Below are 133,575 nucleotides of genomic sequence, written 5' to 3'. Positions count from 1 at the left end.
ACAGACACTGCAGTTTAAATAGGCTTTTACTTTCGTGGAAATAGAGGTATCAGAGTCCATCAAACACTTCACGTGGTCTTGATTCTATCCCTCTGTTATGTAGCCTAGAACTGTGTTGGCTTTTTTGGCAGCTGCTACACACTGCTGGCTCATATTTAAATGGTTGTCCACTAGGACTCCAAAATCCCTCTCACAGTTACTACTATTGAGCAAGGTACCACCTATACTGTACCTGTGCATTTCATTTTTCTTGCCTAAATGTAGAACCTTACTCTTTTCACCATTGAATTTCATTTTATTAGTATAGTGCCCAATATTCAAGTTTGTCAAGATCCTTCTGTATCTTAAGCCTGTCTTCTGGAGTGTTGGCTATTCTTGCCAGCTTGGTGTCATCTGCAAATTTGATGAGTTCCCCATTTATTCCCTCATCCAAATCATTGATGAAGCTGTTGAAGAGTACTGGGCCTAAAACAGAGCCTTGGGGTACTCCACTGCATACTTCCCTCCATGTAGATGCAGTTCCATTGAGGACTACACGTTGAGTGTGGTTGGTCAGCCAGTTACGAATCCATCTGGTGGTGATGCTGTCCACCCACATTCTTCTACTTTATCTAGTAATAGGTATGGGCTACCTTATCAAATACCTTACTGAAGTCCAATTAAACTATATCGACAGCATTCCTCTGGTCCACTAATTTGTCACTTGTCAAGAATGCAATAAGATTAGTCTGGCATGATCTGTTTTTGACAAACCCATGTTGGCTTTTGGCTATTACTTGTTTACTTCTAGGTGTTCACTAATTCATTGTTTGATTATCTTTTCCAGAATCTTTCCTGGTATTGAGGTCAGGCTGATAAGTCTATAGTTTCCTGGATCTATTTTTTTTCCTTTTTTGAAGATGGGAACCACATCAGCTCTTTTCCAGTCCTCTGGCAGTACCCCAATGCTCCAGGATCTCTGAAGATATAGTTCAGTGGTTCTGAGATCTCATCTGCCAGTTCCTTCAGAACCCGGTGTAATCTGTCTGGTCCTGGTGATTTGAACTCGTCTAGGGTAGATAGGTGCTCACTTATCATTTTCTTCCTTATTTCAGTTTGTGTTCCTAATCTGATTTTTTGTGGTGCTGTTTCTGATAGCTTGGACTGTTGTATCCCTTTGTGTAAAGACAGATGCAAAAAATGAGTTAAATAGTTCTGCTTTCTCTCCCTGTTGCTTGTCACCTTCTTGCCATTTTCTCCCAGCAATGGACCAATTGTTTCCTTAACCTTTTTCTTGTTTTTAACATGTTGGAAGAAGCTTTTTTTGTTATTTTTTACTTTTGTGGTAAGCCTTTCTTCATTGTGAGCTAGTCTATCTAATAAAAAAGAAATAGGGCTGACATGATAGCACTGTTTCAATATTTGAGGGGCTCCTACAAAGACAAGGGGGTCAAAGTATTTTCCAAAGCATCAAAAGCCAAGACAAGAAACTGGTTTGAAACTAACAAAGGAGAGAAGCAACCTAAAACTAAGGAGAAATTTCCTAACAGTGAGAGCATATGAGGATAAACCACAATAAAAGAAAATAAAGTCAGTGTACTGGACTTACATTATATGGAGTATGAGCACATGTACATTTGATACACAGTACGGATTTTAAAAAATATAAAAAATGCAACAAACAAACAAAAAGTTAAAAACACTATGTGACCAAGCATAGGAATGCCTTCTCTATCATTAGTGTGTTGTAGAAGTAGAAAATCAATGAGGGAAATCATATTGAATTGATCAATTGCATACAAATCTCTGAAATTTAAGTATCACAGAGACATAATTTTCACATTTCATCCATCTGCTTTTCCCCTTCCATTCACAGAGGAGCTGCTGCTCCCTTTATGCCCCCCCAGGCCACTCCCTCCCTCCTGGGGTCGAAGTACCTGAAGGAACACCACAGCTCCTCTGAGAAGACTTTCTGAGAAGATAAGTGCTCTGGTCCGCGTACCGGAGCTGGTGGAGGCACTCGCCCTCTCAGAGCAAGTGTGCGCTCATCTGAACTGGCTGTCTCCCGGGTGATGGGGGTGGTGGTTGCAAGTGATGGGTGACGGTTTGAGGGGACTTTGACCCCCAGGAGGGAGAGGGCCAGTGGGGGGCATAAAGGGAGCAGCACCACCTCTGTGAATGGAGGGGGGAAAGTTCAGCTTCTCTCTGCCATTTCAAGTATTCCAGGTTAAGGGCTACATGCATGGAGAATTCCAACTTTTTTCTTCTCCCTCCATTCAGACCTGAGCTGCTGCAGCCTCTCCCCCCCACATGTTGCCCAGGTATGGGGCCAGCCTGCTCTGCCTTGCAGTATTCAGGTGGAGGGGTCCTCTGTTTGGAGGGGGGAGAATTGGTTGCAAAAACGCCATAGGGTGGGCAGCTTTGGAGTTGCCTGTTCCTCCTTCCCCTTTTCCTCTCAAGCCCTGCAAAATCAGAAATCTCCCCCACTCCAAGTAGCAACTGAGACTTCTGCAGGTGGGAGGAGGGGGGCAGGAGAAGATAATTGGAAAAGAGAAGCTGAAAGCCAGGAAAGATGGAGCAGATCCCAATTCTGGCAGCAATAGGAATTCTCTGCAAAAGGGAAGGAGAGGAGGCAGCCCTAGCTTCCAAAGACCTTTTGCTTTTAAGGCAGGGGAGCTGGCCGGCCACTCCGCTTCACTTACTGCTCACCACCAATGCCCCTTCAACCTGCCAGCTGCAGCCCTGCTGGCTGGGCTGGCAAAGGAAGTGGGTGGGGTGGGGCAAGCATGGTGCGGACAGGCAGGGCACGAGAAAGAAAGCGGTGACCGGGCGGACAAGGGGAGTGAGCGGAGGGCAGGCCAGGTGAGGGACTGTTCCAGTACGGGGCCTCCGGAGGACCCGGTATGCAAATACACGCCAGATTTCTGGATCCGGTTCACGCATACCATATAGTACCCCTGAAACACACCTCTGGTACATAAGCAGTAGATAAGAACATAGGAGTGGTTGCCTGCAGCAATAGTAGTAATGGTACTACTAGTGTTGTAGCAGGGAGAGTAGTAAACCGAAGTAAGAGGTGAGGACATAATGAACAGTTACTGTGAGTGAAATCAGAGTATACATGTTAGGTACTGAACCTCAGAATTACCGGGAACATGTTGGTACTACACAATGTACTGTATGTACTATTGCTGAAAGCTGTAAATGTTAATGCAATATAATGTAAACAATTAGACATTCAATACTGTAACGGGAGAGAAGCTGTAAACATAACTGATCAGATTACAACATTGTTCTAGTGATTATAATATAGTTAATATGTTAATAAAACTGTATCTGTGGGAAAAGTATAAAACTATGTCAAAGCATTTGGATTATCACCTGTACAGCTTTAAATGGGAGGAGTGTCAGGTAATTGAGGATTAATAGCTGCCAGCTGATGTAAGGTTGTAATCTGTAAAATGAGGATGATTCAGCAATATATGGTATCACTCTTTAAGACTCTGATAGGGTCCACACAAGTCATTTCTCTTTTAAGAGGTGTCTATAGATAGGTGGCACATTAGAGGCATTTCTCGTTCTCATGTATTCATTCTCTCCTTGTGTTCATAGTTGAGTGGTAAGGAATTTATCTACCATGTATTGTCTGTATATATTTGTATATAAACCACTGTTAATTGTCTAAATGCTCTTAGTGCTGTGTACTGTGTTTTGCTCCTGGGTTTATCTCATAATACAAGTCACTCTACCAAAACTCTGACACTGTCTTTGTCTCCTTCAGCTTCGATATGCACAGTTCTGACCAAGTCAAATGGCATTGTAAGGTGATAAATGAACAAAATGAAGCAATCTTCAACCTGGCATCCATCAATTCTCTTTGGCTGCTGGTTGGGAGTTTAAGGAACTGTACAAGACAGTTGTCTTCTTAATGCCAGTGGAGACTCTTAACTATTGGGATTGCTTCCTATACTGTATATATACTAGCATGGATAGTTGCTTATAATTGCTAAAAGGTCTATAGAGCCATCTGAGATAAAAGATAACATTCTAGATTTAAAATTGAATCTTCCAATTGAGTACTATGATTTTTGAACAGAAGGCTGTCTACTCAAAATTAACCAGAGCAAATTATAAAAAATGTAGTTATATGTAACACTACCTGCAAGAAGTATAAAATTAAATCTGTCTTAAGTTGGACTCACAGACTACTAAATATATGGAAACATCCAGTTTTTGGCAACACTACTGAAAACATGTCACGGTGATCTTTTAGGATTTTTTTAAAATTCAAAACTAGCCTACAGCCCCATTTTTTCTAGTGGCACCCATTCAAGTATGATCCAAAACTGATACTGCTTAAATTCTTTTAAGGCCAGGTACAAGCAACCACTTAAGTGAGAGACAGATCAATCTGCAGGCCTGCCAATTTGTAAATTAAGAAGCAAAATACAGTCTGTCAGTCTTATACAGTGATTTACATGTGTTCATGGTTTCAAGATATAAAGAATAAAGACTTTTGTGAAGATCAATCCTAGCTTGGAAGATGAACAAGATTGGGTTTAGTATTTCATTGAGAACTCTTCAGGAAATACAGGGCAGTAAAGTAGATGGGAACTCTTTGATATCTTCATAAATGACAAATGAGGAAATAGAAGGGGAACTTATCAAATTTACAAATGATACTGATATTTGTCCATCGTGCTTGAAGAGGACCTTGACATCTAACAGGTTGGGGGCTGTCCATGATGTGTCCGGTGGCTGGCAAGGCCTATATGGGCACAAAATGTTTTGCCACATGTCAGGGAGATAAGTGTGGGCAGCATTTGTGCTCGCTTTTCTTGTGCTATGGTTGTTCTTCTGTCCTCAAATGTCTGGCAGTCTTGGTGGATCAGCGTTGATCAATCTTGTGCCAGGGCTTCCCAGGAGGTGGTGTTGATATCTAAGGACTTGAAGGAGACTTTCAATATTTGTATTGCTTCCTTTGTCCCCTGTATGATTGCTTTCCTTGAGACAGCTCATCATACAGGAGCTGTTTAGGGATGTGATAGTCTGGCATCCTTGCATCATGGCCTGCCTAGCATGTCTGGACCTCCCTCCATAAAATTCTGAGGATCCACTGGCAGGACAAAGTACCAGACACAGAAGTCCTCTCCAGAGCAGGCCTGCCATCAGTTCACACCCTGCTGATGAAAGTGGTTCAATTGCCTAGCATGCCTCCTATGTACAGTCCAAGTCTCATTGGCATACATCAGGGTAGTTAGCACTACTACTTGGTAGATTTTGAGCTTTGTAGCAAGCTTCCATGACGGTCCCACACATTGGCCAGTAGCCTGACAAATGCAGAGCTTGCCTTGGCAATTCTGCAGTTTGCCTCAATGTCAATAGTCACTGTACGGGAGAGGGTGCTGGCAAGGTATGTAAATTGATCCACTGCTTGCAGCTTTTGTCCCTTCGCTGCGATGGTGGGCTCTTGGTGTTGGGCTTTCGGAGCTGGCTGATGTATCACTTCGGACTTCTTTATGTTGATAAGGAGGCCGAAGTTGTCGCATATTGTTGCAAATTTGTCCACACTGGCTTGCATTTCCTGCTCTGATCCAGCATTCAGGGCACAGTCGTCAGCAAAGAGGAGGTAGCACAGTTTCCTTTATCTTGGTGACAGCCTGGAGTCTTCACAGGTTGAACAGTTTCCCATCGGTCCTGTATCTCAGACTAACTCCTAAGGAACTGTTATAGAAGGCGTCTGACAGCATGGCTGAAAACATTATGCTGAACAAGGTCGGTGCCAACACACACCATTGCTTGATGCTGTTTGTAACAGGAAAGGCCTCTGAAGCTTCTCCATTGTAAAGAACACAAGCTGTCATATCATTGTGGAATCTACGTACAATCAGGATGAATCTATCAGGGTATCTAAACTTCGACATGGGGCACCACAGATCTTTGTGACTGATTCTCAAAAGCCTTAGTGAGATCCACGAAGGTGGTGTACAATTCACAATTCTGCTCTTGACACTTCTCTTGCAGCTGTTGAGCTGCAAAGATCATGTCCATAGTGCCATGCTCTTTGCGGAAACCTCACTGTATCTTGGGTAATAAACCCTGTTCCAGGTGGTCAGTCTGACTCATGTAAGGATCTTGCCTGCAATGGAAAGCAGTGATATTCCTCTATGATTATTGCAGACTTTTCGATTCCCTTTCCTCTTGTAGAGGTGTACGATGGACACATCTTTCAGTTCTTGAGGAATGGGTCCTTGATTCCAGAAAGACTGGAACAGCTGAATTTGTTTGTTGACAAGCACTTCACCGCACTGTCATCCTCATAAACATCTGCTGGGATCACATCAGATCATGGGGCCTTGCCACTGGACAGCTGGTTGATGCCTGTAGGGTTTCAGTCTTTGATGGTGGGACATCCAGGCTGTGGTTGATATCAACCTGGAGCATTCTGTCAATTGTCTCATCGGTGATGGAAGATGGGCGGTTCAGTACAGATTGGAAGTGTTCAGCCCATTGCTATAGAATCAGAGTCTTCTCAGTTGCACCAACTGAGTCCAGTAGGGAGGAGCTCCCAGAGGGCTGAGGTCTATACAAGGATATGAGAGCTTTATAGAGCCATTTAGCATCGTTTCTGTCAGAATATGAATATTCATAGACTGAAATAGGCAACAAGTCAGGCAACGTGGACTGTTTGGAAACTGAAACAGTATTTGCTGTGTGAGCAACAAGGAAACAACAAGGAGCCTGGGTGTGGCTTAGCTCTGTAGCTCTGAATCTGTACTGAGCTCTAAACTAGTGTCAGGTCTGCAATTTTATTCCTTTTAGAATTTTGGCCTGCCACACTTTCTCTTATTTCATTATGCTGTTTTATTAGTATAGTTGATGGGAGGGGGAAATAGATAGGAGTGAGATTGTGGAATGTATTGTTTTATTCTTTACTAGAAGCCAAGGTCATCCTTTGTCTCCGCACCAGTACACCTGACCGGAAGAAGCTGGGTGTGGATGCCAGTGTGGAAGAAGAAGATTGGACCATGTGATGGATTGTTGGTGTGGTGACAAGATCATGAACTTTTAACTGTGGAATTCGGATGTCATTTCCAGTATTGGGATTAACACAGATGTGCCTAAGATGTCTGCTTTATTAAATTGGAACTTTAAGGATAGTTTTGCCTTGGTCTCTGATTTAATTCTACATGATACTTGGAACGCTGACGTTTAGTCTGCTGCTCTGAACAGAAACTGAAACTGTTCTCTCTTCTGCCTGAGTTTGCTTGCATTTACTATCACGTTGGAAAACCTGCTTTTAGTATTGTATACTTATTTCATATGTTATGTTATATAAAGAGAAGTTAATGAATCTTGCTGAATCAGTTACCTGTGTTTGCTTTCTGGATATGATTGCTGGAACAAACTTTGACAGTTTCTATCAACAAACTTCTGAATTTCATCTGCTTTGGTACTCAACCGGGTCCTGCATCTTACGAAACTTGCTCTGTATGGTCCTGCAAGTGTTGTTGAAAGCATTTTTCTTAGCTGTTGATGATGGGTCAATTCTGATAAGCTGGTGAAGGAAATGCTTTCAGCAGTAGGGCCTTGATCTCTTCCAATTGTTTTCATCAAACCAGTCCTGCTGTTCCTGTGTGAGGACTCAATAACTTTTAGTGCAGAAGAGTGCACAATATCCTGAAAGTGTTCCCAGTCCTTCGCAGCATTCCCTCTGATTGCAGCTCTGAGAGTTGGTTGTCAAGATTGTCTGCTAGGGAAGATGCTGTGTTGGGGTTCCTCAGTTTACTGATGTTGATCATTTGTTATCACAGCTTTTGTTTCCATGCAGACATCTCTTAGCTTGATGTGAAAGCTTAATTTGGAGATGGTGAGTCTATGGGTCAGTCCAACAGTCAGTACTCGGCATGGCCTTGGTCACTCTTACATCCTGTCTGTCTTTCCTCCACACAAGGACATAATCAATGAGATGCCAGTGCTTGTAGTGTGGGTGCATGGATGATTGGATAATACTAAACTGGCAGGAATAAGCGAACCTCCCTAGATGATAGGCTCAAGATCCAAATGGATCTTGACAGACCTGAACACTGTGCCCTATCTAACAAAATGAAATTCAATAACAGATAAAGTAAAGTTTTACATAGGCAAGAAAAACCAAAAAACTGACTGAAACCAGGCTTATAGCAGTAATTGTGAGAAGGATCCTGGAGTCTTAGTGGACAACCAATTAAAGCCAACAGTGTGTGGCGCGCAGCCAAAAAAGCCAATTGAATCCTAAATTGAGGTTTGAGGTTTGAGGTTGTATTCTATTATATGCCGCCCTTCTCCAAGGACTCAGGGTGGCGTACAACATTAAAAGAAAACACTACTACCAAAAGTTAAAAAGAAATTAATAGGATATCCCAAACCCAATTAAATTACAATGACACATTTTTTTAAAAAGAATTCAAATTAAAATTAACAAATATCAATACTTTGATTGTGTTTGTTCAGGCCAGGCTGGCTTGCTGGAACAGCACAACTTCTTAGGGCGTTTGGAGGACCGGAGGTGGGGATTATACGAAGCTCCGGGGGCAGCTCATTCCAGAGGGAAGGCGCTCCCACAGAGAAGGCTCTCCCCCCTGGGGGTTACTAGCCGACACTGTCTGGATGACGGCACCCTGAGGAGGCCAACTCTGTGGGATCGCACTGGACTGTGGGAGGCTACCAGTGGCAGTAGGTGGTCTCGCAGGTACCTTGGGCCTAAGCCATGGAGTGCTTTAAAAGTCATAATTAGTACCTTGAATCACACCCGGAAGACAACCGGCAACCAGTGCAGGCTGCCTAAAAGGGATATAACATGGGAGTACCTGGGTGCCCCCATGACAACCCGCGCAGCCACATTCTGGACCAGTTGAAGCTTCTGGGTGCTCTTCAAGGGCAGCCCCATGTAGAGAGCGTTACAGTAGTCCAGGCGAGAAAGGACGAGGGCATGGGTGACTGTGCACAGAGCATCCCAATCCAGAAGGGGCGCACTGATGTACCAGGTAAACCTGTAAAAAGCCCCCTGGTCACGACCGTCAGGTGTTCTTCTAAACTAAGCCGCGTAACCAGGAGGACGCCCAGATTGCGGGCCCTCTCTGAGGGGCTAAAATTGTCTCCCCCGATCATCAAAAATGGAACAAGATGCACAAATCGGATGACAGAAACCACAGCCACTTCCATTTTGGAGGGATTGAGCTTGAGCCTGTTCCTCCCCATCCAGATCTGCACAGCCTCCAGGCATCGGGACATCATGTCAAGGGCATTGTTTGGGTGGTTTGGGGTAGAGATGAAAATTTGGGTATCATCAGCATATTGATGATATCGTACCCCAAAACCATGGATGATCTCACCCAGTGGTTTCATATATATGTTTGAACAGGAGGGGTGAGAGAACCGACCCCTGGGGCACCCCACAAGTGACATGCCTCGGGGTCTATCCCTGCTCTCCAGTCAACACAAACTGCAACCGATCCGACAGGTAGGAGGAGAACCACCGTAAAACGGTGCCCCCCCTCCCAACCCCTTGAGTCGTCGCAGTAGGATACCATGGTCGATGGTATCGAAAGCCGCTGAGAGGTCTAATAGGACCAGGACAGAGGAACAGCCCCTATCCCGGGCCTGCCAGAGATCATCAACCAACGTGACCAATGCCGTCTCTGTGCTGTATCCAGGCCTGAAACCCGACTGAAACGGATCCAGATAGACAGCTTCATCCAGGGACTGGGGAAGCTGACGTGCTACCACATTCTCAACAACCTTCACTACAAAGCGAAGGTTGGAGACCGGACGATAGTTGGCTAAAGAAGCTGGGTCCAGGGAAGGCTTCTTAAGGAGGGGCCTCACCACCGCCTCCTTCAAGGCGGTGGGAAAGAACCCCTCTCTCAAAGAAGCATTGGTAATCGCCTGGAGCTAGCCTCGAGTCACCTCCCGGGAGACCGAAACTAACCAAGAGGGACACGGGTCCAGCATATAAGTGGCAGCACTGAGTCTCCCCATAATCCTGTCCATGCCCTCGGGGGTCACAGGATCAAACTCATCCCAGATGGTCTCCACAAGATTCATCCCCGTCGACTCGCCCGAATCTACCCAGTCAGAGTCCAGGCCCGTCCGGATCTGAGCGATTTTATCCTGCAGATACTGAACAAATTCTTCAGCCCTACCCTGCAAGTGGTCTTTCCCAGATCCTTGGTTAAGTAAGGAGCGGGTCACCCTAAACAGGACGGCTGGACAGTTATCTGCGGATGCGATAAGAGCGGAAAAATGTTGCCGCTTTGCCGCTTTTATCGCCACTAAGTAGGATTTAATATGAATCCTTACTAGTGTTCGATCAGATGTGGACTGGCTGGCCCTCCAACCATTCTCTAGGCATCTTTTCCGGCGTTTCATCTCCCGGAGCTCCTCAGTAACCAGAGAGCTACCCGGGATCTACACCAGGTCAGCGGCCGCAAAGGCACAACACAATCCAAAGCCCCAGTGGCCGCCCTATCCAGGCTTCCACTAGGGCTTCGGTCAAATTGTGAGCAAGGGATTCAGGAAAAGTCCCAAGCTCCATCAGGAACCTTTCAGGGTCCATCAGGCGCCTGGGGTGGAACCATCTAGTCGGTTTCCGCCTCCCTCCGGGTGAGGGGTAGCAGTATGGAAGTCAAGCCTGAGGAGGAAATGATCTGATCATGGACAAGGGTTGGATAGAAAGATCCCCTAATCTAGATCATTCATCCACTGCCCAGGAGACAAAAATCAGGGTCGAGCGTTGCGTCACCCCATTATGGGTGGGGTCTGAGTTAGGTCCATAGCCGTCATGGAAGCCATGAACTCCTGAGCTGACTCAGATGTCTCGCCAATGGAAGGCAGATTGAATCCCACAGGATCATAAGCCTGGGGAAATCAACTGCCAATCCAGCTAACATAATCAGCAGCTCCGGCAGGGCCGATGAATGTAGCAGGAGAGAGGTACGTAACAGAAAGGCCCACCTGAACTCCAAGGCCCCATTTCACAAAAAGGGACTCACACCCACCTATCTGAGGCACAGTGACCCCCTGAGATCTGAGACTTTCCCTAATAACCACTGTAAATTGCATTAACAGATGAATACAATCAAAATCAAGTGAGGTACTAATACCACCCTATAAAGCCTTAGTAAGACCACACCTAGAGTATTGCATCCAGTTTGGGCCACCCACTATAAAAAGTTGAGACTCTAGAAAGAGTGCAGAGAAGCAACCAAATGATTACTGGAGCAGGGGTGGCTTCCAGTTTCTACTACTGCCAGTTGCTCAGGACACGCTTTGTACATGTGCGCACTTGATACCTGCTACGCCTGCACAGTAATAAAAAAATGCTTCTGGGCATGCGCAGAAGGAAAAACAAGATAGAACTGGTTTTGGGGGCATGGCAGGCTGAGTTACTACCCACTTGGCCAAACCAGTCTGAACTGGTAAGAACCCATCTCTGGACTGGAGGCTAAAACATACAATGAATGGTTACAGGAACTGAGGCATGGCTAGTCTAGTGAAGAGAAGACCAGGGGAGACATGATAGCAGGTTCCAATATTTGAGGGGCTGCCACAAATAGGAAGGTCAAGCGCTATTTTCCAAAGCACCTGAAGGCCAGACAAGGAATAATGGATGGAAACTGAGCAAGGATATATTCAATTAGAAATAGGGAGAAATTTTCTGACAATGAGAACAACCAACCATGGAAAAGCTTGCCTTCAAAAGTTGTGGCAGCTTCATCATTGGAAGCTTTCAAGAAGAGATTGGACTGCCATCTGTCAAAAATGGTGTAGGGTCTGCTGGGCGGGGGGCTGGACTAGATGATCTGCAAGATCCCTTCCAACTCTGTTAATCTATATCTGTAACTCAAATATTTCAGAAGAAGGGGAGGACAGAGGTTTGAAAAAAAAGATGTTTCAATGCACACATGGGAATCAGTTTGATTGAAGGGCACTTTAATAGCCACAACTAGTGGGCTTCATTAAGCTTGATAGGCATAAATTAGGCAGGTCTGCTATAATATCACAAATCATTTCTTTCACTTGGTAATCTTTATTGTCATTTAAAAAATTGAAAGGCTGATGGGAGACATTTCAACTGTTAGTTGATCAGTAAAAACTAGTGTTTAAAGAACATTGTAAACACAATAGGGCTATCAAAGAGATCCACTTCCCTTGCAAAAAAGACAATAGGCTGCATAAGGAGTATTCTGAAGTTCCAATCACATCCTAAGTGTTTTTTGCAAGTAAATTTCTCATGTCTGTTTTTGAATATTAACAGATGGAATGCCAGTGACATAGGCTGTTTGCTTATAATTTTTGTTATATGCTATATACATGTGTTTTCTAGACATGTTTTCCCCAATTCATCCTCAGATATGTTAAGGGTTATGGGAAATTGTCTAACATATTTAAAAGACATTAAGTTGGGAAATGCTGTTCTAGAGCAGGGGTCCCCAACCTGTGGGCCGTAAAGGGTTTGCAATAGAAATGCTGGCAAATGCACACACACGCACATGCATCCTCACTTGCACAAGAAGTGGGTCAGTATGCGTACTCCATTAAGTGAGCAGCAAATACATATGCACCTTGTGTCAGGCCTGCAGCCAGGTTCCTTTTGGATCTTGGCCTGCCCATTTCTATCTATCTATCTATCTATCTATCTATCTATCTATCTATCTATCTATCTATCTATCTATCTATCTATCTACTATGCTGTTTCTATAGTGGGGAAATGGGAGGGGGATAGTAAGGAGTAGGATGTGATGTAACCCAAAATAAAATTCCTTTTAGATTGCCAAGGTCATTCTTTGTCTTGGTACCTCTGCACCTGACTGGAACTGGATGAGTGGAACTTCCAGCATGGCAGTGGAAGGTTGGACCATGTGACGGACTTGTGGGTGTTGGGGCAAGATCTTGAACTTTCAACTGGGTGGGGAAAACCAAGAAGCTTTCAGATTCGGATTTTCACAGATGTGCCAACATGACTCTCTTAATAAATTGGAACTTTGAGCAATACTTTGCTTTGGACTATGATTTAATTTTGGATGCTATCTGGAACCCTAACATTAACCCAAATCTCCCTTAAAATACTTCGCCAGCTACCCCTGCAGTTGGGGTGCTGGGCAGGGTGCTGACTCCCAGCATTGATCCGACCTGGGACAGTGTAAAATATCAGTGAAGATGGAGGGGAATGTAGCAGATATTGGATTGCTTCTCTGTGCCAAGACAATTTGCAGACATTCCAAAGCTGTAAGGGGGGCTGCAGAGGAGGACACCTGGAGATTTATGGCATATGGGGAAATGCTGTTAGAGCCGAAAGGGGTTGAAAGGGCTGTTTCGACACATGGCTAGAGAGACCAAAGCAACTACCCACTAGCTGACCAGATGATTTGGGCCTCCCAGACCAACTTGTGCAGCAGAAAGTGAGTGAAATGAACCCTCGTTTTAGCTCAGGACCACCTAGTTGGGCCCTGGCTCAGCCCATGTTCTCCTCCCTAGGAGAGGCTCTGCATGCACTGGAGTGGAGATTTTATTTCTTCCACACAGCGACAAATGAAATGACCCATTACCTTGCAGCTGGGCTGCAGACGGATCCCCCACCAATATGGGGAGATCAATCTAGCCAGAAGAAAGGAGATTGAGCCACATATTCCCATAGCCAGCCACCAATGTTTGGGCTGCAGCCTTTGAATCAAGCACCACCATGGTGGGCTTTTTCCCCAGGTCATGGATGGGAGAGATACCAGTAGGTGCCCTGCCTTCCCTCAGCAGATGGCACCATTCAGATAACTGGGCAGGGGCAAACCCAGAGATTGACACACACACCCGATTCTAGTCCCACCTGCAATGCCCCAACAGACTCTTGCCCCACTTTCTGACAGTGGATTAATCTCGACAATGGCAGAAGGGATGAATGAGGGGGAAGTTGCAGGGTGAATAGCGAAGCACCACGATGAGGCGGCTTCTGAGTTAAGAGATGCAACCAGGTTCCTTCCCTCGGGGGGGGGGGGGAGGCAATAAAATGCTACCGTTGCTGTCAACCTGGCCACAGAGCATCAGAGTACTTGGCCCCAGCCCCAATCTCACAAACATGCACACCAACCACCAGAGGGGTAAAGAGAAGACCCCAGAAGCCATCGGAAAAGAGTCATCTGGCCCAACAACCTCAGAAAGCTGATCCCCAACCTAAGGTGATGAAAAGTCCCACTGATGAGGAAACCCCTTCCACCTCAGAGGAGGAGAATAGTGTAGACGACCCAATGGTAAGTGCACCCGTCAGTCCCTTCGTCATCAAAGCCAAGCTCCAAGTACCCAAAATGGGGGTGGAAGGGGAAGTTGAAGCAGACGTAGACACAGGCTGCAACCCGATGCGTAATCAGCATGTTGATTGTAGAGTAACTAGCATACGCACAAGACCTCTAGCCATCCCATTTGTTTTGAGCAGGTAGATGGAATGCTAATTGGGGGGACCCCAGCCACGCTAATGATTGAACTGGTAAAGTTACAGGTAGGCCGCCACTATGAGTTCCTCAGATTCATTGTGGCTTCAAAGATGCCAGAATTAATTATCTTGAGGCTTGCATGGCTGGACAAGTGGACACCTACAATAAAGTGGGAAGACAGAGTTAGGAAATTGATTCTTGGATTTGGGCCGATACCACCGGTGGAGCCAAAGGGCCACCCAGGGACGATTGAACCCAATAGCCCAGACCGCCCAGAACCTGCAGCACGTGCTGCAGACAGCAAAATTCCCAGGGATCCAACAAGTACCAAAAGACTACTGGGACTTGGTGGGGGTGTTCAATGTGGAAGATTGCAACTATCTTCCCGCTCACCGACCCATAGATTGCGCAATAGAATTCAAACCTAGAGCTACCCTACCAAAGCTGAAAATGTACTCCATGACTCCAAGGAGATGGTTGAATTGAGGAAGTACATTGACATCAAGTTTGAAGCAGGGCTTTATGGAACCAGCAAAGTTGAAAGTAGTGTCCCAGTGCTCTTCAGAGAAAAGAAAGATGGTGGTGTTTGTCTTTGTATTGATATGTGGGGATTGAATGGTGTATGCGTGAAGACACCTATCCCCTCCTCCTCATGAAAGATATGTTGAACCACTTGATTAAAAGCAACATGTTCACCAAGCTGGACGAGAGAAGCGTATTACCGCATATGAATCAGAGAGGGAGATGAATGAAGACCGCTTTTAACTGCCCCTTTGGCAGCTTCAATTCAAAGTCATGCATTTGGGCTACAAGGAGCCCCACAGCCTTCATGCAGTACATAAATGAGGTGCTATATGAGCACCTGTACTGCAGAGTGCTTGTTTATCTCAATGACATCTTGATCTTTTCTGAAACACTGGAAGAATACATGAAGCTGGTACAGCAAGTCCTGGAAAAACTTCTAGCCACCAAGCTATACGCAAAATTATCAAAGTGTGAGTTCCACAAAATGTCACTAGATTACCTTGGTTATTGCATCTCCAATGAGGGGGTAGAAATGGATCCAGGAAAGTGAAAGCTGTGTTAGACTGGAAACCTCCAAATACTCTCAGACAATTACAGAGCTTTCTTGGATTTGCCAATTTCCACAGGCAGTTTATTCTGGCTTTCATTGACTGAACTATTAAAATGGGGCCTTCCCTGACAAAGCCAAAGCAAACCAACCCCTAAAGTGGACAATGGACTGTCAAAAAGCCTTTGAGAAATTAAAATGGCTCTTTGCCCAAGAGCCCATACTGCAACACCCCAACCCAGAATGACAATTCATAATCCAGACGGATGCCAATGATGTAGCAGTAGCGGCAATGCTACTGTAAACAATAAAGAAGAGCACCTCTTTCTGTGCTCTTACACCTCCAAAAAACTCACCACTACTGAAGGAGGTGGGCCATTTGGGAGAAAGAGGTGTATGTGATCAGATGGTCCCTGCTCACTTGGAGACATTTCCTGGAAGGGGGGAATGTGCTGTTCAAGGTCTGGACTGAGCATAAAAACCTCGAAGCTCTCAAAGCCCATCGAAGACTGTTCCCAAAGCAAGTTTGCTGGGCACAATACTTCCAAGATTCATATTCGAACTGAAACACATCCCTGCAGGGAAGAATTTGTTGGTGATGCCTTGTCAAGAAAACCGCAGTATGACAGTAAGAAGGAAGAAGTGGTTCACCACAATCTTTCTTCCTTCCACCAAAAGGCAGCTGAAGTCACCACCCAAAGCCAGGATAAGCTGATGACAGTGATGAAATTGGTGCTCCCAGCAGACCAGTGGCTCAACAATAACAAGGACATCCTAACCAATGAAAGATGGCTTAGCCTGAAGGGGTCCAAACTTTACAATCCCTTTGGGGTTGAGGCTGAAAGGTCTACAACAAAGCTGTAATGTGAAATTAGAAGGCCACTTTGGATTCCTAAAAATGCTCCTCCTTGCCAGCCGCCAATTTTGGTGACCAAAGATGAATCGGAAGTGGAAGATTACATAAAAAGCTGTGCTACTTGTACGATGATGAAAATACGGCCTGGAAGCCCCCTGGACTACTACAATGGATCTCCAGCCCTAGCTGACCATGGGAAGAGATCGCAATGGACTTCATCATTGAGCTCCCAGACAGCAGCAGGAATAGAGTAATCTGGATAGTTATTGATTTGTTTTCCAAGCAGGCGCATTTTATCGCTTCTTTCGGGATTGCTGTCTGCAAAGAAATTAGAGAAAATATTTGTGAAACACACCTGCATGGAGTGCCCAGGAGGATCATTTCAGACCGCGGAGTCCAGTTCACTGCCAAGTTCTGGAGAGAGTTCCTGAGGTCCATTGAGTCCACACAAGGACTGAGTTCAGTGTTTCATCCAAGCACAAACAGAGCAGCGGAGAGGGATAATGCGATGGTGGAATGTTTGGAATGGAATGTTTGGAATGTTTATTATAATTTATAGGCCGCCCTTTTCCCTGAGGGGACTCAGGGCGGCTTACAAAACACGGGAAAGGGGGTACAAAGACAAAAGACATAAGACAATACATAATATTAAAAATAGAGCACAACATTCATTCATCATTCGGGAGGGGACAAACTAAGATTTTTCATCCCCAGGCTGACGGGCTAGCCAGTTCTTGAGGGCTGTGCGGAAGGCCTGGGCGGTGGTGAGGGTGCGAATCTCCACGGGGAGATTGTTCCATAGCGTCGGAGCTGCAACTGAGAAGGCTCTCCTCCGCGTAGTCGCCAGTCGGCACTGACTGGCGGATGGGATTCGGAGGAGGCCTACCCTGTGCGATCTGATGGGACGCAGGGAGGTAATTGGCAGAAGGCGGTCTCTCAAATAGCCAGATCCACTACCATGGAGCGCTTTGTGAGTGGTAAGTAGGACCTTGAAGTGCACCCGGAGATCAACAGGTAGCCAGCGCAGCTCACGGAGGATCGGTGTTATGTGGGCGAACCGTGGTGCGCCCACAATCACTCGCGCGGCCGCATTCTGGACTAGCTGAAGTCTCCTGGTGCTCTTCAAGGGCAGCCCCATGTAGAGCACGTTGCAGTATTCCAGCCTAGAGGTCACAAGGGCTCGAGTGACTGTTGTGAGGGCCTCCCGGTTCAGGTAGGGCCGCAACGGCGCATCAGGCGAACCTGAGCAAATGCCCCCCTGGTCACAGCTGACAAATGATGGTCGAAACTCAGCTGTGGGTCCAGGAGGACTCCCAAGTTGCGGACCCTGTCTGAGGGGTATAAATTTTGTCCCCCCAGCCTGATTGATGGAACATTAACCAAATTTTTGGGAGGAAAACACAACAGCCACTCGGTCTTTTCCGGGTTGAGCACCAGTTTGTTAGCTCTCATCCAGTCTTTAACAGCCTCAAGGCCCCGGTTCATCACTTCACCGCTTCATTGAGTTGGCACGGGGCGGACAGATACAACTGTGTATCGTCCGCATATTGGTGGTATTTATCCCGTGCCTCCGAATGATCTCGCCCAGCGGTTTCATGTATATGTTAAATAGTAGGGGGGATAAGACCGAACCCTGCGGCACCCCACAAGTAAGGGGCCTCGGGGACGATCTCTGCCCCCCCACCAACACCGACTGCGACCTGTCCGAGAGGTAGGAGGAGAACCACTGCAGAACAGTGCCTCCCACTCCCACCTCCCGCAGTCGTCGCAGAAGGATACCATGGTCGATGGTATCGAAAGCCGCTGAGAGGTCAAGGAGAACCAGATGGACGCATGGCCTCCATCTCTGGCTCTCCAGAGATCATCGGTCAATGCGACCAAAGCGGTTTCTGTGCTGTAACCCGGGCCTGAAGCCAGACTGGAAGGGGTCAAGATAGTTAGCTTCCTCCAAGGTACGCTGAAGCTGGAAGGCCACCACCTTCTCAACAACCTTCCCCACAAAGGGGAGGTTGGAGACTGGACGGTAGTTGTTAAGAATTGCTGGATCCAAGGACGGTTTCTTCAGGAGGGGTCTCACCACCGCCGCCTTCAGCGCGGTGGGGAGGTGTCCCTCCCGAAGAGAGGTGGTAACAACCGCCTGGATCCAGCCTCGTGTCACCTCACTGCTGTTGGCAACCAGCCAGGAGGGACACGGGTCCAGTATACAGGTGGAGGCGCTCACAGCTCGCATAGCCTTGTCCACATCCCCGGAGGCAACATCCTGAAACTCAACCCAGAGATGGTCTGCCAGATCATTCCCTTGTGTCTCGGCTGGATCTGCAAGAGTGGAGTCCAGGTCCGATCGAAACCGAGCAACTTGTCCGCCAAGAACTGTACATATTCCTCAGCCTTACCCTGTAAAGGGTTCTCCGTCTCCCTCCTATTTAGGAGGGAGCGGGTTATCCTAAACAGGGCGGCTGGGCGGGACTCGGCGGACGCTACCAAGGAGGCAATGTGTGATCTTTTGGCTGTTCTTAGAGCCCGAATATACTCCTTGGTGCAAGCTGTCAACAGTGGCCCGGCTCGACTCGGACCTATTAGACCTCCACAGGTGCTCTAAGGCGTCTCCTCCGGCGCTTTGTCTCACGGAGCTCCCTCGGTGAACAAGGAGGCCTCCGTGGGCCGCTGACCGGAGGGGCCGTAGTGGCGCAATCCGGTTAAGAGACTCTGATGCTGCCGAGTGCCAGGCAGCAGCAAGAGTCTCCGCCGAACTGTGGGCGAGAGCATCTGGAATAACCCCAAGCTCCGTCTGGAACCTTACTGGGTCCATAAGTCGCCTGGGGCGGAACCACCTGATCGGTTCCTCCTCCCTACGGTGGGGGTTTGGCCTCCGGAAGTCTAGCCTCAGTAGGCAGTGGTCTGACCACGACAGGGGAATGGTCTCATTTCCCCTCAGACCAAGATCATAACTCCACTGCTCCGAGAGGAATACGAGGTCGAGCGTGTGACCCGCTGAGGTGGGTTGGGCCTCGAATTACTTGGGTCAAGCCCATGGCTGTCATGGAAGCCATGAACTCCTGCGCTCCATCAGAGTGTTCACCGAGCGAAGGCAAATTGAAGTCCCCAGAACCATAAGCCTAGGGAACTCAACTGCCAGCTCGGCTACTGACTCGAGGAGCGAGGGGAGGGCTGCTGCAACGCAGTTGGGAGGCAGGTACGTGAGCAGCAAACCCACTTGACCCTTGAGGTCCAGCGTCACCAGTAGGGACTCACACCCGACAAGCTCCGGAGCAGGGATCCTACGAGGTACTAAAGACTCCCGGATTACAATAGCCACACCGCCACCCCTTCCCTGGGCTCTCGGCTGATGAAGCACCTGAAATCCGTCTGGGCACATCTCTACGAGGGGGACTCCGTCCTTCTGTGCCCAGCCAGGTCTCAGTAATACATGCCAGGTCTGCGCCCTCGTCTGTTATCAAGTCCCGGACGAGGGGAGCCTTGTGAACAACAGACCTGGCATTTAGCGACAGCAGCCTGAGACCAGGGTCCTGGACTGCTCGCGCCATCTGACCTTGGAGTGGGACTCATAGGGCCGGAAGGAGAACAATACATCTGGTGTTATGTGGACTTATCAGCAAGACAACTGATTGGACTTGCTACCCTTTGTCGAAGTGGTATACAACAACGCAGTCCACAGCAGCACTGGATTAACTCCTTTCCAAATTACCAGCAGCATGGAATGTGTTCCCCATGCCTGAGCTGTTTACAGAACCTCCCTCCTCCATGTCTCTGACTGAAAGGATGGAAAATACGAAAAAAGCTCTAGAAACAGCAGAAGCCTACAAGAAGCCAGCTGATAAACACTGCTCGCTCCAACCCCCCTTTCATGTGGGGGACAAAGTTTTCGTATCTACCAAATACATACTATTAAGAATGCCTAGAGGGGAGGAGCCAATGTCACAATGATACATTGTGCGGATTCGGCTGTCCGAATCCGCCAATGACACTTTTGCCCCTGGACTGTCCGGCAGGACCTAAACAGTCCCGAAGAGACGATGACTGGGAAGACAAGACCTTGCTGGTCGCAGGGACATCGCAAAGTCCCTGATCGACCCAAGGGGAGTGCTTCCAACTGGCGGCAAACAGGCAGCCCCCCCCCCGCTGACATAGTTGGAGATGGCTCCAGGAAGAGAGAATGAAAGTGTTTCTACCTGGTGAGATTTTTTTCTTTTCTTTTAGAAGATTGCCCTAAGAAACTCTTTCTTAAGCTTAATTAGTCCATTAAGCAAGAACAAGCAGCGTATTTAATCCCCATTGGACTGCCTTAGAAAGTTTTTTGCTCTTACTTGTAATCTTTTGTAGATTGAGTGATTGCAATGCTCTGGTTTTTTTCCGCTGGAGGTGAAGGGATCTTTTTTTTTCCTATTTCCCTTTACTACTTTAACTTTTTTGGCTTAAATTAAAACTCTTTTTACTTTAATAAATTTCTTCTTCTACTTGTTGCAATATTATATTGGAGATACTTAAGGAAAGAGGTTTTAAAATAATCGAATCTGCCACTTGGAAGCCAAGTCTGAAGCTTTTTTTCCTTTGCTGCTGTAGCAATGTTTTCTTTGTTCACTCTTATCTGACTATACTGACTGTGCAACAAAGGGTTTGGAACATCTCTTTAAAACCTGATAAAGACCCAAGGTCACAAAAGTGACTTTGATAATGTGGTGTTCCACCCCAACTCCAAGATGTAGGAGAAAAAGAAAGAGCGAAAAAGATGGAGTTAATAAGACAAATCTATTCAGAAACAAACCTGACAACTGAAGTTAAGCTTACATTAATAACAGCTCAAGGGCAACAAAACTACATAAGAGATAGTTTAAGTTTCAATGTGTGAAGAGAAGTCTTAAACCTTGGAAAGGTTCTGGATATAGAATTGACACAACAGCTGGCGAGAGATGAAAGACCATTTTGTTACTGGAAAGATACTGGTTAATAATGCCAATTGATGGAAAAAAGCTAGTTAATTTTTTATGATTATTAAGTAGAGATTTTAGTACCTTATAGACTGTTTTAAATTACCACTGAATGTTTATCCATTAACATAAATTTACTATGATACTAATAGAGAAATGATAACCCTAGTTAGGATCAATAACCAGGCCGTAGAAATGCTAATATACATTCTGGGTGATGGTCAAGTAGAAATGTTAATATTTCTTAGATTGTCTTAGATGTCTAATGTTTATTTCTTAGCACATAATTAACTAATTTGGGATTGAGGGAAAAGTCCTATAAATCTTATTAATAAATCATTGTTTAAAGACGGTTATAAAGTTATAATATTGTATGGGCCTGGAGAGGAGAGGTGAGATAATCAGTAAATAACCTTTAGTTAACTACAATAATAACAATGATACATACAGGTGTGTTACCGGGGGGGGGGGGGATGCTTAGATATCTTACTTAACCGAATTAATTTTAGAACATGTCATAAAGGTGTAATGGTATTGGAGATCTATTGAAATTGTAAATGAATGCCAGTAGGTGGTTGTGTCTTCTAATATAAATGATTCTAGATAAAAACATGTTTAAACAATGAAAATTATGGTACAGGGATAGTAAAATACATAACTTTTTTTTCTTGACTTAAAATGTACAACATGATTTGAATGAAGTATATGTAAGGACTGTGGAAGAAACGCACGGAATATATTTGTAACCAATCGATACGCTTTCAACAAGATGTAATGAAAGATGATTTTTTTTCTTATCTTTTTTTTGCTTAACTAAAACAATAAAAAAATTTGTCAAAAAAAAGAAAATAAAAGAATGCCTAGCAAGAATTTGGCCCAAAATTTCTAGGTTCATTCCCAATAGTGAAGATAATTAACCCAGTTACAGTTCAACTCAGTCTACGCAGAATCCTAGGGAAAATTTGCCCAGTATTTCATTGTAGCTTGTTGAAGCCAGTAATTGGGTCCAGCATAAGACCATCCACCCAGCCTCCCCCTCCTCCTGTAGTGATAGAAGGGGAAACACATTCTGAGGTGAAAAAAATCAGACTCCCAGGCTGTATAGGGGTCACTTACAATATTTAGTGCATTGGAAGGGGTACCCTTTGCCTGAAGCTACTTGGGTGAAAAGCTGGAACCTAAAAGTGGATAAGTTAGTAAAACAATTCTATGATAAGTTTCCTGATAAGTCAAAGGGTCTCCCTAAGGGGGAGGGAAGAGGTGGTTAATTCTGTTATGTTAACCCCTACATTATTCTCTTTTCAGGAAACATTTTTCTTCTGAGGAGAGGATGTCTGTCAGACCTGCAGTCAGGTTCCTTTTAGGTCTTTGGCCTGCCACACTTCTATCTATGAGGCTGTTTCCATAGTAGGGAAATGGGAGGGGGGTAGTAAGGAGTAGGATGTGATATAACTAAAATAAAATTCCTTTTAGATTGCCAAGGTAATCTTTTGTCTTGGTACCTCTGCACTTGACCGGAACTGGATGGGTGGAATTGCCAGCATGGCAGTGGAAGATTGGACCACGTGATGGACTTGTGAGTGTGGAGGCAAGATCTTGAACTTTCAACTGGGTGGGGAAACCAAAAAGCTTCAGATTCAGGTTTTCACAGATGTGCCAACGTGGTTCTCTTAATAAATTGGAACTTTGAGCAATACTTTGCCTTGAACTCTGATTTAATTTTGGATGCTATTTGGAACCCTGACACCTTGCTTGTGCAAATGGAGCTGCGCGTGCTTGCCGGCCCCTCCCATCAGTTCACAAAGTTGGAAATGTTGGGAAACTCTGTTCTAGAGTACATAACAGCATATAAAACAAAAAATATGTTTTATTAAGTCCATATGCAGAAAACAAACTGCTCTTGTAATTGCTGAAAAGTTGGCCACTGAAATCTATATGATATTTTGACAATAAAAAGTCAGTTGTAATATAATGCTTTGCTTCTATAGAAAAATTACACATAGATTCTCAATGGAATTACATGCTCATTACCAAACATTTTATCAAAATGGGACAGCACTCATGCTACCCTTGACTTCTTCCAGGTTTATTTATCTGAAATAATAAATGGTATGTATTATCCACTTGGGTTCTTCTTCCGTTATATGGAAAAATTGTTTTAAATGATATAGTGTATGATATAAACATTGACCATGCTCTGTGAGTTAATTTACCAAATTCACCAGATATAAAATCATGTTGAATAATAATTGTAAAAAGAAAAAAAATAGCTTTAGAGGACATATAGTAATAAAACTGAACCCACCAATTTTTCACATTAAATAACTTTCTCTGGTGTGTACAAAAGCCTGCTCAATAGGCAATATTAATTAAATTCAGTAGAACTATATTGTGTCCACTGTGAAAAACAGAGCTTAATTCTAATAGCATGATTTATTTGAGTGTTTCCTGGCACCGTAGGAGCTTTTGCTGTTTCTAGGCAGTACTTCAATTTATTCGTGTTAGATCCAACTTTTTAGTAGATTGCAGTGTTATTCAAATTAAATGTGCCTTCTCTAACCAAAAGAATCCAAAAATAACATCATTTGCCAAATTAACCTTTCAGTAAACAATCCTCAAAACAGTCCATTAGCTTAAGGCAGCAAAAGCTGCAATAGCATAAAAGTATTCATAACTGTTGGGAAATAATGTCAAGTTGTTACATATTCGGTCATCATATGTGACTTTTTGACAGGCTGTCCTTTGGCAAATACTACTTTATAGTTGATATCTTCAGTGCTCCAATAATCTCAATAACTTTCTTTTTCAGAAACATCTCATGCATCATTTTCTTTCTTCTAGTTTGAACTGAATGGTGAGCCATTGGTATATTTCTTCTTTGTTTTACTACATTTTTTTTCTTTTTTACTTCTCATCCTCATCACCTTCACTCATACTGCTAATGGATGCTGAGGCAACCTTTGGGGAAGAAGGCGGTGAAGCTTTTCTGAAGAGCCAAGGGGAAGGAGGAGATGGGGAACGTGATGGGGAACGTCCCCGTGTTGGACTGCTTGTGGGACTTTGCCTTGGAGATAAGGCTTGAAGCATGCGCCCACTCCTCTCTTGAAACATCTGCTTCTGGAAACAAAGAAATGTGGACATGTATGGATACAGTAATAGATATATCCTCAGCTCACATTCTTAATTCTGTTTTTTCCCACTAATCTTTTTATCTTTAGGTCTGTTTTTATGGGTGAGTGAGATGTCTTTCCACAAAATATTGCCAATGTACATGCAAGGTAGGAGGGATTTTAAAGGGCAATGAAGTGGCAGAGAGAAAGAAAAGGTCACACGTGAGCTTGGAGCACTCTTCCTACATTATTTGAATGCCTTACAGTGTTTCTGAGAAGGGGAAAAATAAACATCAAGCAAAAATTTTCCTTCATCACAATGTGATGAGGCTTAACAAAGGTTAACTCTTATATTATTTCTAGATGCTACTAAATTATTGCGGAAATGAAGATTTTTAGTTAGGAAAACAGTGATTTTTTAAAAATAAAAATATAATGAAAAAGGTAAAAAAACTAATCAAACATTTATGAATCATAATTGTGAATAAGCACAATTAAAGTTCATTTTATGCATACTTCCTATGCAAGTTCACACACTTAAAAAAATTAAAAAGTATAAACCCAACCAAAGTAATGCAACATAGAGCATTGCCTGTTTTATACAGAAGATACATAATGTTTTTCATGCCAGCACCAATTACTGTTTTGCAGAGCAATTGAACGTTTGACTCCTTAAGAAAAGAAATAAAATTAAACTAATGGATTGATTTCTCCATTTTTAATATGTTATATATTCCTATTTCTATCTGCTTGAAAGTGAATAAGAGTTCAAATATATTATTTTATCTACTTATGATAATAGCATATTAATACATGCACATGTATGAATCAAGACATGAATTACTCTTCTATATTTAATGTCAGCATTGAAAGCAATGTTTGAAAAGAAAAATTAATAAAATTGATAGATTTAATTTGCCCCAGAGCAATATCATTTCTTTTTCTAGAACAATGCTATCTCAAGTTGTACTCTTAAACTGATTGTTTTATGGGGCCTCTAACTACAAAGGCTTTCATGCAAATATTAAATTTCCATAGGTACTGTCATTCTGAATTGTAGAAAAAAACCAAAAGATCTTTTCACTGAGGATGGTTTACTAATACAGTTATTATAAAATCAAATCCATTATATGCATTATCTATTATATGCATTAAAATCAATATTACTGATTACTACTGTATATAATAGAGTGCTTTTTTAAAGCATATATCATACTTTTCATTATAAACTGAGGTAAGAAAATTTACATTACTACTTAATAATATATCTTGCATGAGAATGGCCTCAGATTTAGTCCCTGGCAGTTTAAGAGACTTTGTTCAACCTGATTTTGAATGTTGAATGTTATTGTATTTTTGTTATATTAATTGCTTTGATAAAGCATGCTTTATTTCTTCAAGATATTTGGGGGTATACAAAATGACTCATTAATAACTTATAAATTATATGTATGTGTGAAAAAATAAATACCCAAGCTCCATCTGGTCCAAATAGTTCTAAGAAGTTGCCAATAAACTCCCTAGACTTTTCTTCCCATTTCTGAATGAGATCATGGCTTTTTTCTTCAACTCTATTGACAAATTCTTTAGATCTTTCTTCCACGTTCTTCACTTTTTCTTTCATCTTGTCTACCTGATTTGAAAACGGTATTTCTTCTCCTAATAAAAAAATAAAGGTAACATGAGACATGAAGAAATTTGGTCACTATATATTGACATTCATATAAGTAACGTTATATTAAATATTTACATAAACATCTTTGAGTATTAAAGATAACAAAAATCACAGCTTAGGAAATAGAAATAAAATGTAGTTTTTGTGAAAAAAGCATTGAATAGATGAAATCAATATAGTTTATGGTTTTTGGAATGACAGCAGCAGTGGGATTCAAATAATTTAACAACCGGTTCTCTGCCCTAATGACCAATTGGGTGGTCATGTGACTGTGTGGGCATGGCCAACTCAACATCACTCATGTTGAGGGGTGCTTCTCCTTGCCTGGCCTCTTCTGGCTGTGGGGATGCTGCAACAATCATAAGTGTGAAAAACGATCATAAATCACTTTTTTCAGTGCCTTTGAAACTTTGGTCACTAAGTGAACTGTTGTAAGTCAAGGATTACTTGTACAAAAATACAAAAAGCTTGTTTGCTTGCAAAAGCTGCCCTAAATACCAATCATTAGATTAAAAAACCTGCAAGAGTTACACATCAGGCAGGGTGCCAGAGCACCTTGAGGAATTAAAATAGTTAAAATGCAATAACTATCAGCAGCCAACTCTTGCTCATAGTGAATCCCTTTAGCAGAGAGGTAATTTAAGCTCTCCAGAAAGACCACACCCAGGAGAAGCAATCCTTAGATCCATTTGCACCACTTAAAATACCAACTGGTCTCACTCACCTCACAAGATATCCTAAGGAGATCATCCAGATTAAAGGAATATCACATGCCCCCCATCCAGAAAGACAATAAAAAAATCAGTGCCAAGCTTGCATCCTGCCTCTTGGAAGTACACCCCAAAAGGACAGTGCCAGGAACCACTAAAGCAGTGAAGGTAGACCCCCTCCCCAGATAGAAAAAGAAACCATGAAGCAGAAAAATTCAAAAACAATACAAATAATTAAATCACAACAGTTTAAAATTAAATCCTTTTAAAAGTAAAACAAGCCTTGTCCTTTAAGAAAGTCAAGCCCCAGCTAAGTACCAGCAATGGAAAAAAAACTCTAGAGAAGCTCCGGAAGCGACAGTAAATCTAGGTGTACTGTCAAGAATGTAATAAGGGTTAATAAAGAGGCAGTTTATGTAAGCAGGGCAATAAACATTAGGCTAGAAACAACACCAGAATGCTTCCTTCCTGCCTTCCTTATAAGCTTATCCCTGTAAAGTGGAAAAAAACAAAAGAAGATTTCTTCCAACAACTGGTTTTCTGAACTGCTTAGAAAGTTAACAACAGATTCTAACAAATAGGTGCAAACTGTACCTAGAATCCCACCACTGGATGACAGACAGGGAGCTCATAACTTATACAGAAAGATGGTACCTGATAAAGGTACTTGCTGAAAGGAATATTTTTAGGACATGCAAGATACTTTAAGTGTGACATAACCTGCTTTTTTCAGGAGTCTGAGAATGCAATGCTTTCTCCAGACTAAAGGATCTCTCTCAGAGATGAAATCAACTTACAATACGCAGGAACGTCCACGTATGTGCAGACTGTAAAAAATGGGACGTGATGATATCCGGGCGGGTGGGCGGAGCCTCTTGCCATCACCGCTACCAGTTCGCCCGAACCGGATAGAACCAGCTGAATTGCATCATTGATATATGTGCATGTGCCTTTTCTTCTTTTCTTGTGGATCAAACCAATTGCGAAATAGATTTGCTAATTTGGTGTTTAATGTAAAAGGAATTATAATGTACATCCAACCGAAAAAGCAAGACATTTAGTAGAATATTGATCTGTGTGATCATAGTTCTAGAACCTCTCAAATTGAGCTTTTGGGCAGGAAGGCTACCTTCTGAAGATACCAATCACACTCACTAAATTCCTTAGTTCCCAGACCACCATTGTGTCACTGGTAATATGGCATGTATAGCAAAGAAGAATTAGAGATCATGTGAATATACAGGTGACCACTTGAAAAAAATATTAGCTGCTCTAGACATTGTAGAAGGAGAGCTGTATTAGTCTATGGTGGGCAAAAAACCCCAGGAGGAGTCTGTTAGCATCTTTTCTGACAACCAAATTTTATTAAAAGGCACAAACCTATGACTGTTAATAAATTGTATTAATGAGAAAAAATGCTACCAGACTCCTGCTGGTTTTTATGGTACCTGCCATTGTTCTCTGCATTTTTTTACTTATTTAGTGTATGACATAATATACATGAACATTAATGTATATTAACGTGTCACCTAACATGAAAAAACAGTAAAATATGAATGTTAAACAGATCTATATTCAGATACCAATGTTTAGGCTGGGGGGGGGTGTCAGCAACCCATGGCTCTTTGGGCCCTCTGCTGCTGCTCCCTATCCCATCACTGACTGACCCCGCCCCTCCCTTGCCTGGCCTGAAAAGGTAAAGGCAATGGTGGGGATGGAGAAGCGGCAGGGCTGATTCTCCAGTGCCTCACTTTTGTGGAGCTTCTTCTGGCCCTTGTTTGTGCTGGGCATGCCTCGGTCATTTGGGAAGACATGCAGTGTCAGATCCCTAAAAGTGATACCGCCATTCAATTGGAAGGAGGGGGGCCTCGGAGTTAAAACACTAGCTGTACCTGTAACAATTGAGTTTTATAACTTTAAAACTGGTTTCCTGTCACCAAAAGACTGAAGGTCCCAGCACCTCTGGAGGGATGTTTATGATGGCCATGTGGGATATCTTACTTTAATGTCTAACTAGAGATAGCCATGGGAACGTGTTTTATTCAACTCTCAGGGCAGAAGAGTTAAGGAAACATCTTCACACTTGTGTATTGGTCAGAATCTGCATTTGGACAAAGGGGAGGGGTCATTATCAGTTTAATCCCATTTGCATTGCCTAAAGGGTTTCAGATGCTGCTTTGCTTCCAATAGTTTCCATCCTGACTGATTAAAGGTTCCTTTTGAAATAATCCATTTCAAGAGTATTTACTTTCTCAAGTTAGGAGAGGAGCCATTACATAAAGCAGCATCTCTCTGCAAAGTGGTCAACCAGGAGAAAAACATTTTTACTCTATCGAGGGGACCCACCAAACCATGTCTGAGCATAACACGTACAAGGGGGAACTGGCTGCTGGCAGGAGATGGAAACCACAACCAGAGACCTGCTCCTTGTACCCTGGCGGAGAGAATGGGGTGAGCTTGGAGGACCCCAAAAAGCCCCATTGGTCAATCGGAATCAGGATGAAAGACGGCTGGGAAGGGAGAACCAGGGGAGTCACTCTTACCCGAGAAGCCCCCTCTGACCAGGAGGAGCTAAATGAAGCCTCGCTGAGAGAGGATCCTCTGAAGAGGCATGTAACCCAGTTGGTGATGGAAATTTTTGGAAAATCTCAACATCCGGGGGAGCCAGACCGGCAACCGAGAAGCGTTGGAAGGGCGGCAAACGGGGATTACGCCAGGGGAACTAACTCCCCCTCTGGTCCTTGCTGATCAAGCTGATGGCACAGAAGCAACAGCTGGGAACCATACTCATCCGGAAGCGATCCAGAGGTTGAACCACTGTTAAGCAAACCAATTAAACCACTTACTCTTCCCCTAAGACTGTTGGGAACGTGTGTTTTATTCGACTCTGGGGCATAAGAGTTAAGGAAACATCTTTACACTTGTATATTGGTCAGAATCTGCATTCTGACAAAGGGGAGGGGTCATTATCAGTTTAATCTCACTTGCATTGCCTAAAGGGTTTCAGATGCTGCTTTGCCTCTAATGGTTTCCATCCTGCTTGATTAAAGGTTCCTTTTGAAATAATCCGTTTCAAGAGTCTTCACTTTCTTAAGTTAGGAGAGGAGCCTTACATGCAGCGTGCTCTCCACCCAGCTGGGACTGATGCCAACAAGGGCTGGTGGGGTGGGAATGGAATGGAATCCAGGAAGAGGGAATGTTGGAAAGGGGGATGGGCCAGCAGCACCCAGCTGCAGCTTTAAAATGTTCAGGGCAGCAGGAAAAGGGAGTTGGCCCTGCCAAACCTCGCATGCCAACCCTGTGTCAGGCTCAGAAAAAGCCCTCACCAAAGACTCTCGCTCCTCAACTGATCTCTCCCCCTGGGGACCTTCAGTCTTCCGGTGACAGGAAACCAGTTGTAAAGTTGTAAAACTCAGTTGTTACAGGTACAGCTAGTGATTTAACTCTGAGGCCCCTCTCCAGTATCCTAAGTAATCATTTTTTTTTCTTAGTGGAATTCACATTTGGAGAGTTTAGCATAAAATTTTGCAGAGCGAAGTTTGTTCAGAACCGCCCATACTAGTTTTACATGTTCTGCCATGGTCTCAGAATATAGTGAAATGTCATCAATATAGACTATGCAGCCCTTATATAAATGCTCCTGCAATACTTCGTTTATTAATTGCATAAATACTGCAGGGCCCCCTTGTAACCCAAATGGTAGCACTATGAATTGATAGCATCCAAGAGGGGTGTTAAATGCTGTTTTCCATTCATCTCCCTCCTTAATTCTGATATGGTAGTAAGCCTCCCTTAAATCCAGCTTTGAGAAAATTCTCCCTTTAGCGAGGTGTGCTAGCATATCCTTCATGAGTGGGAGGGGAATATATATTTTCCATACTAATAGAATTCAAATTTCGAAAATTGACACATAGATGTTTAGAGCATCTTTTTTCTTTCTAAACAACACTGGGGCTGCAACTTTTGGCCGGGCTGGTTCAATGAAACCCCTTGCTAGGTTTTCTCAATGAATGCCCTCAGTTCTTCCAGTTCCTTTGGAGACATGCTATACATCTTGGGTTTAGGGAGTTTGGCTCTGGGTAGAATTTCAATCGCACAGTCAGTGGAGCGGTGAGGTGGAAGCTCATCAGATGCTTTTTCGCTAAAAACCTCAGCCAAGTCCTTATATGCCCTGGGTTGGCATAGTGTAAGTAGGCATTGCTGCCCTCTCAGTTTCTTTGTCTGGATTCTCAGCAAAAGTCATGTGCATCGGCACTCTTATGGTGCCTTGCTTCCAATTAATTTTGGGGTTTCATTTTTTCAGCCATGCAAGACCAGAACTAGTGGCCAGGCGCCACTATAAATGTAAGCATTTCCTCGTGGCTTCCGATGCCTATCTGTAGAGGCTCAGTGGCAAATGAAGCTGGCTCCTCCCTTGCTATTGACCCATCTAGTTGGCAAAAAGATATGGGGCTTTTCAGCTTCCTTATATTAATCCTCAACATCCTTACCAGGGTTGGGCTGATTAAACAGTGGGTATACCCCGAGTCCACTAAAGCTGAGATTTTCATCCCCCTCTCCCAGTTGGGGATAAACAGTTTTAGGCAAAGGGTAAGTGGTTTAATTGGTTTGCTTAACAGTGGTTCAATCTCTGGATCGCTTCCGGATGAGTATGGTTCCTCCTGCTGCGAAGCCGGGGTTTCCTCCTCAAAGAGGAGGGGGGTGGAGATACTACAGTCTCCCTACTCCTCAGGGCCATCTCCTTTCCGTGTTGGCCAGGTTTGGTAGGCTTTCCCCCGAATGGGCAGTCTGGTTTCTTTGAAACAGGCTAAGGATTTCGGAGAAGGTGTCATTTGCGGTTTTAAAAGGTTCTTGTTTCCATTGGAGTGGGGATTTCTTCCACATTCGTCCTGCTTGGTTCTGATTTCTGGCCATGTCAATCTCTGCCTCTTCGGCAATGAGATACCACTCATGTAGGTGGTTTGGGGCACCTCGGGCCACACAGGCATTGTAGAGGTCATCACTCATCCCATCCTTGAACCAGCTTACCAGGACATCATCTGGCCAGGTCACATGACATGCCATGTCTCTGAATTCTTCGGTATACTCTGCCACTGGCCGGCGTCCCTGCTTCACAACTTTAAAGTGGTTACGTGCTTTGCGGTCTGTGAGGGGGTCCTTGAACCGTCGTCACAGAGCCATCATGAAACGGTCAAAGTCCCGCAGTTCTGGTGCATCGGCATCGGTAAAGTCACCATCCATCTGGTGGCAGCTCCTTCCAGGGCTAGGGTAACCACTCACACTCTAGCTCCTTGGGTTCGAAAATCACACTCATATTCTTGCATGTAGGTGAGCATGTGTTCCACAAAAAATTCCAATTTTTTCAGGTTCCCATCAAATTCTACCCCCAGGGAAGGAGTTTTCCTTTCTGACTGCAGGTTTCGGGGTTGGTTAGGAGTGGGCCCCAACCTATGCGCCAACTGGGGTGAGGGTTTTCTGGATTCCCAGCTGTTGCTTCTGTGCCGTCAGCTTGATCAGCAGGGACCAGAAGGGGGTTAGTTCCCCTGGCGTAATCCCTGTTTGCCGCCTTTCCAACGCTTCTCGGTTGCCGGTCTGGCTCCTCCCGGATGTTGAGATTTTCCAAAATTTCCATCACCAACTGAGGTTACATGCCTCTTCAGAGGATCCTCTCTCAGCGAGGCTTCATTTAGCTCCTCCTGGTCAGAGGGGGCTTCTCGAGTAAGAGTGACTCTCCTGGTTCTCCCTTCCCAGCCGTCTTTCATCCTGATTCCGATTGACCAATGGGGCTTTTTGGGGTCCTCCAAGCTCACCCCATTCTCTCCGCCAGGGTACAAGGAGCAGGTCTCTGGTTGTGGTTTCCATCTCCTGCCAGCAGCCAGTTCCCCCTTGTTCGCTGTTATGCTCAGACATGGTTTGCTGGGTCCCCTCAGTAGAGTAAAAATGTTTTTCTCCTGGTTGACCACTTTGCAGAGAGATGCTGCTTTATGTAATGGCTCCTCTCCTAACTTGAGAAAGTAAATACTCTTGAAACCGATTATTTCAAAAGGAACCTTTAATCAGTCAGGATGGAAACTATTAGAAGCAAAGCAGCATCTGAAACCCTTTAGGCAATGCAAATGGGATTAAACTGATAATGACCCCTCCCCTTTGTCCAAATGCAGATTCTAACCAATACACAAGTGTGAAGATGTTTCCTTAACTCTTCTGCCCCGAGCATCAATAAAACACATGTTCCCATGGCTATCTTTAGTTAGAGATTAAAGAAAGTTATCCCACATGGCTCTCATAAACATCCCTCTGGGACCTTCAGTCTTCCGGTGATAGGAAACCAGTTGTAAAGTTGTAAAACTCAGTTGTTACAGATACGTTAGTGATTGTACTCCGAGGCTCCCCTCCTCCCAATTGAATGGCAGTATCACTTTTAGGGATCTGACATTCTGGTCATTCTCAGGGAAAAGTAAGTGGTCTGGTGAGAACAGGTGATAGACAATAAAGTTGGTGATTTTAACTATTTATTAGTGGTTCTGATTGCTTGCATCTGACTTAAAGTTTGGAAGTTGGATAAGGCATTACTATTTTAAAAAATCTAATGAATTATTTGGGTTCGTGGGTGGTGTGGTAAGATAATATTCACCATACAAAATTTGCATACTAAGAAATCATCAGATCTATGATATGAGTCTAAAATGAAAGGTAGATAAAACTTCAATAAAAGTAATTCAAAAAGAGGAAATGTGCAAATTATCTAACAATATTTGGTAGTAAAGGCTGCATATGTATCTTGCATGTGAAATAACTACAGATATTTTTGTCATCTTTATTATCTTAAGAATAATAAAAACTTATTTGTGCACCTCCAAACAACAAACATGAAATAATCATAAACTGAAGGATTAAAAAAAAATCTCAAATTTAATTATGGTAAAGAGATTATGTTAATGTATGTTTTAAAATATGCTCAGAGAAATACAGCAAAACAAACTTCACTGTATTCCTAACCATACCACAATCATTACATAATCAAATTTACATTTTTTCAAGTACAATGTAATTGGAATAATTGGTGCACTTACATTTATAAAGCTGACATTTAGCTCTTTAGCAGTATATCCTCTTTGCAAGTTGCGACGGGCATAAACATCATAATCACGTACAATTCTAGTGATAATATCTGAAGTTGAGATGCCTTCAGTTCTCTGAGTTGGTACAAACATACCTTTTGAAAGGAGAAAAAGAAAACAGAACTATGATAAAATCTCCAGCTTTCATATGATTAATTATTTCAAATTGCTTGATGCCTTTGTCTCCTCTCACTTGGGTTTGTTGGAAGAAAATTCCTGGTTCATTTCTGGATGGAAAAAACCCTATGCAGATGCTGAAAAGAATCTTGGGAGGCCAGCTGCTGGAAAGCAATAAAGTTTATTGAAGGAAGGCAAAGAGTGACAGTTGTTCAGCTCAAGTGTGTAGCATTTAGGGTCCCGAGGCTGAAGATTGAATTGAATTGAATTGAATTTATTGCATTTATATGCCGCCCTTTTCCCCGAAGGGGACTCAGGGCGGCTCACAATCCAAGTCAGGGAAGGGGGTACAGATAAGGGATAAAAAGACGAACAGAACAATACACAATTTAAAAAGCACACAACAACCATACCATTCGAGGGGGGGGGCAAAAGCTCTTTAGCCCCAGGCCTGTCGGAACAGCCAGGTTTTAAGGGCTTTGCAGAAGGCCTGGAGGGTGGTGAGGGTTCGAATTTCCATGGGGAGCTCGTTCCAGAGGGTCGGAGCAGCCACAGAGAAGGCTCTCCTCCGGGTAGTTGCCAGTCGGCATTGGCCAGCAGATGGAATTCGGAGGAGGCCTAATCTGTGGGATCTAATCGGTCTATTGGAGGTAATTGGAGGTAATTGGCAACAGGCGGTCTCTCAAGATGAAAGAAAGTAATCCACCCATGGATAGCTAAACCAACCAAAGTTTATTGAACAAAGCATTCCATAGATAGCAGAATCAACAGCATGAAGCAGAATCATGCCATGGATGGCAGAATCAACAGCAAAATTATTAATCATGAAACGTCATTCTTATAGTGTTTGCAGCTTTCTTAGCTCTACCTACTTTACGTGTAATATCATTATTGGTTAACAAGTCTCCAAGGCACAATAATTGGTTAGTCCTTACATCATTGGTGTTCGTTAGAATGTGCATGTTGTTGCAGCTGAATGAATCAAGTGTTATCAAATGAGTGAATAATTGTTGTAGATTATACTTTGTTTCATCATCCCATGCCCTTCATGCCTGGGAACACACTGCAAGCAAAGAATAGCTGACAGGCAAATATTTTCTGCAGATTGCTGCAGTTTTTACTTACACGTGTAACCTCAGTTCTAAGGACCATTCAGATGATTCACTGTAAAAACCCTACATTTCCTCGCTTTTTGTTTTTAATGACGAAAAAAGAGATTTTTCAAGAGCATGCATTTGAACCACATTCAAAGTAGGTGCAGGAGACTTACGAAACATGGCAAAAAATGAAGGAACACACTGCATACAGCAGCAGCAAAGTATAAGTAATGCGATTATGTTCACACCGTAGAAAAACAATTGTTTTAACCAAGAAATATCAGGTAACCAATTAGTTAACCAAGCATAAGGAGAAAATTCATCATGTACATTATTTTTTATAGAAGCTTGTAAATTAGCTACTTCATCTTCAATAGTTTTATTAAGTGAATGAAAATGCACAGCGCAAGCATATTGACCAACTAAGCTGCAAAATCCACCTTGACGAGCTAGCAAATAGTCTATAGCAAAGCGTTGTTGAATTAAATCTTGATTAAGTTCTTCAATTTCATTTTGCAAATCTCTAATAATTGCAGCAGTAGCATTAATAGATTTCTCCAATCGACATGTGAGACCTAGAATAGAATGTCTATTTTCTTGAACTATTATTCCTGGGTATGATCCCAATAGTTCCAGTTATGGCTCCAACTAATGCACGTCCAAAAGTAGGCAATGAATAAAATTGAGTATCAATAATAACTTCATCAGAACATTTTGATCCCAAGGCTGCACGTCTTTTTCAAATTGATAAACATTGCAGGATCTTTCAATTGCCATCCAGCTGTTCCAATATTAGAAGAGTCAGTTTGAAAAATAGGAAAATTTTCAGGATACATATCAGGTATGGTGTTATAACCTTGTGATGTTTTAATAGTACCCCATAACCAATATTCCTGAGTACAATAACTATAATTCCCTACTTTATCTAAAATACGTTTAGCTTTTGGGTAATCAGACCATTGATTAAGCCAATTATGACGAGCATAACAACAAAAACATAAGCCTCTAGTAAATTGGTTAATCCGAATATAATTCCATCTAACTAAATTTAATTCATGTGGAGGAGTAGAAAATAACCAAGAAGAAGAAATATGTTGAAGTTGCGAAACAATGAAAGCAGAAGAATTAATTAGATTAGGAATAAAAGCACTTGACCAAGAGCCATAGGAGGTTCATAATATAAAGTTATATTATGACCATGAATCAAAAACATATATTGAGCATGACAAATCCAAAGAATAGGACTAAGAGGAAAAGCAGGAGTTGTCTCCGAGTTAGTAGAAAAGAAGAGAAAAGGCAAAAGAAAAAACAACACATGAGAAAAAAGGATTTTTTCAATTGAGGTTGATCTTCAATGTGATTCCAAGGCAAGATTGGAGGACATTGCATCCTTGGATCTTTCATTTGTTTTTCCATGATAAGGACGAACACACCGGCCTGGAATCCACACAGCTTGCTTTGTTTGCAAATCTTCAATTGCAGCGTAACCACGTCCAATTTATAACCACGACCAACTTATAACCTGGGGACGTCTGAAAATGAAACTTGACTGGAATGTCTGAAAAGGAATCTAAAGAAGTTAAGTAATTCCATGCATAAAGAGCATTAGAGATCAAATTTTGAATCTTTCTCAAATTGAAGGGACCAGATTCAGGTTTTACTAATTTAGTTAATGTAGCTTTGAATGTACGATGAGCTTGCTCAATTATAGCTTGCCCTTGAGAATTGTAAGGAATTCCATGTATCAATTGAATGTTCCATTGTTGACAAAAAGAATTAAAGTCCTTACTAGTATACGCAGGACTATTGTCAGTTTTTAATTGAATTGGTTGGCCCATTACGGAAAAAGCAGAAAGACAATGAGACATTGCATCAAAAGTGTGCTATGTCTAGCAGCAGTGACCCATAAAAAGTGAGGATATGTATCAATGGATGCATGTAAATAAGTGTATGGTTTAAAGGTAGCAAATTGAGTGACATCCATTTGCCAAATTTGATTAGCTTTTGTTCCTCGAGGATTTACTCCCATAAGAAAAGGAACAGAAAATTGTTTAGCCAAAGATTTAGCATTTTGATGAAAATATGAATGACTAGCAACAGGATCTGAAAAAAGAGATGTGACTTCTTTGAGAGTCTCATCAGATCGTCTATTTCCTTCCACCAAAGGATTTTGAAAGGAGAATGGCTCCTAATGTGCTCAACATATAAAGGAAAGACACGTTCTTCCAAAACATGTTTTAAAGATAAAAATAAAGACAAAAGATTAACGTCAAGAGAAACAGCACAATAAGCATAAGGAAGAAATTGCATTGCAAGAAAAACATATTTGGTATCAACAATCAAGTTAATAGGTTGATCAGAAAATAATCTCAGAGCCAAGATAACAGCTGCCAACTCAGAACGTTGGGCAGATGTCTGAACAGAAGTGAATTTAGAAAACCATTGTTGACCATCCGTTCAAACCCCAACTCTACTAGTAGGTGATCAATTCATAATCAATTCTTCTAAAGCCTGTTAATAAGGAAAAATATTTCTAGGAGGAGAAGCAGACAAATTCAACCATTCATGAATATGAATCACTTTTTCATCCAAAATAGAATAAAGACAACCAGTAGGTAAAGGTGAAGTAGGAAGAATTGCTAACCATAACTTCTTAGCTATAGAAACAATTCTATCAACATATCTCAATTTAAGTTTATTTAGAATGTCCTGGAGACATTCCTTTTGCAAAACAGTAAGCGAAACCATGTTACCTCTTTTTTCTTTATCCTGTGACTGTAAAGGAAAATTAAAACAAACACATCCTGTTTAATAAGAAAGAACAGGCTGCACTTAGGAAATTCTGTATAATGGTAGTCAACCACCACTAGATGGCGTTGAATGACAATCTTTCTGACAATGACCTGATTTTCCACATTTGAAACAATTCCCTAAAAACAATTCCCTAAAGGCTTTCTTTTCCATTCTGAATTGCTTCCAATCTTGAGGTATCACAGAATAACCATTCTTAATTCCTTCCAAAAGACCTCTAATAAAATTTCCAGTAATTCCATAATCAGAAATAGCCTTCTTTAACTCCCTTAAAATCTGAAATGGCAAACCAGCCTACTCTGCAATTTGCTGTCCAGCCTGTGGTTGATACTGCACTGGACATACACACAACAATTCAGCTAACTCTTCTCCAGAAATAGTAACATCCGATTTACAACTTCCTACCATTTTCTGAAAAGCAGACTTTGGAAGAATATTAGCAGAAGGAGGGGGAAAGGAGAAAGAGAAAGAGGAGGGGGGATAGGAGGGGGGAGGAAGAGGCTTTAACACAATTTCAGAAGAAGCAGAAGGTGTTATTTCAGCCTTAGACTTAAGATCAAAAGACGAAATTTCTTTTTCAGACAACGGAGGAAAGATCAAAATAGAAGAATGTTGAGAGGGGGGGGGGATGATAAGAAAGAAACAGAATCCTCTTTCTGACCAAACATTTCTATAGCGTAATGACACAAATGCCAAGCATGTAAAATATCTATAGCTTTCCTCGGCTCAGAATGCAAAACCTTGCCAACCTTTTCCCAATCTGACAATTTCAAAGAGCCTCTTTCAGGATAAAAAGGACAAGTTAAAGCAATTTCCCGGACCAGCCGAAAAAGAGCCTTTTGTGAAACAGATAACTCAGACTTCTTAAGAAGATAACCCAACTCATTAACGTGCTTCCTTTGTTCCTGAGAAAGCGAAGATCCCATACTTACAGAAACCTTGAGATAAGGTTGTGGAGCCCTTAGCTGATGACACGTCTGTCCTTCCCTGGACGAAATATGGGTCCCTGTTCGGGAGGCCAAAATGTAGCATTTATGGTCCCGAGGCTGAAGATGAAAGAAAGTAATCCACCCACGGATAGCTAAACCAATCAAAGTTTATTGAACAAAGCATTCTATAGATAGCAGAATCAACAGCATGAAGCAGAATCATGCCATGGATGGCAGAATCAACAGCAGAATCAACAGCAAAATTATTAATCATGAAACATCATTCTTATAGTGTTTGCAGCTTCTTTAGCTCTACCTATTTTACATGTAATATCATTATTGGCTAACAAGTCTCCAAGGCACAATAATTGGTTAGTCCTTACATCATTGATGTTCGTGAGAATGTGCATGTTGTTGCAGCTGAATAAATCAAGTGTTATCATTCAAATGAATAAAATGTTGCAGGTTATACTTTGTTTCATCATCCTGTGCTCTTCATGCCTGGGAACACACTGCAAGCAAAGAATAGTTGACAGGCAAATATTTTCTGCAGATTGCTGCAGTTTTTACTTAGACGTGTAACCTCAGTTCTAAGGACCATTCAGATGATTCACTGTAAAAACCCTACATTTCCTCGCTTTTTGTTTTTATTGACGAAAAAAGAGATTTTTCAAGAGCATGCATTTGAACCACATTTAAAGTAGGTGCAGGAGACTTACGAAACATGGCAAAAAATGAAGGAACACATTGCATATAGCAACAGCAAAGTAGAAGTAATGTGATTATGTTCACACCATAGAAAAACTGGCAAGCAAGCAACTTCCAACTGTAAAGGTTACATTCTTATACTCTTTCCTTTGGTTCTGATTTCTATGGCTTCTCTACTTCTACATAGTATGGACCAGCCCTGGGGATGCCTCATATAGTTATAAGAAAAGGAGATGGGTTCTGTGTGGTTGCATCCACGTTCTATGTTATTTAAGTTGATGCAATTTGTGACCTTTGGCGACTTGCATCCGTTTATTTCAAAACATTGGGATGCTGAGGTAGTAGCAGCAATATGGAGGGTATACATACTCAGGTCCTTTGAATCTAAAATAGTACCCCAGTCATAGATGTTGGAATATGTTGGTGTGATATGAAAGTGTCTGAGCCTGGTGTCATTAAGGATAGCTTGGGGCCCTATTGCTACTCCCATTAAGCATGTTGTGAGAATATCCTTTACTGACTTTCCTCCAGCTAGACAAAAGTCTGTGGTATTTAGTATCTCCTTTGATAGATACTCCCATATGTTTCCTTTCTCTGGGATGAGGTTTGATTCCAGGAATGCCATTACAAGTATTACAGTCAATAATATACAGTACACGTTACACAGTATGTTTCCCCTGGGTTTCCTGTTTCCCATGGCTGAGCCCTCCCTACTCCCCTCCTTTTTAAAGTAATTCAATAAAAGGTATCTAGCATTTAATCCTTCACCAAACGGAGGGAAAAGAGGAAAAAATTGCCTAATAGAGTTCACTCCTTCACAAAGGGGAAGGAAAAAGAAAAAAGAGGAGAGAAAAAAGAAAAAAAATGAAATTTATAGTTCAGTTCTTTATCATTCAATGTCCGCGCGAATGGTTTCAGGGATCCCAGGTTCTGTGGTATCAAAGAATGCTTCTAGCTTCAGGGTCTTTTCGGAGTTTGGTGACTGGTACTGTTCGTGTTGGTGCTGTGCTGTGCTGTGATCTATTACTGCTGTTTTGGCATGTGTCCTTGAATCCAGGTGTCTCTTTCCATGGTTTGAGTAGTCAGCAAGACTTGGTAGGGTCCTTTCCACTTGGGTTGCAGCAGCGAAGTCCTGGTGAAGAATTTGATCCACACCCAATCTCCTGGCTCAAAGGGATGCAGGGCCTCCTCCAGGGGCAGTGTCTGGGTTAGGGCACTGTCCACAGGATCTGTAGTTTTTGTGTAGTCCTGTAAGATAGGAAGAGAGAACCATATCCCCCCTTTCTAAATTGAGGAATTGTGGATCTAGACTTTGTAGTATGTCAGGAGGGCACCCAAAAAGGATCTTGAAAGGGGAAAATCCTATGTCCTGTCAAGGCCTAGTCCTGATATAAAACAGGGCAATACCTGTGATATATGAGAGGTATTTCTCCTGGCACAGTTTGCCCAGCAGGGTCTTGACTTTCCTGTTTACTCTCTCTATTCTGCCAGATGATGAAGGGGAGTATGGACAGTGAAAGTTCTGGGTAATGACAAGGGCTTGGAATATGTAGGTCAGAACCTGAGCTATGAAATACTTGCCCCTATCCATGTCCAGAACACTCAGTACTCTAAATCTGGGTACAATATCCTTTAGGAGGTGTCTGGCTGTGTCGAGGACTCTGGCATGGCAGCATGGGAAGGCCTCCACCCAGTGAATTAGTTGGTCCCTGTATATGAGGACATATTGGTATCTGTTTGGCCTTGGTAATTGTATGTAATCCATTTGCACTCTTTCAAAGGGCCTTTGTGCCCAGGGTCCTCCTTCATGGATGGATTTTCTGGAGGTGCCTGGCAAGTTTTGCAGGTACTTGCTATCCTTGTTGCCTCACTGTAGGCTCCTGGGGCATACCATACTCTTCTCACAGCATCTACCATAGCTTGCATTCCACAGTGTCCTTTAATATGTAATCTCTGGCAAACCAATCAAAGAGGTGGCGTGGAGCTATGAGTTTTCCATCCGGAACACGCCAAAACTCTTCCTTAAAAACTGCCCCTAACTTATCTTCCTAATGTTTGGCTTCCCCATTATCCAATAACTCTTTGCAGGGTACTTCTGGGTTGACACTTAATGCTGGTGCTAAGAGGTTTTGTGGCAGGTGTTTTGTTGCTACCCATTTGGCCGTTGCATCTGCATACTGGTTCCCTTTGGTTACTGTAGAGTCATCCTTTTGATGGACTTTACAGTGGATGATTGCCAATGTTTTTGGTGGTTGAATGGCTTCTAGTAATTGAGCTACTAGGTTTGTATGTGCAATCTGCTGTCCAGCTGATGTTAAAAACCCTCGCTGTTTCCATAAAGCTCCTGTTGAATGGCAAACACCAAAAGCATATTTGGAATCCTTGTGGCTTCACAGACTTTCAATAAAGCTACAAGTTTTGCTGCTTGAGTGCTATGTGAGGGAGATAGGGGAGATGCCCAGATGACCTTATGAAGGGAGATTACTGTGGCTCCTGTAACTCTGTTGCCTTCGTGTATATAAGAGGAGCCTTCAGTGAAGAGTTCTATGTCCAGGTTTTTCAGCAGGGGGTCTGTTAAATGAGGTTGGGGTAATTCAGCGTCATGAACTAGATGAAGGCAGTGATGAAGACTTTCTTCAGTCTGTTCTGTAGGAAGCAGAGTGGTTGGGTTTAAGGAATTGCATCTTCCTATTGAGCCAGATGTTGCTGAGTGAAGGCTTGGGTTTGTGACTTTAAAAGAATTGTGAAAACCTCATGGGGGACCTTCAGAAGTAATGGATGTCCTAGTACTAAATCCTTAGATCTCTTCACAATTTCCACAGTGGCTGCTACAGCTCTTAAGCAGGGAACTGCCCCCTTAGCCACTGGATCTAATGTCACTGAATAATATGCTACTGGTTGGTATGTGTGTCCTAATGGTTGTGTTAAGACACCTGAAGCGTCACCTAATTTCTTGTGAATATACAAGATAAAAGGGTTTTCTATAGTCAGGGAGGCCAAGTGCAGGGGCCTATGCTATGGTTTGTTTTATCGTTTGAAGGGTTCTTTCTAGTGAGTTTGACCATTCAATGGGGTTGGGCATGTCCTTTCCAGTTAATGGTATTAGTGGTCTAGCCAAGTCCGCAAATGAGAGGTCCATGAGTGGCAGAAACCTAATACTCCAAACAAGGCTCTCACTTGTTTTTTGTTGGTGGTTTCATGCCTAAAATAGTCTGTACTCGGCGAGGTGGTAATTTCCTAATTCCTAGTGCAATGATGTAGCCTAGATATGTTACTTCTTGTTTTAGATATTGTAGTTTTGATGGAGAGGCTTTATGCCATCACCTGCCAAGGCTTTGAGTAGGTGTAAGGTGTCTAGTTTGCATGCTAGCTCAGTGTTAGATGCCAGAAACAAATTGTCAACATATTGGATTAATGTTGACTGATGTGGTAAGGAGATGGTGGAGAGATCAGTTTTTAAAATTTTTGAGAATAAAGTGGGGTACTCAGTATAGCCTTGTAGCAAGCAAGTTGATGTATATTATTTGTCTTCCCAGGTGAAGGCAAAAAGGTATTGGGATGCCTGGTCTACCAGGATGCTGAAAAAAGCTGAGCATAAATCTATAACTGAAAAATACATGGCTGAAGCTGAAACTTCAGTTATTATAGTTGCAGGATTTGGCACTACAGGAGCACATGGGATCACGTGGCTGTTCACAAGCCTCGGGTTGAGGACAAAACAGAAAACAGGGTTCCCTTCACTGTCTACCTTGGCTTTCTTTACTGGAAGATGGGGGTGTTGCACAGAGAAGTACATTTTCTGAGAACTCCCTGCTCTATGTTATCAGTTTCCTTATAGGCTGAACTGCTTTGGCTGTAATTTTATATTGGGGAACACAAGGAGGCAGCCTGTTTTTTACTTGGATTGTAACTGGGGTTGCTCCCCTTAATAGTCCACCTCTGTTGGGTCCCAGATCATAGTGAAGATGGCAAAACTTTTAGATCTGCATGAAGTATTGTGTTGTTTGTGGCAAGCATATGGGTTCCTTTCCCTGGAATGTTCAATATCAGTCCTCTCTTTCCACATTCTATGGTGACTCCTATTTTGCATAGGAGGTCCCTCCCCAAGAGGGAGAGGGGATTGTGGGCAAACAGTAAAAGCGTGGTCTAATGAAAACGGTCCTAATTCTACTTTTATTTCATGAATGAATTCCACTGGAATGATCATTTCTCCCACTCCCATTATGTTGTCCTGAGCCCCTGGAATCACAGAATCTTTATTCGAAGGTTCTGTAATTAATGATGAGGTAGCTCCAGTGTCAACTAAATGCTCATATACTTTTCCTCCTATAGTCAGGGAACGATAGGTTCTCCTTTTACTTAGGGGAATTGCAAGCCCGTTGAAGGTGGCTGTGAATTTGGAATTTTCTTTGTCTAGTCAGGAAAGGTATGCATCACTTTCTCTTCCTTGTTCCCATTGAAGCTTATTGCCATTTCTATATTAATTCTGGTAGAATGAGTTGTTTTGCGGAAAGGGAGCTCTAGATGGCTTGCGTTGATAACTATTTCTCTGCTCGCTATGGTAATGTGGATGATTGCCTGACATAGAGCCGATAGGTGGCTCTTGAGACCGCCTTGAAAAGAGTTACAATGCCGGCCGAGATGCCCTGCTTTTCCACATTTATAGCAGTGTGGACACTTATCTTGGGGCCATCCCTCCTTTTTACATTGCCAGCATCCCCGCCAATTACCAGAGATCTGGCGTTGTGTTTGTCCAGCATTATTATTCATGGCAGCAAAGATTCTTAGTTCCTCATATCTCTATATCCTCTTTTTCCTATCTGTTTCTTCTTTTAATTTACCCCTTTGGTCATAAATAAAGTTTGCAATCCTGTGTAGGTCCTGGTCTACCTATTTCCAAGGTAGACCAGTTAGACACAATCTGGTGAAAGTGTTCCTTGATGTCACCAGTGGACTAGTCAACAAAAGCTGAGGCTAAAATTCTCTGGTCATTTTGGCAGTTTAGGGTCTAAATGAGCATATGTTACAGCTGCCTCTGAGAGGCAAACCCAAAAGGCATCAGGATTTTCCTTGTCCCTTTGGATCATCTTTTGAAATTCCAATCAATTTAGAAGGTTTTTTTCCCTATTTCTTCTAGAGCTTCCATAAGATTACTTTTCGCCCGCATACAATGATTGGTATCATTGAAATCCCAATCAGGGCAATGCATGGGCCATGCAACTCATGCTGGGGCAGCCTGTCCTGGAATAATTGGTTGCTTGACTATTTGGTCTGTTTTTTCAAACAGTTTTAATAGCTCATCCTTAGTCAAGAAAACCTGCAGCAACTGAATAATACTGTCCCATGATGGATTGTGACTGTCTATTATTGATTTTAGGATTCGAAGTACCATTTGAGAGTCTGCCCCTAAATGTTGGAGTGTACTTTTTCCAAATAAAAGAGGCAGAGAAGGATGTGTGTGTTAGAACATATTCCAATTGGCCTCTATTTCTACCCAGTGCAGGTCTGCCCAAGATGGGAGCAATGATTTTTGCCTCAGTTTTATCTTGGCCCAGCAGTACCAATAAAGTATTTGGCTGGGCTTAATTTGGGATCTACCATATTTTTCAGAGTATAAGACGTAACAAGGTTTTGAAGAGGCAAATTTTTAAAAAAGTAGGTAGACTAGATAGAGGGTGAGAGAGAAATACAGTAGGTAGGTAGGGGGAGAGAGAGTAGGTAGGTAGATAGATAGAGGGAGGGAGGGAGGGAGGGAGAGAGAGAAATACAGTAGGTAGGGAGAGAGAGAGAGTAGGCAGGTAGGTAGAGGGGGGAGAGATAGATAGATAGATAGATAGAGAGAGAGAGAGAGAGAGAGAGAGAGAGAGAAATACAGTAGGTAGGTAGGGAAGAGAGAGAGTAGGTAGGTAGATAGAGGGGAGAGAGAGAGAGAAATACAGTAGGTAGGTAGGGAGAGAGAGTGAGTAGGTAGGTAGATATAGGGATAGAGAGAGAGAAATACAGTAGGTAGGTAGGGAGAGAGAGTAGGTAGGTAGGTAGGTAGGTAGGTAGATGTTTCCAGGTGTATATATCCATGTATTGGGGAAGGAAATGACTGACAACCTGCAGCACCTAAGACTTTGTTTCTGCTGGCACAGCACTTGATCAATGTAATTCTTATCAATCAGTTAAAGAGCTTTCCGAAAGGGGGGAAAAAAGTTTTTGCACTCTGCAAACCTGCCAAAACCAGCCTGTTTTTCGCGAAAATGGGCTAATTTTCTTTCAAATAAAAGGCATGAATGGCCTTGGGGGGCCTTGCAGAGTGCTCCTGGGCTGGTGGGGGGCCAAAAAGTGAGCAAAAAACAGACCGTTTTTTGCTAAAACAGGCCTGTTTTTTGTCAAAAATATTGCATGCATAGCCTTATGGAGGTTTATAGAGTGCTGCTGGGGACTGGTGGGGGGGGAAACGGCCCATTTTTGCTCATTTCTGCCCTCCCCAGCCCCCAGGAGCTCTCTGAAAGCCTCCATAAGGGTATGCATAGCCATTTTGGTGAAGGGGCGGGGCTTCGGGAGGCAAAAAAATGCTGTATTCAATGTATAAGATGCACCCAGATTTTCAGCCTCTTTTTTGAGGAAAAAAGGTTCATCTTATACTCTGAAAAATATGGTAAGTGCTTTCAGGGTTTTAAAAACAAAAGTACCGCTGTCAGGCCAAATTTGTCTTCCAGTGTCATCCCTTAGCAAAGCCTATTTTCTACATATTCTTTTTGCTTTCCACTTATTCATTCCATCTAGGACTAGCATCTGCTTTTCGTCCCATGCCTTTAAGCAAATTTCCTATACCTATGACAGGCTCTTATATACTGAATACCGTATCTTTTGGAGTATAAGACACATCTCCCCCCCCCCCCAAAAAAAGAGGGTGAAAATCTGGGTGTATCTTATACTCTGAATGTAGCCACCTGGGTTGTCTGGAAAAGAGGCAGGTGAGGTGGACTCTGTGCAGGAGATGTAAGGCAAGGTGGCTCGCCGCTTGGCCTCCTGCTTCTCCAGACAACCCAGGTGGAGGGTGGTCAGCTTCTGCTCCTGGCTTGGGAAATAGATCTGGTCAGGAGGAATTCACACCCTGTTTTTGCAATTGGGAAAGAAAAAGAACATTTCAGGCAGTGGGCGCTTCCAGACTGTTCCACGATCCCCGCAGCTTGGAACCGCTTATCACCTGAAACACTCTTTTCCCTCCCTGATTACAAAAACGGAGTGTGCTCCTGGCCAGATCCATCTCCTCTTCCCAGCAAGCCCCTGCACCTTTGCTGCCTTGGTCATAGGCTAATTCTGCATGTGATCTCGGCTGCCTGGAACTGCCCAAGAAGGGGTAGGGGAAGTGGGCACTGCAGAGATCGCGGTGGCTGGAAAGGAGAAACATTTGGCTTTCAGAGCTGCCGCTTGGCTCAGCTCCCAGGAGGGCTTAGGTAGTGGCGGCAGCAGCAGCTCCTCACATTGCTGGGGAGTGAAGTCGTTGTGGCCATTGTCTCCCCTGAGCTGCCCACTGAGTATCTGAGGCACTTTTCACAGAAGAAGGACGAGAGCAGCGTATACCACAGCCTCTGAGTAACTGGGGTGTGGAGAGGGTTTGGAGCCTGCAGAGTGCTCCTGGGGGCCGGGGAGGGCAAAAACCTTTTTTTAAATTTATCTCTTCAAAATCTTGGTGCATCTTATACTCCAGTGCATCTTATACTCTGAAAAATACAGTATATGAGATTGACCTTACATAATTCTTTACAAAAATGGTTATAAAAATATGTCTGTTATTTGATTAAACTAATGATATGCCATGTATAATTCTTACCATCATAAATGTAGACAGAATTGCACTTTACTAAAAAGATGGAAAGATACTCTTGACTTTGAAATGATTTGAAGATTCTGAGCATTTAAAAAATTAAAATCAAAGGTTGATGGTATATACTACTTCAAAAGTTCTTATAAATATGTATTGTAACTGTGTGGCTTGCAGGTTGCATGCAGGGGTGCATGAGTGCATGTGTGAGGTCATGCATATATGTGTATGGGCAGGGGGAGCACTGGGGGTGGCATGTGCATGCACAGGGGTGAGCCCCATGTGGGCGGTCATGTGTGTAGGAGCAGGGGGCAGGGGTGGGGGGAATGTTGCACATACATTGCATTATGGGTATACATGTATGCTTTCAGCATGCGACAACAAAAAGGTTTGCTATCACTGCCCTAGAAACATACTTGGAAGTAAAGTACATAAGACTGTCATTATAATCTTACATTTTGTACAGCGTAATAGAAATATTCATCTTTTTTTTATAATATATGTGCAAGTATGTATTCGGCAGGTTTGCAATAATCCATCAAAAGACTCATTATGCGCAACATTGCAAATATTTATCATTTAGTTGTCCCCATAATTGGTAAAGTAACCAAAAAGAATTTCTCTAGAAATAAACTATTCTTTGGAAGAAAACAATAATGGGGAGCACATGAATCTTTCAGGAAAAAAATGCTTAAAATGTAAGAATTCAGACAGACAGATTATATTCTGATTATCTCTACTTTGGAACTGCAAAATGAGACAAAGGATGGGTGAACAATCTGAAGTGACATCCCTATGAAATTCAGGGAGAAAGTTGTTATTTAACTCTGTTAACTGTCAAGATTAACAATTAATATTATAGGTTGAAAACAACCTATATTAAAGATTTCTAAATTTATACTTCAATTTGGTTCATTGTCTTATGCTCAGTTTTGGATCCAATGAAACATTTTTTTGAAAAAAAAATTTAATTCCCTTTTTAAAAGTATGAAGCATCATCACTGCCTCACAAGTTAGAGAACTGTTGAGACTACAATGCAAAGAAAAAGAAGCCATTTAATATTTTTTTAAAAATATTGTTAGAAAGAAATAATGGTCTAGAAAGCACCAATAACTGATATGAAAGGTAAGATGAACATATTATTGTATGGATTAACTGAAAATGTTAGGTTTCAAGGCATGGCTAGATGTTACAAGAAATAAAGCTGGCAAACTCTATTTTTTGTCCCCTTCTCCCAGCATCAAAACAAGCAGACTGTGCTGTAATTATATTATACATTATTCTGCCTCTAACTAATGTCTGCCACCAATAGTGATAGGGAAATATCTGAAATTCTATCAGAAAGGAAAGGAAAGGGGAAAGGAAAGGAAAGGAAAGGAAAGGAAAAAGCAAAGCAAAGCAAAGCAAAGCAAAGCAAAGCAAAGCAAAGCACTGACAATTTATAATAATATTCAGATCTAGTTTTAAAAGAATCAAGCTTTTCTATTATTTGGGTTTCTGGATTTCCATACTTTCGTACAAAGAATGAAATTTAAAAATATATTAAACTCAAAAAGTTAAGACCTCATTATCTAGAAGTGGAAACAATAGGCCTTAAAATGAATTTGACTATACACTTGATTGAAATCACCCCTCCTAGAAGAATGAAATATTTTGAGAAATATTTAAAAAGGAAGAATATTATATTTCCCCTAAAAGAGAAATGGAAATCTTAAGGGAGTCAGGAATTCAGCCCAAGCTCCCTGTCCCAGCAGATATTTGGTGCCCATTAAGGAGGACTGGGCCAGCCTATCTACAAGACAAAAGACTTTCAGCTCCAGGGTGATGGGATTGAGACATGACCTTCCAGGACATAATAGGATTATCTATCATCAGAGCTCACCACATGGCACAATCACCTGGGGACATTGCATCACCCACCAGGCTTCAACCAAACTTCTCAGACAACCTACAAGGTTATTATGACCCCTACCACAGCCAATAGAATACATGTCCTTACACAGGAATAGGAAATTCAAGGCAAGGCCCAAGAGAAGGTATAAATAACCCTCATTCTCAACTCCATGTGGTCAGCTACCAGAATCACATGTGCTTGGTGGTTCTTCACCATTAAACCATGTTTTTTCTCCCTACTTGGAACTGAACCAGATGAATATTTATCCCAACATACTTGATTTTACCATTTAAAAGTCATCTTAAAAGCAACAACTGGTAGAGAAATATTCAGAAACAATAGATTAAATTAAAACAAGTGCATAGAGAATTGCAATTCTGAAAACAGACTTTAAAAAACTGACATATTTTATTGGGGTGTATAATATTGACTGATTTCAAAACAAACATGTTCTTGTTAGGATTACTACTAGATCCAGATTCTGAAAGATTCCTTAACAATCAAAAAGGTACAGACAGAAAGACTTTTTATTTCAAAAGACTATAATATTTGTGGATGTTTACTTAAGGAATGATATAGGAATTTTGCATTGGAAAATTGTCATAGGTAATTTCCAGTTCAGTTTGCAGCCAACAAATTTCCTGTCAATCTCTGTATCCAGATCAAAGCAGGCAAATAGAGTCCAACTCAGTTCCATATAAAAATAAGCTTGATGCTTACTTAGTAAACATTAGCAAATAACAAAAACTGTTAAAAAATGGGATGAAGCAGGCAAAAGCAGGATAGAGGCAGACATGAACAACGGACAAGACTTTACATTACGTATATATTCATATATCAGCCTTTCAAAGTAGATACTTAATGGTATTTTTTAGTTGCAAGCAGTGGTGAGTTTCAAAAATTGTTCAAACCTACTCTGTGGGTGTGGCCTCCTTTGTGGGAGTGGCTTGACGCCCATGTGACTGGATGGAAGTGGCTTGCCGCCCATGTGACTGGATATGAAGATGCCGACAACACTTGTCAGAACCACCTTAAATTACCTCATACACAGCACTGGCATGCATAAGAATATGATGTAAAATTGTTTTTTAAAAGGCATCTTTGGTTTGCGTTAAAACACACGCAATGTTCTGATTGCACCACAAATGCATTAGTCATCCTTACCTTTCACAGAGGCACTGAGTTTTATAAATATGAGCATGATAGTGTAGAATAATCATATCCAAGGACCAGTGGTGGGTTTCAAAAATTTTTGGAACCTCTTCTGTAGGTGTGGCCTGCTTTCTGGGTCCACTGGTGGAACCTCTTCTAACCGGTTCGGTAGATTTGACGAACTGGTTCTACCAAATAGGTGTGAACTGGTAGGAACCCACCTCTGGTTGCAAGGTATAATACCGGAGAGACCAGGTATCTACCTTCAATGAGGCATATACTCATGTAATCCTTAACCACTGCTTTCCAAAGTATTTATCAGATCTAACATGAGCTCCTTAAATGTATAAGATTTAGCATTCTTCTGAAAAATCCTAAATCTATGTTTAAAAATCCAAACAATCATTCTCTTGAGGAGATTCTTATTGCATTCTACACAGAAAGTCAATTTAAATTGGAAAAGAGAACTGTGTGGTTCTGGTTCTGTTACCAATGATATTACAGGTTTTTCCTGTGGGTGAGGAAACAAAGCAAGGGAATCTATTAATGCTTCTACTTAACTTGTCCCACATTAAAATAATAATAAAAGCAGCATTTGCTGGCCTTGTTTTTGAAGCAGAATGCAGATTGGCAGAGAGAAGCACAATTTATGCCAGCCTACATTTCTGTTTGACTATCAGGCTTAAAGAAAACCCTACACTGTGCGCACAATTATTAGGCAAGTTGTATTTTAGAGGGTTACTGTTATCATTGAATAACTACAGTGCCCTTTGTCAATCCAAAATGTTATGAAACCGCAAACCTGAGTATTTAAGAAAGTAAAAGTGAGGGTTTGGCTTTCTTTGGAGAATATCTATGTGGGCACAATTATTGGGCAACTATTTCAGTAGTGTGCAGAATTATTATGCAACTAAATAAAAAAAAGCCACCTGAAGCCAACCTCCAGAATCCTGCATCTGGGCACAGTGATCGATTCCAGGACCTGCCAAGTGTTCTTCACACAGGAGCGAATGGACAGCATCACATCCCTTGTGAGTCAGATCCAGAGGTCCAAATCAGCACCTCTCGTCAATCTATCCCAGCTGATGAGGAAACTGATCTCGTGCATCGCAGTAGTTCCCTGGGCACGGCTGCATGCACAGGATCTTCAGTGGTTCCTTCTCCTGTTTCAACGACGCAAGGACAGCAATTCCAAGAGGGTGGTGAGCATTCCTCCACAGGTGATCCAGTCATTCTGGTGGTGGCAGTCCACAGCTCTGAAGAGGGGGTCCCTTTTCAAGGAACGCCTGGTCATAACAATGGACACTAGCTTGTACAGCTGGGGCACTCATCTGCAGACTCACGTGGCACAGGGCAGATGGTCACAGGTGGAGCTCACCCACAACATAAATTGGCTAGAGCTCAGAGCTGCCAGGCTAGCCCTGTGCCACTTCCATCACTTCATCGAAGGATCCCGTGTCTTAATACTGATGGACAACATTGCCACCAAGGCCTACATCAACCACCAGGGCAGGACTCGATCGGGAGCCCTGATGTCGGAGGTGGAAGCCTAAGGCAATGGGCAGAGCGCCACCTTGAATCATTGAGAGCGGACTACATCTCGGAGGAGGAGAATGTGACAGTGGACTGGCTAAGCAGAACGACCATCAGCAACTCGGAATGGTGGCTTCATCCATCTCTGTTTCATCAATTGACCCAGAGGTTCGGCCTTCCAACGGTAGACCTGTTCGCCAGTCGAGCAAACACTCACCTCCCCAGGTTCTTCTCAAGATTCCAATGTTCCAGCACAGAAGGGACGGATGCTTTTCAATGTGACTGGCCTCCCGGCCTATTATACACTTTTCTACCTCTCCCCCTGATACCTCAGGTGATCAGGAAGATCTTGTTGAAGGGCGGCAAAGTACTACTAGTCACCCCGCATTGGCCAAGGAGGTCGTGGTTCGCCGACCTTGTCAGCCTGTCAGTGTCCAAACACTGGTGCATATCTCAGGAGCAAATCTCCTTCAGCCAAGGGACCATTCCGCATCTGGATCCTCAATGGCTCCAATTGGCCATTTGGCACTTGAGGGGGACCCCTGAGGCAGGACAACTTCTCTGACAAGATCATCCGCACGATCCAGGTGTCCAGGCAACCTTCTACGGTGCGGATCTATGACGCGACATGGACTATGTTTTCCTCCTGGTGTCAGTCCCATCACATCGTTGCCACAGCAGCGACCATTCCATAAATCCTGGATTTTCTCCAGGAGGGGTTGGACAAGGTCATCGCCTCCAACACTCTTCGGAGACAGACAGCTGTTCTAGCCGCCATTTTGTCCAGAGACTCTTCTCAACCACTCAGCAGACACCCAAGTGTCTGCAGTTTCCTGAATGGGGCCACCAACCTACATCCCTGACGGTATACCAATACCCTACTTGGGATCTATCGATTGTCCTACAGACCCTAACATCAGCACCATTCGAACCAATTCGCTCCATTAGCCTGCTTTTTGTTGTTTAAAACTGCCTTTCTCATAGCCATCACCTCAGCACACAGAATTTCTGAGTTGGCAGTGCTCTCAGTTATGGAGGACCTTTGCATTATATATTCAGACAGAATCATTCTGCGATTGGATCCAGCTTTTCTCCTGAAAATTAATACCTTATTCCATAGGACTCAGGAGGTCATCCTGCCCGACTTCTGCCCGCACCCCAGACATCCCAGGGAGTGCACCTGGCACCAATTGGACATGCACCGTGCAGTGCAGGTATACAAGAAGACGACAGCCACCTTCGCAGGTTGGAATCATTCTTCATATCCTTTTAGCCGACCTCCATGGGCAGGAAGGTATCATCTTCTATCATAGGATGTTGGCTTCGTGCCTGCATTAAGTTAGCTTATGAACATCAAGCCAAGCCTGTTCCTCATTGTATAGCAGCACATTCCACGAGGAGCACCGCAACTACGGCTGCTTGGGCCATGCAAGCGCCTGTCGAGGACATCTGCAGGGCAGCTACTTAGTCTCACCGTCTCTGTTCATTCGGAATTACAGAATGGACTCTTTCGCGTCTGCTGAGGCTTTGTTTGGCAGGAGAGTCTTACAGCGGGTCCTCGCAGCTCCAACACTCCTGCTTCCCACCCTGGGATTACATAGCTTGGGTATGTTCCATGCTTGGACACTCCAAGCAGCGTCTAGGAGAATGACTGTTGGCTTACCTGAATGGTCGTTCTCTAGGTGCTGTGGGAGTGTCCAACCCCTCCCCGGGATCACCACGGATGCGTGACGTATCACTTCCATTGGCATAACGTTTATTATTTACAACATCTTTATAGTCTAATCCCTTCATTTTATAAACTGAGCCTCTAAAGGGAGCAGGAGGCATGGCTACACAAACTTTGAACTCAGTCCTTGGGCAGCAAGCTGAAGTTAACCCATGCTTGAACACTCCCACAGTGCCTAGAGAATGACCATTCAGATAAGCCAACGGTCATTTTCAATAACAGTCATAAGTCTTCCATTCATGGAGTCTGTCAGTTTCTTGCTCTGTTGACAATCAACTTTTTTTGCAGTAGCAACCACAGCTTCCCAGACACTGTTCAGAGAGTGTACTGTTTTCCTTCACTATAAATCTCCATTTAGGAAAGCCCCACAAGTTCTCAATAGGGCAGTGGTTCCCAAACTTGGCAACTTTAAGACTTGTGGACTTCAACTCCCAGAATTCTCCAGCTAGCTCTTTTGGCTGGAGAACTTTGGGAGTTGAAGTCCACAAGTCTTAAAGTTGCCAAGTTTGGGAACCACTACAATAGGGTTTAGATCAGGTGAGGAAGGAGGCCATGGCATTATTCTTTCATCTTTAAGACCTTTACTGGAGTGGAGTACTCATATGCGTATAACACAACATTGTCCTACATAAAAGCATGGTCTTCTTGAAAGATACAGACTTTTTCCTGTACCATTGCTTTAAGAAAGTGTCTTCTAAAACTGGCAGAAGGTTTGGGAGTTGATTTTGAATCCCTCTTCAACCCGAAAATGTCCAACTAGTAATAATACCAGCCCAAACAGGTATCACACCTCCACCTTGCTGGGGGCTGAGTAGAAGTGGAGCTCTGTGCCCATTACTGATCCAGCCACGGGCCCATCCATCTGATCCATCAAGAGTCACTCTCATCTCATCAGTCCATAAAACCTTTGAAAAATCTGTCTTCAGATATTTCTTGGCCCAGTCTTGCTGTTTCAACTTATGTGTCTTGTTCAGTGGTGGCCACGATTCAGCCTTCCTTACCTCGGCTATGTCTCTGAGAACTGAATACTTTGTACTGTACTTCTGGTCACTCCAGGTAGGTTGAAGTTCTGGAATATGACAGCACAGGAGGATAATAGGTTTCTGGTAACTTCTCATTTAAACACTGGCAGTTAATGTATGTGTTTTTTTCTGAACACATTTCTTGTGACCTTGTTGACAATTTGCAACAAAATGTTTGATGGTTCTGGAAGGAGGGGCTGACATCACAATGACACAACGTGCGACCTTGGAGCTCCAAGATCGCAGTCGATATTTCTGCCACTGGACAGTCCTTTATTTTTTAATAAATAAATACATAAATAGTTGTTTAATGTATGTTTAGTTTAATGAAAAGGAGGACTAAGGGTGACATGAGAGCAGTTTTCCAGTATTGTCAGAGTTTGTTGCAGCAATCAAATCCAGATGGCAAACACAGGTAACTGATTCAGCAGGATTCATTAACTTCTCTTTATATATAATATAACACGTAAGTAAATATACAATACCAAAAGTGGTAGAGGAGAGATTGGTTTTCAGTTTCAGTTCAGAGCTCAGACTAGTTTTTTCAGCTTTCGCACAGACTCAGAGCTATAGTACTAAGCCACATCCAGACTCCTAGCTGTCTCCAGCAAATACTGTTTCAGTTTCCAAACAGTGTCCATTGGCTGACTTGTTGCCATGTCTATTCAAGTCTATGAACATACTCTGACAAATATCTAAGGGGTCGCACAAAGAAAAGGGGATCTATTCTCCAAAGCACCTGAAAGTAGGACTAGAAGCAATGGATGGAAACTAATCAAGAGAACCAACCTAGAACTAAGAAGAAATTCCCTGACAGTTAATGGAATGACTTGTTTTCAGAAGTTGTGAGTACACCGACACTGAAGGTTTTAAAGAAGAGATTGGGAAATCATTTGTCTGAAATGGTATAAGGTTTTTTGCTTGAGCAGGGGATTGGACTAGATCCCTTCCAACTCTGTTATTCTATTATCCTTTTTCTCTTTTGTTCTGTATGTGGGTTTGTATGTGAGAAAGATATGGCAGCAGAGTTAAGTTAGGCATTTTCAATATGTTTGACATGCTGAGCCCAAACGTTTCACCATCACTGATCTAGAATTTTAAAAATAGATTTTAATAACTGTGAGAACAATAATTAGGATTCAAAGACAGCAGAAATTAATAGGAATGCAATATTAAAATGATTCAGCATTACTTAGAAAATAACATACTATACTAAAAGCAAGGGAAACAATTTGAAGAGGGAAGGAGAAAGTGGGGGAGAAATGAGAATAGTTAGAGGATGCAAATGGGACTACACAAAAAAAAGGGAAGTTCTAAAAACAAAAAAAGGGTACAGATAGTCCTCAACATATAACCATAATTAGGACTAAAATTTCTATTGCTAAGCAAGGTGGCTGTTAATTGAATCATCCCAATTTTATGACCTTTTTGCCATGGTTGTTAAGTATTAAGTGGATCACTGCAGTTGCTAAGTAAATAATGTGGTCATTAAGTGAATCCCAATTCACCGGCTCAGGGTTGACTCAGCCTTCCATCCTTCCGAGGTGGGTAAAATGAGGACCCAGATTGTTGGGGGCAATATGCTGACTCTCTGTAAAACCGCTTAGAGAGGCCTGAAAGGCCTATGAAGCGGTATATAAGTCTACTGCTATTGCTAAAAAAATTGTCCTATTGATTTTTCTCATCAGAAACTTGCTGGGAAGGTTGCAAATGGCAATTTAATGATCCCGGAACACTGCAACCATCATGCTGGTTCAGTGACGTGCAGTCAGAGGAGGCAGGGCCTCACCAATGTCATGATGAAAAGAAAAACAAAATTAAAAGGAAAAAGGCAGAGGTAGTTGCTGCCAGAGTCACAGTGGATGACTCTGGTTAGTGCTTAACTGCAGGGGGAGGCGAGAGAATCACGGGCCTCCTTTACTCTAGCTTTATGATTACATGAGCAGAGTTAAGCAAGGGTTAAAAGGTGAAAAATTCCTTATCGAAAGGAGGCACGTGATTCTCTCGCCTCCTCCTGTAGAGGGCACTTTGTTTAGAGGCTTTTTTAAAACAAGCAGAGTCATCCACGTGGTGACTCTAGCAGCAACTATCCTAGCCTGGCTAGACCAGCTGTTGCCTTTTTCTTTTTGCATTTTCATTGTGGCGGACAAGAGGAGAGTTGAAATCCTCTGACTGACACAACTGGAAAAGGTATGTGGGTCGGAGGGAGGGGGCAGGGGGGAGGAATTCAAAATTATTTGTAAGTAATTGTAATTTGTTTTATTATAAGTAATTTTGTGTGTGTGTGTGTGTGTGTGTGTGTGTACAAGTGCACGCTGCCGCCCTGGGCCTGGCCATACTAATGAGCGCGGCTCAGAATGGCAAGCTCTCCGGTGGTGGTGGTGCCAGTGGCGGCAGCAGCAGCAGTGATGGCAAGAGCCCCGCCACCCAGCCTGATTCACCAAAAGCGGCGCCAGCAGCAATGGGACATGCTTGAGGAAGGGAGAGCCAGAGCCGGCTGCCCGGATTTGCGCTCCAGCCGCCGCCACCGCTTCTGCTGCTGCTGCAGCCACCAGAGACTCCTTCCCCTCCACCGCCCTCATGGGATGGGGAGTGAGCACGCTGAAAGAAGGAAAAGGAAAGGGTGACAGCTCCAGGATGCAGTGACCCGCGGGAGCGCCGGAGGAACCGGCCGGAGGTTGGGGTGGAAAGGATTTCTTAGCCTCCGTCCCACCCTCCGGCGGCTTAAAGGGGCAGGACCCAGTTACCAGGCAGTCGGCGCTGCGGTGGCAACCACGTTACCACGGGCTTTGTTACATATGTACCTGGGCTCAGCCCAAGAAGCAACGCCTCCAAAGGGCTGTCACTTAAGCCTCCTCGTTTTGTTTCCTCTGCCCCACCAGTTTGCGGAAAAATGAGCAGCTCAATTCTCCGCTCTCATTTTCCTCAGCCTCCGCGCTATTGGTGTGTGTGTGGGGGGTGTGTGTGTTAAACCATCGCCTTGTGCCAGAATTGATAGGAAATAAAAGGCTGAATTGTTTTTAGCCTACTTACCTCCCCAATATGCAAAAGATCACTTGGAGTTAAGTAAGACCTTTAAATGATATTTGCTTCAAAACGCTTAAGAAACTTGGTTCCCTACCTTTCAAGGAAGGCTTGGCGTTTAACTAGTTCTAATCCATCTCAGTAACAGATGATATTTCTTCAGGCAACCGGCAAACTATGATTTAGGTTTAAGGATTGGATTCTGAAACGTTTTGCTAAGATGGCATATCTGCCAAATCAAGGAACAAAATCATGCCCCCTCCCCCAAACAATTTTGTCCTGTTTAGTTTTGTTCTGTTCTTGGTTATTTTCTGTGAGTTTGTATTTTATCCCTTGAATAAAAAAAATGGAAAAAATATGTGAAGTTACTTAGCATAATATACTAATGTAACACATCTTGTTTACACATCATGATCAGTTCTAAACTATGGATTTATAGATCACAATTGCTGTGTTCACACAATAGGTTAAGCCAGAAACAAATCATAGATTAGTTGATTGAGCCAAACCCATATGTCCCTTGATTTATATTTATAACAAAATGAATCCCCTTTGCCTTAGTACATGTTCATACAACTTATTCAGCCTTAGGCAAATGAAAGATTATTTCACTACTTGATATAAGGAAGTCGCCATGAAGTTTTAAGACACATTAACTTGCTATCAGGAATCTTTCCAATATCTCACAAAGAAGACATGATTTTTTGTTGATTTGTTTAAGCAAACAGTTGAAGTTCCTTCAAGTGTTTTGGAATAGATTCTTCTACATAAAGCTCACATTTCTTATTTAACTGATGATACTTCTGTTAACATTAACCCATTGTAAAAATAACAGCAATTAAATGTTTTACCACAATCAACGCATTACATGACTGGAGTAAAGTTAGCGGCAGGGCGGCTTTTGCCTCTTGAAAGCAGGCAAAAGCCGCCCCGCCGCCCCGGCGATATGTCCGACATAGAGGTGGGACACCTCTATGTCGGACATGGTGTCCCGCCTCTATGTTGGACATAGTGCTGGAGCGGCAGGGCGGCTTTTGCCTGCTTGCCTCACCAGCCATAAACCTCACCACACATCACTGTGCTGGTTTATAAGTGCCTGAATTTTAATCATGTGACTGTGGGGATGTTGCAATGGCTGTAAGTGTAAGGACCAGTCGTACATCACTTTTTTTCAGTACTGTTGTAACTTTGAACGGTCACTAAACAAATGATTGTTAATCTAAAACTACACATATATATAAGCAATTAAAAAAAGCCCAGATCATAAGGAAAAAGCACACATAAAAAGCCCAACACTGAAACTATAATGTCAGAAAAACAAAATCTCACAAAAATAATCTGCAGAAGAAACAAGAAAATAAATGAATTGGTATTTCAACAGCTCAGTCAAAACAACTAAATGCTTATGGGTAACAATGAAAAGGCAGCACTATCCAAATAATGTTTTAATTCAGTCTTTTCCCTCCACCCCATCCAAAGAATGTGTTTCACCATTCTGAAGGACAGGATTTAGATTTGGAACCACAGAAAAAGCTGAGTTGCATCCTAGGAAACTAAGTGAGTTCCTAGATATATTTACTTTTATATACTATCTTTAAAATATCCTACAGTACTGGTTAAGTTCCCAATAACAAAGTAAATGTTCCTGACTAAAAAAAGAATAAAAAGGAGAATTGAGGGATTTACAAAACAGTTATCATAGAAATAATAGAATCATAGGACTGAAAGGAACCATGGGGGTATAACAGAATAAGAGAGTTGGAAGGGACCTTGGATGTCTTCTAGTCCAATCCCCTGCTCAAGCAAAAACACCTGTTCCATTTCAGACACATATTGTCCAATCTCTTCTTTAAAACCTCCAGTGTTGAAGCATCTGCAATTTCTGAAGGCAAACTGTTCCACCTATTAATTGTTCTAATTGTCAGAAAAAAATTCCTTAGTTCTAGGTTGGTTTGCTCCTTGACTAGTTTCCATCCATTGCTTCTAGTTCTGCCTTCAGCTGCATTGAAGAATAAGTTGACCTCTTCTTCTTTATAGCAACCCATTATATATTGGAACACTGCTATTATGTCACCCCTAGTCCTTCTTTTCTTTGAATTAGACATATCCAAGCAATGTTCTTCATATGTTTCAGCCTCTAGTCCCCCTAATCATCATGTTCTTCTTTGCACTCTTTCTAGAGTCTCAACATCTTTTTTATATTGTGGCAATCAAAACTGGATGCAAACTTGCTAAATCATCATCTCTCCCACATTGGTCCAAATAGCCCAAATTATCATATCGAGAAAAGCTTTACAAACTCTTATTTGCAAGATGACTTCGTATTTTTATGGTGGAATAAAAACAAATAGACTGAACTTTGTTTTTCCTGGAGTCCTTTCTCTACACCTTAAGATGTTTGTAGCTTAGCTACTTAAATTCTTTCTTGGATTATTTAAGTATAGCTGATTCTCTCTTAAAGTGGACAACTGTCCTATGCAACACAATCACTTTGGGAACAATTACAATAACTAGGATACTGAGAAAACATTTCACATTTAAGTCATGTTTAAGGAAAGTATTTTAAGGAAGTATTTTCTTGTAAACAAGAAATATGTTACTTATATTTTATAGTTCAATCCTCTGCTCAAGGCAGGAGTTGTTTTACCATCCTGGACAAATGGATGTACAATCTTTTTTTTTAAAAAAAAACCTCCCCCAATGGAGTACCCACAAGCTTTTCCATTGGTTAATTGTTCTCTAACAGTGTTAGTTCTGACAGTGTCTAGGTAGGATCTCTGTTTAATGAGCTTCCACCCATTGATTCTTGTCCCGTCCTCAGGTGCTATGGAGAACAAGTTGTTATGTTACACCATGTTGTTTGTCATGCCATGTCATGTTATTGGATATGATCATTTCTATAATGAGAGTTAATTTGGTATAGTGTTTAAGACAGGGAGACTGTGAATTCTAGTCCTTTTTTAGGCAGCAAACAAACTGGTGACATTGAGCCACTTACTTTTCTCAGCCTTACAAAGAAGATGAGGGCAAACTATTTCTAAAACTACTGCCAAGAAATCTGCCTGGACTGTTACAGCCAATTGCCAAGAGTCAAGTGAGTTGAAAGCACTCTCTCACACACAATTTTAATAAAGTATGTAAATGTGATAGATCCAACATACTTTGACATTAGCAAAGCATTTGCTAAAGTACCTCATGACATTCTTAGTAAGTCAGTTAAGCATAGATTGGACAGTATGATGTTTAGGAGAATTGGTAATGAATCAACAGTATAATGTATACTTGCTGCTAAAACAAGCAAGTATAATTAAGTCTGAATCATTTCCAAATCACAAGAAGTAATCATTTCACTTTTTCTACTTTGATCAGATCCCACTTTGAGTATTGCATTCAATTCTGGGAACCATACAACAACAAGAATTCAAAGAAACTAGAAGGGCAATAGGGAAGATAAGGGAAATGGAAATAAAAACCTCTGAAAAAGTTGGGCAGAAAAAGTTTGAAGAGACTGAGACTACAACATTCTTCAAATATGTGAGGATGTCACACAAAGAAAGTCAAGGTTGTTTTATTTTATTCCAGAGTGCAGAATAATAGTTACAGAAATGCATATTCCAACTGAATCTTAGAAATATATCATATCATTAAAATTGACTCAGCAGTGAAACGATTAGCTAGAGAGGTAACGGGTTTCTCTTCAGTGGCAATATTCAATGGAAGGCTATTTTGCCACCTGTCAGGGATGCTTTTTAAAAACTTTCTTGTGGTCTTAAAACTTAAGCTTTTAAAAAGTCCACTGAAATAAACATTTTTTTTCAGTCTGATGGTTATGTGGGGCAATAATGAGGTTAGCTTAAAGAAACTTAAAGAAACAGCAAAGTGTACCTACCCGCCTCCTTTATATGCTTGTAAACATCGTCTGAACCAGCAGAAGAATATGGAATATCATCATGGGCTACAAAATCAATCTAAAAATACAGAATAAAAGGAAATTAAATTGTCCCTTACTTTGGAAACCCAACTTCCTTACTTACTAAACAAATTTTAAATAAAGATATTTTAAATGATTGTAATAGAATTTATATCACTGTAAAGGTAATCCCTGAGTTACAAGCATTTCCTTAGCAAAACATTTGAAGTTACGTGATAAATGCCCCCTAGCATGTACAAACAACTCCCAAAATTATGTATCTTGCAGCACCATGGCAGTTGTTCGGTCTTACAAATGACGAGACTCTGCAACATTCGCCCTGCCTATTCCCTCCACCCCACCGGGTCTTCAAAGGCACTTTGCCTGTGGAAACTTGCTTACTTTGTCAAGATCTCTTCTCTGTTACACTTTCTTTGCCTGCTTCATTGCTTCAGTCTTTCAGTGCATTTACAGAGAACAGAGGCCTAACATACTTTGAGATCATGCAAAATTAATAGCGTGAGATCTTGTGCTACTGATCTTGTGTGATCTTGCACTTTTAGGCCTCTATTCTCTGAAAATTGTAGCCTGGATGTTTGCAAACGGAGGGAAGACTTCGGTCCTTCAGGCCTTCCCTCCATTTGCCATTTCCTTGCTGAAGCAAGCAGGGAGGTTGCATTCCTGTAGGGTTTGACAAAAAGCTTTTGCTGGCACCAGCAGAGCTTCGGAAGAGTGGGCGCATGCCTCCAAAGTTCTGTTCCTACCTTTTTTAAAAGGGCTGCCGAAGCCTCAAGGAATGCAATCATCAAGCGCTTTGTTGATGAGAATGGAGGCCCAGAGGACCATATGGGACCTTCTAGGGCTCCTTTCTCGCTGGCGATCTGCTTGATGATGCCTCCAGTGACAAAAAAAGGAAGCCCAGAAGACCATGCAGCCCTCTGGACCTCCTTATTTGTCACCAGGGGCCTCGTCAAGTCCTTTGCTGATGAGAAAGGAGGAAGAAGGTAAAGAAACAAGCTGGAGAGGAGGTAAGGTAAGTTACCCAGTGCGGCAGGCTGGGAGGAAGAGGAAGTAATTGTGGGGGCCACAGGGGAGGGAGAATGTGGTATCTGTGGTTTGGGCGAGGCCTTGGGTGGTCTGAAGTAGGTGGCCTGTTCCATCACTATCCCCCGCACCATGGCCTTCCCCACCCCAAGATACCTTATGTGCACTTAATGAGCCGTACATTCTATTATTGAATGAGTAGGCGAAAGCAGGGAGTGATCTTGTTCAAGGTATGAGATTCACACCCATGAATCCTTGGGTTATGAATGGAATTGGCATACTCCATTCCATTCATTGTCCGAGGCCTACCAGTATAGCACATGAAAGTACAAAACCTTTTTAGTTATATAGTATATGTGATATCAGTTAAAGAATCTAAGCCAGTGATGGCGAATCTTTTCAGCTGAAAAGTGCTGAAAAGGTTACGTGGAAACATAACGTGCACACGAACACGTTCGTCGGGGCTGTACTCCAGGAAAGCCAAACTTCTGGGTTCTAGCATGCATGCGTGCCCAATGATCAGCTGGCTAGCGCTCATGCACAAACCAGTTTTCAGCACTACTGTGCACGTGAAGGACAGCTGATTGTCATGCACACATGCATGCCAGAAACCTGGAAGACAAACAGGCAGGGCTGTTTGTGCCAGGTGACAAGGCTTTGCATGCCACTTTGGGCACATGTGCCATAGGTTTGCCATCATGGATCTAAGCTGTTTACAATTATATTAAGTACTACATCAGTAATACAAAATAGACACTTTGATGAAACCTAAAGAATCATGCTAAAGAAAAAACATATCTCAGAATATTTTAATGACATTTTTACTATTATGTTTCTTAATATTACAACTTAATAAAGTTATTCCAAATAAGTGGAAGACCAGTCATAGCTAATTATATACTTTGTATATTATTGAGAAATGGATGACATAAACTTGTAATAGGAAGTGAAGGGTAGCTAACCTTACAATTTAATGAACCAGTATGATTTTTCATGGTTCTATGCTTGCATATCAATAAAGTTATTAACAGTTTCATCCAAAATATGTAAGTAACTTGTATATACAGCTTATACACCTTTTGGAGAAAATCCAGTTTTCTGCAACTGTATTGTTAATTTGGTTACTAGGAGCTCTGGTTGTGTAGTGGTTAAGTGCAGCGTTGCAGGCAAACTCTCTCCATAGTCTGGAGTTCAATCCTGATAGAGCTTAAGGTTGATTCAGCTTTCCATCCTTCTGAGGTCAGTAAAAGAGGACCCAGATTGTTGGGGGCAATGTGCACATAATGCTTACATTGTAAACCACCAAGAGAGCACTGTAAAGTGCTATTGGGTGGTGTATAAGCCTAAATGCTACACTCTTTTGGACATTTGGGGGTTTGGAATGCTACAAGAAAGGCCTATTAAAGTAACAGATAAATGGATGGAAAGAAGATTTCATACAGGATTTTAATCCAGTTGCACTAGCATTGTTATTACTGAAATGGAGTTGATGTTTGAAAATATATTTTCCCTTTTATTATAGTTGCATCAAAAGTTCTTCTTTTTCACTTCCCCAATTCTAATTATATTTTCTAAAATTCTGAATGCATGGCATCTAAAAGAAGACAAGAAAAGGAAAGGAGATTTTTCAATATTGCTACCATCACAGCTAAAAGCAAAAAGAAATAATTATTACCACTTCCGAATTATAACCTGAACTGCAGAACTAATATACTAGGGATGGTGGCAAAGGACATCTCAGTTTAGAGTCCAACTTCATGCTATATAAACATGCTTTATAAACATGACATATATGTAGTATTTGGCACCATCGCTAGTATGAGACTAGCTTATGGAAGAGAGGTTAAAAAAAAAGAAAGAAAAATACCTTATGCTTTTCCAAAAACTCTGCTGTGAGTGTCCATGGAGCATCTCTGATTACTTCATCTACATAGCGGCAGTGTCTGAGGGCCTCATAACGTTCTTCTTCATTCATTACAGTGAAACCTTTAAACTTATGTGTTAGATCATCACTGCAAACTGACATACATGCAAGAAGATTTCAAAAAGAGTAACAACTCTGGTCCTGTAAAATTCAGTGCATCTCTTTGGCTATAAATTATTCAAATCTATTTTCAGAGTTTAAGCCAGTAGTTGTTATACCAAGTAAAAATGTAGCAATCTAAAACTGGAAAACAATTTTCAGTCCCTTGATCACATTTAGTTAATTGAAAACTTGCTTATATTGGATGGGCATTACATTAAAAGCTATCCTATGTTGCATAGCTGTTTCTCTGATTTGTTGGTCAGAAAAATTGCTAGGTGAGCTTTTTTCAGACGCAAGTACCAAAGGTTTTCAATTGTGGAATGGTGAATCTTTTCTTGCAGTTCTCTTTGCAGTACTAGCTGGACAGACTGAGATTTGTCTCAAGACACAGAGATAGCAATGAAATTGAGAGAAGCTAGCATGGCTATTGTTTTATATCAGCATTTCCACATTCTTCATGGCATTTTTTTCTGGATATTACTATTGTTCTGATTTTTTATGGAAAAATCAATATCAGTCATAGGGACATGTTCAATAGCCTTTTCTTAATACAAACAAATGGAAAAAGCAATTATATTTCAGTATACAAATTTAGATGAAATGACATTCAATAGGCTCCATTCCACATTTGTATTTTTAATATTAGAGAAAGAAGAATCCAGAACTGATCTTGATCATATATAATATTAAATTTATTTATTTCTTATCTCAGTTCATAGGTTCTACAAGTCTTAGGCAACAAGTGAGCTTTATAAACAGAACAAAGATCTTCTGGATCAGAGAAAAATTACTTTATTAATTGACAAACTGTTTATGTGATATTTGCAAGCACTTTAGTTCTTTCCTACTATTTCTTAGGAAAAGGTTACAAAATCTTGCTTTTCAGTAAATTAAAATTAGAAAACTCACAGAATCTGGGCTTGTCAAATAGAATATCAGTCTAAAAGTAATCTTTGTTCAAATATCAGGCTTACCTCCTACTAATAAGTAGCTATTAGGAAACAGAGTTTTGGCTTGCATGAGAGCTCTTGCATGACCAGAATGGAAGAGATCAAATATTCCATCTGCATAGACTCTGACAGGTCTATCCACTATGAAAATAAGAAACAATTTCCATGTTAAACCAGATATTTATCTCAAATCTAGTCAGATTATAATGGTACATTTGCTACATCTATTCAGAAATACAAGGGAGAGATTTAGGCAGGGTTGAGCCACTTAGCCCAATTAAAAAAGGCCATATTACAAAATTTTCATTGAATGAAAACAAAAACAAAAAAACAGTGACTGGCTGGTCTTGGCTGGGCTCAAAAGCTAACGAGAGTCAGGCCCGGGTTGCTACTTGGATAGAAGATCACCAAGAAATTCCATGGCCCTAGATCAAATTGGGAATTTAATTTGCATCCCAGAAGAAAAGATTGCTCCATTGCTCTGTTTCATAGAGTTTGTACAATATTATCACTAGAAGGTGAATTTAGCTCTGAGAGATTTTCCTTAATAAAGACATAAATTACCAGATGAAAGAATGTTTATGAATGATATTTATATAATTGGGTTGCTTCTATATAGCAGAACTAAACAGAAAGCACTCTAATAAAATGAGAAACATGCACACATTTGTAACTCAAATGTTTCTTTCTTGGTCCGTTTTCATCTATATACTACTAAAACTCTCTTTCCAGTAACCTTCAACTGGTGATATGGTGCACCACAGGACAAACCTTTTTGAACCAAAGTATGTCAAATGGGATAACTTACAGAATGTGCCCAAAATCTGGAAACCATGACTTCCATGCGGTTCAAATTTGGCAAATTTTATACAACATTTTATGACACAAAAATTATCTCAGGTTTTGTAATTTTAACAATTGAGGCATTGAGGAAACTGATAAGGAAATATCTTTGAAAAGATGATCCAAGGGATCATAGATTGCCTTGTTCCCCTTAAAAGAGAGCTGAATTTGTTATGGGACAGGATTGTGAGGGCGGCAAACTAATCTGGCTAATTGTGTGTAGAATACAGTCCTCTGTCATCTCCAAAAGGGAAGAGTGAGCAGGAGACCCAGAAAGAATAGCAGAGCTATTACTGTTACCCCTGCCAAACCCAACATCTGTTTCTGAGGTGTTTCAATCTGGATATTGACAGAGCTGCTTTTAAATATGTTCAGATGTTTAATTTATTTATTTATTTTGTATGACTGTCAAAACTGTAAATAACAACTCTAGGTGGCTAACATAGGATTAAAAACAAAACAAACAATAAAAATAAAGTTAGAAGGTCACAGAATGTGATCTCAGATCCCAGGACTCTGCAACAGTCATAAATATGAACCAGTTGCCAAGCATCCAAATTTTGATAAAGTGATCATGATGCTGCTGCAATGGTTGTAAGTGTGAAAAATGATCAGTCACCTTTTTAATGTCACTGTAACTTTGAACAGTCACTAAAACATTGTATGGCAAGGACTACCTGTACTTTATTCCAGTTTTTCCAACTGGTATGCCTTAGATGGGGGAAGAGTGTTTTAGATTGGGACTACAAAGGCCAGTCTGCTGGGAAGTCGAGGCACTGGACTAATGTAGTTGAAATCCATTAATTCTGAAATTAATTTAAAATGCAGACTCACCTGGTGTTCCAAGATGGGCCTGAGCAATGGTTAGCTTCTCATGAGGAGCTTTGCATTGACAGCTTGTTTCACCTGCAAATGGAACCGGTGCCGTCAAAGTCTAGAAGACGGGAAAGGTCAGATTATGAAAAAAGAGAGCAAAATAAATTGTCAGTTGTGGAAGTTATCACATACGAGTTTATTGCTCCTTGATTCCACCAATATTACTTGATAAGGATTTTTTTTTTAAAGTTAAATCTTAAGGAGAGTGATATAACTTTATAATATCCTTCAAGTTTGTTTTCTTCCAGTGAAATATTTTAGAAGTGGACACAGGGATGTACATATTTCAACTACCTATTGATTTGAAGTGGTACTCTCACTGCTGTTTATTCAAATTTCTAAGAAATTTTAATTTGAAATATCTATAATTTCCCCCATTAAATAGATTGCATTAACACATCCATACATAGTATACATAGTATCAGCTGGTATCAGAAAAAGTTTAATTAAGAAGTCAAATAGAGGTTATTTCCACTAATAATAAAGAAGCTAGCTATTGTGCAAATCATCTCTCTTCTTTTGGCTTATGTCGTATTAAACAAAGCATAGAAAAAAATTTAAAAAGTGATGTTTGGAGTTTCTCATGGTCAGCTCTCATGTGAAATTAACATTGCAGATTCAACAGTTCTGGAAAGCTGGGAAAAAACTTGAAACATTCAATTTCAATTTCAACATCCTTATTATAATGGCTGATATGTGTGTGTAGGGTAATCAATAAAGCTTTCTGGGCCCAAAGATAAACCTCTAAATGGAGCCCTCCATTGATGAGACAATGCAAATACAGACCCACTTTGGCTGCAACAGATAAGGATAGCAGGAGAAAAAAAATAGGGCAGTCACATAAGGAATTCTTTACTGCCATTGCAACAATGGGCCTGAACCTCAAAAGGTTTTCCCTCAGTTCTTCAGTCACCATAAAATATCCTTTCCTCCTTCTATTTTACCTTCTGCATTCAGACTCTAACCTTTCCCCTTTAGAGCTCTTCCTCTAATATGACCTAGTCACTGTTTTCTTCTGCCATATCTTCATGACTTTGCTCTGATTCATACCCAGCCCACATATGAGGTTGGGATGAAGAATCATCCATAGGTATTAATTTAAAGGTGGTTTTCCCTTCTTGTATCCATGGATTACAATTTGGCCTACTTCTCCAATGAACGTCAATACTGATGCTATCGAGATGGGAATTGCCCAACTTTCCGATTAGCTGTTGAATACTGTGAATACTCCCTTTCTATGGATCACTGAGAACTGCCCTCCAAGACCACTTTGTCTAAGGCTGGAGGAGAATGCCTAACCAGCCTTGTTCATAATGTTTGTCAGATCTTTCATAGGTCCTTAAAGATATAGATTTTGTATTTTTTTCTCAAGAGTGTTAAGACTGCAGGATATCATGTAATCTACTAACAGCAATTACATTCTGTTCTTTTACCTTTATATTTACTTTGGGGAGTAATTTTATGCCCCCCATCTTCTCCCCCCTTCACCCATCCATTCCAATTTAAATCCTACACCAGTTAATCCACTCCATTGCACTGATAAAGAGAATTATAGCTCACAAAAGCTTATACCTTTTAATAAAAATTATTAGACTAAAATAGTATTACCAAACTCCTTTGTTTTTTGAACTACCACAGGTCTCAATTAGAGAGGACATTATTTTTAGGGATAGTACAATTTCAGAATAGGATATGGAAAAAAATCGATGATATAATGATCTCTGCCATTGGAATACATTTCATGTTCCCTGTAAAATCACTTCTGTTCCAGCAAATTTTAGAGAAGGGTATTAATTTTTGGTTACAAAGAAGTCACATTACATGGTTAGCTCTCAACTTATATAATGTTGGATGTAGGATATTGGACCTAGACAGAAATAAATGAGACATCTTTTGACAATGATGAAATGGAATGGAATGAAACTGAGTGCTAAACTGCCTTTTTGTTTCTAACTAAGGCTAAGTTATACAACAACCAATGTTGTATAAAAAACAGATCCAAATGCTAATCCAAGTATTCTACAGGGCATTCTACTACCTAGCTTCATAAAACTACTTATGCTGGCCTTTTTCTATTAAGGGCGACACTTCACAGATCATTTCTACAAAATTTACCAATGTAGTGCCTCGTGGCATAGATTATGTTGTGTAATTTGTGCAGTAACTACTATTAGACTGTTGCATGTGTTTAAATGTACAGTAAGTTTTTAAAATGTCATGAAAGCCAGCACCATTAGGTTTAATAAAGAATAGAATAGAATAGAATAGAATAGAATAGAATAGAATAGAACAGAACAGAACAGAACAGAACAGAACAGAATTCTTTATTGGCCAAGTGTGATTGAACTCACAAGGAATTTGTCTCTGGTGCATAAGCTCTCAGTGTTCTTACAAGCAACAAGTGATAAATCATGATCATAATCATAAAACACCATCATAAATGAGACACAACACTCAGTGATAGTCATAGGATACAAAATAATACTAAAATAAATCATAATAGGATATAGTGGAAGAGATATCTACTCTCTGAAGCTACATGGGTCAAGAGCTGGGATGTGAAGGTGGATAGGTTGGCTAACAGTTCCATGAGAAGTACCCCATAAGCCATAGGAACCTCCAGTGCGGGGAAGAGGAGGTTAGTCAATATTTCAATTAACCTCTCTGTTTTCTTTTCTTTCCTTCCAGGAACTCATTTTCAATTAAGGGGAGCTGCCTGTCAACCCTGAAGCTGGCCTGACTGAGGCCATTTTGAGTCGGTGTCGACGCCGTGAAGGGCGGAAGGAAACATGGTGGCCACTGGATACCTAAGGAGTTCCGATTCAAGGGGGCTATGCCTCCAGAGGTTTGGGACTCATGAAAAAGGCATCATGGGAAATGGGTGCAGGTCATCTTGTGGACACATCATTCCAACCGCATCCAGACCATCGGAACCTGGGAAAAGGGCCCTGCGGTGGGGGATAGTGTTGTGACTCAGCAGCAGTCTTCTGTGAGTCTTTTCGGGATGCAAGATTAATTATGCAGCTGGGGCTCGTTAGGGGCATATTCTGGGGATAAAAGGACGGATGGTGCCACGCCCTAGTTGCAGGAGTCAACATTCCTTGGTTCGTTCAACATTGATTGATCATCAGTCGTGGTTTATGTAAGATACACTTGGAAAAGTGCTTTGTTTTCTGTAACCCTGATTCAAGAAGACACTTGGAGAAGTGCATTGCTTGTAAGAGTTTTGTTTGCTATTCTGTTATCTAATCTGAGACTTTATTTATGTTATTTTTGGGCTCTCAGCCAGTTTGAGCTGAGAACTGATAAAGAGAGTTCCTTTTAAGTTGTTTGCCTGTCGTCTGTTTAACAAGCAGAGAAGGGGGACAGAACAGTCTAGTAAAGTACCTTTCTCTAATCAAATGAAGTTGGGGTTGTTCTTTTTGGATTTTGAATGAGGCAGGCCTGATATTAAGCAAGATCTCACTTTGCAACCATCCTGGAGTTAAAAGCTACTGTTGGGATTGCATCAACATGTCTAACCCTTGCAGCAACCAGAAGGACATGGGAGCTACGGGATCCTCTCCTCCCTTGGAAACTGAGTGGATGGCTGAACTGAATCTTGAGGACAAGTCAATCTGACCCAAATGGTTGCTGGGAGTGAGACAAATGAATGATCTTGAGGAGATCCTGGCAGGAGTTATTACCACCCCAGTGGAAGGTTATGACTGGTATGTCCTGGCACGGGCGTATCGGTGCCTGCTGGGAGCACCAAATACCATTGCAGTACAATGCTCTGGAGGACCCACATGCCCATCCGTGCTCCTTACCAGTATTTGAGGTTTCCGGGGCTTACGCGCATGGAGTGTACGGCGCTTGCACACGTTCATGTGGTGGACGCCCAGCCCCGTTGCACCGTAACAGTTGCAATGGGATCTGGAACCCACCACTGTACCACCTGGTGCCAGCCACCAGAGGTTGCCTGGCAGGAAGCCAAAAAAGAGAATCTTATGATGTCCCACACTTTACAACTTCTACAAGAGACTTGGGGTAATTGAAGAAAGTCGCACCAAAAGCCAAGCAGGTGGAGGGGGAAGTGGACACCCTGGCAAACCCCAAATTGGCCCTGGGAGAGGTTCCAGTAACTAGGCAGGCTGGAGGAGCTCCAGCAGCAGCAGCAGCTCAGGCACCCCCAAGGGAAAGGGTAGCTCCACGAAGGCATTGAATTCCAAAAAATCCTCCTCTGGGAATCAAGTGTAGAGGTGATCCCAAAGCACTGGGATTTCTTTTGGCTCAAGTTTGGAATTACATGCAGGAATATGGGGAGGATTTCCCATCAGAGGCTGCCAAAGTGAGAAGTGTTACTATGGTGCTGGAAGGCACCGCAGCTAACTGGATGGTGGCTCTTCATAACGATGATTCCCCCCCCCAGCTGAGGGATTACAATGGGTCTATGATGGCCCTGAGGGCAGGCTTTGACGATCCCCTCGCAAATCGGAAGGCAAGAAAGAGAATGAAAACTTTAACTCAGGGTCGGAGCAGAATACACTCAGGAATTTCGTGAGCTAGCTGTGCACATGAGGGAGTGGTCCCAGGAGGCATTGATGGACAACTACAAAGATATCCTTAATGATGTTGTGTACCAGAGCTGTGTGAACAGCCTCCCCCCCACAAAGACCTATAATGCTGGTATGTGCTGACTGCTGATGTGGAAATTGACCTAGCCAGAAAGTGATACCGTGGGGGGAGCAGCAGAACCAAAAACCCCTTATGCTGAAAGAGGCTTCAAGAGCAGAAAAGGGGGGGTCAGCAACCAAGCCCTGATCAACTTCCTGTTTTCGATGTGGGAAGTCGGGGCATTGGGCTGCCAATTGCTATTCTAAGATTGGCCCAAAACCAGCTGCAGCTGGAGAGAAGAAACCCAACTGGCAGCCAGTGAAACTACCCTGAAGGGTGTGGAAGTTGCTGATTTTCCTCCTCTTGGCCAGGATGAGAGGGAAACTCCAGCTTCTTCAGGAGAAAGTGAAGCCGACTACGATGACGACCCCCTGGTAAGTCCTCATGCGGGTCCAATGACCATTCGAGTAGAACTAAAGGTACCCTCGACTGGGGCACAAGGGAAGATGCTGGCCCTTTTAGATTGTGGCTGCACCAGATGTGTTATTAGCCCAGAGATGGTGGAGAAAATGGGTCTCAGGCTGAGAACAATGAAAGTACCCATCGCCTTTTGCTAATTGGATGGGTCAATTGCTGAGGCCCCCCCTGGCGCATTTTGTAACTAAGATGTGGATGGGAGACCACCGAGAATCTTTAAGTTTCATTGTCGCTCCAGGGATGGAACGGCCCTTCATACTGGGATTACCTTGGCTACGGGTGAACTGGAGCAAGGGCCTGCTATGCATCCATTCTGCCCAGCTGGCTAAGGGAGAGGGGAAGACTTCCCACATAGCCAGTGCTGTAACAGAACTAGCAGCGTTTTCATGCAAAAAATTGAGGGGGAGGAGAAAATCCCAAAGGAATACTGGGACCTCAGAGAGGCATTCAGCGAAAGGACTTCTGATAAGCTCCCACCCCACTGATTGCAGCATAGAAATCCTCTCAGGTATGAAACTCCCCAAGCCACAGATTTACTTGATGACCCCACGCAAACTGGAGGAATTATGCAACTTCATTGATAAACACCTAAGAAGGGGTTTCATCCAACCAGCTAGGCCATGGGTGGCCACACCAGTTTTATTTAGAGAGAAGAAAGATGGCTCTCTTCGCGTATGTGTAAATTACAAAAACTTGAACAGCATTTGCATGGAAAACATGTACCCTTAACCCCTCATGAAGGACATGTTAGCTCACTTGGTCAAGGAGAAAATTTTCACTAAATTGGACTTAAGGGAGGTGTATTACAGAGTCCGGATAAAAGCCGGAGATGACTTGGATACACTTGGAAAAGTGCTTTGTTTTCTGTAACCCTGATTCAAGAAGACCCTTGGAGAAGTACATTGCTTATAAGAGTTTTTGTTTGCTATTCTGTTATCTAGTCTGAGACTTTATTTATGTTATTTTTGGGCTCGCAGTCAGTTTGAGCCGAGAACTGATAAAGAGAGTTCCTTTTAAGTTGTTTGCCTGTCATCTGTTTAACGAGCGGAGAAGGGGGGACAGAACAGATTGACTCCTGCCTTACAAGCCTTCATTCCCGTAATTATGGAGCAGTTGATGGCTGAAAATAGACAAATGGCACAACAAATCGCAATGTTGTCGGACCAAATTACCCAGTTGCAGAGAGCTGTAAGACCCCCCCCCCAGCCAAGGAGGAAGTGCCCAGTAGCCATGCCAGATAAATATGATGGGAGTCTGGCCATGTTTGCCGCGTTTCTGGGACAATGCCAGTTGTTCCTGAGTTTGAGAGCGGAGGACTTTCCCACTGACCAGACAAAGGTGGGATTCATTATCAGTTTGCTCTCAGGCACAGCTGCCTGGTGGGCCACACTCTTGCTCAGTCAGTCTAGCCCCTTGTTGGATGACTTCCAAGGTTTCTGTCAACATTTTCGGATGATGTTTGAGGATCCCATCAAGGGGGAAACAGCAACAAGGCGACTGAAGGCATTAAGGCAGGGTCGTGGATCTTTGCAGGAGTACGTAAGCGAATTCTGGCTGCTGAGTCAGGACTCAGCATGGAATGAACCAGCGCTTATGGACACCTTCCAGGATGGCCTGTCCGATGAGTTACAAGATGAGCTTGCAAGGGTGGACAGGCCACCGATGTTTGACGCGTTGGTCCACCTGTGCCTCCAGATAGATGCCCGGCTGCAGAGGCGAAGGCCTTGCCGTGTATTCCAGGAGACCACCAGCATGCCGGTTCAGCAAGGAACTGCAGTGGACAGGGAGGAGCCCATGGAGTTGGGTGCTGTCAGACCTTGAGTGTCACGGACAGAGATGGACAGACAACGTCCTGAGGGATTGTGCTTCTACTGTGGGGATCTTGGACACCTGGCAAGAAGCTGTCCCAAGAAGAACAGAAGGGTTGCGCGGACTGCAGCCATCCCTCAGCAACGCACTATCATGTTGGACAACCAGCACGTTGGTGCGGCCGTGATACCCTGTTCGCACAAGATAGCGTGCGTTCGGGGGGGTGGAGTCCCAGGGCGGAGGCCCTGCCAAGTAAAGTAGAGAACTCTGACCCTGTGAACTCGCTTCCACCTCGGACTGTTCTACCCGTTGCATCCTGCGCTGCCGTTTGTCATCCCGTGAGCATGCAGTCTCTGATACGGGATGCGCAGCAGGGTGACGACTGGGTGGAGCAACAAAAGGTGGAAGTGGGGCCGGCGTCCCCATGGACTTTGGAAGGGGATCTTTTGAAGTGTCAGGGCTGGCTCTATGTTCCCGCAGGGCACATCCGTCGATGGCTGCTCGCGCAGATTCATTGCGTGTCTGCATCAAGACATTGGGGGTTTGTTCAGATGTTGCACCTGGCCTCCCATCAATTTTGGTAGCCCCATCTGAAAAATGATGTACGGAGGTGCATGCAGTCATGTGCCCAGTGTCATTGGGCCAGGTCTACAAGGAGAACTCCGCTGAGATTCCAGCCTTTGTCGACTCCGGTCCCCGCAGCACTGGACTTTGTATCTAGGTTCCCAGTGGGGTGCCAGTGTCTTGGACCATGTTCCGGGGAGGCCGTCACCAACCCTTCTGGGCTGCACCCCGATCATCGAAACCAGGGGAAGGGCTCTGCGATGAGATGAGTGGAAGACTGCTTTCAACTGCCCTCTGGGTTGCTTTCAGTTTAGAGTACTCCCATTCAGACTGCAGGGGGTGCCAGCTGTTTTTATGCAGTTAATTAATGAGGTGCTGCATGAACACCTGTATAAGGGGGTGTTAATTTATCTTGATGACATCCTTGTATACAAAGAAACATTAGAGGAACATGTAAGACTCATGCGTTCTGTCCTGAAAAAACTCCGAGTTGCTGAACTTTATGCCAAATTGTCTAAATGCGAATTCCACCAAGAGAAAAATGACTATTTGGGGTACTGCATTTCACATGAGGGTATTGAAATGAACCAAGAAAAAGTCTGTGCTGTTACAGACTGGGCCTCGCAAGAAATTACAAAGTTTTTTAGGATTTGCACATTTTTACCGCCAATTTATCCCCTCATTCACTAGTATTGCTCTGCCAATCACGAATCTCCTAATGTCAAAGGGAGAAGTCAAGGCAAGGCCCAGTCCTTGAAGGACTGCCAAGCAGCTTTTGAGAAATTGAAATGACTTTTTGCAGCTGAACCAGTATTAAAACACTCCAATATGGATTCACTATTTGTGGTCCAAGCGGATGCAAGTGATGTGGCGGTAGGGTTGGTGTTGCTTCAAATGAATGCTGATGGGAACCTGCAACCCTGCACTTATAAATCTCGAAAATTGACTGAGACAGAAATATGGTGGGCCATTTGGGAAAAAGAAGCATTTGCAGTCTGGTGGGCCCTACTAACCTGGTGGCATTTAATGATGATGATTCCCATGATTCAAAGGGGCTGAAAACTTTACATTTGGTTAAAAGGCAGTTTTAACAGTTTGAAAAAAGACATAGAATCCTACATTGCTAGTTGTCCTGTTTGTGCTGCGGCAGAGACCACCAGGTAAACTTCAAGGACTACTCCAAACTGTTGCCAGACCTGGTGCCCCTTGGAAGGAAATATCAATGGATTTTATTATCGAGCTGCCAGAGAGTCTGGGAAATTCTGTCAGCTGGATGATCACAGATTTGTTCTCCAGACAAGTGCATTTTGTGCCCTGCTCCAAGATTCCGTCTGCAAAAACACTGGCAAAATTGTTCATCCTATATATGTATAGGTTACACGGAGTTACATGGAGTTCCTGACATTATCTCAGACAGGGAGGTCCAATTCACCTCCCACTTCTGGAAGGAGTTCCTAAAGTTGATAGGCTCCACTCAAGATACTAAGCTCCGCCCACCATCTGCAAACTAATGGGGCTTCTGAATGCACTAATTCTGTTCTAGAGCAGTATCTCAGGTGTTATGTCAATTATCAGCAAGATAATTGGGCTGACCTCTTGCCTTATGTGGAGGTAGTGTATAATAATCTGGACATAGTAGTACTGGTTTGACCCCTTTCAAAGTAGTATTTGGCCAGGGTTTTGTGCCCATTCCTGAATTGCCTCAGGAGAAACCAACAAATTTGTCCTTATATGAGTGGATTATTCATCTATTCACCCTGGTTTCTGACCTGTGACTCGCAAGGCCTTAAACGACGCTCACCAGGCACATAAAAGACAAGCAGATTAAAAAAGGGGACAGGGACAAGGTTTTCTTACCCACTAAGCATCTTCAGACCACCCAAAAATCGAAGAAACCTGGTCCTAAATATGTGGGTCCTTTCCCCATTGTTAGAATTGTAAACCCAGTAATGGTGCAATTGGAATTGCCAAAGACTCAGGAGAATCCATCCCGTGTTCCATGTTAGTTTACTGAAACTGGAGCATACTTCTTTTATGTGTTCACCCCATCCCACTCCTTCTGTCCCTCTCCTTATAGGTGAACAACATTTTGAGGTCAAGGAAATCCTGGATTCCAGGAAATATAGAGGGAAAATACAGTATTTAGTGGCCTGGAAACATTTCCCTCTTTCCCATTCTGAGTGCGTGAATAAGTCTGATGTCAGGGCTCCAAACTCTTGCTAAAGTTTCATTCTAAATACCCTGATAAACCCTAATTATGTCAAAAAGTGTTTTGCTATTGTTGTTGTTTCTTTATATTTTCCTCCAGGTATGACATCCTTTCTGCAGGAGGGCCGAATATCAGCCCCTACTTTGCCTGCTTGCTATCGGCTGCCATAGAAACGGGGAGGGTGGGGCTCATGGTATTTGGGGGGAATAGGTACTAGAGGAGATTTCACTTAGGGAGTTTTGTTCTCACCATCTTCTGTGCATGCTGATTGCTTGTCTTTGGGTTTGGTCAAGGTCAACTGTCTCTGCATACCAACTGAATGAGGCCATTCAAAAATGCACCCCACATGACACCTTTGGGAGCTGGAGATTGGACATTGGATTGGGGTAACTGGTGGGAGGGTTTGGGGAAAACATTTGATATGTACAAGTTCGTGCTTTTTTTGCTTCAAATCTTGCTTCACTTTGCTGTTTTCATGTCTAGTAAAAGTACCTTTCTCTAATCAAATGGAGTTGGGGTTGTTCTTGGATTTTGAATGAGGCACACCTGACAGGTACTTGGCAACCAAGATGTATTTAAAATAGTTGCAGTGTCCTGAGGTCTTATGTTTGCCATTTGTGACTTTCCCAGCCAGCTTTCAACAGGCAAAGTCAATGAGAGAAGTCAGATTCATTTAATAACCACATGATTCATTTAAAAACTATAGTGATTTGCTTAACAACTGTGGCAAAGAAGGTTGTAAAATTGGGTGTGACTAACTTACTGAATACCTTGCTTAGCAATAGAAATCCCTGTATCTATTGAGGTTATAAATAGAGGATAACTATACTGGTCACTTTTTGTATATTCATCTTTATGAAAATAATTATAGATATACAATATCCTTGGTAGAGATATTCAGTATGCAAAATATTGCTCCTTTGGTAGAAGCAATGTAGATATAAAATGATTTTATCTAGCTAGTAACCCTTGTTATAGAACTAACTTGATTATACAATTTGGATTGGATTGGATTGGATTTATTACATTTATATGCCGCCCTTTTCCCTGAAGGGGACTCAGGGCGGCTCACAATTCAAGTCAGGGAAGGGGGTACAGACAGGGGATAAAAAAGACGAACATAACAATACACAATTTAAAAGCACACAACAGCCATACCATTCGAGGAGGGGGGCAAAAGCTCTTTAGCCCCAGGCCTGTCGGAACAGCCAGGTTTTAAGGGCTTTGCGGAAGGCCTGGAGGGTGGTGAGGGTTCGAATCTCCATGGGGAGGTCGTTCCAGAGGGTTGGAGCAGCCACAGAGAAGGCTCTCCTCCGGGTAGTCGCCAGTCGGCATTGGCCGGCGGATGGAATTCAGAGGAGGCCTAATCTGTGGGATCTAATCGGTCTATTGGAGGTAATTGGCAGCAGGCGGTCTCTCAAGTACCCAGGTCCAATACCATGGAGGGCTTTATAAGTGACGACTAGCGCCTTGAAGCGCATCCGAAGACCAATAGGCAGCCAGTGCAGCTCGCGGAGGATAGGTGTTACGTGGGTGAACTGAGGTGCACCCACAATCGCTCGCACGGCTGCATTCTGGACAAGCTGAAGTCTCCGAATGCTCTTCAAGGGCTGCCCCATGTAGAGCACATTGATACTGCCAATCCACTCCATCATTCCAGGTCTTGGGCTTAATGACATATTTTAACTAAAGTTAATTATTTGTTTCGGCCATCCATTTAATACTTTATCTATAATTCTTAATGGAATCATTTGTAATAGGATGTTATGCTTTGCTAAATATTCATTTTTACTGTTGTTATTCTTTTTAGCTAGAACAGTTTTCTTCCTATCAAAATATGCTTGCCATTGTGTTTTTTCCAGAGATGTCCCTGTAATAGATATAATCTTTATTTTCTTGCATAACTCAATAGGTAGCAATAATTTTATGACCTTGGTTGAGCTTGGAAACTTGAGCTTGGAGATAGGCCTGGCTAATACTTGTTTAGGAGACTATCAATGAATTCAAGAGTTGTTGTTAGATTGTAAAGTTGAAAAAATAATGCAGAAGGTAATGGCAAATCACTTCCATGGTGTTTCTAAAAAAATGTAGGAAGGGAATCAAATGGGAATAAAATGTCTTTTACTTTCTATGTTTCTGTAGATTGATGATATATGCAGTAATGCATATAGTCCTGCATAAAGTTATTACATAAATGTTTTATAGGTTATGTTTTCATGTACTATATTGTTCATTAAATTCATAGAATGTACTAAGTCTGACAACATCTAATAATAATAGATTTGCTAATCTTGAAATTGCCAGAGTGTTGCTGTTTTTCCTGCAACAGACTAATATAACTTCTTTTGTAGAAATGTATTTTTGAAGCATAAGAGTTCTATAAACTGTCCGAAACAATGTTTATATTTTTGATTTAATAAGTTTAGAATTCATTAATAGCTTTGCAAGTTTTAATTTCTTACACTGTTCATGAAATTGTAGAATCCATAAAAATATTATGCTTCTATGTTATTTTTTAAGTAGTGGAATTATATGTTTTAAAATCCTTACTTTGCCACAAATTTCAATAGGAATATATTTATAATAATTAATATAGGAAACAGTTCAAATAGCTTTCCCCATGTTATTAACAAAATAATAAGATACATGGAAACCTATTATTACAATCTAAGTATTATCTATAATATACTATGAGCCACTAACGGCTTTTAAAATGTATTAAAATTTATTTACTTGGTAAGTTCACTGTTTATTTTTGAGCGAGAAAACATTAACTACTTTCCATTTACAGTAAACTCTTCTGAGTTTTGCTTTCTCAGTTAGCCACTACCTAGAATACATCAATAGAACTCCATAGGAAAAGTTTTTCCTACAATGGAGAAAATTATATATTTTTGCTTTTTGTTATTTTGTTTTTTGTAACTTCTGTTATTACAGAGAGCACAGTTACTGGGCCATTGTGGATAGACAAGGTTAGGTGTTCTGGCCTAATCTTAACTACACTTACTTTCAGGCTTAGCACTGCTTCTTTACTTTTAGAGATAATGTTCTCGTTCCACACATATAAATCAGGAAAAACTATGTTCGTCCTCCAAATCTCATTATCTCTGAAAATGATTGCTTCCTTCCATGCAAATTCTTAATAAATTCTTATGGAAGCTCACACAAAGCTAATAGAACAAAGAACAGAACAAACTCTTATCCTTTCTACTTTTTAAAAAACACAGTTTCCTTTAATTGAAAATTTATATGCAAAATTATGCCAATGAAAATGAATAAAATCTACTTTTAAGACATGTTAGGCAATGAGGAAAAGATGCTATATTCTATGCACAACTGGATTCTTTATGTGCACTGCTTCAATAGGTAAAATTACTGAGGAAATGCAGATTTTCTCCTAAGATAACTCTCCCAACTCATATGTGCTGAACTACGTGAAAGTGACATATACTATTTCAGATGATTTATATATGTAGTTTGACTGCATCTCAGGAAAAAAGAGAATGAACTGTGATATTCTTTCCCAATGTTCTCTGAGTATGCTTTTTAAAAAATAATGTGAAAATCTGTGTCTAAGCAAATTTGATTTAATAAGTAAAAATGTAAATTAACAGACAAGGATTAAGTTTTGTGGCAAATCTAACAAAGGCTAGAAGAAAAGCCTACTGTAGAGCTGGATGGACTTTATGTTTGAAAAAAGCCAGGCTGCAGAAACATACTATAACCCCAGATTCTCTCTCTGCACAATAATTGCTTTGTAACACATATTCTTGTAATAAAGAAAGCAAACACAGAGCTAACACAGATCAGGTCCTTTTTTATATTTCTATTCAGACTACAAAGCAGGATTAGTCTATAACCTCATAAAGCACTGAGCTCAAGAAGGCAAAAAAGAAAAAAGAAAGTATCCTTTGTCTTTACTTACCAGCCGAGGCTGAGGACATGTGTGCTCTATCTCCTCCATGATTTCTGAAGGAAGCTCATTAGAAAAGGATTTTGGGATACCTGTTTCTGACTCAGCATTAGTTGCGAGCACTGGCATGGCCAGTGAATGCTTCTTGTGATGATGGCCTTTCTGCTATTCTCTTCTTAGTCAGATAATGTTTTCTCAGGTAATTCTTTCTCTCCCTCACCTTCTTCCCCTTCTCTTCGTTTCATTCCCTTGATAAATTAAAGGTTTTTCTTTCAAGAAGAAGCCAAGAGGCAAGGCCTCAGTTTGTCACTATAACAACCAGCTAGCAGCAGAGCAGTTGGTACATGATATAGTATTCTAATTTGCATGGCGCATTCTGGTTGGTTACTGTCATCATAGTACCACTTTGATTGAAGTAGCTGATATATGCTGGGAGGCAGATAGATATGAATGCCTTATTCCCTTTATTTAATGCTTTTCTGCTTAAATGTCACATGACTTTATACATTTAATAATGTTTTTTACATTTATTATTATACACTTATTTTATTTTGCATTTTTCTTCCTATTCTTTTAAATTAAAAGACACATACTGGGATTTTGATGACTGAATTGCTCTAAGTTTAAAATTCTATTTCTGTATTTAAAAATAAATGTATGATTTAGAAAAAGAGGGCAAGATGAGCATAATGGGAAGACATAAACTGAGAAGAAATATAGAGAAAAATATTGAGCTAATTTAGCCCTGGCTTTAACAATGCTGAGTGAGTTGAGAACTCATAAATTCATCTTAAACTTGTCATAATAATTTCCACGCTATTATTTCAACCTTGCATTCCAATTCTTACACACCTTTGTTCTGGTGCTGAAGGGACAGCTCCTCTTAGTAATAACCATCTATGTAAGTCAGTGATGAAATAATGCTGACTTATGTCAACTAGAGATAAATATAACTGATATAATTTTAAGTGAAGATTTTTTTGAAAGGGAATATAAAACTAATTCAAAATAATATGAAGTTTAAAAAAGAAAAGAAAAAGAAAGAAAAGAATTAAAGCGAAAGCTAAAAGTGGAAAAAAGTAAAAGAAGTAAAAAGAAAATATACAAAGAAGTAGTTTGCTATCTTGTTTACTGTAGAGCAGTTATAAATATCAATATAGATTTATATCCTACTTTATGAGTCACCACATAACTCTCTTGTTTTTATCATTTATCCCAGTGTTTGTCAACCTTGACAGATTTAAGATGTCTTCAACACTCTGAATTTCCCATCCAGCATGCTGGCTGGAGAATTCTGGGAATTGTCATCTACACATTTTAAAGCTGTCAAGGTTGAGAAATACTGTTCTATCTTGTGTAATAATCAAAGCCATATATCATAAGTTCATTTTTTCTGTTTCATACAAAAAGTCTACACAATGTGTCCCATCAGCAATAAACATAGATATTGTCTTTTCTTTGATCAAAGAAGTCAGTTTAGCTATCTCAGCCAATTTCATTATCTTCACTAATTGTAGGTAATGCAAAATCTTTCTATTTTGTGCAACTTGCTGCAATTATCATATATAAAACAAAATTGTATGACTTGTTCCAACTGTTCATCAATTCCCCCCAAAATCTTTAATCTTAATTGTTTATTAATCTTTAAAATCCTCTGAAACAGTCCTTAAAATGCCAAAGAAATTGTCCCTCAAACAAGAACACTGGGCCCAGTACTTCCAGCATTTCAATTTCATTCTCTGGTACCTCTCAGGGGAAAATAATTTTCTGCCTGATGCTCTGTCGCACTATTTAACAGATAAATCAAACAAAAGTCCCTTCTTGCTGTTCATATTTCTAACATAAATTTGAAGTCCTTTAATACAGTCTAGACAATTTCTCTGGTGACATATACAACCAATAATTTTATTTAAAAAATCTCTTTAATATTATAATATAGTTTATAATTCAATCTTTCCAGACACATATGTTCACATTGTTCCATCTGTATAACAAATTTTAGACCATTTTATCAACATTTTTTCACATATTCTTCTGTTTCAAATTAAAATGAAAGTTTATATGTTTTAGCAATTACATTTTCAATTACAATTCTATTTCAAAATCAGTCTTACAGTGTCCAAAATCATAAATTCATTTCTCTACCTTAAATACTTCTATTAATTGTAAATAAGAGACCATTGACAGCTATAGCCCTCAGCCATAAAGCTATTTTCTGGCACAATCTGAGTGTATGTTGTACTAACACTAGAAGCTTTCTATTTCTCAGCAACACCCACTCATCCATCAAAACCAAATAGCAACTGCAAAATATAATTTCAAATCAAGCAATCCCAGTCCTCTTCTTTTCTTTAGATTTTGTAACATTTCTGTTTAACTCATGTTTTCCCCTGCCACAGATAGATATTCCTCTGTCACTGTTTAAATGGTTCATCACTTGTTAAAACAACTGTTGTTTAAAACAAAAGTATCATTTTAGGCAAGACATTCATTTTTATCACAGAAATTCTCCCCAGCAATGACAGTTGTCATTTCTCACATCTTAACTTGTCTTTTAAACTTCATTTTATGTTTTAGCATAGTTATTTTGAAATAATATACAATGATGTCAGGTCCCCATAGATTCCTATTGGGATCTGCCATTCTGGCAGGGAGGGCCAGGATGCTCCTTTACAACCTTTTCCTATTTATGTCACTTTGATGTGTCTTCTTGGAAAAGTGCGGGGGGGGGATAGGCCTGGGGCCATATCTTTTGTCTCAGCTCTGAAGGAATGGGCAAAGTGGTGCCTAAGAACAACTTCTTATCACCTTCACAGCTCGAATTGTCACAACTTCGCACCTGTGAATTGGCTCACCTTGGACTGGACATAGGGGAGGGGTTTAAGCAATGTTTAATCTATACATGAAACCGCTGGGCGAGATCATTCGGAGGCACGGGATAAAATACCACCAATATGCGGACGATACGCAACTGTATCTGTCCGCCCCGTGCCAACTCAATGAAGCGGTGGACGTGATGAACCAGGGTCTTAAGGCCGTTAAGAACTGGATGAGCGCTAACAAACTGGTACTCAACCCGGACAAGACCGAGTGGCTGTTGTGTTTCCCTCCCAACAATCTGGCTAATGTTCCAACACTTAGGCTGGGGGGGTCAAATTTTATACCCCTCAGATAGGGTCCGCAACTTAGGAGTCCTCCTGGATCCACAGCTGACTTTTGACCACCAGTTGTCAGCTGTGACCAGGGGGGCATTTGCCCAGGTTCGCCTGGTCCGTCAGTTGCGGCCCTACCTAAACCGGGAGGCTCTCACAACAGTCACTCGAGCCCTTGTGATCTCTAGGCTGGAATACTGCAATGGGCTCTACATGGGGTTGCCCTTGAAGTGCATCTGGCGACTGCAGTTAGTCCAGAATGCAGCCGCGCGAGTGATAGTGGGCGCACCGCGGTTCGCCCACGTTACACCCATCCTCTGCGAGCTGCACTGGCTACCTGTCGGTCTCCGGGTGCGCTTCAGGGTACTGATGACCACCTTTAAAGCACTCCATGGTAGTGGATCTGGGTACTTGAGAGACCGCCTTCTGCCGATTACCTCCCTCCGACCGATTAGATCGCACAGACTGGGCCTCCTCCGAATCCCATCCGCCAGTCAATGTCGACTGGCGACTACACGGAGGAGAGCCTTTTCTGTTGCAGCTCCGACCCTGTGGAACGACCTCCCCATCGAGATCCGCACCCTCACCACCATCCAGACCTTCCGCGCAGCCCTCAAGACCTGGCTCTCCCATCAGGCCTGGGGATAGGTTCCCAATTTACCCGCCCGAGTGTTGACTGTTGAATGAAAGTTGTGTTTTATTATTTTTCTTTTGTTCACACTTTGTTTGTCTTTTGATATTGCACCCCCTTCCCTGTGATTGTAAGCCGCCCTGAGTCCCCTCAGGGAAAAGGGCGGCCTATAAATCTTAATAAAATGACTAAAAATGACTAAAATGACTAATGGTTCTGAGTGGGAATTTCAGATCCTGCCTTATTTTTCTTGCTATCACTATATCCCAATAAAAGTTTCCTTTTGAAATGTTATTTGTTTCAAGAGTTCTGTTTTCTTGAGGAGAGAGGAGAGGGAAGTCCTTACATCAGACAGGATCTGCAAAAGTGGTCAACCCAGAGATATTTTGTTCTACTGAAGGGACTCTGCAAACCACAATCAACCATGGTAGTGAGTACAGGGATGGCAAATGCTAGGGTGAAACTTCCATCACAACTCAGGCTGATGCAGCCTCCGGATGCTTGATGGAGGAACTGGCCACCCTGGAAGACCCTGCAAAGCTGATATGGTCTATCAGCATGAGGAAGAAAGACAGCTGGGAGAGGAGAACCAAAGGAGTCACTCTCACCCATGGCAGCCAGCAGTGGGGCTGCAGGCGCAAGCTGGAAGCCCTGTCTGATCATGATGACCTGGATGAGGAACCAGACTGAGAGGACTACCTCAAAAAGCATGTCATGCATTTTGTGCTAGAGGTTTTCCAAGACCTGAGAACCTGAGGTACCCTGGACTGCTGAGACAAAAAAGATGAGAGGCTGGAGGAAGCTGATGGAGGAAGAGTGAACCCCCACCCCCCTGGGAGCTGCTGTCAGGCATGCCTCCTTCAATAACCAAGAAAGAAAACTCCCAACTCCATTTTTGAAGAGATAAAGATACTTTTACTGGTTATGAAAAGAAAGCAGCGAAAGGAAAGCAAGATCTGAGCCAAAAAGGTGCAAACATGTACATATCAACGTTTACCCTGCACCCTCCCCCCAATTACCCCAACCCAGTGACCAATCTGCAGCTCCCAAGGTGTCATGTGGGGTGCATCTTCAAAACGCCTCAGCCAGTTGCTATGCACAGATGGTTGGCCTTGACCAACTTCAAACACAAGCCATCAGCACAGGAGATGGTGAGAACTAAACTCAATCTTGATAATTCCTCCAGCAGCAGAAATTACCCATCCCAAATACCTCAAGCCCCCTTCCTCCCTGTTTCTATGGCAATTGATAGCTAGCAGGCAAAGTAGAGGCTGACAGCTGCAGATACCACCACCGGAGCAGACAGGGCAGTGGCTACCCTTGCTGACTCCCCTATGCCAGTTTCTGGGGCTGGGAAACGTACCACAGCAGGAGCTGAGAAAGCTGGAACACAAGGCATCCCCCGAGAATACAGGGACCTGGCTGAGGTTTTCAGTGAAGAGTGCTTGGATGAACTGCCCTCTCATCAACCCACAGACTGTGCCCAGAGCTAAGTTACCAAAGCCAAAACTGTATTCCATGATCCCTAGGAAGCTAGAGGAGTTGCACACCTTCATAGACAAAAACATAGCCTGAGATTTCATTGAGCCAGTTCAACCCAAAGTAGCCACCCCACTACTGTTCAGGGAGAAGAAAGATGATTCTCTTTGCTTGTGTGTTAATTAGAGGGGTCTGAATGCAGTGTGCATGGAAAATGTGTACCTTCTTCCCCTCATGAAAAACATGCTGGCCCACCTCTCTAAGGAGATTTTCTCTAAATGAGATCTGTGTGAAGCCTATTACATAGTTAGAATAAGGGAGGGGGCAAGTGGAAAACAATGTTTCATTGTCTTTTTGGATGCTCCCAATTTAACATGCTCTGCTTTTGGTTACAAGTCCCCACCACTGTATTCATGCAATTGATCAACGAGGTGCTGCTTGAGCATCTCTATAAGGGGTTTTTGGTTTACCTTGATGATGTATTAATCTACACTGAAGTAGAGCGTGTGAGATATGTCCAAGCAGTCCTAAATAAACTCTGTGCCGCAAAACTTTATGCTAAGCTATCAAAGTACGAATTCCACAAAGAGAAAATAGACTATCTAGGCCTGTGGTGGCAAACCTATGGCACACATACCACAGGTGGAATGTAGAGCCCCCTCTGCGGGCAAACCAGTTGTCGCTCCAGCCCAGCTCCACTGTGCATGAACCTCCTGCTGACCAGCTGATCTTTGGGTTTCTGCCATGCATGCACAGGGGGTGGGATGCATATGCATGTGCATGTGCAAGGGGGCAGGGTGCAAGTGTGTGTGGTGCTCTCATTGCATTTTGGGGACTTGTGCAGCACCCCTGAGCCCCGTTTTGGCTTTCAGGTTGGTGCAGGAGGCTTTCCAGGCTCAAAATGGGACATGGGTAGGCACGTACATTGCATTTTGGGGACTGGTGCAGCACCCCGAGCCCCATTTTAGCTTCCAGGTTGATGTAGGCCAGCACCCTGGAGAGATATCTTCATGGACCTTATTGTAGAACTGTCTAAAAGCACAAGAAATACTGTCATTTGGGATGTAACTGTTTTTAAGACAGGTTCATTTCATCCCAAACCAGAAGCATATCAGTGGGAATGGCTGAAAAAATAGCAAGCTCCACGGAACCTCGTGAAAAACCCAGCCGGCGAACCATCGTCGGGAGGCCTTCGGGCCAGAACCATCCTGAAGGGATAGTGAAGAAGAAGAGGCATTTTAAATGACCACAAGGAGCAAGGCAAGCTCCTCAGCAGGTACAAAACAATTTCTCCAGACTGGTGGTGGGGGTGTTGACCATCATCAATGACCACTCTAGAGCAGGGATATCTTGACCAAGTTTGGAGCAGGAGCGGTGATCGGATGGAGTGTTGGGACCAGGCCAACCCAAGGGTAAAGAAAAATTTAAATTTGGAGCTTTAAAAAATTTGTCCAGAGATTTAAAACAGTGGCTAAGTGTCACTTGGAATATGAAGGGAGGGAAAAGAAAGGGGAGAAATGGTGACTGCCCAAGAAGATTGTGGCTAATATAATTGGAACTGGAATATTAAAAAAAAAAGATATGGAGAAAACAGAAAAATCTTTTAATGAGTGGATTTGGAACTTTTGGTTTTTGAAAACTTCGACAATTTATTGATTTGACTGTCTGTGGGATCGTAGAAGCCATCTACTAGAGGAAAGAAAGTACAGCAACAGCTGGAAACAAAATACAGCAGAAAAACTCAACCTAGAATACAAGAAAGATAATTGGAAGATTTTCTAAGGAGTATATAGCCATTTCTTGTTGTTTGACTTTGTTTTGTCATGACTGAGAAAGAAAGTTAAAAATCTTGGAACGAACTGCTTTACTTTGGATTGGATACTACCGCTGGAAAAAGTTGGAAATAAGAGAGAGACTTAAGTGTGGTAAAATATAATAACATTAAAAACTTGTTAAATTTGAACATGCAATGTGGGATGTATGAAGAGTTATTCAAAATGTTAAAAGATGCATGTACAATACTAAAGGGTATTAAAGAACCAGAAAAATCATTGAAATATATAGAACAGGAAGAAGGAGAGGAACTGACAAACACAAATGAGAGGCAAGAGTTAACATGAGTGAAAAAAAGCTGAAAATAAAAACCAGTTAGATAATTCTATTGAGATTTATAGAGACACAAAAAGAGCAGAGAGGGAAAAAGAAAAATGCTATCCAAAAAAAGAACAATAGAAAAATAGAGAGAAAAACAGTGAGAAGCAAAAAAGAGAAATCCTAAGGAGGGTTACTCAAATAATTCAGAGAAGAATGATAGGGAAAATCCAGAAGAAAAGATATAATACATATAAAAGAAAAAAAAAGAAAAAAAGGTAATCTAAGAGTAGGGGATAGAAGGACAAATAGAAAGCTGATGAAAAATGGAACACCAAAGAGAGCAAGAGATGAGTTAAGAGAAAATGGCTAGGAAAGGAGGAAGGGAAAGAAGAGATGTATTAGTAGAAAATGAAATATGTTAATACTACTAAGGATATATATAGTTAAATAAAATAACATTGTTAATTGTGGATAACCAATTAAGTAAAATGCTTGTTATATTAAAATTGAATTTGATTGTTAATGTTGAAAGCGTTTCCATGACTACTATCAACTTGAGAAGGGGGGAAAATGCCATGCATACTTTTGACCAGAGTAAGAAGTCTCATATTTCTGTAACTGGGATTTGAATGCACATGTCCAGAACCCTGCCGTAACGTCCTGTTGGAGAATATGATTGATGACTTCAGGCAGAGGGGAGGGGACACAGGGGTAAAGTTCAGACACCATTAAGTGGGATTTAGTTTCAGCTCCACAGAAGTCTGTGCCAAGATATTAGTCCTAATAAATGAATGGTTTTTTTTTTAACTTTGTCTCGAGGCTCGTAAATTAATTAGGTCAGCTCTTGGAAACTTCACATTGATTATATATGCTACATATAGAAATTAGAATAACAAATGGAAAATGAAATGATAAATTTGGTATATTTTTCTGAAAGGACAAAAAATAATATTGTCTATGTGTTAAGAAAAATTTAAATTTAAAATGGAAATAGGGAAGAAAATAATGGGGCTGAAATTGGAATGGTATTAATTTCTTTTCTTTTCTCTTTTTAGTTTATAGGCCAGCCATCTCCCCAGTTTGTTGGTGTTTTCAAAATAATTTTGTCTACTTGATCTAATTTTCTGGGCCACTTCTTCTTGTGTAATTAAATTTAATCTATGTTTAATTGTTTCTTTTTCTTCTTTAACTACATGGTTTTGAGGTTCTTTCTGGATTTTATATTCTAATTTCCCGTTTCTTCTGGAGCTCTGTACATCGTTTCTTTTTATCTTTGTTTCTTCTTATTGTATATGCTATTGTAATGCCACGCACATAGGCTTTGGTTATATCCCATAGGTTTTGAATGGTTGTCTGTTCATTCCAGTTTTCCTTTAGGAAAAATGCTAATTCTTTTTCCACATATTGAACATAATTCTTTTCTTTCATAACCCTTTGATTCATGGTCCATCTCTTTTTCCTTTTTGCCTCTCCTTTCCATTTGATTGTTAATGGGTTATGGTCCGCCCACATATTCAGTATTATTTCTACTTCCGCTACATCTTTCTCCATTTCTGAGTCCATCCACACCATGTCAATCCTGGACCATGAATTATTGGGGTTTGAAAAGAATGTGTATTTACTCTTCTGTGGGTTAATTTCTCTCCAGACATTTTTTAGATTTAATTCTTGGGCCAGTTCAAAGAATGCATTTGGTAGTGTTCTCCTTTCATATTTTTTTTAATTATCTGTTTTATAGTCTTTCTTTGGGTCTACCACCGCATTGAAATTCCTTAAGAAACATAGTTCCAGTTCTGCAATCCACTTATGTAATTTACTGTAGTATTCTTTCTGGTTCATTTTTGGTGCATATATGACTGCAATTAGTACTCTTGTTTTATTGATACTTTAATTAATAATGTTCTTCCCTCTTCATCTGCGTATATCTGTTTAGGTTTTAGCCAATCCTTTATATATACTGCATTTCCCCTTTTCTTTGTTTCGGCCAAGGCCAGATGTAATTTCTCTAACTTTGGAGATTCCAGGATACTACCATTTCCTTTTTTTAATATGAACTTCCTGTAGACATGTGAAGTCCATGTTTTGTTTTGGAGTTTAGAAATTGTTTGTCTTCTTTTATAGGTGAATTTAGTCCTTTTATATTGACTGATATTAATTTCACTTCTTCCTCCATCCTGTTTCTTGTTTGTCACCTTTGTTCCTCTACTTTGTTTTGTTTCCCTTTGGTTTCTTGTCCTCATTCCTTCTCTTTCCTGAATTTCTGTATGAGTCTTCTCTCTCACTTCTTGGTTTAATCCTTTTTCCTCTGTCTGCTGCTCCTCTTGGCTTTTGGTTTCCAACTTCTTTCTGCTGTCTGATTCTTCCTCTGTGTAATGTTGATAGAATTCCTGGGCTTTATCTATGATGTCAATCCTTATTTTCTTATCTTGCCAGGATATTAATATACCTTCTGGTATCAACCAGTGGAACATTATTTTATATTTGATCAATTGTGTGAAGAGAAATTGGTAATTCCTTCTTTGCTCTCTGATTCTCTTCAGTATCTGTTTGAGGGTTATGACTTCTTTTCCTTTATGGACCAGCTGTTCGTCCCTTGTTCTTTTGTAGATTTCATCTCTGACAGCTTTTATTTGCAAATCTTATATGTATTTTGCGGGGCAATCTATGTCTTCATGCATAATTAGTATGCACTCTGTAGATTTCATTGATATTATTCCTCAGTTCACGTTTGCCTATTTGCAATTGGTCAGCTAGAAGATCTCTCATGAGCTTTGGCAGGTCCTCATCTTTTTTCTCTGCTATGTTCTGAAATCTTAAAGAGAAAGAGGATCTTTCCAATTCTAAATGGACTATTGCCTCCCCCAGTTCTCTGTTGGCTGCTGTCAGTTTTTCTTCTGTTGTTTCCAATTTCTTTTCAGTTTGTTCTGTCCTTGCTTCTACCAGTTTATTTTCTGAGCATTTTTGGCTATTGTTTCCTGTATCTTCCCCATTCTAGCATCCAACTTCTTTATATCATCTTTCACTTCCCCTAGATCACCTTTCATTTCCTTGTGATTTTTGGTTATTGATTCTTTTGTTTTATCATAAATTCCTGAATCATGTTTAATGAGGCTTGTAGGCTTCGTAGGGTTGGTGCAGATCCTGGTTTTTCACTGCTTGGCATGTCTGTTGTTAACTTCTGTCCTGCTGGAGAGGCTATCATTGTCAGTGTTTTCTTTACAGTTTTGGTAGCTGTGGATGTGTTTGCCCTCTTTAGCTTTTGGAAAAAATTATTCCACGATACCATAAGTTTTCAATCTTTCACTCTAGGTCTTTCCCTAGTCACTGTCTCTTCTCCTATCCCTCTTTTTTAAAAATCTGATAAGTAACAATAGTAATGTAATATAAGTCACTGATTAAATCGAATCCTTAATATCAATTTTCTATAGACAATTATATAGACAGTTATATATATAAATCACAATTATAAACTATTATATTTGTAGTTAATTATTATAAATTGTCCTAACTTAACAAATGTATTAAAGGGAGAGAGGGAGCGAAGAGAGAAATAAATAAATATTTATAATATCTATAAGTTGTTAAATAGTCTATTACACTTTTTACTGCATAATCAATCTACTAAAAATTCATAATACATAAATCGGTATGCTCAGTCAATTAGTAAATCGTTACTATTTATCAACAGTTCCTGTTTTAAAGCTAGATAGATTTTCTAATATGCAGTAATAAAGGAAGTGGCTATAAATTCTATCCTGTTTTAAATATGCTTAAATGTAGAGTATAGATATATCAAATATATAAAATTTATAGCTTATAAATATTAAATGCTTTGATCTAAAGATAACCGTGGTAGATATAACAATATTTAAATATGATATATAATGTAAAGGTATCTGAAGTGTACAAAGCTGGTTGTAAATGAGTCCAATCCTAAGTCCTATGTTGGGAATACCACAGTTCTTATTCCTCGATCTCTCTACTCCCTTGCAACTTCTGTTCCCTGTTCCCTTTGCTTCAAAATGACTGCTGCCCTCAAATTGCACAGTGGCTGTCCTTTTTCTTCTTTTTCTTCTGCCTCTGTCTCTTCTATTGCAAAAGGAATCTGTTATTTCCTTCTTTCTCAGTCCATTCACCACCCACACAAAGCTCTCAATTCATATTACTGCAGATCCAGTCTCAGAAATCAGTAGAAATTCTCTACTCAGCAACCACAATCACTTTCACTCTCTACAGTTGTCTTCCTCTTTCTGCTCCTTACTGCTCAGGTGCCACTCGTTCCCTCTTTGTAGACTTACTTAATTGCTCTGTAGTAAATTCCATGAACTTGGAGAAGTGTCTTGGAGTTTCACTTTCTTTAACACTATCAGCCAATACTTCTGCTGCTTCTCACTTTTTGCTTCCTCCACCATTAATCAGGCTGTCACATCTCTGGACCAGTCATGACATCTGGTCTCTTCTGTGTCGGATTTCAATGTTTCCACCCTTCACAATGGGAGATCGCTCTTCTCCCTGTCACCACTGGATTCTCCCCTCTCTATTGCTGTCCTCTCCAAGGCCCAGCTTTGCTGCTGACAGCCTCCACACCCAAAATCAGACAGGCAATTAGAGGATGAAGAAGGGGTAATACACCATCAAAAGGAAGGAAAAAAAATATAGCAGTAAGATACTTTCAAACCCTGTATAGCTGAGAGAAAATAGAAGAGGAGGTACCTGTAGAAGAGGAATCTTCCAACCTTACCGGAAACAACAAAGGAAACACAAAATGAGAGAACAATGAGGCTAGAATGAAAAAGGGCAATCAAAAAACAAAAAATAACAAAACTCCTGGTCTCGATGGAATTCCAGCAGAATTCTATAAAGAATTGCAAAAATCATTAGAGAACATATTATTAGAAATGTACAATGAAGTACTAGAATGAGCGAAGACACCAAAATCTTGGATGGAGGCATTAATAACATTAATTCCCAAAGACAACACTGAAAAACAAAAGATCCAAAATTATAGGCCAATCTCGCTGCTAAATGCTGATTATAAAATAGTTATGACAATAATGGTGGAAAGAATTAAAAATATACTAAACGGAATCATACACCCAGACCAAAATGGATTTCTACCCAACAGATACATAAAAAACAATATACGAACGATAATGGACATATTAGAATACTACGAGATACACTCAGGAAAACAAGCAGCACTGATATTTATTGATGCACAAAAAGCATTCAATAACCTGAATTGGGATTTTCTTGTACATCAATTAGCAGTAATGAACTTTGGAGAAATGATCAGAGCAATATATTCTAGTCAGAGGGCAAAAATAATACTAAATGGGGAAGCAACAGAAGGTTTCAGCATAACCAAAGGGGTAAGACAGGGATGCCCTCTATTCCCCCTGTTATTTATCCTCTCAATAGAGACAATGATGTTACAAATTAGACAGAACAAGGACATAAAGGGATTGAAAATTAGAACACAGGAATACAAAGGGCAGGTCTTTGCAGACGATCTAGCATTTATCATGGAGGAGCCCCTAAAAACTGGACTAATATTATTACAAGACATAAACCAATTCAGTAAAGTGGCAGGGCTTAAAATAAATAAACAGAAAACTAAAATATTAACTGAGAATTTAACCAAAAGACAAAATGAAGAACTGGGGGAGAAACTGAGAATTTTGAGTGCCAAGAAAATTAAATATTTGGGAATTTGGTTATCGGCAAAATGTATTACAATAAAAGAAGATAACAACAATAAATTGCTATGACAAATACAAAAAGATTTGGATAATTGGACTAAACTACAGATATCACTAATTGGCAGAATCTCAACAATTAAATGAATGTACTACCCAAACTACTTTATCTTTTCAAACAACACCGATTAAATTAGAGAATATTTTTCAAACAACTAAATAAAATGGTATCCAAATTTATCTGGTCAGGGAAAAAACCGTGTATTAAATACAAACCTCTAAAGATAGTAGAAACAAAGGGGCTTTGGCCTCCCAGATTGGAGCTTTATTATCAGGCGGCAGCCCTGACATGGTTCAAGGACTGGATTCAACTAAAAATAAAAGAATTCTTACACTAGAAAGCCATGATCTCCAACTAGGCTGGCATGGCCTCCTCTGGGAGGGAAAGAATAAATCTCATTCCTACTTCCAGAGATACATAGTAAGGGATGCCGTGTTTAAGGTCTGGGGAAAAATTAAAAAAAACCTATTACATGAAAATCCCAATCTGGTTATCAACGATGGAGGCAATGACATATCCAATACTATAGATCTCAGCAAATGGTAAGCTATACAGAACTCTTAGTTGAAAAAGGAGAACTAAAATCAGTAAAAGATCTGAAAACACAAGGAATAAATATGGAATGGTGGTCCTATTTACAAATTAAAACAAGATTTTTAAAAGATTGGGAACAATACGGAATACACGAGAAACAAATTGAATTAGATAAAATATTATTAGGAACTGGAGGAAAAATGATTACCAAAATATATAATTTTCTTTTAAGATATAAAATGGAGGAAGAGATATTAAAGGAGACAATGATTAGTGGGGAAGAAATCTTGGCCATAATATAGAGTTAGAAAAATGGGATAAATTATGGGAAAGAAATTATAAATTTACGACGGCAGTAGCTTACCAAGAAAACCTCTATAAAATGTTTATAGATGGCATTTGCCTCCAGCGAGATTGACCAAAATGTACCCAAATTTATCCCCCAAATGTTGGAGATGTAGCTACAAGTCTGGAATATTCTACCATATGTGGCGGATGTGTCCCATCACAAGGAAATACTGGTGCAAAATTCGGAAATGGTTGGAAGAAATTACAGAGCAAAAAAATAGAATTAAAACCAGAAGCATTCTTTTTTTTTTCTTGTCAAAGGATCGGATCTCTTATTATGTACATGTTGGATGTGCAATTCTGCAATCGGTATATACACGTACATTCCAATCTTTATCTCTGGCTAAGATATTTACAGTAGAATCAAGCTTTAAGGTTAGTGTGACAATGCCATAAACGTGGGAAAGAGGAAAGACATGCATTGAATTTTAGGACATCTCGAATCCAACTCTTAACACTCTTCAAAGGACTAAGCAAAGATTTATAATTTTCAAGCGAAGCTACAAATAAGTCGGTTTGAAACATATTATTCCATACAAAGCAGCAGAGTTAATAATTTAATGTTCAGCAATAGCACTAAAATACATTTTTGGATAAGGAACTGCTGCATCCCTTTTTGGGCAACTTTACATTGGTCTCAGCTCAGTACTTTATAAACCAGCTAGTGCATCCTTCAGTCCTTCCTTTACGTGGCTACATCTGCAGCCCGTTGTCTTCCGGTCCTTCCTTTAAGTGGCTACATCTGCAGTCCGTGTTCGTAAGACGTATAAAAGAGAATATAAGCAGCTGAAGACTTCACTGAGGATGCAGAGATGTCGGAGACTTCATGAACATCAAATTTATACCATCGCTGCTTGGTAGCACTCTTTGCAGTAAGCTGTGTAGTGTCCACCATCCAGCCCTCCGTAGTGGTTAGATACAGAAAACAGGTTGTATCTCTTCAAAGTACTCTTGGGGCCAATGATGTATTGTGAGAGGTCAAGGTTCTCCAAAAGCATTCTTATTATGATATCATTCTTATTCTCCAGAAGCATTCTTATTAGGACTATTAGACCAAAAAATGGATAAACAATTTCAATACATAATAATACACATATTCACTGCAGCTAGGATTGTTTTCGCACAAAACTGGAAAAAAATCAATACACCCGCAGACGAAACAATAATTAGAAAAGTACTGAAATGTGCAGAGATGGATAAACGACAATAGAACTAAAAGAAAGAGAAGAATGGATTTCTATAAAATATGGAATAGAATTTATGTGGCTAGAAAACAGAAGCCAAAACAGAAAATAAGAGAATGTAAATATAATGGTGATATAATTAATATTATTATAAATGTTAGTACTACTATTATTATATTATTGGACAAGGTAAAATCAATAGGAAGGCAATACAGAATGGAGAATTATAAAGGCTAAACAGGAAAGTCGATACAGAAGGCTGTATAATTGCTTTATATTGTTATGTATGTTTTGATTTTTTTCTTGTATTTTTCTTTCTGTTTTTAAAGATTAAAATGTTTAATAAAAATTATTTTAAAAAATGGAATGATATTGTGATGCAAAAAAAATATATGTATAAGAGAGAATGTAAAAGGGGGTGGGAGGAACCCGGACAATACTTGGTTTGTAAAAAGAATTTAAATTCGTAACAAAAATAAAACAAAATTATTTTTTTTAAAAACAGGTTCATTTCATCCCATGTCAGAAGGTCCCAACAGCAGCCAAAGCACTAGCAAAAACATTTCTGCACCATGTCTACCACTTGTATGGTGCTGCACAGGGATTATTTCAGACCGTGGGGTCCGATCACTTCAAAGTTCTGAAGGGCGTTCCTGACCCTTCTGTGCATCGATCAGGGACTGAATTCTAGTCATCATCCACAGATGAATGGGGAAACAAAATGTATGAACTTGGATGTGGAATAGTACCTAGAATGTTTCATAAACTATCAGCAGGACAACTGTGTTGTGGCCCGCCAGTTGTCAGCGCAGCTGGTGCAAAATCAGATGAGGAGGTTGGGGAAGAACTTGGGGCAGTTCTGGAGCCTGTGGGAGGCTCCGATGGATGCTCAGCATCAGACACAGAGATAGAGCCAGGGCTGCCTGGCATTTCGCAGCCACCGGAGAGGCAGCTGCCTTTGGAGTCAGAGATGAATGAGGAGAAAGAACAGCTGGGGCCTGTTCCAGATGCACGTATGTGCAGTATGTGCAGAAGATAGGAGAGGTGACAACGGAGGACAAGGAGTGAACTAGGGAAGCAAAACAAACGTGAATGCTGAATAGCCCCTCCCTGGATGGGGAATAATTTGGAGGAAAGGGGAGTGGTGTTGGAAAAGACAACTGTTTGCATTTCTGGAGATTTTTCTCGTTGTGTTTCGTGTGACAAAGACTACCTTGCCAGAACTGAGGTTTGTTCATTTGCTGAGTTAATTAAATCATCTAACAAGTTGATAAGGCTTATTGCTTCAGTTAACTCCTTGCAGGACTCTTGCCTGGACTTTGTTGGTGAATGAATGCAGGTTAATTCACAAGGTGTAAATAAAGAGGACTTTTCTTTGCAAGGAGTCTGTTCTTGCTTCTACGAAGGCTGGGTCACAACAGTCTGGATTGACCTCCTGCCCTTCGCAGAGATCATTTAGAACAATGCAATCTACAGCAATACAAGGTTCATCCCTTTCAGAGTAGCTACGGGCCAAGACTTTAATCCCACGCCAGAACTTCACACCGAAGAACCCACCATAGCATCCCTAAAAGAGTGGATAGAACAATTACAAAACACTGGTCAGTAGTAAGGAAAGCTTTAGAGGAGGCAAAAGCAGCTTACAAAACACAAGTGGACAAAAAGCGGGTAGAAGCAAAACCTTTTAAAATAGAAGCCATGGTGTATCTACCTGATTTTTACAATCCTTACAACCTTCAAAGAAGTTAGGACCTAAATTAATAGATCCATTCCCCATTACACAGATTATAAACCCATTTACAGTAGAGCTCCAGCTCCAAAACCAGTTCTTTTCCAGGTAAAGTTCTTCTTTTTCTAGGGGGCAGCATGTCAGGTCCCCATAGATCCCTATCAGGATGTGGCCATTCTGGCGGGGAGGGCCAGGATGCTCCTTTACAACCTTTTCCTATTTCTGTCACTTTGATGTGCCTTCTTGGCAAAAGGAGGGGGAAGGATAGCCTGGGCCATCTCTTTTATCTCAGCTCCAAAGGAACGGGCAAAGTGGTGCCTGAGAAAAACTTCTTATCACCTTCTCAGTTCGAGTTCTCACAACTTCGCACCTGTGGATTGTCTCACCTCAGACTGGACAAAAAGGAGGGTTTTCTGCAATGTTTAATCTAATGGTCTGAGTGGGAATTTCAGATTCTGCCTTATTTTTCTTGCTATCACTATATCCCAATAAAGTTTCCTTTTGATATGTTATTTGTTTCAAGAGTTCTGTTTTCTTGAGGAGAGAGGAGAGGCAAATCCTTACACAATTCATATTTGTCATGGTAATACTCAGATATTATACGTTCTTCTCAATCTTAAACCCACTTTATTCATCAATTCTTTGACATTCTATTCTTACAATTTAGTTAGCATCATTCTGTTTACATTGTTATTAATTTTAAAACTGCTAATGCACAAAATCATTTACATTTGCCCATTATTTCAATTCTTTAAGAGGTTCCAGAATCAAAACTAAATGATCTGCAAAATGCCTTATGTTTCTCTTTTAATCTTTATTCCCACAAACTCTTGTTTGATATCTCTATTAAGTATTTCAAGGACCAAAATAAAAAGGAAAGGAAAAAGGAGACTGCCTTATTCATTTTGGTATCTCCCAGGATTTCATTAGATCTCCATTAACAATTATTTGTATTTTCTGTGAAGTGTAAATCAATCTTATCCATTTTATAAAGTTCTACCCAAAGTGTATATCTTACAAAACCTTGAACAAGAAAGCTGAGTTCAAACTGTCAAAGGTCTTCTCTGCATCTAAAAGATCACATGGCATGTTTTCATTATGTACTCCAAATATTCCAAGCAGTGTTTCTCAACCTTGGCAACTTGAAGTCCTGTGGACTTCAAGTTGTCAAGGTTGAGAAACACTGTTCCAAAGTGTCCAATACATTTTACATTTCTTCCTTTGGTGGGAAGGTAACAGTATTCTGTGTGCCTTTGGCATTTAGTCATGTTGGCCACATGACCACAGACACATTTTTGGCCAGCGCTAGGCCTTTGGCTTTGAAATGGAGATGAGGACCGACCCCTAGAGTTGGGAACAACTAGTACACATGTGTGAGGGGAACCTTTACCTTACCAAATTCTTTGGAACAGTATATAAAAAAACATGGTAAATTCAAATTAATGTAAAGGTCAAATTTTTACAAATGACAGCAGTGAAAAATTGTAATTTAAATTTCACATGCACATTTCAAATGATTAAAAGAGTGAAATATCAGAGATATATAAGAGTAGGTAATTAATGTATTTACAAATCTCACATCATTGCAATTTTAGCCCACGAGTGGGTGGGACAATTTAAAAGAGCAGACCCAGAGTAGTAAGGACACAATTTTATCATTTGCAATATTGCTTCTGAATAACATATTTAAATTCAGAGCCCATGCCAGAAAATGAACAATTTCATTGCTCCTGCCCCATTTTAGATAAACTCTTCTTCTTCTATTGCTTTATGGCAAGTCAGAAGCTTCCTTTATTCCTCCCCCTCAGCTGTCCGTGTCATTTTTCCAAGACATCACGAATATAGAAAACTATATAGAAAACGACGATAGTTTCCCGTATTATTTTGCGCCCGCTTTCCTTTCTCCAGAAACAGCCGGCTCGCTCACACTCCCTCTTCCTGTTCCCACCCTGAAGCGGAATAGGAAGAACGGATATCGTCATCTGCCTTCTAATTGGCTGTTCAGCCAGCCGGGGCACTTGGGTTTCTTTTCTCGCGCCACTTTTAGGCGCTTTGGCGCGAGAGCGTGAAGTTGAGGTTTGGTTTGGGAGGGACCTACGACCCGCGCTTTTACCGGTCCCCCCACCTTCATTATGGAGCCGAGCGAGCGTTCGCATAACGACGATTACCATGGAGGTTAGCGTGCTTCGGGATGTGGGGTGAGGTGGTGGCGGAGGAAAGTCTTAAACCGGAGGATTGCTAACAAAGGACAGAGATTGTGGTAGAAGTGAATGGAAGATTTAGGCGGCGGTGGTGGTGGGCATAAGCTGAATCTCCGAAAGGAAGAAAGCAGCGGAACAGTAGCAGCTGTGTCTGGAAAATAAATATTTTGACTCTGAATTCAAGGATAAATCGTGACTGTGGTTCAAGCCTTATTGCTTATAACTCTCTATTGAAAGCATAAACCATTTTACTGTCTCAGTTGTAATCTCATTTAGTGCTACTGAAGAATACACTGCAGTGGTTTCATGGAGGTTTGCTTCTCAGAAAGAGTGCCAGTGAAATCTTTTTGTTAAAAAAACAGGATTTTTAAAGGAATTAGGAATTTCTGTGACATAAGTCCAATTTCTAAATTTCTCAAATATTTTCAGTGATGCTCCATGAATGTTTATGTGGGCCTAGAGTAATTCTTACTGACATTGGTGATGCTTACTTTCAAGGTAAAGCCTCCGAGAGCTCAGCCTGTGGGAAGTGATTTTTCATTTTCCATTATTTCGTGTGACATTTTTTTTCAACTCTAGCCTGTTATCTTGGTATTTCTTTGTCTTCCATCCAAATATTAACTACTTCTGAATCTGCTCTGCTTTTCAAGCCAAAATTTTCAAGCCAAAAAACACTGTCATCTAGCTAGATATTATTGTCAAGTGATTGTGCAAAGGTGTACAGTCTTTAATTCTACTTTTCTTCTAGTGGCTTTTTGGCTGATTTTCTCACTAAAGACTCAATTTGTCATTTTTATGTGAATGATAGTTTCTTAGGCGCTTCAGATGCATTAAAACTATTTCTGCAGTTGCAATATAAGACTGAAAGAACATAAAAGTTTTCAAGACAAGCTTTTGAGATGAAACTAGGTATTGACAAGTTAGTAGGTGAATCTATAAGTAGATGATTATTGTTGCAGCTGGATCACTTATCCTCATAGGCATATTGTTGGAGAAATATAAGAACATGTTGCAACTAGATAACTCTATTCATAAGCAAATACCCTCACCCAAGAGACAAACCAGGACCAAAGCCATTAAGCCACAATAGGAATTACCCAACACCCTTTCAGACATTGCATCACCCTCAGAATCCTAGCTCAGACAAACACCTAGGATTTGTACTTTGCCTATATAGAGCCAGCTACTCACCCCTACATAACCCCTACATGGCCCCATGGAATCTGACAACAGCCAATAGAATAATATTCTTGCACAAGAACAGGAAGCTCAGTGCAAAGCCCAAGAGAAGATATAAAACCCGCTCACTCTCGACTCATTTGGTCAGCTGCATCCGGACCACAAATGTGGTCCTGTTCATCAATAATGGAGCCTCTTCCAATCAGCCTCCAGCATCGATTTTGACTCCAGTGCCTTGGAATTGAACCAGATGGATATTTCTTCCCACAAGATCTTGACTCTTCTGTAGGCTTGTAGGAAAAGAATTCTGAAAAAGTGCAAAAAGTAGTATCTTAATACATTTAATTACAAAATATATTTGATTTATTAATACCTTGAAACACTGAAATACTTATACAGAGTATTATAAATACCTTATACAGAGCATTTCCTTTTTACATTTAAGATTGATAATTTAAACTAAGTTACTTATGTTAATGCACAGCATTTTGTTTATTGTAGTTTCAATAGTTAGAATTCTAATCAACAGATCTTTATCTTTCATTGACACTGATATTATTATCAAAGTTTTCACCTTGTGTGTGTGTCTGTTAATTAATTCCCACATGCTGCTTTTAATACTTGTTATCAATTCTGTTTTTCAGAAACAACAAATACTGCAAATCTTGCATCTTCACGTTTACGTCGTGAGAAAAAATCTAAAAAAGGAAGGCAAGAAGCTCTGGAGCAGCTGAGGAAGGCAAAAGCTGGTGAGAAAATAAATACGAGGTAATTAAAAGTTGCTCTAATTTATGTCATTACCATATTGTTTTATGAGTGAATGTGTCCACACACATTTTTGTATGAGAATTATCTACATTTATTTATTAACCCAGTTTTAGGAACTGGTACTCTTTAAGATGGATGATAGCACCAATCCCCCTATAGCTGGATTCATGCTGCCTTGAATGTTGAGAGTCATAAGTGAAGAATGCTATGTAGAAGAATGAAGCTTCTACTAAGTATAGATCTCTTATTTGTATACATAAAAATATGAAGATGCCCTGTAAGCATTAAGTTGACTCCTGATGATTGGCATCTAATGTTTTTCATGGCAGTGTAATTGAACAATTAGCTGTTGCTTTTTTGGTTATTTTCTCAAATTTCTTAGTTTGGACAATAAATCTGGAATCAGAAAATGGTTCTATATCCAAATGTATTCTATTTAGCTTCTGAGATCAGCTAAGGTCAGAACGTTGCTGCAGCTTGGTTAGGCTATTTATTTAAAAATTGGATATTTATTTAAATAAATATCCCAATGTCAGAATATCAATCCTATTTTCTTTGTTTTTATAAAAGTTATAGTAATTATTTTCTTTTGTAGGTTGAGGAATTTACAGGTATTTATGATGAAATTGACGAAGAACAATATTCTAAGATTGTCAGAGAACGCCAGGATGATGGACTGGATTGTGGATGATGGTTTGTAAAATTGATTTTTTTTAGTCTTTGGGCTGATACTAAAACTTTTCCATTCATTTCTGGCAATGTGATTTAAAACAAACTTTATTTTTTAAAAAATAACTGTGTTTTATAAAATTTGCCTGAATCTTTTGTGTGTATCTAAAGGAAACTAATGAATATCAGTAGCATTAACTGAGCTGTTATTCTGGCAATGGGTTCAGCTTGATTTATTAACAACACTGCCCGAGTCTATTATTCTGGTTACTGTTTTGATACTTCAACTGTAATATTAAGAACAAAGGTAGAATTCTCTCAAAACAGGCATGGTGAGAGAGCAATTGGTTTTAGTCCCTTGTCATTCAATATTTTTTTTTAGATATCTAGAATAAGGAAATATTTTTTATAATAATAGAAAAAAAACTGTAACTACTTGATAGGTCTTCAACTTGCAACCATTCATTTAGCACTATTTGAAGTTACAACAGTATTGAAAAAAGTGACTTGCAATCAGTCCTCACACTTATAACTGTTGCAGCGTCTCCACAGTCATGTGATCACAATTCAAGTGCTAGGAATGATCATGTATTATGATGGTTGCAGCATCCAAGGGTCACGTGATCACTGTTTACCAATCTCATGGGTCTTCCAACCAAACAAAAGTTATTGGGAAGAAGTTCTATTAATGTAATGACCATGTGATTTGCTTAATGACCACATTAAGCAATTGTCCCCAATTATGATTATCAAAGACGACCTATTTGTTAAATTGATTTGAATAAAAAAAACTGCTTAGATGGAGATGTAAATTGGCAGGAATAAGATAATCAGTTTCTCTGACTATTTGGCATGATTTTATAGCTGGTGCGCTCATGTAGCCAAGTTTTTTTCCTAAGTATCAACTACCAAGTCATTTGTGAGGATATGTCTACATTTTAAGATGGTTAACGGAAAGGAAATAATTTCTTTGAGTATTATGTACAATGTGCAATGTCAAGAATAAGAGAAATGTCAAGAATTAGAAATGACAAATTGGTTTTTATTTGTGAGAGGCAATAGATTATAAAAATGCATTTTATCTTTGTATTTTTATAGTTTAGCATCTTCTAATAATATGTATCTTTTTAATTTTATCTTTAAAACAAGCCTTTTAGATAGGCTAATGACAGTGATTAGTGAAAGATAACCTAAGGAATTGGAATATGGACCTCCCTAGAATGTCACAGCCATCTAACCACTATCACAGCCAGTCTGCCCAGTCATTATAGAAAATAGTAATTGTAGTTTATTTTGAAAAACCACAGTGTTTGTTATTCTACCACTGCAAAATGATGGAAAAATTGAGTGAACCTAGATCAATTTGCTTTCCTAAGTACAAATTTTAATGCAAAATATAAATATAGTGATTTGATGTAAAAAGTGACTTTTTTTAAATAGATGGGGTTGGTTATGTAGAAGATGGCAGGGAAATTTTTGATGAAGACTTAGAAGACATGCTCTTAATTCTGACGAGAAACGTGAGTATGTTTTTTTCAGCAACTTTTTCCAATATAAATTGATAGCAATATTGATAGTATTGGGTAGCTGCCTTACGTAACCTAGTCATTTCTTGGGGAAAATATTAAGAAGTAATAGTCCATCTTTGGACACTCTTGAAGGAAACCAATTTTCTAGAATTGTTTATATCTGGTTTCAGAGTGCTTTGGTAGCATGTTGGATTATGTATTTCTATATTCTTGCTTATTTTCTCTGTACTTTTTGATATCTGATTAATTTCTTTGCCAAGCTGGAACTGGAGCACATTATTTTAATCTGACTTGCAAGACTGATTGCAACAGGAGTCCTGAATATCTAGTCATTATGAAATATTGTTTTGTCTTCACTACTATTATCTACATGAAATTTCTGAGATAAGTAATTCAAAATGTGACTTATTTCATATCAATATTATACTGAAATTGGGAAAGATTGTGCCTCCTAGGCCAGGTTAAAATGTTGGGCTTGACAGGGAGCAATATGATGGCTCTGAACCATGGGAAGGTGGAGCCTTATCAGTGAGTAGTGTCCGTTCCTAGGAAACAGGGCATGTTTACATGGTGTGATTATATTGGCTGTAAATAAATAGGAGAGAGCCAGTTTGATGTAGTGGTTAAGGTATTAAGCCAGAAACCAAGAGTTCTAGTCCTGCATTAGATATGAAGTCATCTGAATGACTTTGGGCCATTCACACATACACAGTTCTGGGAAGCAGCCATTAGCAAACCATTTTTGAAAAATCTTACCAAGAAAACTGCAGGACTTGTCCAGACCAGTTGCTATGAATCAAAACTGACTTGAAGTCACCCAACAACAAATCCTTCAAACCCAGGTGAATCTTTAACATACTGATAAAACCATCTTGTCATTGGGAACATAGATAACTGGTAATTGAAATACCATTTGCCATATATCATCATATTTGTTTCTACACAATACCATAATCATGAAACATGCATTTGATAATCTCGGTTACAGCAATAAACTGTTCTATGGAACTGCTTTTATGGAAATCTGTTTACTGCAAAAATGAAGTTGCAAGTTGCTATTCACAATACTGGTGAGACAACTGCTCTGGTTGGTAATTTTTATATATATAAAAATTATATATAAAATTATATATAAAATTATATATATAAAAAAATTATATATAAAATTATATATAAAAATTATATATATAAAAATTACCAACCAGAGCAGTTGTCTCACCAGTATTGTGAGTAGCAACTTTGCAACTTCATTTTTGCAGTAAACAGATTTCCATTATATTTGTTGCCCCTTTATTTATTTATCAGCACAAATATAACATATATATATATATATATATATATATATATATCATACCTACATACATACATACATACATACATACACACACACACACACACACACACACACACACACACACACACACATACATTATACTATTACCTTTGAAGTGCAGAAGGCATAAGAAACAGAAAACCAAATAAATGAAAGCGCAAATTAATCTCTCTTTTACCATGCACGTTTATTGAGTTATCAAATTCCACTTCATTCAGTTTGTTTTTACATTTCATTTGATATACCCAGGTCTTATTTCTGTATAATTTATTCCTTATGTGTTCTTTATACATAACTTGCAATTCCTCAACTCTTGATTTTTGCTACATTGATCACTGTGCTTGATTAGACTGAGATGAGTCTTAACTCAGTCTTTGCAACACAAGAAGAAACTATAGCCCAAGCTACCAAAAACATAACTGTAAAAGACAGACTACAAATAAGAATTAAAATAAGCCAGAAAATAGTAAGAGAACACTTGCCTAACCTTGATGAATATAAATTACCGGTTCCTGATGGATTATATCCCAGGAATTCTGAAGAGCTGGCGGATGTTATCTCAAACCATTTGCATCATATCTTTAAAAAATCTTGAAGCAGTGGAGAACTACCAAAGAATTGTAAGAGTTGATATGGTTACCATCTTCAAAAAAAAAAAAAGGGGGGGGGAGGAACACATCCAGGAAACTATAGACCAATTAGCCTAATATCGATACCTCGGAAGATACTGGAAAAATTAATCAAAAAACAGAACTGTGAACTTCTAGAAACAAATAAAGTTATACCTAGAAGCCAGCATGGATTTGTTAAAAACAGATCATGCAAACCAATCTTATTTCATTCTTTGACAAAGTGATTAATTAGTAGACCAACGAAATGCTGTGGACATAATATATTTAGACTTCCGCAAGGCATTTGACAAAGTAGACCACAATCTTCTAGTTGGTAAACTAGAAAAAATATGGGATAGACAGCATCATCACCAGATTGATTGTAACTGGCTGACAAACAGTACTCAACAAGTAGTCCTTAATGATACTACATCTACATTGGAGGGAAGTTAGCAGTGGAGAACCAAAAGGTTCTGTCTTAGTCCCAGTACTCTTCAATATCTTCATAAATGACTTAGATGAGGGCATAGAAGGGGAACTCATCAAATTTGCAGATGACACTAAGCTGAAGGAATAGCCAACACCCCAGAAGAAAAGTTCAGGATCCAAAAAGATCTTGACCGACTTGATAATGGACCCTATCTAACAAAATGAAATTTAGTATGGAGGAAAAGCAAGATTTTACACTGGGCAAGAAAACCCAAAGTTTATAAATACAGATTAGGTGAACCTGGCTCAAAAACAGCAAAAACAAACAGACACCTTGAAGTCTAGTGGATGATCATTAGACATGAGCCAGCAGCCAAAAAAGCTAATACAATCCTTGGTTGTATAAAGAGACACAGTTTCAAAATCATGTGAAATATTAGTACTGCTTTATAAAGCCTTGTTAAGACCACACCTGGAATACTGCGCCCAGTTTTGATCACTACATTACAAAAAAGATGTTGAGACTTTGGAAAAAGTGCAGAGAAGATGATTAAAGGCCTGGAGATTAAAACATGTAGAAGGTTTCAGGATTTAACTGACTCTGAAAAGTCAAACATTGTGAAAAGTCTTTCAGAGGGATGCAGCGCTCCTGAAATTGCTGTGATATTGGGGCATGATTACAGAACCATCAAACGTTTTGTTGCAAATAGTTAACAAGGTCACAAGAAACGTGTTGAGAAAAAAAGACGCACATTCACTGCCAAAGATTTAAGAAGAATCAAACATGAAGCTACCAGGAACCCATTATCCAGCCACCACCGAACAAGACACATAATTTGAAACGGTAAGACTGGGCCAAGAAATAGCTGAAGACAGATTTTTCAAAGATTTTACGTACTGATGAGATGAGAGTGACTCTTGACAGACCAGTGGATGGGCCCATCGCTGGATCGAGTAATAGGCAACAGAGCTCCGATTGACTCAGACTCCAGCAAAGTGGAGGTGGGGTTACGGGTAATTGGGCTGGTATTAAAAATGAGGCTAGTTCGAAACCTTTTGGGGTTGAAGACAGACTGTCAAAATCAACTACTCCCAAACAAACCTACTGCCATTTTAGAAGAACACTTTCTTCAAGCAGTGGAGCAGGACAAAGTCGGGCATCTTTCAAGAAAACCATGATTTTATACAGGAACAATGCTTCAGTGCAAGCATCGAAGTACTCCATTCATTCCAGTAAAGTTCTTAAAGAGATGGGAGATTTATAGTAAATGAAAACAGTACACCTCTCTGAAACAGTGTCTGAGGGACATTGTGGTTGCTACTAGATACAACAAAGTTGATTGTCAACAGATCAAGAAACGGAACGGACTCCACTAAATGGAAGGCTTATGACTGTTATTGAAGAAGAAGGCTGGCTATGTTGATCACTGATTTTTTAAATGTCAGAAATGCTTATTCTACATTTGAGTTGTTAGTTTATTATTCTCACTTTAACAGATACAGGTAAATGAGTGAGATGGGAAAATTTTCATCTTAGATGCACAATAATTCTGCACGCTAATAATTACCCATTAATTGTGATACATAGATATTCTCCTAAGAAAGCCAAAATCTCACTTTTTGTTTCTTAAATATTCAGGTTGCGGTTTGATAACATTTTGGATTGACTGAGAGTAACTAGTTGTTCAATAATAAATTATCCTCCAAAACACAACTTGCCTAATATTGTGCACACAGTGTATTGCTCGTACTGTATGCAGCATCCATATTTACAATAAGCAACCACTCCACAAGCACACTGCATCCATATTTAATATTTCTTTAACTCATCTAAATGTGTGGCCATACTATTCTGCAGCATTTTATAGCTTTCATTACATCAATATTCTATTGTATAGTAATGTAATATTCAATTTTGTCCTCAACATAATGCTGTTATATCCATTGATAACTGGAATTGTTCTGTGTTTTGGTTTCATCCCATATAATTTCATTATGTTTTATTTCTATGTACTCTGGCAGAATAATTGTTTAACCTTTCTTTGCTCACTTCCAAAACATCTTATCTTTCCTCTAGTCCTTTTTGATTATATATTTTGGAACTCCTTTTCCTCTTTTTTTGCAGCAGTTATGTATGTATTTTTTCCTCATCACCAGACCCTTTCACATTATTCTACCAAGCTTTTTGATAAGGGAGGTTAGTTTGTGAGGTGCTAGAAATTCTTTCGCATGATTTGGCCTGGGAATAATGAATCCTTAGATGCCTTACTGCTTTGCCTGTCAGAAAGAACATAATGCAGATGTTTCCTTTCCATTTCCATTCCCCTTACCTTTGTTCAAGATCAATTAGATGATAAAGAAGATACAGGGCACAGATTTTATTGTTCAGTATTTGTACAGTGGTGACAAAAATATAAGTGCTGCATAAGGGCTTAATAACTAATAGAATGGAAGGTAAGAAAGCCTTAGTTCTTATTTGCAACACTATACTATGATTTAACATTGCACTCAAGATTGGTTTTAGATTTTTTTTAAATGATGCCTGATGAATAGATTTTGATGTTTGATTTTTTTTATTATTACCAGGAAGAAAAGATACAGCTTTCCACATATGACAAAAACAAATTGAAAAAGACACTGGTATCAAAGCCAAACACTATTAAATCCATGTTCATAGCTAACACTGTCAAGAAAAATGCTGATGTAAGTTTTAATTTGCATAAATTATATTTTTAGAATTGTATATTGTTCTCTCAGTTTTGCTACTTTATTTATTTAAAAACATTTATAACGCCACTGATCTTACAATCAACTCCTATTAATTATTTCTTGTTTTCTAAATTGAGGTCAAGTCTATCCATTGCTTATCTTGAACGGGTTTGGAAAATCTTCAAAAAGTTTATGGAAAACCTATATTTTCTTTTCGACAGAAGCATTGATCTCTCTAAAGATGATTTGCTAAGTGACATTTTGCAAGATCTGAATGCTAAGGTACGAAATGTATGTTGTATGTATTTGGGGCAGAATGAGACCTTCAGTCTCCTCCTTGGCTGTGCCTCCTTCTCCATGCTTCTGCCTCTCCCCATTTAACTACAGCTTTTCTCCTCGGTTGGCCTTCCCCCACCCATTCACTCTGGCCATGGGCCTCCACCCCTCTGCTGCACTCCCTTTGGTGCAGCCCATTTGCCGAAACACCGTTTGTCCTAGGCGTTTGGCCGCATGGGACAGTTAGCTGCCAGCCAATCAGGTGGCGACTTCCTTCCTGGCTGTCACATGTGTGTAGGCCCGTCCTCCGCTGCTGTGGTGAGGCCGGCTGGGTTTGATTGGAAAGAAAGAAAGAAAGAAGGAGGGAAGGGAAAGTGAAAGAAAGGAAGAAAAAGGGTACACACGAAAGAAAGGGAGAGAAGGAAGGAAAAGAGAAAGAAAGGAAAAAAGGGAGGGAGGGGGGAAGGGAAAATGAATGAGATATACAGTAGATGGATGGATTGAGGAAGGAGAGAGAAAAAAAGAGGAAGGAAGGACCACAAACCCTGCAGTAGATGTGGCTTCAGAAGATGCTTTGAAACAGCAAGCAATTAAGGGCTGGAAGGAACCTTGGAGGTCATCTAGTCCAACCCTCTGCTTGAGCAGGAGACCTTATATCAGTGATAATGAACATTTTTCTTATGGGTGCCAAAATTGCGTGCACATGCGCTATCACAAGTTAGGGTTATTTTGGTGCCTCTAACAGAGAGGAAAATTCCCAGAAAAGGGAAGGAATTTACTAGGACAAAGCTGCCATGCAGAGGAAGACAGAGATGGTCCTCAACTTAAGAACAAACAGGCCAAAATTTTGGTTGCTGAGCAAGAGAATTTTTAAGTGAGTTTCACTGCATTTTACTCAATCCATCCTACAGTGAACATCAGCCACTGTAAGTTCCTTTTCCCAGTGCCGTTATGCCAGTTCAATGTCTTGTAACAGGAAGTCCTCAATCTATGAGCACTCAGTTAGTGACTGCTCCAGGTTATAACCTACATGAGGGGGGGGGAAATCCATTGTACGTCCCGGTTCTGCAATTCCAGCTTCCTGGGCTATAGCAAACCAGGGTTTTGCTTAACAGTGATGATGTTGGTTTAATCACAGCGGGATTAGCTTAGTGACCGCCACAACAGCGGTTGTAAAATGGTTGGATGGTCTTGTTTGACAATCTTCTCACTATGTGCCATCATAGGAAGATTGTGGGAAGGATAGATCTTCTGTACAGTGCGATCTTAGGTATGGACCAGAGGTGATATTCAGCAGGTTCTGACCAATTCTGATAAACTGCTAGCGGAAATTTTTCGTAGTTTGGAGAATAGGTAAATACCACCTCTGACTGGCCCCGCCCCATCTGTTCTCTGCCTCCTGAGTCCCACTTGATTGGGAGGAAATGGGGATTTTGCCCTAACCTTCCTCTGCCATGCCCACTAAGCCACACTATGCCCACAGAACTGATAGTAAAAAAATTTGAATCTCACAACTGGTACGGATATACAACATCAGTCAAGGCTGGTGTGGCTTACGACTGTGACGGTTGTAAGTCAAGGATTGCTGTCAAATTGGAAAACAGTACAGGTAGTCCGCGACCTACGACAGTTCATATAGTGACAGTTCAAAGTTACAATGCCACTGATGGCCATTTCCACACTTATGTCCATTGCAGTATCCCATGGTCACATGATTTACAGTCGACTGCATAGCAACTGACTCACATTTATGGCAGTCGCAGCACGTGAGCTCCCTTCTGACAAGCAAAGCCACTAGGGAGCTGGCTTCGCTTAACCATCGTCTGACTGACTTAAACAATGATTCACTTAACAGTGGTGACAAGAAAGCTCTTAAAATGGATCCAAACTCACTGAACAGCTGTCTTGCTTAGCAACGGAGATTCAGGGATGACAGATTCACTTAACAACTGTGTGATTGATTTAGTGATCATTCAAAGTTACAATGGCATTGGAAAATGGGACTTATAGTATGTCTGTTTTTCACAATTAGCAACTGTTGCCGCATTCCCATGGTCAGGTGATCCAAATTTGGATGCTTGGCAATGGACTCATTATTTATGTCTTAGTGTCCCAGAGTCAAACGGTCCTCTTTCGCAACCTGATGAACAAACTCCATGGGGAAACCAGATTCACTTAACAACCATATGACTTACTAAAAATTAGCAAGCAAAATGCTCGAGCAGGGGTTGGACTAGATAACTCCGAGGTCCCCTACAGCCCTGGATTGCTGTGCTGTTTCAAAACATCTGAAGCGCATCTAGTGCCAGGGTTTGTGGTCCTTCTTTCCTCCTTTCTCTCTCTCTCCCCTTCATCCATCCATCCGTCCATCTATCAACCCATCCATCCATCCATATGTCATTCACTTTCCCTTGCCTTCCCTTACCTCCCTCCTCCCTCTCTCTGTCTCTCTGCCCCCCCTTCCAACCAAACCAGCCAGTCTCACCGCGCAGTACGTGGCAGCAGTTTGCTAGAGGCTAAGTATCCCATGGGGCCAAAGGCTTGGAACAAATGATGTTTTGGCAAATGGGATGCATGGAGGTGCGGAGGTCAATTTGCCAGGGCGAATGGGTGGAGGAGGGCCAGCCGAGGAGGAAAGTTGGAGTTAAATGGGTGGAGGCAGAAGCCTGGAAGAAAAGGAGAGCCAAAGGTAGGAGACTGAAGGTCCTAGCCCCATTTAAGGGGTAGAGGTTATAAAGCGGGAATATTCTTCTGTACAACTATTTCTTGAGATATTTTGAAGACAATTCAGATATAAATTTGATGAGTTCTAAAATTCTATTTAATTATGAGTCAGGTAGCTTCATATATGGTTTATTTTTATTAAAATGTAAAAAATGCCTAATAGAAACTGGATTTGCCTGCTGCAGACTAAAAGGAGAGCTTAAGTTAATAAAAGGTGGTTTAGTAAAATATTGCATTTATTCATTACTTTGCATCCATTTCTGTCTGATGCTTTGTGTAAGTGTATGGGAATGGGAAGGGAAGATGATATTTCTGAGAGAATGTATCAGTGTAGAAGAGATAAGAATCTTTATTTTGGAAGTTTATTAAAAGAGTATCAACATCTGTGTTCTCTATAGCCTGTTCATATAGTACCACCAGTTCCAGTGCTTAAAAAAGGAGAATTCTTGGAACGACATTAAATCCTTTTTCTGTGCAATCCGAAGATTCCAAGGTAATACTCTTAAATGGGAAGTGTTGCTTTTAAATTTTTTAGCTTTCTAGATTTTTGATGTTGATATTTTGATTTTGTTTATTGTTCTAACAAGTGAAAAAAAAACTGGTGTAATTTATTTAGTCAAATCGGAAAAATGTACCGTATTTTTCGGCATATAAGATGCACCTTTTTGCCTCAAAAAGAGGCTGAAAATCTAGGTGCGTCTTATACACCAAATACAGCCTTTTTTTACCTCCTGAAGCCCTGACCCCTTCACCAAAATGGCCGTGCATAGCCTTATGGAGGCTTTTAGAGAGCTCCTGGGGGCTGGGGAGGGCAGAAATGAGCAAAAAGAGGCCCGTTTTTTGCCCCCCACCCCCAGCAGCACTCTAAGCATCCTAAAGGCTGTGCATGCAATTTTTTTGACAAAAAATGGGCCCGTTTTTGTGAAAATGGGCCATTTTTTGCTTCCCCCCCCCCGGACCACTCTGCAAGCCCCCTAAAGGCTATTCATGCCTTTTTTTGAAAAAAAAAACCACGGGCTTGTTTTGCGAAAAACGGGCTGTTTTTGGGAGGTTTGCAGAGTGCAAAAACTTTTTTTTCTCCTTTCGGAAAGCTAGTTAGAGTGATTGATGAGAATTACATTGATCAAGTGCTGTGCCAGCAGAAACAGTCTTAGGTACTGCAGATTGTCAGCGATTTCCTTCTCCAGCACATAGATAAATACACCTGGAAACATCAGCCTACCTACTCTCTCTCCTTACCTACCTACTGTATCTCTCTCTCTCTCTCTCTCTCTCTCTCTCTCTCTCTCCCTCCCTCTCTCCCTCTACCTACCTACCTACTTTCTCTCTCTCCCCTACCTACGTACTGTACTTCTCTCTCCTTCTATCTACCTACCTACCTACCTACCCTCTCTCACTACCTGCCTACTGTATTTCTCTATTTCTCTCTCTATCCCTTTATCTACCTAACTACCTAACTACTCACGCTCCCTACCTACCCACTGTATCTATCTATCTCTCTCTCTCTCTCCCTCCCTCTCCTCTCTCCCTCCCCTCCCCCCTCCCTCCCTCTCTCTCCTCTCCCTCCTCTCCTCTCTCTCTCTCTCTCTCCCTCTCCCTCCCTCCCTCCCCCCCCTCCCTCTCTCTCTCTCTCTCTCTCTCTCTCTCTCCCCCTCTATCTACCTACCTACTTTTTTTTTAAAAAAAATCCTCTTTAAAACCTTGGTGCATCTTATACTCCGGTGCGTCTTATACTCCGAAAAATACGGTACCTATGGGTGCCAATACGATTTTATTTTGTCCACAGAATTAATAGGCTTGGTATTGTAGGGGACATTTCTTTTATTAATTTCCCTGAAGTTTTGTTTTAAACCAATGCACATTTCGGTTGAAGCACAGATTGTTTATAGTATTGTAATATCAGATTTTATCAAAATGCAAAACTCAGAGGGGTAGGAAAGCAATCTCAATATAAGAAGATAATGACTTGGACATGTTTCAGTATAGCAGGGCTTTATCTATTAGTGGGGTCAAATGTGAGGTGGATTCTGCGAAGTAATGAGGATGAACTATAGATGCATGGTTCACTTGACCAAAGAGGGCATTTTGTGAACACTGTTGGTTTCTAGAAGGTTACTGTTAAGGCTATCTTGAATTATCCATAGTTCCTAGAATCACGCTTGTCTCTTAGTATGTTCTCTTCAGTACATTAACATTCCTTGGCCCTTGGAATCTTTTATACCTGAGCGGAAAATTTGTTTCTTTATATTCCTCACAAAATAATTAGGCAAATAGGTTTTTATTTCATTGATTGTAATCAGCATATTTCTCTTAATACTATTTCAACTTACATATTTCTGCGTAACAAATTTAAACAATACTTAGGTCAACCAGAAATAAGATTTATTAGAAAAGCTGTTTGGAAAGAGCTGGTGAGTTTTCAGCTTGGCACAGCAACAGAAATCTACACCCAGTTACAGATCTCAGCATATTTTATACAGTTCTTTCACTGGCCGCTTGTCAACTAGCCAGGCCCAGTTGATAGGCCTGGTTCAGACATATGCTTCTGACCACCCATTAATCTATTATTCTACCTTTAAAATTAGTTAGGCCTGCGTGCTGAGCACCTAGCCCCTTTCAGTTCTCATCTTCTTGGTATTCTCTTATCTTGTTTTTCTGTACAACCCAGTACTTGGTACATATCTCAAGCCAGAAGCTGTGTATGTCATTCTTCAACAGGGGTAATTATTGGGCAAACATGGCTGTGCTCTAGATATGTATATGCAGCTATACTTTAAAATACAGTGTTTCCCAGAAAATAAGACAGGGTCTTATTTTCTTTTTAACCCCCCAAATTAGCTCTTGGCTTTATTTCGGAAAGGTCTTATTATTTTTGAAGTGCAGGAGGTGGTGAGCTTGGTCACCTCATGGCTGCAGCTGTGTTGCGCTACTGCAACACCTTGTGAGGGGCAGGAAGCTCTGCCATGCCTTGTGAGGGCGGGAGAAAGACGGCAAGTGGAGCCCCGTCTTGCTGTATGCATCTCGCTTCTCCCCTGCTCTACCCGCCCTACTTGCCACCCCCTCAATAAAGAGATGGCAGAGAAGGAACATCCAGGCTGTTGTTGGTATTTTGGCACGTGGAGCAAGATGGGGCTCCTGTTGCCTCTTATCTGACTTCCAGCTCCATTGCGTTTCTCGCAGTTGTGTGTAGGGAAACAAGTTGTACGATAAAAAAAAAACCTTGCGAGTTTGAGAAGTTGCAATTAATTGATTGAACTCACGATAAGTTTTTTTTACCATACAACTTGCTTCCCTACCACCCCACTCCCCCATCTGCCTCCCCCAAATTACATCGAAATAGGGGAGGGTGGCTAAGCGAGGGGCAGGAAGCCCTGCCATGATCGGCAAGGGGGGGGGAGAAGAGGCAACAAGAGGAGACCCATCTCGTTCCATGTCTCCCTTCTCCCCCACCCCAGCCTGCTCCACCTGCCCACCCCCTCGATAAAGAGCCAGGTGCAGGGCCAGGAAGACATGGGCGTGGAAGGGGAGAGGTAGAAGTTCAGCGTGGAACAAAGGGAGCGCTGTGGAAAAGAGCTGGGCGGTTGCAGGCTTTGGGCACACACTGAAGTGATGGCTGGGAGGAAAAAGGTGGGGATGAGGGGAAGGGCAGCAGGTTGTGCCATTCCTTGAGTGCAGTGAGTATGGGGCTGCCAGAGGTCGCCCGGCAAAGAGACAGGAGCGGGGCAGAAGTTTGCAGGCGAGGGGATGGATGGATGGATGGGAGGCGGGTGAGCGCCAAGAACGCCAGGGAGCTCTTTGGTTGCCCCAGTTGCTGGGTGGCTGCGCAGCGTGAAGAACAATGGGTTGCGCATGTAAAGTCATGGAAGCTGCCGGAAACGAGTCTTTCTGAGACTTAAAACAAATGAGAGAGAATGGAGAGAGAAAGAAAAGAAAGAGACAGAAAGAAAAAAGAAAATGTCATGGTTCCTTCACTTACCAACCAAGAAAGAAACCACTCAACTCCATTTTGCAGAATTAAGTGTATTTTTACTGATTTTAAGTGATGAGAAGCTAAGCAAAGCTGGATCTGAGCAAAAGAGCGCGAAAGCAATAGATATCAATATATGATCCATTCCCCTCCCCTTGGTACCCCAGTCCATAGTCCAAACATATCATCCCACAGCTGTCAGGTGGGAGACATCTTCAAAAATCATCATCAGGCTGGAATGCTGGACAGTTGGCCTCGGCGGGAAACTCCCCGCCTTCCACATGTGCAAACGAATGGTGTGAACAACTCCCATTTTAACAGTCCTCCTGTACAGAGTACTTCCCTCACCCAAATACCATGCCCTCCCTCCCCGTTTCATGGCAGCCGAAAAACAAGCAGCAAAGCAGAGGCTGACATCCGGCCCTCCTTCAGAAAAAGGACGATCAGTCCTGCAGAAACAAAAGAACACAGACAAACAAACAAACATAACATGGAAGAAAAAGGGCGGGGAAAGATAAGAGAGATCATTCGAGGTCAAGGCTTGTCTGGGTAAGTAAAGTAGAATTTGCGTATAAGACGAGGAACCAGGACATGGAACTTATCGACCCATTCAGCACGAGACAGAAGGAAATGTTTCCAAGCCACAAGATATTGAACATGGTTTCTAATTTTCCTGGAGTCCAAAATCTCCTTAATCTCAAAATGCTGTTCACCCTCAATCAGGAGCGGGGAGGGAGGAGTTGCCAAAGGACCCCGCAACGGAGAAGTGCGCTCTGGCTTCAAGAGATTGACATGAAATACCGGGTAAACATGGTTGAGATATTTAGGTAGTTCTAGATGAACGGACACAGGGTTGATGACCTTGACAACCGGGAACAGACCCATATACTTCGGGCCTAATTTCTTAGACTTTTGAGAAGTTCGGAGAAATTTGGTGGATAAATATGCACGATCACCAACTTTATATTCCCTTGCCTTTGCCCTCTTTTATCTGCCTGCTTCTTATGAGCTTGATGCACCGCATCCAGTGCTCGATAAGCCAAGGGCCACATTTCTCGGAGCTGGTCACTCCATTCGGAAAGGAGCACCTGCGATTTCTCCTGAGATATTTCGGGGATAGGCACAAAATCATGTCCGTACACCAGTTTGAAGGGTGTAAACCCCGTGCTGCTGTGTACCGAGTTGTTATACGCCACCTCAGCATGAGGCAATAATTCCACCCAATTATCCTGTTGGTAGTTGATGAAACATCGTAGATACTGTTCCAGTACAGAATTAGTCCTCTCACAAGCCCCATTAGTTTGAAGGTGTTGGGCGGCTTAAGCCCTGGGCGGAGCCAATCAACTTTAGAAACTCTTTCCAAAACAAGGAGGTAAATTGGACCCCCCTAGCCGAGATGATGCGGTCAGGCAACCCATGTAGACGATAGATATGGGTGATGAACAACTTAGCTAAGGATTTAGCGGAAGGGATTTTGGAACAAGGAATAAAATGAACCTGCTTGGAGAACAAGTTGGTAACCACCCAAATCATTGTCATGCTGAAAGACCCAGCCAAGTTTCATCTTCAATGCTCTTGCTGATGGAAGGAGGTTTGAACTCAAAATCTCACGATACATGGCCCCATTCATTCTTTCCTGTACACGGATCAGTCGTCCTGGTCCCTTTGCAGAGAAACAGCCCCAAAGCATGATGTTGCCACTCCCGTGCTTCACAGTAGGTATGGTGTTTTTGGATGCAAGTAAGCATTCTCTCTCCTTCAAACACGATGAGTTATTTCTATGAAACATTTCTACTTTGGTTTCATCTGACCATATGACATTCTCCCAATCCTCTTTTGGATCATCCAAATGCTCTCTAGCAAACTTCAGACGGGCCCGGACATGTACTGGCTTAACCAGGGGGACACGTCTGGCACTCCAGGATCTGAGTGCCTGGTGGCGTAGTGTGTGTACTGATGGTAGCCTTTGTTAACGTTGGTCCCAACTGTCTGCAGGTCATTCACCAGGTGTTTCCCCCCCCCCGGGTGGTTCTGGGATTTTTGCTCACTGTTCTTGTGATCATTTTGACCCCACGGGGTAAGATCTTGCGTGGAGCCCCAGATCGAGGGAGATTATCAGTGGTCTTGTATGTCTTCCATTTTCTAATTATTGCTTCCACAGTTGATTTCTTCACACCAAGCTGCTTGCCTATTGCAGATTCAGTCTTCCCAGCCTGGTGCAGGTCTACAATTTTGTTTCTGGTGTCCTTCGACAGCTCTTTGGTCTTCACCATAGTGGAGTTTGGAGTGTGACTGTTTGAGGTTGTGGACAGGTGTCTTATATACTGCTAACAAGTTCAAACAGGTGCCATTAGTACAGGTAATGAGTGGAGGACAGAGGAGCCTCTTAAAGAAGAAATTACAGGTCTGTGAGAGCCAGAAATCTTGCTTGTTTGTAGGTGACCAAATACTTACTTTCCACCATAATTTGCAAAAAAATTCTTTCCAAATCAGACAATGTGATTATCTGGATTTGTCTTCTCATTTTGTCTCTCATAGTTGAGGTCTACCTATGATGTCAATTACAGGCCTCTCTCATCTTTTTAAGTGGGAGAACTTACACAATTGGTGGCTGACTAAATACTTTTTTGCCCCACTGTAGGTGTGTGTGTGTGTATTTAACATAAATACCTTAAAATCATCTTCCATTACAAATCGCAGAAAGTGTGTCAATTGATTACAAAGAACTTTCGTGCATCCCTTCCACAGTCATCACCTATGATTCATATCATCATATATTTTACATCAAATATATTTATATATATTGCTATCATCATCCTTCATCCTTCATATGACTATAATTGTTTTAACGTCCCTTTATAATAAACATTCCAAAATTTAAAACAAAACCACATAATAGCATTGCCTTATTTATTTTCAATATCATCCAGCCACATTATATCTTTGTAACACATTCAAAATAAAAATTAATTATGTTTAATAACAAAATTTTTAGACCTTATTCATTGTTTACAATTTACATCCAATTTTCTTTTATCATGTCAATACAATTATTACATTATCATTATCAGTCATTTATTTAACAATAGTTTAACTGTTTAACTTACTTTTCCCCCTTTTATCACCATTTAAAATTTATATCAAATTTTCTTATCAAACCAATACATATGTATACATTCTTATCATTATCAATTATTTATCTAGCTATCCATTATCACTACATTTTTAACATAATGCTCTAATTTTAACTAAATTTAACTAGTGTTTTATTAAATAATTTTCATATCTCAACCTGTGTCTTTCAGTAATAGTGTAGTCCTATTCTTTTGCCATTTGTGGAATTAGTCTTTAGGTTATTTCCATAATCAAATTTGTTTGGACTTCTCTTCACAACTTGTTGCTTGTTGCATATCTTGTAAAATCTCGAAACCCTCCATCAGCTTCTTTAATCAGCTTATCTTTGGTTATCAGTAGTGTTATTGTCAAAGTTTCTCTCCTTAAGTCCATCAATTCTTTTTCTTCTTCTATGAAATCTGGAGTAAAGCACCTTTCCATCTATCTTACCTTTCCTTGTTCCACTCTTTCCATCTCCAACCACGTTTGGTTCACTGTCAATATCCATGGTTATCTTGCCTCTTTGTTCATTTTCCCCTTGGGTTTTTAGGACTCTAGCCTTCACTTTTTCCATTTGCTGGATATCTTCCATTTTTCCATCAGGTTTTACGACATTACAATTTATATTTTCCCATCTCTTCTCAATTATCTCTGTTGTTTCTAATAATTTTTGAATTCCAAACATAATCTGTTGTAATGTTATGGTTTCTTTTTGATGTCGTGCCATCCTTCCAATTAGTAAGCACTGCCACTCTGGTTTAAAAACAAATCTTTATTTGCACTTCTTTCCAACTACCAACAAGCATCCAAAGAGCACCTGTGTAAACAATCATGCTCTTCTCCTTATTTCTTCTATAAACAAGCTGAAGCCTTTGAAGTGCAAGGTCAAAATGATCAACTTCAGCAGCTTGAGGCTGTGCTTATTGTCACCAGCAAGAAGAGATTCTCTTGGATCAATCAGGGACTTTGCGGTGTCCCTGAGATCAGCAAGATATACTCTTCGCTTTCACTGTCTCTTCGGGACGGTTCCAAATGGACCGTCCAGCGGCAAAAGTTTTGACTGACGTTGCGACGGCACATCATACCGTCGCAACGTCAGTTCCTTTCTCACTTTCTCTTTTTATTAATATTTTTATTTGACATTTTCCAAATATTAAAATCACAATTACACTTTTACAGCTTTCTATTATCAGTATTTCTTTTTTCTAATTTCGGGTTTGCCATTTTCCATTCTATTATTTTATACATATCCTTCTTTGTTTCATATGTTCTCATTTTATAATATATACATCTATATACAATATTTCCATCTCTATTGCTTTCTAAATATATGCCATCTTTTCATTGTGTTTGCTATGTGTTCCTTATGCATTAATTTTACATCTCTTTTCAAGCCAGTTATACCACCTGTTCCATATCTTGTAGTACTGTTTCTTCTCTATCTCTTAGTTCCATCGTTAGTCCATTTATGAGCATTCTAACATCTTTTTTATGTTTTTTTTCATTTGATGGAATGGTTTTTAGTTTCCAACTTTGGGCATATGAAATTCTGGCAGCAGTGATTATATGAAGCATTAAATATTGGATATCCTTACTAATCTTTTTATTATTCCTGGAAGAAACAGCTCAGGGTTCATGTCAATTTTTTGTTCTATTATTTCTTCTAACCGTTTTGAATTTTGGTCCAGAATTCTTTGGCTTTCGGACATGTCCACCACATATGATAGAAGGTCCCCTGTTGGTGCTTACATTTCCAACAGTTTGGAGATCTATTTGTGAACATTTTGGCCAATCTCACCAGGGGTAAATGCCACCTATAAAATATTTTGTAAATTTTTTCCTTATAGGATGCTGGCATTGTCAATTTATAATTCCACCCCCCCATACTTTTTCCCAATGCTTCAATTCAATATTATACCTGACGTTTTTAGCCCAAATTATCATTGGGCTTTTCCTTCACGGTTTCCTTCTCCATTTTGAATTTTAAGAGACAATTATATTTTTGTAATCATTTTTTCTTCTGTTCCTGTTACTATTTTGTCCAATTCTTGTTGTTCATTTTGAAATCCATACTGTTCTAAGTCCTTTTTATCTTGTTTGAATTTGTAGGTAAGGCCACCAGCCTAGTTCAATTCCCTGTAATTTTAACTCCTGATTTGTTTTAAGTTTTCCTTGCCCATCCAATAACTCCTTATATGTCAATATCCTATTCAAATCTATTACATTGGGGTAGATAATTGCTTCGATGGTTGATATCCATCTGGGAATTTTTGTGTAGAAGTTTCTTTTGATTTTCATCCATATTTCTAGTAAGGCTCCTCTTACCTGATATCTCTGGAAGTATTTAACGGCTTACCTCTTTCCCTCCCAGATAAAAGCATGCCAGCCCAGTTGTAAATCATGACCGTCTATCTTCAATATTCTTTTATTTTGAAGTACTATCCATCTTTGAGCCATGTTACCGCTGCTGCCTGATAGTAAAGCTCCAACTGGGAGGCCAAGTCCTCCTTTGATTCTAGAGTCCTGTAGTAATTTAATTTTATCCTAGCTTTTTTCCCACCAATAAATTTTAAAATTATTTTATTTAGTTCCATGAAAATTTTTCCTCTATATTTTACTGGTACGGTTTGAAATAGAATAAAACTTTTGGTAGGAATATTCATTTTTATGGTCGCAATTCTTCCAATCAATGATAATTGTAATTTAGCTCAATTTTCCAAGTCCTTTCGTATTGCATAATTTCGAATAATTGTCTTCTTTATGGTAGAGATTAGCCGTTAGCAGGATTCCAAGATATTTTATCTTTTAACTATTTGCATTTCCAACACTCTCTTATTCCGCATTTTGACTTTGTGTAAGATTTTTAGTAATTATGGTTTTATTTTATTATTTTTAAGCCTGCAACTTTACCAAATTCCTCCCCTTCTTGAATTAATATTTTCCACTGTACAAGGGGGTCTTCTATTATAAAACCATATAGTCCGCAACTGCCTGAGTTTTGTATTCTTTTTTTTAATTTTTAACCCTTTTATTTTCTCTGTTTTCCCTAATCTGTGTTAGTAAAACCTCAATGAGAGGATAAATAGAACGGCGATAGTGGGCATCCTTGTCTGACCCATTTATTAATATTGACTTTGTGTCAGCCTCTGTTTCGCTATTCGCTTTCGACTGCCATTGAAATGGGGAGGGGGGCTGGTATTTGGGAGGGGAAGGTTTGGTACAGGAGAGATTGTTAAGAGGGAGTTTTGTTCTCATCATGCAACCCACATGACACCTGAGGGATTTGCAGATTGGAAAATGGGATGAGGGTTACCGGGGGAGAGGGGGGTGGACAACTATGATATGTATGATTTCACACGCTTTTGCCTCAGACCTTGCTTTATTTAGCTGCTATCTTTTCATAACCAGTAAAGTATTCTTAATTCTGGAAAATGGTAAGGTTAAGTGGTTTCTTTCTTGGTTGCTGAAGGAGTCCGGCTTGACATTAAGCCAGGTCTCACTTTTGCACTCATCCCAGAGCTAACACCTTCCGAGGGGAGTGTAATAAAACCAAAACTTTCAAGAAATGTTCAACCCAGGCAGCGACCAAGAGGACGGACATGGGGGTGGCCAGATCCTCATGTCCTTTGGAGACAGAGCGGATGGTGGAATTGAATTCAGAGGAAAGATCTGTCCGCCCCAGGTGGTCATTGGAGTGGGACAGAAATATGACCCTGAGAACATTCCGGCTGGAGTTACAATAAGGCGACATCGGCGATCCGGCAGCTGCCTGGCAGGAAGCCGAAGATAAGGATTTCATGATGTTCCACGCTTCTAGGAGGCTTGGTGAGAGACGATGTTTTCACGAGAGCAGGTCCAAAAGAGAAGCTGATTCGCCTGATTCTAGAGGAGGGACCTGCAGAAGACCTGTTTCACCCAAGGGGATCCCTGGGGGAAGACAGTGGAGCTAATCAGAGGGGAGCCCGGCAAGAGCCCTTCGAGAGGAGGAGGACCCCCCCCCATAGACGCCGGATGGGCAAAGGATTCTTCCTCTTGGGGTGAAATTTGGAGGCGACCCAAAGAAGCTAGAATTTTTCCTGGTCCAAGTCTGGAATTTCATGCAACAGTTCGAGAGGATTTCCCCACTGAAGAAGCCAAGGTAAGAGTAGTTACCATGGCGTTGGAGAACAGGCGGTGGCATGGATGGTTGCTCTGCATAACGATGACTCCCCCCTACTGAGAAACTATAATAGGTTTATTGCCGCCCTGAGAAAACATTTTGATGACCCGCTCACCGAGCGAAAGGCCAGAACCAAAATGAAATCCTTACTCAGGGAAAGAATGCAGTGGCTGAATACATCCAAGAGTTTTGTGAACTATCTGTTTATATGCGGGTCTGGTCGGAAGAAGCTTTAATGGACCAGTTTTATGGATGGCCTGAACAAAGATATATACCCAGAACTGTGTTAACGCTCCCCCCCTGTAACCTGCAATGCTGGTGTCAGCCTCTGCTTTGCTGCTGCTTCAGCTGCCATTGAAATGGGGAGGGGGGCATGGTATTTGGGAAGGGAATCATTATGTGCTGGAGGAAGATTCTAGACGCTGACCTGACCATCTCATGTGGAGGAAGGGAGTTCCCACAAGATTAACTGTCCAGCATTCCATCCTGGTGATGGTTTTTTGAAGATATCTCCCACCTGACAGTTGGGTGAATTATAATTGGACTAGGACTGGGGTGCCAAGGGGAGGGCATTGAATTATACATGATATTCTTTGCTTTCGCGCCTAATTAACCAGATTCAGCTTTGCTTCGCTACTATTCATTTGTAATTAGTAAAAGTACACTTAATTTCAAGCAAATGGAGTTGAGTGGTTTCTTTCCTGATTATTAAATGAAGTAGGACCTGACAATAAGCTGAATCTCACCTCGCACCCAACCCGGAGTGAACAACTTCCGAGGGGGGTGCCCTCATAGAAGGAAAAGAAAATGTCTTTACATAAAAGCGACCAGGAAGAAGACATGGGTGCAACGGCAGCACCATCCTTAACAGAAATGCTGGCTGACCTGAGAGTGGAAGAACCTGCTGTTCGACCCAGATGGACTTGGGGTGTGGACAGAAAGAGGAACCTGAGGAATTACAAACTGGAGTCACGAGAAGGAGGCCAAGAAAAACCCCAGCTGCTGACTGGAGTGGCTCTGGAGAGGAAGATTACAAAAGTCCTAAGCCATGAGACTCCTCAAGGAGGCATGGAGTGAATGCTGGATTCGAGAGAGAGCTGTTGGAAAGGGAACCAGCAGAGGAACTGGAAAAAAGGTACCCGCTGCATAGCTTAAGGGAGAGACTGGAGGGGCCCGAAGGGGGATGTGTGCAAGAAAATCCAGCACCGACTTCCCCCCTGCGGCTAGAGACATTCAGGAGCAGGGGGGGCAGGCGACGCGGATGGGCTAAGGTCCCACCCATAAGCGTAAATATGATGGAGAGCCCAGCGGCTCGGGTTGTTTATTATTCAGGTCTGGAACTTATATGGAAATATATGGGCCTGATTTGGTTACGACTGAATCTAAAGTGAGAATAGTGTTAATGGCTTTTGGAGAAGAAAGCAGACGACTCGATGGTCCGATTACACAATAGTAACTACCCTCTCTGAGGAATTTTGATGACTTTATGGCAGCAATGAGGAGAAGGTTTGACGACCCCCTGACCGAGCGTCGAGCCAGATTTAAAATTTACGACCCTCAGACAGGGAAAGAAAACTGTGCCTGAATATGTGCAGGAATTCCGGGAGTTGTCAGCCTATATGAGGGGGTGGTCAGAAGAGGCCTTGCTGGATCGATTCGCTGATGGCTTGAATAAAGATGTTTACCAGCAATGCATAAACAGACGCATCCCGCCGTTTGGAACCTTGGTATGAGAATGCTGCAGACATTGAGTTGGACTAACCAGGTTTTGCAAGCAAGCCCAAGCCCTCCGCTTGTTTCCGCTGCGGGAAAGGAGGGGCATCATGCTGTAAATTGCCGAGGTGAAGCTGACCCACTCTGCTCCACAAACACACACCCCGGAGGGAGAGGAAACCTGAGAAGCCTCCAGGCAAGAGAAAGGAGGCCGTCTTTGCTGGGGAAGATGTTTCTCGACGCTTCGAGCCAGAGGAGTGGGGGGGGGAAACGGAAGTCCCAGCTCTTCTGACGACAGTGATGATGAGGAATTCTCATCGCTGGGTAAGTTCACGCTCTGGCCCCATGCTTATTCCAGTCGAGCTTAGGGTGCCCTCTTCTGGCAAAAAAGAAAACTTATGGCTCTATTAAATTCTGGGTGTTCCGTTGCATGATAAGCCCTGAAAGGTTGAGAAGCTGGGCTTGAAACTAAAAACTTTAAAAATCCCTATTGCTTTTTGCCAATAGATGGCTCTATTGCGGGGGGCGGTCCTGCTCATTTTTCCACTGAACCCATCGAGATGTGGATGGGTACCCACCAAGAAAATAATAATTTTTATTGTAGCGCCTGGGATGGACCGGCCCCTTATTTTAGGACTCCCCTGGCTCCGTAGATGGAACCCACGCATTAACTGGAGAGAGGGGTGGTTGCGAATTCGGACAGCCACACCCCTGAGGGGAAAGCTGAAGCTCCAGACTCTGATGCTACTACCCCCCACTGGCAGCCAGGGGTATGAATTGGCAGCAGATATGGAGATCGATCTAGCCAAAGATAAGTATCACGAAGACAATGAGAAAGAGAAAAATCCCCCCCCCCAAGGAGCTCCGAAAGGAGGAAAAAGTTGGTCTAAAAGCAAGCCCCGGTCTACCACTTGTTTCCGATGTGGGAAGGAGGGGCACCGGGCAGCGAATTGCCGCTCCAAGATTGGCCAAAGCCCCCTGCCATGGGGAAGAGGAAGCCAGACAAACAACCTGGGAAACAGAAGGACACCACTATGAAAGGCGTGGAACCAGTTGCAGAATTCCCTCCCATTCTGAGGGAAGAATCCTCCTCTCCATCAGGGGAAAGTGAAACTGATTCTGATGATGACCATCTGGTAAGTTCCCGATCGGGCCCCATGACCATCCCAATAGAACTTAAAGTGCCCTCTACTGGCTCACAAGCAAAATGCTGGCCCTTTTAGACTCTGGATGCACACCTTGCATTATTAGCACAGAAGTGGTGGAAAAAATGGGCTTATGACTGAGAACTTTGAAAATCCCCATTACCTTTTGCCAGTTGGATGGGTCAGTAGCTGGGGGGGCTCCTGCCCATTTTGTGACTGAACCAATAGATAATGTGGATGGGGGATCACCAAGAAACTAAGTTTCATCATTGCACCTGGGATGGATCGGCCCCTCATACTGGGCTTACCCTGGTTACGGAGATGGAATCCACAGATCAACTGGAGGAAAGGGTGGCTGCGCATCCGATCTGCAAAACCCTCAGAGGGAAAGGGGAGGGTTTCCCACATAGCCAACCTTGAACCTAACCAGGCGGCTGCGCTGCAGGAAAAAAAATGAGGGGGAGGAGAAAATCCCAAAATAATATTGGGACCTAAAGGACGTTTTCAGAAAAAAATCTTCTGATAAATCTTCTGGAAAATTGCAACCATGCGCTTAAATCTCACGTAAGCTTACAGAGACAGAGGAAATGGGCTATAAGGGAAAAGGAACCTTTTGCTGTCAGATGGGCTTTGATGACCTGGCAACATTTCCTAGAAGGGGCAAAACACCCTTTTGAGGTATGATCATAAAAATTTGGAGGCATTGAAGACCCTGCATAAGCTATCTCCTAAACAAGTGCGTTGGGCACAACACTTCAACCATTTCAACTTTACGGGGGGGGGAGAACTTCATGGCCGATGCCTTGTCTAGGCTTCCCCAGTACAACAGCTCTAAGCTGAGCATTATTCGCTCAGCAAAAAGTCTGGCTGCCCCAATGGTTACTAGGCCTAATGGAAGGCCTTGAGTCTGATGACTGGTTCAAGAAACATTCAAACAAATGCACCATGAAAGATGGACTGGCTTGGGTAGGAACTAAATTGTATGTTCCTACTAACCTTAAACCTATTGTTCTTCAACAGGCCCACGATTTGAGAATGGTGGCCCATTTTGGATTTGTAAAGACTTTGCATCTGATTAAGAGGCAATTTTGGTGGCCTTCATTGAGAAAAGACATTGAGTCCTACATAGTCAGTTGTCCTGTTTGTGCAGCTGCAAAACGAAAACCGAGGAAGTCCCAGGGCCTTCTCCAAAGTGGCCCGCCTTGAGGCCCCATGGAAGGAGATATTGATGGATTTCATTGTTGAATTGCCAGAGAGTCTAGGAATACCATGATTTGGGTTATCACCAGCCTGTTTTCCAAACAAGTTCATTTTGTACCCTGTTCCAAAATCCCATCACCTAAGTCGTTAGCTAAGTTATTTATTTCACATGTGTATCGGTTACATGAAGTGCCTGAACACATAATTTCGGATAGGGGGTCCAATTCACCTCCCTCTTCTGGAAGGAGTTTCTAAAGTTAATTGGCTCTGCCCAGGGGCTAAGCTCTGCCCACCATCCTCAGCCTAATGGTGCTTGTGAACGGACTAATTCTGTTTTGGAACAGTACCTCTGGTGTCATCAATTATCAACAAGATAATTGGGCTGAACTGTTACCACATGCTGAGGTGGTGTACAATAACTCTGCACAGCAGTATCGCTTGACCCCTTTTAGAGTTGTGTTTGGCCAGGACTTTGTACTGATTCCTGAGTTACCTCAAGAGAAACCACAAATTTTGTCCCTCTCAGAGTGGAGTGATCAACTTCACCAATTTTGGCCCATGACCCGCAAGGCGTTGGAGATGCTCACCAGGCGCACAAGAAACAGGCTGATAAAAAGAGGGTGAAGCCGAAAGAGTACAAAGTAGAGGATTGAGTGTTTTTGTCCACCAAGTTTCTGCAAACCACCCAAAAATTGAAAAAACTGGGACCGAAGTATGTCGGTCCATTCCCTATTGTGAAAATCAAATCCTGTTTTTGTACGATTGGAGTTGCCAAAGAATCTTAGGCGGATTTATCCTGTTTTTCATGTGAACCTATTGAAACCAGAGCACACTTCTTCCTTTCGTCCGCCTCAACCTGCACCCCCAGCTCCTCCTCTTATTGAGGAAGAACAGCATTTTGAAGTTAAAGAAATCTTGGACTCCAGGAAACATAGGAGTTGAATTCAGTATCTAGTGTCCTGGAAACATTTTCCCCCTCCCATACTGAATGGGCTGATAAATCTCATGTTAGCGCTCCTAGACTTTTATAGAAGTTCTACGCCAAGTACCCTGATAAGCCTTGATATTATTTGAAATGTACATATCTATGTTGTCTTTTCTATTGTTTGTTGTTTTTCTTGCAGGGATGACTTCTCTTCCTGAAGGAGGGCCAGTTGTCAGCCTCTGTTTCGCTGTTCGCTTTCGGCTACCATTGAAATGGGGAGGGGGGGCTGGTATTTGGGAGGGGAAGGTTTGGTACAGGAGAGATTGTTAAGAGGGAGTTTTGTTCTCACCATCTACTACACATGCTGATGGCTGGAGTTTAGAGTTGGTCAAGGCCAACCATCCTGCATACCAACCTGATGATGCTTCTTGGAGATGCAACCCACATGACACCTGAGGGATTTGCAGATTGGACAATGGGATGGGGGTTACTGGGGGGGGAGGGGTTGGACAAATATTGATATGTATGATTTCACACACTTTTGCTTCAGACCTTGCTTTACTTAGCTGCTATCTTTTCATAACCAGTAAAAGTACTCTTAATTCTGCAAAATGGAGTTAAGTGCTTTCTTTCTTGGTTGCTGAAGGAGGCCGGCTTGATACTTTGTCTGTTAGATCTCCATTTACCATTGTTTTAGCTGTGGTTTGAATATATTGCCTTAATCATTCTAATACATTTTTCTCCAAATTTCATAATAGCTAATTGTGTGATAAGAAACTGCCAATTTAAATTCTCAAAAGCTTTTTGCGTGTCTACCAATACTAATGCTAATTGTTTTTCTGGATGAGCTTCATAGTATTCTAATGCATTCATTATAATTATTGTATTATTTCTTAATTGTCTCTTGGGTAGGAATCTGTTTTGATCCGAATGAATAATTTTTAAGTCTTTCTGCGATGATCGTCATAAATATTTTATAGTCAACATTTAGCAGCGAGATTGGCCTATAGTTTTGGATCAATTGATTGTCTGTTTCTTCTTTTGGAATTAATGTTATAAATGCCTCCGTCCATGAACTTGGCATTTTTGATTGTTCTAGTACTTCATTGTACAGTTCTAACATGATTTCCTCAAAAGTTTCTTGAAATTTTTTATATATCTCTTGGGGATCCCATTTGGTCCTGATGATTTATTGTTTTTTTGTTTCTTAATTGCCTCTTTTATCTCTGTTAGAATTATTTTCTCATTTAGCATTTCTCTTGCTTCCTCTGGTAAGTTAATTTTGGTAAGGTAATTTTCTCTCTTGTAAATAATTTTGGATTTCTTTTTCTGAGATGTTTTCCTGACTATAGAGTTTGAAAAAAGTTTTGGATTATACATTTTTTTCTTCTGTCTTATGGAACAAATTCCCATGTTGGTCCTGTAATTGCTGTATTAGCTTTTTGGTTTTTGCTTTCTTCAATTTGTGGGCCAGACATCTACCTGGTTTATTTGCTGTTTTGAAATAGTTTTGCTTCTCCATTTTTATATTACATATCATTTCTTCTTGAAGTGTTAGATTGATTTTGTGTTTCACCAAATCTCTCCTTTGATTTTAATATTTTGTGGTTCTTTCTGGAACATGGTCTCCAACTCTTTCAGCTTCTCCTATTTGCTGTTTTCTTTTTTCCTTATTTCTCCTTGCCGTATATGCTATTGTTATACTCCACACATAGGCTTTTGTGGTATCCCTTAGGTTTTGTAGTCTTGTTTGATCTTTCTTGTTTTCCTTAAAGGAAATGTCTAATTCCTTATAATTCTGTGATTTAGCGTCCATCTGAATTTTTTCCTCTGACCTTTCCATTTTACCATTAGTGGATTATGGTCTGCCCATGTATTTGGTGAAATCTCCATATCTTCTATGTTATTGATCAATTCTGGGTTCATCCATGCCATATTGATTCACAACCATGAATTGTGCAGATGGGAAAAAGTGTATTGTCTTTTTTTTTATTTATCTGTCTCCATGCATCCCTTAAATTTAATTCTTGCGCCATTTCAAAGAAAGTACTCAGTAGTTGTTGTCTTTTCTTTTCTTCTTCTCTGTATTCCTATAATCTATTTTGTTGTCTGCCACTGCATTGAAATCACCTATTATACGGACATTTTCCCAATCTGATTCAATTATTTTCTTGTGTAATTTATTATAGAATTCTTTGGCTTATATTTGGAATATAAATTGTCACCAACAGAATACTTTTTTGAGTTGTTATTTCTGTCATTAAAAATCTGCTTTCTCTATCACTAAATATTTTCCTCGAATTTAACCAATCTTTTATGTATACCGCAATCCCTCTTATTTTGTGCTAATGCCAGATGCAGCTTTCCTAATTTGGGGTATTCTAGAATATTGCCATATTTTTTCTTTGATATGGACTTCCTGTAGGCAGACAATATCCATATTCTGTGTTTTAAGTCTTGTTAATGTTTGTTTTCACTTGGCCGGTGAGTTGATACCATTGATGTTCAAGGATATCATCTTTATTTTGTCTTCCATCTTATTGGTATGTTGGTTTTGGTCCTTTTCTTATTCTTGTCTTGGTTTGTGTTCTTGTCCTGGCTCCCTTTCTTTCCTGTAGTTCTGTTTCCCTTCGGTCCCTTATATTCTGCTCCTCTGATGTCTGTTCTTCCTGACTCTTATTTTCTGCTTCCTCTCTACTATCTTGTTCGTCTTCTCCTATTATATGGTGATCATAAAATTCCTGTGCTTTTTCCAGTGAGTCAATACAGATTTTTTTTTCCTGCCAGGCTATTAGCATCCCCTCAGGGATAAGCTATCTAAACATCACTCTGCATTTGAGCAGTTGGATTGGTAGGAAATGGTAGTTTCTTCTCTGTACCCTTATGCATTTTGGTATCTGTTTTAATGTTATGATTTCTTTTCCCTTATAAACCAAAGACTCTTCTTGTTTTCTGTAAACTTCATCTCTTGTCTTTTTTCTTGTAAATTTTACATGTATTTCTCTTGGAAGTTTATGTCTGCGTGCATAGTTTGTGTGGACCCTATACACTTCATCCAAGTCATTTTCCACTTCCTGCTTGCTTTTTTGCAGAAGTTCAGCCAGGAGTTTGGCCATTAACTTTGGAAGATCTTCCTTCTTAGTTTCCACTATATTTGGAATCTAAGATAAAACATTGATCTCATCTATCTCTAATTTATAATAGCCTCCTCCATTTCTTTGTTTACTGCCATCATTTTACCTTTCTGTTTTATTAGTTCTTTTCTGTTTGTTCCATTCTAGTTTCTACTACTTTATTTTTTGCTCATTTTGTATTATTTTTTCCTGCATTGAACCAATTTTATCATCTAGTTTGCGTATTTCTCATTTCACCTCCCCCCTATCACTCTTAAGTTCTTCATTACCACCTTTATCTTCATCAATGTCTCCTGAATTGATGTTAGAGTTGATTACATGTTCTGTAGAATTTATAGTGGAGCTGATTTCTCACCATCTAGCATGCTTTTCACTGAATGTGGTCCTGATGGGGATGCTCGTCGGGGTATTCCCCCCCTCCCCATTTTGGTAACTGTGGTTTGTACTCGTTATTTTAATATTTTTAAAAGGGTTTTCCATAGTATCATATATCCCCATTTCCCCCTTTATCTATCTTTTTTTTGTCACTACCTTACTGCCTCACAATTCTTCTACCTGTTTCACTAACTATATTGGTGACCACGATATAGAACACCCTATATTATAATACAATCAATACCCTATTTATACAATTGATCGATACAATTAATAATCTAATAATAATCTAATGATGGTCTAACAGTTCGACTGCTAACAAATAGTTATACTAATCTTAATCTATTTTTATTTAATAAGAAATTTTAAAATTATAGATATTGCATTAATATGACTAATATAATACTTATATTGCAGGTTTAACACCTTAAGTCTACTTATAAGAATATAAATAGAAATGAATATGTAATGTTTTTTTTAACTTGATTATTTAAATTGATTACGTTATAAAAATATCTAGGATATATAAATATACTATATAAATCTATATACGTTTGTTTTCACATCACATATGTCCACTGGGTATTATCTATAAGTATCTCTGAGAATATATAAGAATATATATATATATGAGAATATATATGCCAGATAGTATAAATATGAAGAGTCTTTATAGTCTATGTAAAGTTTCAATTCTAGTTTTAAATGAACAGCTATACAGTAAATAATAACTGTACAGGATTTCATATACTTATATCAGGTTACTTAGATTGCACAGATTTCCTGAAACTTAGAAGTTCTTTTTCCTGTTCTTACTGTTGCATCAGCTTGTCCTCCGTTAAGTCCAGGATGTTGCCTGCTATCTATTTAGCACAGTCACTATTACAGTTCTCTCACTTCTCCTGCCAGATCAAATTTCCACTGTCTTCTTCCTAGGCAGAAGCTTCTTGTAGCTGTTCTTTCCTTTTCTACAATCCACAATGTTTAGTCCCAGTCTACTCACAATCTCAGCTCATGTTCCTTCTGCCTATAGTAATTCTCCAGTAAGTTCAAGCCATCAGTACATTTCCTCCATTCCTTCTCTGAATGTTAACTCTGTTTTCTCAAGTTCCGCTCCCACCGCTAAAGTGCCACTTTTTTTTTTTACGCCTTGGAGACTCACTCCCCACTAGGCTATAGGTTTACACTTCCTGAGAGTCACGTCAAGTACTCATTCCAACTCCTCGAAATCCACTGATACTTTCTAATCTGTTTCACCTCTTCTTGCTTCCTTCTCCATTTAAAGGGCTGTCATGCCTCCGGATCTGCCCATAAGGCCAGTCTCTCCTGCGCCGGATTTGAGAGCTTTTTTCTTACTATAACGGGATTGGCAACCTCTCCCTGTTATCCTCCGAGCTTCCCCTCTCTGTCGCTGGTCCCTCTGAGACCCGGCTCTGCCTTTGCAAGCCTCCTGGCACGGAAAATTGGCAGAAAGAACAGCCCTGTTCTTCTGCTCCGCAGTGACGTGACTCTACCCCGAAAGT

General features: G+C 41.0%; 2 protein-coding genes across 2 annotated transcripts in view; one reads left to right on the top strand and one right to left on the bottom strand.

Annotated features, from left to right (window-relative positions):
• Positions 1 to 24,219: 24,219 nt before the first annotated feature.
• On the bottom strand, positions 24,220 to 81,110 carry PCYT1B (phosphate cytidylyltransferase 1, choline, beta). Its single transcript, XM_032226861.1, has 8 exons — positions 80,994 to 81,110; positions 67,372 to 67,471; positions 65,719 to 65,835; positions 64,586 to 64,737; positions 61,654 to 61,732; positions 33,880 to 34,026; positions 25,897 to 26,081; positions 24,220 to 24,432 (listed from the first exon to the last, which is right to left on the bottom strand). Exons 1-8 carry the CDS (start codon positions 81,108 to 81,110, stop codon positions 24,220 to 24,222), a joined length of 1,110 nt encoding a protein of 369 aa, XP_032082752.1.
• Positions 81,111 to 99,938: 18,828 nt separating this feature from the next.
• Positions 99,939 to 133,575, top strand: part of POLA1 (DNA polymerase alpha 1, catalytic subunit) — a 388,965-nt gene continuing 355,328 nt past the window's right edge. The window contains 10 exon segments of the mRNA XM_032226833.1: positions 99,939 to 100,067; positions 101,917 to 102,027; positions 102,030 to 102,040; positions 102,636 to 102,713; positions 102,715 to 102,733; positions 104,150 to 104,229; positions 109,198 to 109,310; positions 109,536 to 109,602; positions 112,719 to 112,755; positions 112,758 to 112,813. Of these exon segments, the coding sequence (XP_032082724.1) occupies positions 100,025 to 100,067; positions 101,917 to 102,027; positions 102,030 to 102,040; positions 102,636 to 102,713; positions 102,715 to 102,733; positions 104,150 to 104,229; positions 109,198 to 109,310; positions 109,536 to 109,602; positions 112,719 to 112,755; positions 112,758 to 112,813 (615 nt within the window). The 5' untranslated portion in view covers positions 99,939 to 100,024.

Source organism: Thamnophis elegans, chromosome 11, assembly GCF_009769535.1.
Source record: "Thamnophis elegans isolate rThaEle1 chromosome 11, rThaEle1.pri, whole genome shotgun sequence".
Taxonomy (NCBI): domain Eukaryota; kingdom Metazoa; phylum Chordata; class Lepidosauria; order Squamata; family Colubridae; genus Thamnophis; species Thamnophis elegans.
The sequence above is the reverse complement of the archived record's forward strand: the minus strand, read 5'-3'. Positions and strand labels throughout refer to the sequence as shown.

Coding starts and splice junctions, on each gene's coding strand:
- PCYT1B (XM_032226861.1), bottom strand. CDS start 81,110: ATGCCAGTGCTCGCAACTAATGCTGAGTCAGAAACAGGTATCCCAAAA. Junction 65,836..67,371: donor GGCCCATCTTGGAACACCAG/GTGAGTCTGCAT, acceptor TTATTTTCATAG/TGGATAGACCTGTCAGAGTC. Junction 34,027..61,653: donor CAAGCATATAAAGGAGGCGG/GTAGGTACACTT, acceptor TCCTTTCAAAAG/GTATGTTTGTACCAACTCAG.